This window comes from Tachyglossus aculeatus, chromosome 20, assembly GCF_015852505.1.
Source record: "Tachyglossus aculeatus isolate mTacAcu1 chromosome 20, mTacAcu1.pri, whole genome shotgun sequence".
Classification (NCBI taxonomy): Eukaryota; Metazoa; Chordata; class Mammalia; order Monotremata; family Tachyglossidae; genus Tachyglossus; species Tachyglossus aculeatus.
Genome location: NC_052085.1, coordinates 7,196,948 through 7,320,251, shown reverse-complemented (window position 1 = coordinate 7,320,251; position 123,304 = coordinate 7,196,948). Strand labels below are relative to the sequence as shown.

Below are 123,304 nucleotides of genomic sequence, written 5' to 3'. Positions count from 1 at the left end.
TATTTGTTTTTTTAAGCGCTTAGCCTGTGTCCAACCTGATTAGCTGTACCTACCCCAACACTTAGTAGTAATAATAATAATAATAATAATGGAATTTGTTAAGTGCTTACTATGTGCCAAGCACTGTTCTAAATGCTGGTAGAGACAAGGTAATTTATTGAGCATTTATTGAGCCCCCTCCTTCCTCTTCCCTTCCTCCCCCTCACCGCCGCCGTACCTCTTTCCCCTCCCCACAGCACCTGTACATATGTATATATGTTTGTATGTATTTATTACTCTATTTTATTTGTACATATTTACTATCTATTTATTTTATCTTGTTAATATGTTTTGCTTTGTTGTCTCTCTCCCCCCTTCTAGACTGTGAGCCCGCTGTTGGGTAGGGACCGTCTCTCTATGTTGCCAACTTGGACTTCCCAAGCGCTTAGTACAGTGCTCTGCACACAGTAAGCGCTCAATAAATACGATTGAATGAATACAGATGAGGTAACTGAGGCACGGAGAAGTTAAGGGACTTGCCCCCAAATCACCCAGCTGACAAGTGGCAGAGCCAGGAGGAGAACCCACGGCCTCTGACTCCCAAGCCTGTGGTCTTTCCACTAAGCCACACTGCTTCTCATAGGCTAGCACTTAATAAATACCATAAAAAAGAAAAAGACAAAAAAGCGTGGCCTAGCAGAAACAGCACGGGCCTGGGATCCAGAGAACCTGAGTTCTAATCCTGGCTCTACCTACTGTGTAACTTCGAGCAAGTCACTTAACTTTTCTGTGCCTCAGTTCTCTTAGCAGAATAGGGATTGAATACCTGTTCTCCTTCCTTAGACCGTAAACCTACATGGGACCTGATGAACCAGTGCTTAGTACAGTGCTTGGCACATAGTAAGTGCTTAATACCTCATTTATAACATCTGGATCCACCCCTTCCTCTCCACCCAAATAGCTACCACTCAGGTACAAGCTTAGTGCAGTGCTCTGCACACAGTAAGTGCTCAATAAATACTATTGAATTAATAATAATAATAATAATAATGGCATTTGTTAAGCACTTACTATGTGCAAAGCACTGTTCTAAGCGCTGGGGGGATACAAGGTGATCAGGTTGTCCCACGGGGGGCTCACAGTCTTAATCCCCATTTTACAGAACGAATCTTGGATCAATCTGGTCTCCCCGCCTCCAGCCTCTCCCCACTCCAAACTGTACCCCACACCGCTTCATCAATCAATCAATCAATCAATCGATCGTATTTATTGAGCGCTTACTATGTGCAGAGCACTGTACTAAGCGCTTGGGAAGTACAAATTGGCAACACATAGAGACAGTCCCTACCCAACAGTGGGCTCACAGTCTAAAAGGGGGAGACAGAGAACAGAACCAAACATACCAACAAAATAAAATAAATAGGATAGAAATGTACAAGTAAAATAAATAAATAGAGTAATTCATCTTGAAGCATCACTTAGAAGCATTTATTGAGCGCTTACCGTGTGCACAGCTGTGTACTAAGTGCTTAGCAGAGTATAATAAAAACGGATTTCAGTCCTTTGCAAAACCCTCCACTGGTTTCCCGGGTCCCTTCGCGTCAAAGAAAAACAGAGTCAGCTTCCCGGCTGCCCCCCAGTTACTTGTTTGCTCTCTTGGCCCGCTATTCAAGCGCTCAATAAATACGATTGATTGATTGATTATTCCCTAACTCGCAATCTTCACTCTTCCCCAACCAATCCTCCAGCCGCCGTCCCTTGCTCTGAACTCTCTCACCTTCATCCCCTCCCCTCGGGCTGTCCCCTCCTTCCCCATATCAGACCACCGCGCTCCCCGAATTCAAACCCCCTCGCGAATCCTTACCCAAAGACACTTTCAGGCCCATCCAAGGAGGCGGAGGAAGTGGATCGAGAGGCAGGCCAGGCTGAAATCCGTACTGAGTGTGCCATTCCTTAGGGTCGCTTCGGGCCAGGTGGGCGCTCCATTGATTGACAACTTCGAAAGCAATAGAAACAGCCATTAATTAAAGAGGCAATTCTGTCCCCGAGAGCCCGGAAGCATCGGGGAAGGAAACAAATGATCACAATCTGCTTTTCAGCAACACGAGCAGACTTCACAGCCGAGAGATTCAACATAACTCCTCAGACACCAAAGGTAAGCATCACATCTCCAGTTGATAACAGCTCAGGGTAAAAGTGGGAAAGGCAGTCCCGCCCCATGAGGGGGGGAAAAAAAAACCTCAAGAAGACTTTCACTCGGGTCCTTTTATTTATTAATGGCTTTCGTTCACAGAGGGAAGAGGCGGGTTTTCTGATGGAAAAAAGTCGAGTTTCTCAGTGTCCCCCACAGACTCCACACCCCAAATCAAAGCCTGTGAAAATGCAGTTTCTCCTTTACCTTAAAAGGAAAAGGGAAAAGGAGAGGCTGCCTCGATTGTACAATTCTCTGCTTTAGTGATCTCAGTGATACGAGGGTAGGGTCTTGCCACATTTTTTGCCATTCCCGAAGCCATTTCTGCAAAGCTCTAATGCGGTGTACTAGCCTTCGAACCTCCCTGTGGATTTCCCCTAAGAGGGGTGCTTTGTCCCAGATGGATCGCTAACACCTACCGCTGCCCATCCCCACCACGCTGTGCAACTTCGGGCAAGTCGGTCAACCTCTCTGTGCTTTTGGTTCTCCAACCGTGGAGTGGCCAGGTTAGTGACTGAACCTCTCAGGGCTACAGGGGCTTGGGAATGAACGGGAAGCCCTTCACAAAGAGAGGGCGAGCGGAATCCCAATCCCACAGGGGGAGAGAGGTGCATCTCAGCAGCTACTTGGCCCAAAGAACGAGAGTGTCGTCGTCCTTTTTCTCTGTGGGGACTGGGCGAGGACCTCTCGGGCCCAGCGCCCATTTTCTCCTCCTGGGCGCTTTTCCCTCCTAACACAAGGTGTTTGCCGTCACTGAAGGCTGGGTTGTCGGTCTCCCTTTATTAAGGCAATATGAAGCGCTTACTACGTGCCAAGCACTGGGCTAAGCGCTGGAGTGGCTACAAGGCAATCAGATCAGACACGGTCTCTTTTCCACGTGGGATTCACAACTCTAAGAGGTATCTAAAAGGAGATGTCTTATCTCCATTTTACAGATGAGAAAAATGAGGCTTGGAGAAATTAAGTGACTTGCTCAAGGTCCCACAAGAGGCTGGGAGGGGTGTAGGGCGGGGGCCGCACTGCTACTTTCTGGAATCTAACGCTCTCGCTCCTTGCTGGAGGGCTTGGGTGGAGGGCAGAGTTTCAAGCCAACACGGACCCATTTTAAATGGAGTAAGAATCATTACGAGAACATGGAGTTTTGTTCGGTTACGCGGTTTAGGAAAAAATGGGATTCGTGGCCCGCTGCTTCTCCAAGGTGAACCCAACAGCTCTTGCTCAAAGGATGGCGGAAGCGGAATTCCGAGGGGTCACGACCTGGATAGCACAGAACCCCGCGTGATCCGAAAGAGGCGGTGGCAGCTCGATCAAGAGGGAGACCGTTCTGGTCCCCGAGGGGGCAACGGGTCTGTATGCGGCCCTGAGGGGGAGCGGCGGGGGATGCCCCGGGCTGCGACCGAGAGCCCGAGGAAAGGCAGGCCTACAGCGGCCGCCCGGGCCCCCTTCCCGTGGACACTTCAGAGAGCCCCATCGGTTCATCGGAACCAAATCCCCACAGAGCGCAAGCTCTCGGAAAGCGGTCCCCCGAGGCTGCATCCGGAGGCATCTGACAACAAGCCCGCCGACCGCGCCTCCCTCTCCGCGCTCCACCAGTCCCGAGCAGGGCCCTGATGCCAAATGGGAAGGTACTGGGCGGGCCCAGGGCCCTTGGACCCCAGCAGCCCAGACGCTCCGGGAGGGAAGGAGAAGCCAGAAACCCCGGGCAGGGGCCGGCCTCCTCCTCTGAGTAAAAGCACCCCTCGTCCCCCCACCCGCCGCCTCTGGCATCCGGAAGCAGGGCAGCCCTGGGAATCGGCCCTCACGGCACCTTCTCTCCTCTTAACCCCAGTTCTGGTTAACGACTTCTGCCTCCTGATGGACCCCTGCCCCTCCTTGCTGCCCTGAGACCAGCTGTAGTCTGAGCGAACGGGAACGGTCTAAACGTGAAGTCAAGAAATACTACTCAATGCTTCCTCCCCCAGGCATAACTGACGGTGCGGCAGCCGACCACCAGCCTTGAGCTTCGGGATTACTGAGTTTCCCAGGCTCGGTCTGGGCAGCGCCTTGTCCTGGCCATCTGAATCTAACTCCCCTTTCTCTAGGTTGCCAAATGCTCCGCGTCTCTTTCCACAAACGTGCGCGCATCCCAAAATACGACTTTCTACATAATACTATCGCAGTTCCCTAAGACTACTGATATCAGACCGAGCCTCTTTCAGAAAGAAATGAGCCTTCCGCCGGTCCCATGCGTTCTTTGGTTTGCCAGAAGCTTACAATAGAAAAAGAAAACCCCGTGGAGAAATGAGTCAGGGCTCCCGTCTCTCCCTGCGTCTACTAGAAAAAACAAGGCGCGGGTTGAGATACCTGCCCGGTCACCGTTCCGGGCTGTCTCAGACCACCTAGGAAACAGCCGGAACACCCAAGATATTAGCTATCCTCTCGATAATGCCACCGTGAGCAATTAACGGATATGACACCGGAAAAAAACACCGAGGACACTGCACCTCCCAAGTTCAGGCCAACACAGTAATCACAGAAGCCCTCTTAGAACGCTAAGAAGGCTCACTATAGCACCTCTGGGCGATTTCTTCCCCGCTGTCCGTAAAGGTTAAGCGGAGAAGGAACCGAGAAGTCTTTTCCAAGCAACGCCGGACTCATGCCCCTGAAGAAGTCGGGGCACGATCCCCGCCTCCGGCACAAGGCGGGAGGTGGATATGAATCCCTTCGTCCGGGGAAACGGAGGTCGAAATCCGAGGCGAAGCGTGGCGGGAGGGCCCTGATTCCCCGTTTGGGAATCAGACCTCCGAGCTGTCCCCGCTGCTGGGGGGTGAGGGCATCATGGGCTCGCTGCTCCCCGAGCCCCCCGGGGCTTCCTTCTGCCTGGAGGCCGGTCGGCGCTTTGAGATCCAAACCGCCACCACCAGCGAACCGAGGGCGAGGAGCCCGGCCGCCCCGGCCCCAGCCGCCGCCACCGTGCCGACCCCGGGGCCGCCGTCGCTCGGCTCCCCGGGGGTCATCCGGCCGAGGGGGGCGTCCCGAGGGGCCGCCTGCTTCCCGTTGGAGCGGTCCAGGGCTACGTGCTGGATGTTGGTCCCCCTGTTGTTCTCGGCGCCGATCTCCTGCGCGAGGCGGGGAGGATCTCTGACCTCTCTGGTCCGGCGGCTGTGCGTGGAGGCGGCCGGGGTCCCGTGGCCCAGCAGGGCGTGGTGCTGCAGCTCGGCGCTCCTTTTCCCGATGCCTCGGCTGGCGGTCCCTTTCGACCTGACGGTGTATATGGTGTGGACGTACCACTCGCGCCCGACGGAGACCTAGGAAACACAACGTTCAGCTGGGCCCGTGAGCCAACCGCCACCGCTGCTGTGAAATCAAACCTGGCAGCTGCCACTCCAGATCACTGGGAAACAAGGAGATCAGAGGAGACACAGGCTCGCATTCTAATAGGGGAGGGAGGAAAGGTACTTCATCCTTATTTTGAAGATGGGGAAACTGGCACACAGGGAAGTTAAGTGACTTGGCCAAGGTCATCGAGCAGGCAAGTGGTGGAGCCTGGATCGGAGTCCACCATCATCATCGTCATTGGTATTTGTTGAGCACTTACTATGTATCATCATTATTATTATTATTACAGAGCACTGCCCTAAGAGCTTGGGAGAGTACTACAGAGGAGAAGCAACGTGGCTTAGTGGAAAGAGCACAGGTTTGGGAGTCAGAGGTCATGGGTTCCAATCCCGGCTCTGCCACTTAGTTGTGTGACTTTGGGCAAGTCACTTAACCTCTCTGTACCTCAGTTTTTTTTTTGTTTTTTTTTTTTGATGGCATTTGTTAAGCACTTACTATGTGCAGAGCACTGTTACCTCATCTGTAAAATGGGGATGAAGACTGTGAGCCCCATTGGGATAACCTGATTACCTTGTATCTACCCCAGCGCTTAGAACAGGGTTTGGCACATAGTAAGCGCTTAACAAATACCATCATTATCATTATCATTACCTGACTTCAAGGACAGGACTCCTGAGTCCCAGGCCCAGGCTCTTTCCAGGAGGCCACACTGCCTCAAGACTTAAATACTATTTTCCTACTCCCAGAAGTCTTCCGCAACTGACCGTCAAAGAAGCCCAAATCCCCCCTAGTTGGGACTGGGAGGGTGGGGAGCAGAACGGACTACGTTCCAGCCACAGCTGGGGACCCAACCCCCGATGGGATCTAACTTTAGCCTGTTCCCGGCCCGGGCATCGGGACCAAAGCCCACGATGATGGACAGTGAGGTGATGGGGAACAATAAGAATTAGAAATAGGGCAGAGAGTGTTCGGTGAAATACGTCAGAGTCCCGGGGGACTGACCAGGACTGGTGGTGCACAGCCATCCGATAACCCCATCTCCCCGCTCCCGGCTTCATAACCCCGACTCCCCAGCTGCTCACCTGAAAGAGGGGCGTTGAGTCCACTTTAAATCCATCCGATCCTGGCTGCTTAACTAGGAGCACTGCTTCGGGGTCGTCGACTGCCAGTTTCGCATTAAAGAGGATGTTTCCGAAATTGGTGGCTTGGGTCTCGGGTTGCGCTTTGTCCTAAGGGGAGAAAAAGGAGCACCACGGAGGTGCAAGATGCTGTTTGCAGGGAACACTGAGTGGAACACAGCCCTTAGAGAGTCCTGGAAGCCCTGGGTGAAAAGCTGCCCAGAGCAGTTCAGCGAGAAGCAGGACACATGGCAAATGCATGACTACGGACATGTCACCCTACATAGATATGCACACAAGAGAATAGGGCCCGTCGTATCTATCGTGCAGGTCACTGTTCATAGTTTTGAAGGGAGACGGCGGACTGGATCGATGGGGCCCGGATTCTTGCCCGCTTGCCTGCCGTGTGACCTCGGAGAAGTCCGCTTAGCCCCTCTAGACCTCAGTTTCCTCATCGGAAAAATGGGGGCTAAGATCCCTGCTCTTCCTCCCTCTTAGATCGTGGGTCCTTTGTGAGTCAGGGACTGGGTCTGATCTGCTCATCTTGCGTCCACCACAGGGCTTGGCACAGATTAAGTGCTTCATAAATACCATCGCCATCATCATGACTGTCATTACAGACATACGCAGTCCCAGTCATGGACATGTTTCACCATTTGTCTTAGACTACCTAAGAAACAGCCGGAATTCCCAAGATATTAGCTGTCCTAATGAATTGCCACTGTGCGCAATTCACAGGTACGACACCCGAAAAAAACTGAGGTTGCTGCACCTCCAAAGTTCCTGCCAATGTAATAATCGCAGACTGCACAGGTTTCCACCGGCTGCAAGAGTTGCAGAAGCTTCCTCTGAACGCTCATTTACCGCTGCGCAAGGGACACCGGGAGATGATGCTCCCGACAGCTAACACGCCCATCAGAAGCGGGGTATAAGGGGAGGGATGGAGGCATTCCAGCTCTGCCCCCACAAACACCGGTCCCTTCGTAAGTGAACTTAAGGGAGGAGAATTGCCGGGCACGATGCAGAACCCGACGGGGACCACCCCCTTCTAGACTTCTAGAACCCCCTTCTAGACTGTGAGCCCGATGTTGGGTAGGGACCATCTCTATATGTTGCCAACTTGTACTTCCCAAGTGCTTAGTACAGTGTTCTGCACACAGTAAGCGCTCAATAAATACGACTGAATGAATGAGCCGACGAAGGCGGGTAGCTGGCCCTGGCCAACTCCCCGAGCGGATCCTCCCGGCCGCGGCGCTTACCACGATCTTGAACCTGTACAGGAGGGAGGGGGAGTCGGCCAGGCAGCCGTACTCGGCGCCGGCCGGGTTGTACTTGGGGACGTAGCCGTCGGCCCCGGTGCAGAGGAAGACCTTCTCAATGCTGCAGTAGAAGGAATCGCCCAGGTTCTGGACCGGATCCACCATCACCCGCCCGTAAATCACATCGCCTAAAAAGAGACAGGGAGAGACGTTGAGACGTGGCGCCGTGACTCCCCTCACCCCCCGGCTGGCGACGTGCCGCCTTGGGTCTGACACAGGAGGCTGCTTGTGGCCGCTCTCCTCTGCGGCAGATAACAGCAATAATAATATTAGGAACTGTGGTATTTACTAAGCACTTACTATGTTCATTCATTCAATCATACTTATTGAGCGTTTACTACTACTACTACTAATAATAATACTGGCATTTGTTAAATGCTTACTATGTGCAAAGCACTGTTCTAAATTTTCAAAATTTTCAAAAATTCCAACAATTCTTCCTGCCAACGACTCTCTGCCTCCTGGAGAAAACTAGCAGCCCCTGCTCTTGCTTTGGGCTTGTCTGCCCCAAGAGGATTAAATTCACTCCCACTCTTACCACTAATGCACTGACCAGCGGTAATAATAATAATAATAATAATAATGATGGCATGTATTAAGTGCTTACTATGTGCAAAGCACTGTTCTAAGCACTGGGGAGGTTACAAGGTGATCAGGTTGTCCCACGGGAGGCTCACCATCTTAATCCCCATTTTACTGATGAGGTAACAGAGAAGTTAAGTGACTTGCCCAAAATCACACAGCTAAGTGGCGGAGCCGGGATTTGAGTCCGTGACCTCTGACTCCAAAGCCCGTGCTCTTTCCACTGAGCCACACTGCTTCTCTTGCTGTGTGCAGAGTGCAGCACTAAGCACTTCAGAGCATACAATACAATTAAGAGACACATTCTCTACCCAGGCGGCACTCTCAAAGCACCACTAATGATCATGATGTTGAAAGGTAAAATGAAAACAGTATCTAAGAAGGCTTATGTGAGGCTGTCCTAATCACCATGGAGCCAAGAGGAGACAGAAAATTCCTCCGGTGACACGAACGTGAGAGACGACTCTGCCATGTGAACAGGCCAGGAAAGGGGCGTGCCTCGATGTCCCCCAAAACCGATCTGCACAGTAACAACGCGCCTCCCCCGCCCAAGCCCCGAGTCATGACTCTGAGAAGAGTCAGGCGGCGGCTCACCTTCGGAGAAAGCCACATCGCTTTCGTGTCCAAAGCCCATGGATCCGTCCGACAGCCAAAGAGCCTTTTTGGAGAGGAGGAACATCTGCGTATTGAGGCTGAACTCTGCCGCCACTGGGTCGCTGACCTAAGACAGATGGCAAAAAGCCTTTTAACGTGCACAGGAAAGTCCTCACCACGGCACCTCACCCGGAGCTCAGAAGAGGGCTTGGCGTACAATAAGCACTTAACAAATATCACAATCATCATTATTATCACCTCAGCGGAAAGAGTATTCCTCAAAAGAAGGCGAAAATGGCAAATCCCTTAGGGCCTTACCTGTTGGAACCGGATATCCAGGTCGAATGTGATTGGCTCTCGGGGGTTACAGATGACCGGGATGCTGAACTCCTGTTGAGGAGCGGTCGTACAGGCGATGAGCTTCACTGTATATGTCCCAGAATAATCTCTTACCTAGGGGAGGAAAGATAGAGGTTTCAGTCAGTTGCCATCTGGTCAAGCTCGGTGGGGGTGGATAACAATTAGGAAATCCACAATACAACCCAGAGTAACTGTGACAAAAAAACAGTAAAAGGGTCCTCCAGAAACAGGGGGAGAGTTACTGGGAGATTTAGGGCAACATATAAACATAGGGACAAGCCCCAGATGGCATAATTACAAGACGGAGAAAGACTACTAGGCAGAAAATCCGCAGAAAGAGATCCGGGGGTCATAGGGGACCACAAGAGGACTATGACTCTGCACTGTCACGCTGCTGTGTAAGTCACAGGCCACAGCCTGTCAGCGAAGGGCAGTTCTACTTCTGCTTCCTCTACCGCTCAACGTTTACCTGGAGCATTGGGTCTGGTTTGGATCACAGTGTGGTCCAAAGGAGGTAGAGAAACTGGAGAACAACCAAGAAATGGAGTGAACAAAATGAGAAAAATGGAAAAGGGGGCCCTTGAGGACAGAAAGGTCGACCAGGCAAGCAACTGGGGACATGGACATAGACCGTCGGCTGAATCACCAAGGATTTGGGGGTCGGGGGCCCAGGTGGTGTATTACAGCACTTCCCCACCGTTCACCTCATCCTCTCCTCACAACATCCCCATAAAGTACAGAACGGCAGGTCCTAATCTCCCCATTTTACAGACGAGGAAACCAAGGCGCAGAGAGGTTAAATTACTTGCCTAGGGTCCCATGGCAGGACGGGGCACAGTCAGAACTAGAACCCAGGTCTCGTGCCTCTTTAGACCCAGTGAGCTCACGGTCCCCTTTGGAGCCGACAGCAGACCCAGTCAGGGACCGGGCTTGACAACGTACCGCAAAGTCTGATACGAAGCTCCACTGTTGCATCGGCTGGTGGTACGTCGGGTCGCTCCTCACGAGGTGGAGGGAGAAGGTCAGGCCCGGGTGATCGGTGGATGTGATCGTAGAACTCGCGACGGATGCTAGAAGGATGCCGACGGACACAGTAAACTAGGCACATTGCTCGAAAGCCTCGTGGCCCTAGAAGCTTTTCAAGCTCGATTTGCTTGCATCCATCCCAGTGCCAGGCACTTCATGAGTGCTTAACAAATACCATCATTACTAAGGGATCCAGAAGCTACAGCGCAAATGTGAGACCCACTCCCTTCTCCTGCGCTCATTTGTGAACTGCATTTCCTATCGTAAGTTCACCATCGGGGAGGGCAATCGCCATACTGCTTCTCCAGGAATAATCTCGTCCCTGATGGATACAGAAGCCCAGGTTGGAGGTACTCCTGTTCCACGGGAGTAAAGGTGAAAATATAACTGCACCGGAAACAACTTTCAGTTTGCGTAATGTGCACTGCGAGTCCCCGGAGAGTCAGCAAGTTAAGAACACATTTATGAAAGCATCCCCCGAAGCGGGTCTGTAGTTGATAAAGTTTTTGGTTTTGTCTCCCCTTTTTAGACTGTAAGCCCACTGTTGGGTAGGGACTGTCTCTATATGTTGCCAATTTGTACTTCCCAAGTGCTTAGTACAGTGCTCTGCACACAGTAAGCGCTCAATAAATACGATTGATGATGATGATGATGGCTTTTTTTCCCCGCAACGAGGTGCTCTCCATGAAAGCGCTACGGCAAAATAAGCTTACCGGGATGCGACAACACGAACAAACCGTGGAACCGAGCTTCGGTCTTGAAGTTCACCACCAGACGCCCTTCTTCGCTGATCCGCATGCTGGTGGGGAACAGGGAGCCTGGCCAGGGGGAGGAGCAGACGGTAGCGTGGGTTGGCCGGACGGTGGTGGCAGGACCCGGTTGGGATTTTCACCAAGCCGGGGACGCCCCTCCGAGCCGCAAACCGCCAAGGGCTTCAGCGTTTTCACACAAAGAGGAAGAGGGGGCAGCCCGGCCACGACGATCTGTCTGACTCAGTGATGCCTGGAAGGGATTCTTCTCCCTTGGCAGGGGAGAAGGGGTCATCGGTCCCTCGTCCCCATCAGCTTGGGAGGGGGGAGAAGAAAATCTCCCCTCTGTACCCCCAACTCCCGGCCTGCCTCAGAGGTACAGGCCGCAGTGAGGTGGGCCAAGAGTGTTCCCGAGGGCCCCCTTGGAGAAGAATGGGGGAGTGGGTCCTCGCTGGGGGCTCTCAAGGAGAGTTTATCCAGGAGGATCCTCTAACCCCGCAATGGGGCCAACCCCAGCCAACGTGTCCCACTGTGGACACATCTGTGACCGGGGGGACATTCCCATCATTCAACCAGAGACTGTGGAATTTCCAAAATATCCCCAACTGCTAGGGTAAAGAAAGGGCCACACCATGAGAATGTAGGATTATTTAAGACTCTCCATCACAGTTACGGGACGGAGCGAAAGCCACCGCCGCTATTTTGGCGTTTGAGTTTCAGCCAGGGCCGCTACGGGGTGGAGATGGGGGTCTACTGATTCGATCGGTCCTCTAGACTTTAAGTCCAGACTGCAAGTCCTCTAGACTGTAAGCTCAGCGTGGGCAGGGAATGCGTCTGTAACAGTGTTCTACTGTTCTCTCCCGAGCACGCCCTAATTGCGAGAGCCTGGGCTTGGGAGCCAGAGGACGTGGATTCTAATCCCGGCTCCGCCACTCGTCTGCTGTGTGCAAGCCACTTCACTTCTCTGTGCCTCAGATGGGGATTAAGACTGTGAGCCCCGCGTGGGACAACCTTGTATCTACCCCAGCGCTTAGAACAGTGCTTGGCACATAGTAAGAGCTTAACACCTATCGTTATTATTATTGCTCTGCACACGGTAAGCGCTCAGTAAATACGTTGTACCGATCGACTGACCACCAGGCTCCCCGAGGGCTCGGCCCAGAGCCGGCGTTCCACCCCCGCTGCCGCCCGCCGGGTGGGGTGGATGGCCGGGACTCGGGGGGTGGACGCCGGGGCCCCGGGGGGTGGACGCCGGGGCCCCGGGCGGACCTTGAAGCTCGGCCTGGGGCGGGCTGCCGATTCCGTCGGTCCAGAGAATGGCGGTGTCGTACACGAAAGTGAGCCGCAGCTCCGACTGCAGGTCCAGGTGCTGCCAGCCGCCGGCCCCCGCCGGGGAGTGGAAAACGTAGGACACGTAGAGGGGGACTCGCAGGGTCACGTACGACTGCACGAGGTTGAGGACCTAGGGGCAGGAGAGAGACAGCTCGGGAAGACCCACCCCCCTCAACAAAACAGGGCCACCCGGGACCCTCACATTGCGTTCCCTTACACGCTACGGTCACTGCTGCTAAAGCGCATTAGTCGTGTTCTCGAAGAGAGCTTCTCGTAGGAAAATCGCATTATAAGAACCATCGACTCGGTGGGAATTTGCGGTGGCCTGGCGGAAAGAGCATGGGACTGTTAGTCAGGACACTGGGGTTCTAATCCCGGCTCCTCCACTTTCTCCAGAATCAGCTAATCCACCTTCCCAGGGGAGGAAGCCAGCAGAGGGGGGGATTTGGACAGCGGCATGGAAGCAGCATGGCCTAGTGGATAGAGCCTAGGCCTGCTGTGTGATCTTGGGCAAGTTACTTCACTTTGGGGCCTCAGTTACCACATCTGCAAAATGGGGATTAAGACTGTGAGGCCCACATGGGACGTGGACTGTGTCCAACCTGTCACCCCGGAAGTACTTAACAAGTACCATTAAAAAGTAGGGGGGCTCTGGGAGTAATAACAGAGCGGTGTAAGAGATGTGCACCACCAAACTGATATGAAGACAAAAATCTAACCACTAAGCTCTTTGATTTCTGCCCGCTCAGTCTCCTGCAATTCCCACATTCAGTTCTGCGAGAAAAGCTATTGGCAGTAGAAGTCTTCCCCCCGGGAACATACTTTCCTAAGGTGTAGACTACCAGCATTTAGTAATTGATCCTGAAATGCCCATTTATTATTCCTGAAGTACGGTATAAACGATTAGGTGAACTACAATCCATCTACTACAGGTAATTAAGATGAACATGTCTGCAACGGATTTAATATATCACCAAGGGTTTTTGGTTTTTTTTACTTAATACATTTAGATAATGGATTTCCTAATATACGTCCTAGGTGCCAAGAAAAATTTTGGCCAGCATCTTGATCCATCCATCTCACGGCTTTCGGACACGTTGTTGCGGGGAGAAAATACGGAACGTTCACTCCCTGGAAAATCCCAGCTGCACTTGGCGCCCTCCCCAAGGAGCTTGAATTTGCTGATTCTGGGGAGCCCCATTGGGCTCTTCTGGAGGGGAATCTACGTTCTTTTTCTCCTCCACTTGTTCTCTTTAGCTTCCCTGGCCTTCCACTGAATCTACACAGCCTCTATTCCTGGACCATTCAAGGGCTGACATGGAGCCATATTAGATTACCAAACATCCAGAGGAGCCACCAATTAGCCGTCAGCATGTCCTCTGGAGGTTTTCCTGGATACATTTTTCTTCTCCCCGGGTCATAGCCTCCCACCTGCCACCTTGGCTCTTTGGTGCCAGGGGACGGCAGGAGGCCAGGATGGCCAAAGGTGAAGTGGAATGTCAGGCTGAATGAAAACCGGAAAAAAAAAAGCCCTGCCAAAATGGCAGAGTCTCATTTTTGACTTGACCACCCAGCTGATGCCCAGACTGAGCCCCCTTTTTCCTCTCCCCCTCCCCATCGCCCTAACTCCTTCCCCTCCACACAGCACTTGTATATATTTGTACCGATTTATTACTATATTTATTTTAATTGTACATATTTACTCTATTTATTTTGTTAATTATGTGCATATAGCTTTAATTTTATTTGTTCTGATGATTTTTTGTTCTGACGTGTTTTATTTTGTGGTCCGTCTCCTCCTTCTAGACTGTGAGCCCGTTGTTGGGTAGGGACCGTCTCTATATGTTGCCGACTTGTACTTCCCAAGCGCTTAGTACAGTGCTCTGCAATAAATACGATTGCATGAATGAATGAATGATGCTCTTGTGTCTACTGGAATTTTGTAAAGAGGGTTTTTGACCTTCCGTGACTAAAGAGAAGAATCTGGGAGGGGGGAGGAAACATAGGTGCACTCTTGGTCCAATAAAAAAAGGGAAGAATCTGTTCCTTTTTTTGCGATGTCTAGGGGCACTCACTATTTTAATTGGCCCAGGGGAGAAATGGCCTTCCGCCCTACAGCTGGAGTTGGCCTACGCCAGTCATCATCATCATCAATCGTATTTATTGAGCTCTTACTATGTGCAGAGCACTGTACTAAGCGCTTGGGAAGTACAAATTGGCAACATATAGAGACAGTCCCTACCCAACAGTGGGCTCACAGTCTAAAAAGGGGAGACAGAGAACAAAACCAAATGTACTAACAAAATAAAATAAATAGAATAGATATGTACAAGTAAAATAAATAGAGTAATAAATATGTACAAACACATATACATATATACAGGTGCTGTGGGGAAGGGAAGGAGGTAAGATGCGGGGGGATGGAGAGGGGGACGAGGGGGAGAGGAAGGAAGGGGCTCAGTCTGGGAAGGCCTCCTAGTATTGCTCTTAACTTCACTGCTTAAAACTGCGGCAGCTGAAGCCAAATTCACAATGATGGTACTCATTAAATGCTTACCCTGTGCAAGCACTATACTAAGCTCTGAGGTACATACAAGATAATCAGGCCAAACAGTCCCTGTCCCACAGGGCATTCACAGTCTAAGACGGAGGGAGGACAGGTAGCCCCACTTTTACAGATGAGGAAACTGAGGCCCACAGAAGTTAAGGGCTTTCCCCAAATGCCAAGAGCAGGCAAGTGGCAGAGATGGGACTAGAACCCAGGTCTCCTGACACCCAGTCCTGTGCCCTTTCCACCAGGCCAGACTATCCCTAATTCCCTGACATCTGGCTTATAAATGAGTAGGTGAGAGTTGAAATACACACACTCCCTTTAGATCACTGCTAGAAACAGCCCGTTTCACAGAGCACAAAACCCAGCTCCTCGGCATTGTTCAATCACAGTCTCTTCCAACTACCAATTGGTACATTAAAAAATAACTTAATGTATTCTCCTTCGCATTATTTCTGGCAAGGGCTCAGCTAAATTTGATGGAGTTAATCAAATTCGTTTTCAACAGTAATTTGCTTAAGCTACTCTGCCAAGTTTTGTAACTGACTGGAACAAGGACAGTCATTTCCACAAAGAACTTGGCTGGAAAGACATGGAAATGCTCAAATGCCCCAATTCCCTACATACAAGCACCCTGCAATACCTGTAGGAAAGAAATCAAAACTCTGTTTTGCTGCACATCAGGAAAACCCAAGATGACAAGTTTGCTTAAGCCTATCTATTTTTGGTGAACATGTCTCGGTTGCTCTTGAATAATTAAACTTCAATTTTCTTAGAAGTTCAAAAATAAAATAGATCTATATGGGTAACTTTTCACTCTTCTTGATTGAGTGATTAAATGGTCGGTAACTTTTCACTCTTCTTGATTGAGTGATTAAACAGTCTCTCCTTTTCTGTGGCTTCTGAACCCCCAGGTTTTTTTCTATAAAGTCATCGACCCTCTTCTCGTTCTGGGCTTCAAGACCTAAGTGGGGTTGGGAATGAAGAAAGTCCAGATACAAATTAAGGAAAAACAGGAGGTGGGCAATAAAAGGGAGATGGGAGGGGCTACATCCTTTCCAGCTTTCTTCCTTTTTGTCCCTCCCCACTGTTGGTGCCCCGACACCCCTCAGCTTCTGTTGGTGAGCATGGAAGACAGCAAAGATCCAAGGATCTGGGGAAAGCAGAGGAGGCGGAGGGAAAAAGTTGAAGAGACAGCATCTCAGATATTCCGGCCGGATCTGGCACATCACAGATCGATGCCGTGTTTGGTGTGGGGAGGTTTCGTCAGCCTCAATTTCAGCTTCCGTTGAGCCTTAAGATTTCTTTTTTTGGCAAGGCCTGAAGCCCCTTCTAAGCCCCCCTGAATCTCAGCCTCGGTGCAGTGCCGACAGCCGGTCACGTCTCCCAGCCCTCAGGCACATGAGCCAATGGTTTTCAGAACAGGGTGGGGATGGGAACATCCTCTAGGAAGCCATTCACACCCCAGCCTGCTCCCTTGGCCTGAATGGGGAGCGGGAGCTGGGTAGGGCAGCAGCTGTGGGAGGGCACAGGCCTCTCAGAGCACCTCCTGAGAAGCAGTGTGGCTCACTGGAAAGAGCACGGGCTCTGGAGTCAGAGGTCATGGGTTCAAATCCCACTCCGCCACTTGTCAGCTGTGTGACTTTGGGCAAGTCACTTAACTTCTCTGTTACCTCATCGGTAAAATGGGGATTAAGACCGTGAGCCTCTCGTGGGACAACCTGATCACCTTGTAACCTCCCCAGAGCTTAGAACAGTGCTTTGCACATAGTAAGCACTTAATACATGCCATCATTATTATTATTATTATTATTATTACCGCTGGTCAGTGCATTAGTGGTAAGAGTGGGAGTGAATTTAACCCTCTTGGGGCAGACAAGCCCAAAGCAAGGGAAGGGGCTGCTAGTTTTCTCCAGGAGGCGGAGAGTTGTTGGCAGGAAGAATTGTTGGAATTTTTGAAAATTTTGAAAATCGTTGAAAAGAAGGGAACTGTTGCCTTTAGTTAAAGGCAGTAAACATTAGCAGGAAGTACTAATGTACTAGTGTATGATGTAACAATACAACAGAGTTGGTAGGCACCTTTCCCACCCACAATGAGCGTACAAGTCTAGAGGATATTTCTAAGGGAATGAAGTCCCTCTAGATTGTAAGCTCGCTGTCCCTGCTTCCCTACCAATGTTCTAACCAAAAGGTATAGTTAGCCAAAACACATGCCTCACACACAGCTGAGTGTGTGTGTGTATAAGAACCTCTGGAAAATGTTCTTGAGGAGATCGGGGTTTTGAGAGATGGAATTAGTACTCCCATTATTCCATCGTCAGGTGGAGTATGTGATTATCGGGGTCAGTTAACTTGATTAGTTTGTACTGCTCCAGAGCTTACAACAGGTGCTTGGCCATAGTAAGTGCTTAACCAGTACCATCAGGTTGAGCACAGAGAGTAAATGGAGCTAGGTGAAAAGCAAACCCGGGATCCGGGTTTGTTTTTCTGAGCAGGCGGCAAGGACCAGTGCAGCAACTTGAATGAATGATCTGTACCTGTCCATCTGTCCCAATGGTGCCTCCGCATTCGGTGAGCAGTTCCGACATGTCGTAGTGGCTGACGAACTCCCACAGGCAGGCCTCCAGGTTCAGGTTGCGATAGAAACGCAGGGTCCGGGTGCCCCTCATCGCTGAGCTGTACTGGTAGGGGGACGTCTCGCCCATCACCGCTGCGTTTTTGGTGGTGTTGGTCAAGAAGCCGTGGTGCGTCCTCACTTCGGTAGAATCCAAGAGGTTGGAGCATTTGTGATTCCCCACCCTCGTTCCATCAGGACTGAGGGTCAGTTCAAAGTTGGACAGTTCTCTTGTGGAGATGACTGGAAGCATGCCTGCAGTAACAACAACAATGCTGTTCGTTGAGTGCTCGTTATGTGCCAAGCGCCGCACTAAGCCCTGGGTAGATACGAGATGATCAGCTCGGATATAGTCCCTGACCCTCATGGGGGTTCACTGTCTACGGGGGAGGGAGAACAGAGATTGTATCCCCATTTTATCGACGGCAAGACTGAGGCAGAGAAAAATGAAGTGACTTGCCCAAGGCCATGGCAGACAACTGGCATAGCTGGGATTAGAACCCAGGTCCTCTGACTCCCAGGGCCAAGTACTTTCCATTAGGCCACACTCCTTCTGTGTAGACACACTTTTGCCCAGCATTTCAAACTCACTTAGTAACGCTCCCACAGTCCTTGGGAGATGGCTAGGGGACGGCTGTCTAGCTAAATGTGGGGGAATTTCAATATTCATTCATTCACTCATTCATTCAATCGTATTTATTGAGCGCTTACTGTGTGCAGAGCACTGTACTAAGCGCTTGGGAAGTACAAGCTGGCAACATATAGAGACGGTCCCTACCCGGATATAAAAACAGCTCTCCGTTCACACAGGACAGGGCTTTGCCCATAGAGGATGGACAATAAATGTCACCGACCAGTTCAGTCTTGTACCATAAGTGGTAGGAGAGAGTGCCCTACACTAGAGTAAATTTAATTTTCAAATTAACCAAGTACCCCTAGATCTGGGGGAACTTTTGGAGTTTGGGGAGCCATGCAATACTGGGGGGGAGCGGGGCAAGGCTTTAGGTCCCAATTAGTTTCAAACAACTCAACCTCCAGCAGGAAAAGAGAACCAAAAGGAGATCACGCCCACTCTAAACCACCTTGCATTTCTCAGTCTGATTTAGGAGGAAAATGAGGCAACTGCCTTGATTGATGTAAATATTAAGACGGGCTTGGAAGGCCCAAGTTACAAGATGTCAACCGCATGTTAAAGACATATGCTCAGATACTTATCTCAAGTTCCTAAGTGCTCTCTGAATGCCCAAGGCCATGTCTACATTTGTTGAGTCTTATGCAAGATTCTCAAGAAATGCAATAGGCTCCGTGGTGCTGGTGGAAGGAGGAAATGCTGGACAAATGCTAGACCGGGCCTGCCACTAACCCCGCCCAATTTCTGCAAGTGCAGAGGCTACACGGGGCTCGAAACGTGGGACCAGAGGCCCGGAGTCAAATGCTAACCGAAAGGCTGCCCCGTCGGTTGGCAAACTGAGGCGATAGTTTAGGTGTGGGTCCCTTGGGCTGTTCAACCAACCGAAAGAGGCCCAGGAAATCAAAGCATGTGCGTAGGATGCCACGCTTTAGCCTACCGTCGATGTGTGGCATTGTGACGGTGAGTTTGATGAGATTGGCGAAGTCTGGATCTTCGTGGCCGGTGTACCGCAATTTGGCTGAGAACGGCTCTGCCCCGACGACCCCCGGCATGCGAGGCGGACAGAGACCTAGAGGAAAGAAGGGAAAAACAATGGATACTGTGTCCCCGGGGGGCAGGGGGAAATTGAAGTTAAGGCTCCAGATCTCAGGCAGCTTTACAAAGTGGCAGCTCCTGGTTGCCTATTACAGACTTTGCAAAGAGAAAAGTGGAAGAATGGAAATGGGGAAAGTACAGACTACATCAACCAAGGTGAGCAGACAGACGGAAAAGATTTGGACGCCAGTCAGCAGGAGCCAAGATTGCTAAAATCCTATATTCTCCCAGAGGCTGTCCCTGACTAGCCCCCAACCTATTTGTCCTCCCCTCTGCATCCTTAGATCTGTAACCCTTAAGCACTTTGATACTTAACCTGCCCACTGGCAATTACAAGCATATCCTTATACTTTGCCGCTTCCCCCATCCGTAATTTATTTGAACCTCTGTCTCCCCAACTAGACTGTCAACTTTTTAAGGGCAGGGACCTTGTCTACCATGCATCATACTCTCCCAGGCACTTAGCACAAGGTCAGTGCTCAATAAATACGACTAATTGAGAGCAGGGATCCTATCTACCAAATCTACTGCTTTGGACTCTTCCAAGCACTTAGTACAGAGGTCTGCACATGGTAAACACTCGATAAATTGCGCTGATGGATTGAATGACCGACTGATCTTACTGTCCCTCCCTCCAAGCATACTGTTACCACTGTCAGGGACTACGGGACCGCTGGGTTGGTTGGATCCAAAAATAGCATTTCTTGGGCCTCTGCTACCCCTCTAAATGAATAATGGATTCGATTACCTTCCTCTTTGCTCATCGTCACGATGGGACTCATGAGCTCCAGGCCTTCGTTCCCATCGGCGTTCACAGCCCGCGCGGCACACTGCACCCGGGAGCCGGCTTGGAAGTAAACGGAGTCCAGAGTGATCATTTTGGAGGAAGTGAAAAACGTGTCAAAGTCCACTTCTCTCATGGGGCTGGTCACCCCGTCGGGGCCGGTGGGCGCACTGACCAGCCAGCGGTACCGGGTCCAAGTGTCGTTGATGTTCTCGCTTGCACAGATGGAGCCCGTCTTGTCGAAGTCGGGATATTTCGGATTGCAGGCCTGGGGGGAAAGCACACCAACAACACCAAGGAAGGGTTTTACAGGCCGACGCAATACATTTCCTAGCTTCGAGAGCGAGCCCTGATACGTCCTACGGACTCTGGGCCTTTATTTTCAGCTCGAGAGGTCAATCGGAAAATTCTAATCTTCCAACACTTCCTCCTGCCAGGACTGGGTGCCTTTCCTGTCACCCCTAAGTCGACCGGATGTTGATTTGATTAAAGTCATTACACCTCAATTCTTTACTCACCGTGATACAGACGACAGGGTAGCCGGACACGGGACCACTACTGTCTTTGGCTCCAGATACATCATCGTATAGAAGAAGGGACACGACCAGGGGGGTGGATGGGAAGGTGACGTCTGCCACGCTGTTTATTTCTTCAATGTACACAATGGCCTTGGTAGCCTGGAAGGCAAATAGAAATCTCAGGAAATTCTGGTCACGTCATCCACTGGGTTGATGTCTGCCAAAGGTGTCTTTCTGGGAATGATAGTCAAGATCTTTTGAACTATGCTGAAAGACATTACCATCCCTTCATTATTATTATACTATATATTATAAAAATTCTGCAATTATTATTACTATTAACAATTGCAGTATTCGTGTTGTAATACTTTTATTATTAATGAATTTGTATTATTCTTATTATTATTAATAATAATGATAATAATAGTAGCATTTGCTAAGCATTTACTATGGGCCAGGCACTGTATTAAGCGCTGGGGTAGACACAAGCACATTGGGTTGGACTCAGTCCCTGCCCCACATAAGGCTCACAGTCTTAGTCCCCATTTTATAGATGAGGTAACTGAGTCACAGAGAGGTTAAGTGACTTGCCCAAGGTCACTCGGCAGACATGTGGCAGAACTGGGATTAAAATCCATGACCTTTTGACTCCCAGGCTCTTGCTCTATTCACTAGGCCACGCTGCAGAAAATGTTCAAATCAAAGAGCTCACTTAATGGTAAATAATAACAACAATAATAATAATAATAATAATAATAACAATAAAATAATAACAACTGTGATAGCACTGGGGTAGATACAACACAATCATATCAGAAACAGTTCCTGTCCCATAAGAAGGAGATGAGTAAACTCTTTCAGAAAAGCAGCGTGGTCTAAGTGGAAAGAATTCAGGACTGGGAATCAGGAGAGCTGAGTTCTAATCCCAGCTCTCCCACCTGCCTATTGTGTGGCCTGGGACAAGTTACTTAACTTCTCTGGGCCTCAGTTTCCTCATCTGTAAAATGGAGGGTAAATAGCAGTTCTCCCTCTCCCCTAGCCTGAAAACCCCATGTGAGACACAGACTATCTCCAAACTGATTGTAATTGTACCTACTCTGGTGCTTAGCACACAATAGGCACTTAGAATATCCCTGTTATTATTACTATTTTAACTTGGACTGATCTGTAAAGCATTTGGGAAATACAATAAAGAGATAGGAGTGTAGATTCAATTCTTTCTTTCAAGTCCTCAAACTTAAGGTCTATGCCTCAAATTCATAAAGGGTTCATCTGGATGAATTTGTTCAGGGGATGGTTCTGTTTGCCAGTCACCAATCCACTCACCTGGGTCTCTGCTACCATGTTTTCATCAGGCTTCAGGTGCACCGTAAAGGCCTCCCGCATCTCTCTGACCCCATCAAAAAGAACTTCAACTTCAACAACATGCTGGGTCTCACCTTCCTTAAACTCAATTTCTAGAAATGGAAGATCACAGCAATAAAGTTTAAATGTGAGCTGTAGGACAAGCTACAGGTTCCCTGAAGTGGGAGAAAGGAGGCACGGACCCACATAAATAAGATACCAAAAAAGGAAAAAAAAAAAATCAAAGCTTTCTTGCTCCTAAAATTTCCTAACCCGACCTTACCATTTGGGAAATTGGGTGCTTTTTTTTTTTTTAAGCCAGGTGTCAGTCTAAACAATTTGAGAGTCATCTGAATTTGTAAAGCAAGCTGACACTTCAGTCCGATAGGTTTCTCCTCCAAGACAGGAAAATGATTAGCCACCTAGTTCACATTAGTGTAGTGAGACTCCTTAGAGAGATATCAATGGTTGCAAGTGTGATTTTCTTCATCATTAAAATTAACTTTGTCTTTCAGGCTCTTAAAACCCACCTTCTCAAATCTAATCCACACATGATCGTGGGTTGGGAGGTTAGGGTGGTGGGGTCAGGGGGAGAAAGCAGACAGGCAGGGCCGGGGACATCGGGGGTAAAGGTTTCTGACCAGGGACCAACTCAGGGGATCCAAAGCATGAACAGGGCAGAAAATGACCATTTTGGATCACTTCAGGCCGGATGGAAACTCTCAGATCTCTTCAGAGAACTGGGATGGGCGAACCTGGTTAAGGTTCCACCTTAAATGAGCCTGTCATTTCTGTTGTGCTAAAATAATTTACTCTGGACTATCCCCACCCAGTCATCCCGATGTTACAGATGGTTTGGGGCTTCATCCTAACAATATTCTTTTTAGGACACCCAAAAGCCATAATGTGCAAACCCACCCAGGGCCTTAACGGATTCGAAAGGTCAGAATGAGCAGCCCATTTGGTGGCAGGAATTTTATTTCCTGGCCAGTAAGGCAACTACAATGACAGCAGCATAATCTTCACGGGGCTCTAAAGCCCACAAACTCCGCTTACCTTCCGACACGGGATGGTAGTCTTCTCCAGACGTGGCCGAGCCATCCTTTGTGTGGACTCGGACCACGGAAACCTTGGAAGTGTCTCCGAGACGGACCACTGGAATCCTGACAACCACCAACTGGTTTGGTTCTCTGGGCTCGCTGACACTGAACTTGGTCTCTCCCAACTTAATAATGGCTCCTGAAATGGCAGGGAACAGGTTTCCATTAGCGGGTTCTGGCCCCGGAGGCTCAGGTGCCTCCGGAGAACGGGACGTGGCGTCTTACTGTCGGCGTCGTCCCGGATCTTGATCAGGGTTTCATTGTGGTCCCCAACCGAGGCCCCGAAGGGAGAGTCGCTCCTCGGCGTTCCGAGCACCAGCCGTAGCTCCTCCTCTTCCTCGTGGATCGTGTCGTCCACGAGCACCAGGAGGCAGGGCTTCTCTGTTTCACCTGGAATCGGGAGAAAGACAGAGGGGGGTCAGTCGACTGATTTCACTGGGCCCGGGAGGCTCGCTGCTAAAACTTGCTCCTTTGGAAGCGGCGAGCGACGCCTGAAACGCAAGGTTTGGTTGACTGCTAATAAGAAGGGGGAGAAGCCCCAAGTCATCATCATCAACAGTATTTACTGAGTGCTTACTGCATGTAAATCACTGTACTAAGCGCTTGGGAGAGTACAATACAACAGAGCTGGTAGACAAGTCCCCTTTCTACAACGATCTTATGGTCTAGAGGGGGAGGGAGACATTAATATAAATCCCGAGATAAATACAAATGACCCCTGTGGAATCTCTAACTTTGGTTCTGGGCAATGGCTGCAGTGCAATTTTCTACGGCCAGCACAATTCAAAAAAATGAGTCTGACAAGGAATTAAGTTAATGGACAGACGGTCCAATATGGAGAACCAGGCCTTGCCGAATGACCCTGGACAAGTCAAGTGACTTCTCTTGCCTCGGCCTCCCGTAAAGCCATGTCAAAACTGCCTTCTACAGGTGGAAGGGGGGGAAGAGAAGCAGTGTGGCTTAGTGGAAACAGAAAGAGCTCAAGAGTCAGAAGGACCTGGGTTCTAATCCCAGCCTGCCGCATGTCTGCTGTGTGAATTTGGGCAGGTCACTTCACTTCTCAGGGCCTCAATTACCTCATCTGTAAAATGGGGATTAAGAGAGTGAGCCCCATGTGGGACAGGGAATGTGTCCAACCTGATTAGCTTGAATCTACCCCAGAACTTAGAACAGTGCTTGGCGCGTAGTAAGCGCTTAGCAAATACGATAATTATTATTATCATCAAGGGCACCTGCAAGCACTTGCTACTCTGTGGAAAAGGACACAGATAACTGCGAGCCCGTTGTCGGGTAGGGACCGTCTCTATATGTTGCCGACTTGTACTTCCCAAGCACTTAGTACAGTGCTCTGCACACAGTAAGCGCTCAATAAATATGATTGAATGACAGACCAGAGCCACTATTAAGAAAACCCACCCTCAAGGGACTGTCCACTCGGGACTTACCAGGAAGAAACGTGACAATGGAATGGTCGATGTTTGGGCGTTCCTCAAAGTCCATCATCACCTGGGCGGTGCCCTGGCGTGTGTAGCACCTCACGGTGGACGTGTATCGGACGTCCCCGCTCCTGTGGATCACCGCGATGATCTGGCCGTCGTGCTCGTGGCCGCTGTACACTCGTTCCTTAAACTGCATCTTTGGCACTGGGAAGGAAGTTTAGGAATGCAACGTGCTCTGAACAAGCTGGGATTGCCGCTGAGACCACACAGATTTCTTTGGTCATTTACAATGAGGAATGCCCAAGACAAGTTTGAAGCGATGAAAGGTTTTCCATAGATTAACTGCTCAAAGACTCCCTGGGCGCCACAAGATCGGTGCTCACGATATGGCACTCGGTGAACGGCAGGAGACCGATATTCGGGGGTGGGAGGTGAATTGTTTGGATGCATACTTGTGCTGTGCCTGAAATTTACCTCTTCGCCCAGAGAAGCTTCCTCAGCAGCAGGAAGAATTCCCCACAGGCCACCAGTATCCAGCAGACGACGGGCAACCCCATAGAGAAACCTGGCAGCCCCTGTGGGACAGCTGTGCCCCACCCACACAGTCAATCATCGGTCAATATTTACTGAGAGTTTACTGTGTGCACAGCACTACACTAAGCACTTGGGAGACTACAATATTACAACACAACAGACACATTTCTAGATCTTACAGTCTAGAGGGGGAGACAGACACTAATATAAACAAATAAATAGCAGATATTCACAGAAGTGCTGGGAGGGCCCGGGGGCTGGGTGGGGGTGAAGGAGATGAATAAACAGAGAAATCAGGGCATGCTGAGGAGAATGGGAAAAGAGGAAAGGAGGGCTTGGTCAGGGAAGGCCCCTTGGAGGAGATGTTCCCTCAATCCGGCTTTGAAGTGAGGGAGAATAACGATCTGTCGGATATGAGCCCACTGTTGGGTAGGGACTGTCTCTATATGTTGCCAATTTGTACTTCCCAAGCGCTTAGTACGGTGCTCTGCACATAGTAAGCACTCAATAAATACGATTGATGATGATGATGATGATATGAGGAGGGAGGGCGCTCCAGGCCAGAGGCAGAACACTGGGGAGAGGTCAGCGGCCGCTGCTTGGTGCTCTTTAGTCTGCAGGGAGCATTGGAGCAGGGGTGGAGGAAAGTCAAAACTGGGCCCAGCCAAAGCCCTTGCAGGCTGAACTGAGGCCATGCAGGCTTCAAATTCCCACCCTCTCTCCGTAGAGGCCTGGGACCCTGGAGCTAGCTCCACAGGGAGGGAGGGGTGCTGAAGAGGGGAAGGCAAGCACAAGGGAAATGCCGAGTCGCATTCCAGGTCATTGAGGGGGTTGCATGTAGAAAGGGGTCACTAAGTTTAGAGCCGCCTGCCACCCCAACTTGAGGGGCACTTCCCCGAGTCATGTGGTCACTCTCTGACCCAGCACAAGTACCATATGAAAAGGCGATTAATTTGAGAAGGCTCACATCGACTAGTGCCAACCCCATTTTAAACACCGCCATTTGTGAATGGGGCAGCGAACGAGTGGTCCCAGGATGGTAATATTGGCGTGCCAAGGTCAGTGGCCACTTGAAAATGCTTTAGGCCTACTGCAGGCAATAAGCTGTGGCTAATGTCCCCAGAGCTCTGTGGCACAGAGGGCTTCTAGAGAATCCAAGTAACAAGCCCATTTCCACTCTCCTGTAGAAGTCCCTGAAGCCAGACAATGGTCCAGACCTGCTCAAAGTGAACCATCCAAAGCCACGTGGGCTCCTCACAGGCCTAGCCTCTCAGTGTAGCCTAAGGGACTCCAATAGTAGTAATGGGACTTACTGGGCACCCCCGAGGTGCAGTGCAATGCTCAGGAAACAGATTCCTGAATGGCATATGCTTAGACTCAAATGGGACTCCAGGGCTTGACATCCCTAGCGAGTGGGCCAAAACAGGTGGCCATTTGCCACCCACGCTGGTCCCGGCTTCCATCGGACAAGTGGGAAGATGGTCCGGGGAAGCCGGGTCCCCCTCCGCAACCCCTCCCCTCTAAAGGCTCGAGCCGGGGAGCCGAGTCATCTCCCGGTTAGCGGGTGGTTCCCCCGCGTCTGGCGGCCGCGGCAGAGACTTACAGTCAGAGACCGAGTCGTTGATGAAGACGGTGGCTTTGCTGGGTTCCCTCAGGGCAGCATCGGTGGGCATGCGCAGCACCAGCTCGAACGCCTCCACCCCCTCCAGCACCGGCTGGCCCAGGTCATCCAAAATCACCACCCGGAACGTCTGCGTGGTGACTCCAGGGGCAAAATCTAAATGGCGACTGATGCCCACATAATCGGCGCCGGCTGCAAGAGGGAACCAGACACCGAACGATGGGTTAAGACTGAAAGGCAGGGGCTTTCTCATGGGGACAAATACTAGAAACCGTCCATGCTTCTACTGACTATTGCTGAAGACCACCTCTCTACCGATCCATCTGGCCCGAAAGATATTCAGAGAGGCTGTTCTGTTTCTTCAATCAATGCAAAACATAGAGTTATATTATTCAATGCTTATTGCTTGTGTATTGACGGGGATACGACTACACCCTTGCAAATGTGCTGTTGAATCAACATCTCAATGGAAGGATGGATACGCTTTAGGTATAGGTCCTTCTGTTTGTCACAATTGAAAAACATTTTATGTGCAGTACAATCACTCCAAAAGGTGGGTGGCTGTGGTCATCCCCATTTAATCTCCTTGTGCCCTGGTTTCCTCAGCTATTAAGGAGTTTGTCAATCCTAGGGAGTGGAGGGCAGAACCAAGATGGGAGTCCCTGTGTCATGTAATCATCAATCCATCAACGGCATTTATTGGGCACTGACTCTCTGCAGACCACTGTACTAAGCACTTGGGAGGGTAAAATACATTAAAGTCGGTAGACATGTTTCCTGCCCACAAGGAGCTAGACGTAGACAGACGTTGTTATGGACATACATTAATTTTCATATTTTATTGTAATTATTCTTTTAATGGTATTGAAGGGCTTACTACGGGCAAGGCACTCTACTGAACACTGGGGTAGGTTGTACACACTCCATGTACCATGTGGGGCTCACAGTCATAACCCCCATTTTTCAGATGAGGTGACGGAGGCGCAGAGAAGTTGACTGTCCCAAGGTCACACTGCAGACAAGTGGCAGACGCAAGATTATATATATATATATATATATATATATAATAACCTGTATATATGTATATATGTTTGTACATATTTATTACTCTATTTATTCATTTATTTATTTTACTTGTACATATCTATTCTATTTATTTTATTTTGTTAGTATGTTTGGTTTTGTTCTCTGTCTCCCCCTTTTAGACTGTGAGCCCACTGTTGGGTAGGGACTGTCTCTATATGTTGTCAACTTGTACTTCCCAAGCGCTTAGTACAGTGCTCTGCACACAGTAAGCGCTCAATAAATACGATTGATTGATTGATTGATTAGAACCCAGGTCCCAATTCCCAGGTCGGGGCCCTTTCAACTAAGCCACACTGCATCTTATTTAAGAATAAAGAAATTACAGATATTGATGTATACAAATCTCTGTGAAATCTCTATCCAGTCTGTCTTGCTTCTTGGCCAGGTATTAGTCTCTAAACTCAGAGGTTATCAATCGGTTGCTTAAGCCCTGAACCACGCTGCTTTGATTACCAAGGTAAAGAAGTCTCAGATGGCCGTGTTTTCAATTTCTTTTCAAAAGTGAACACTGGTGCTTGTGTCATTTTCAAGGTAGTTGGTATGACGGTTTAAGAGAGGAGACTCCTGGCTCCCAGAGAGGCAAGGGCCTAGGGGTCATGCATTAGTGAGATGATGCCAATGGCTACTCACCCTCCGCAGACCGAACCTCCGCTTTCCGAGACCGCACCGTAACGGAGGAAGGCCTGGAGAGATCTGTGCCGGTCCTCCACACCCGAACTTCCACAAAGCCGGCGCTCTCGTCCACGTAGTACTCCACGGCCCCAAAATGGAAACCTGGTTCTGGAGAAACGGGAAACAGAATCCATCCAGGTTGCTTTCATTTCCCATAAGTCCTTACTGTGCCAAAACCCTTTTGAGGGAGAAAATAAGAGCTCTACATCCTCAGAATAGAAGCCTGGTTCTAGAGAAAAAGGGATCAGAATCCATTCAGGGTGCTTTCCTTTCCCATAAGTCCTTGTTATGCCAAAACCCTTCCGAGGGAGAAAGTTAGATCCTGAGCTGGCTCGGGTTATCGATGCCGAGGAAGTAGTTCGCAAACAGATGTTGCCATACTGATTTCCTTTCTGTTGGATTTACTTGACGGTCTGTGACACTTTGGGGTGTCCGTGGGGGTCCAAGACTTTTGGGGGGCAATCAGGCTTGGGGGAAGTTAACCCCATCCTTCCTCCTCACTAAGACACCCTGGAGTGACTTTCCCCTCAGCTTTAGGGCCTGCACACGTCCAATCTCTACCAGACCCTTACTGGTCTAGGAAATAAAGAGACAAAGACAGGGACCTGACTCTGAAGTCACTAAGGCCTAGGGCTGGCAAGGGGAACTGGATGTAACAAGATGCCATTGCCTTGAGGGCAAGGGTCGTACACATCTTCTCCCAAGCTACATTTTACCTTTACTTCCCGTTTTATGCCTACTCTCTGGGTCTGCCGGCTTCCTGGCTCTTCTCCTTTTACTGCATTTTCCAGTATTCTGCCCACAACCAGGATTCAATAAATACTGATGATGATGATGATGATGATGAATACCAGACGCTGGCCAATTTTAGCCCGAGGGGTGATAAGAATGCCTAGAGCATCACTCCCCCTTTCTAGTGCTTTCAATTTGAGCAGTTTCTGCACTTTAGGTGCCAGAGCATCTGAGTGTGTATGTACAGATGAAGGTGTTATCACAATTAACCTTACTCAAGCTGGCCCCTACACACCAGCCAATAAATTCCTTACATTTCTCACTTCAGCGCAGGAGGACAAAGGTGAAGATAGAGAATGGGGCTTGAGAGGGACCGGGAATGCAGAAGATTCTTATTCTGACCGGACACCCCCAACGCCACATAGCTGAGGTTCTCCTGAAAGCCTTTTAAGATCGTTTTGGAAGACGAAGCCCGGAGCATGATCTCCTGGGTTCAACCGATGGACGAAAAATAAATTTCACTTCACCTTCCTTGACCACTGCTCTATCATATAAATGATACCTGCAGGTCAAAGGGCAGACCAGTGAATTGGGCGAGAAAAAGACTTGTTCTGTTTAATAAATATATCTGTATCGTCCCCCTACCCTCCATCACCCAGAGAGATTCAACCCTTTCCAGAGGGAGTGCAAATGAAGAGAATAAACTCCTGGGATCAAGAAAACTTTGAACTTTAAATACCAAATTTCCAATTGGCATCTTCCCAGTTTTTCACTTGCTCACACTCCTGCTGCCAATTCACAGGCACAAATGACCTTTCCTAGGCAGTGATACACACAATTTTATGACTTGGTCCTTATAAAGTACTTAGGTATTTATATTAATGCCTGTCTCCCCCTTTAGACTGTAAGCTTGTTACGGGCAGGGAACATGTCTGCTAATTCTGTTGTACTGCACTCTCCCAGCGCTTAAGAACAGTGCTCTGCACACAGTAAATGCTCAATAAATACCACTGATTGACTGAAAAAATTAGGCCCTAAAAAACCCACTCAAGTGAAGTCTCCAGGCCTGCGCAGAACAGTTATGGAAGCCCAAAAGTAACTAGGTCTGTGGACTTTGCTTTTCTGGTCATGGTGCTGAATCCCTATTTTACAGATGAGGTAACAGAGAAGTTAAGTGACTTGCCCAAGTTCACCCAGAAGACAAGAGGCAGAGTAGGGATTAGAACCCAGGTCTTCTGACTCTCAAGCCTGTACTCCCTCTACTAGGCTATGCTGCTTCTCCTGTGTTTCCCCAACCCAAGCTTACTACTTTCTTTGCTCGACTTCTTTCAAATTTTCTCTCCTTCCACGGTACAAGATCTGACAGGAGCAAATTCCAAGATATTCTAGGCCCACCAGTGCCTCAACCAGGGAGTGGGACTGGTGTGTGCGGTGGGCGTTTTTCTGCCCTCCTCCCCTCAGCGCTAGAATCACTCAGAGGATAAATGAGTCCTTACCGTCGTCTCTGTCGGGGACGATGGTCACCTGGGCCCCTGGGAACTCGGCTCCGATCCGCCCACCCATGGGCATGCTCAGCCGGACGTGGAAGGCCTCGGCCTCCTCGTAGAGGGAGTCGTCGATGACCACCACGCGGCACATCTTCTCCCGCTCATCTCTGTCGAAGCGGAGGATGCTGGTGTGATCCTCAGGCCGGGATATGTAGTCGGAGTAGGAGAGCACCGAGGTGGGGACGGTGCCGGTGGCTGTTCCTGGGGGAGAAGCGTTCACAAAGGTCCCCGTTAGGAAGACCCCGGGGAGCCCTCACTGTGTCTGATCCTTGGAGGATTATTGTCCGGGACTCCCGGTGATGGGGGAATGTTTTCTTCGTGTCCACTGGGTGAAAGACACCAAACTGGGTGTCAGAGCACCATGCTCTGCACTTGATATCAACTGTTTGGGCCTGCCGATCTTGGCTATCGAACAGGAAAGACTCAATAAAGTAAGACGAGCTATCCCCCATGTCTCCTTCCTGTGCTCCCTTCCCCCTCCCACCTTCCACAGAATCCCACGGCAAGGACACTAAACCAGCGGGCACAAGAATGCCCCACTGGGATGTTTGGCAGAACTGGCGGGGGGGGGTCCTTCTTCCGTCTCCTACCATATTTCAGAGCTGGGCATACTCAAAGGGAACGGCTAGCAGAATCACGGTGCTCTGGTTCATCTCAAACCCACACAGCAGCGGAGACGTTTCTGAGGGGCAGTGGGAAGAACAGCTGGGCGTACAGCTTTGCTGGCCCCATGTCTGCCCACGGACATGATGTCACCAGGCATGAGTACATCTGTACTTTATTTTAATATCGATCTCCCCCTCTAGACTGTGAGTTTCTTGTAGGCAGGAAACATGTCTACCAGCTCTGTTATAGTGTATTCCTCCAAGCGCTTAGTGCAGCGCTCTGCACACAATAGGTGCTCAATTAATATGATTGACTGATTTTCCCACTTGAGCCTACTTACCTTGCTGAGTATAGCAGATGACCATCAGCTCCTGGCTCACATCTCCACTTCTCCAGACGGGAATGAACAGTTCACCAATGTCTTCTTCCACCGTGTAGATGGGCTGAGGAATGAACACCGTTGACTCTGTGGAGAGAAGACTAACACTTTGGTTACCACGTCTCCTCTCATCACTCCTGGGAATAGTTACATGCAGGTTAAGAGTTTCCCAGCAGTCAACATTCCTTTTTATCCGTGAAAATCCTGGGAAATAAGAGTAAAAATCAAAGTATAAAAAAAACACCTGCCAAGCCTAATATGCAAGCTCTGAGCCAGGGCATTATTCAATATGGATTTAGGAAATCTAGATATCTCTTTCATCTTCTCTGGAATCTCTATTTCTTACTTAAATAAATTCTGTTGGTTCATCTTCCCTCATAGCCAGTTAAGGCCTCCAGGCTGAGAATGTTTCTCAAATTAATCAAAAGGCAACTCTTTCCTCTGGGACGCTGCATGATTACTGGAATAATTACATACTCGCTTGGGAAAAATGAACTCTGTTGGAATTCAGAAGTCCATTCATCATAGGGAAAGAAACCTCTCCCTGGCTTCTCTCAGCAAAGTACCTATGACAGATCCAAATTCCATCTAACTTCGACCAATCTTCTATAGCAGCCAGATGGAGACAAATATTTTCTCTTCGCTTTGACCATACAGCTCTCTCAGATGCACTTTATATGTTGAAGGAGGAATGCTGTAAAGGGTTCCATTAAATTCAGGGAAAATAACAGCAAAGGGTGATGGTGAATTATGCATTCATGATATATTATCAAAGTGCTTAAATACACTTTATCAGTTGTATTTACTGAGCATTTTCTGGGTGCAAAGCACTGCTCTAAGCACTTGGGAGAGAATATAACAATATAACAGAGTTGGGAGACATGCTCCATGCCCACAATGAGCTTACAGTCTAGAGGGGGAGACAGTCATTAAAATAAATAAACGATGGCTATACACTTAAGAGCTGTTGAGGCTAAGGGAATGATGAATGGAGAGTGCAAAGGTGAAAATGCAAGGTCAGAAAATAGCAATTTTTTATTCATTCATTTCAATACAAAAACTAAGTTATGATTTTAGTAACTACATGAAAACAAACTTTATAAAAACATGGTTGCTGAAGAGACTCTTTTGATATAATTACCTATTAACAAATTAGTGTACGGCATTGAAATATTTGGGGGCTTTAAAAAAGACCTATAGCTCTTTTTGCAAAAGCACAGCACATTGTTCTGGTGCCGGAGGCCTGCCAATATGGCTGAAGGTCAACTCATTTTTATTTTAAAATGCTGGTGTTCTGGTTACATTGGCTTGTTAGTCTTATTTATATAAATTCAATTCAGAAAAATATCCCATTTTTTATCAGCTATAGTGTAATACCTTTAAAGGCTCACTTTCTTCTAACTTGCATAGTAACGGAAAAATGAAACAACACTGAAACTAAGGGACACTGAAACTTAGTAACCAACATTACTAAGGAAACCCGCCACAAGAAACAATTAGAAATGCATTCAAATCCCTATGAGCAAAATGCATTCCAACTGTGACATTATTCTAAAACTTGCAAACAAAAGGGGGGCATACTGCATGCCATAGAGCATTCATGCCAGAAATGAAGCATTATGAAAGATCAGTCTCCTAAGTGCATGGTTCCCCACCCCATGTGTTTTATCCCAATCATTTGAAAGCAGAAACCAACGCAGCTCGCTGAGGCTCTGGCAGAATTCCCTCGTGGTTTTTCCATCTGCGGCTATCTGTGGGTGACTGCCTTTTTATCACTATTGGAGACTTCACTTTTCAAATATGGCACTGGACATGAAACAGCTGGTCTACCTCTGCCGTCCCAAGGCAGGGCCTTCGTTTGGCAGTTCTGGGTGGGCTTCTTGTCAATATCAACCAAGTTCTTTTTTTCTCCCCTCTCAAGAACCTCCGTTTCCTCTGGGGCTGAAGGCAGGGTAAAGCTGCCTTTTCTTTACATCCATCACTTGAGGGTTCTTAAGGAACAAGAATTTATGAACTTGTGTATGTGAGCGACACTTAACTAAAGAACAGTGCTGACCAGCCTGACACTGCCTGAGAGGGAAAGAAATACTATCTGAAGCGGGTCAATGTTTAATCTTTCAGCAGGGACAACCACGCTGCCGCCAGAATCTGAATATATCCATTTAGCCAAAAGTCTGTGGACACTTCAAATGCACAAGCTAATTAAGAATTCCAAAAGACCTAGCTGCCTTGGGTCCCTTTCCTAGGTCAGGCAGAACCTAGGGAGAACAGAATTCCCATTTAGGATAGTAATGGGTCAACACAAGACAAAAATGTTCGGGCCTTGGGTTTGCACCCAAGCTAGATCAGCTGCTTTGATTTATTGTGTCACCCACCAGAAACCCTCCCTGAATGGCTGATGCTTCCATTCCAGTAAAAACAAATGAGCAAAATGCTGCCCTCATTCCCAACGGATGATCACAGGAAAAATGGGACATGTAGGTGACACACGGACAACCCAGTCTGTGTCCTAATTTGGCTGAGTGGAGAGAACATGGGTTTGGGAGTCGGGAGACTTTGGTTTACATCGCAGCTCCGCCACCATTTAAGTTGTTCACAGCCAGTTCCCTCAGGTGTAAAATGGGGATAAAATGCCAGTCTCCCTCCCTCCCTCCTAGACAAGGAGCCTCAATGGGATTGGGGCACCGTCCAGTCAGACTATCTAGTCTCTACACCAGTGCTTATCACAGTGCAGGGCACGAAGCAAGCCCTAAACAAATTCCCCCACCATCACCCAGCTGACTTTTCAGAAAACCGTCGGCCGCTCACTTGGGGAGAGCCGGTGGCTGCGGGAAGGACGAGATCAAGAGAAGAGCAGCGATCTTACCGTCACCCGGGTCGACGATCTCCACCGTGGTGACGGCGGGGAATTCGAGGGCTGCCATGACCGGCTCGGAAAGCACCACTTGGAAGGTCTCCGACTGCTCGTGCTCCCCATCGCTCAGAATGCGCACCCTCCAAGTGGCCGTGGTCTGTCCGGGGTTGAACTGCACCTGCTTCTGCCCTTTGCCCTGGAAGTCCTTGTCTCTCCGGGCCGTGCCATCCCTCGTGCCGATACCTGGTGTCACACAGACAGCAACGCCGCTTTGGGTTTGCTTATCGAGAAAATGGCTACGTTTCCTTCCTCCGCCTGTCCTGTCTGTCGGTGTGGTTTGTAGTTCTCAGTTCTCGAGATCAGGGTAGATCTGGCTCCTCCTTTCCAACTAGACCCTGCTCTGGAACTGCCCATCTATGACCCCTCGCTCCTACCAATCCTCCAGACTGGAACTCCCTCCCCAACCCTCTGCAAATCAGCCAGATCACAGCTCTCCTCATCTTCAAAGCCTGCCTAGAGTCCTACCTCCTCCGATCTTTCAGTAGCATTTATTGAGTGCCTACTCTGTGCAGAGCACCATAGTAAGTTCCTGGGAAATATCACAGAATAATTGACTCCCACAGCTTCCAGAGTGAGAATGAAATGTTCACAGTGATACATAAAATACTCCAGTGCTACCTTGAGGTGAGGACAGGGATCGTGACCATCTATGCTACTGTTCTCTCAGTACAGTGCTCTGAACACAGTAAGTACTCAAACGCCCTAATGGATTGATTGGCTCATGGTTGATTCTCCCATTAGATCAATTAGTGTCCCACAGCATGTGTGCTCAATGAGCCCAACGGGAGGATGAAGTCTTCACTCTCCTTGGGCCAGTGTAACCACCATGTGATAGTCTCTGTTGTGCCAGTGAGCAGAGATAAAACAATGTCAAGAACACAGCAAAAATAGCCCCTGGAATCACACTGAGTTGGGATTATCTCAGATAATTTGTCTGTGAACCCTTCTCTGGAGAAACGCCTCCCTCTAACATTGGTGCCCTCACACAGTTCCTCTGCAAGGCATAAAGATCAAACTGAAAAATCTTTATTCCTATCACATTTTTCTTTTTAATGAGAAAAATGAACATCACATTCTTTGACGCTGAGTACCCTGAATGGACCTAAGCCGAATGTAAGAAGAAAAAGGAGGAGAAAGAAGAAGAGGAAAAAGTAGAACAAGTTATCTGCCTTCCCAGGGTCCTCAAAATCAGAGTGTGACAGGGCTGAGACACCTCCCTGGGGTGCCCAGATGAAGAGAGATCAGCACTTCGTTGTGCTTTGCCAAGGAGAGCAGTTCAATGTGGCAAAAATGAGTAGTCCACAAAGCCCTATTTTCCTTTCCGTCGACTCCCTTCTGGGTCACCCTGACTTGCTCCCTTTATTCATCCTCCCTCAACTTCACAACACTTCCGTACATATCTGCAATTTATTGATTTAGACTAATGTCTGTTTCCCCCTCTAGACTGTAAGTTCCTTGTGGGTAGTGAATGAATCTATTTTATTGTTATACTGTACCCTCCCAAGCACTTGGTACTGTGCTCTGCACACAGTAAGCGCTCAAAAAATGACTGACTGACTTAGGGAACCCATCCTCAGACACGCTTCTGGCCCCCTGACCAAGGAGGGAATGGACAATCAGACTGAACTTACTGACAAATGAGGTTTCTCCCAGGTGACCTCTTCGTTTCAGAATGACATCTAGATATTTGGAGTCCTCATTGACCAGGTAGTATTCTTTTTCTAGAGAGATCCAGGCCCAGTTCAAGCGGAAATGCTGGTTCTTCAATACATTTCCCCCTGCAACACAGAATTAGGAAGACAAAAATGAGCTGTTCATTCTTTCCTTCAATACAACAAAACACATTAAACAAACTCAAAACTTCACTGCCGGGTTCTCTGAATGACGTATAAATCAATCAGTGGCATTTATGGGCCACTTAGTGTGTGCAGAGCACTGTACTAACTGCTTAGGAATGTACAATACAACAGAGTTCTTAGATATGATTCATTCATTCATTCAATCGTATTTATTGAGCACTTACTGTGTGCAGAGCACTGTACTAAGCGCTTGGGAAGTACAAGTTTGCAACATATAGAGATGGTCCTTACCCAACAATGGGCTCACAGTCTAGAAGATCCCAGCCCACAAGGAGCTGACAGTCCAAAGGGGGAGAGAGACACTAAAACAAATTGCAGACAGGGAAAATGGGAGGGTGTGAGAATATTTATATAAGTGATGTGGGGCTGGAGTATCAAAATGCTTAAGGGGTACACGGCCAAGTGCAGAGCTGATGCAGAGGAGAGGGTCGATAAAGAATGGCTCTACTAGTTTCTTAATATTAAAATGGATTGAATTCCCTACACTCAGTTTTCCTTAAATACACTGGTTGCCTTCTTATAAAAGCTCACATTAAGGAAGAGTGACACTGAGGCAGTCACAGTGTTGCATACTGCATAAGCCCAGCCCGAGATGTTTTTTCCGACACCACTGGTGTCCTGTCTCTGAATAGGCTTGCGCTGATGGACAGCTATTCCCCAATTCCCTAACAGCATTCTAGCTCAAACGTGTACTGTTCAAACAGGTGCTGGGGCTGGACAGGGCGTAGGGTGTCTGGGAAGCATCATGGCATGAGGAAAAAGCACAGGTCTGGGAGTAAGAGGACCTGGGTTCTAATCCTGACTCTGCCACTTGTCTGTTGTGTGACCTTGGGCAAGTCACTTCACTTTCCCTGGGCCTCAGTTCCCTCGTCTCCAAAATGGGAATTCAATACCCGTTCTCCCTTCTACTGTGAGTCCCATGTGGGACCTGTTTATCTTGCCCTTAGTACACTGCATGACACATACTAAGCACTTAGCAAATACCACAATTATTATCATTATTGTTATTACTATTATGAGAGATGCCTTCTCCACACCCCAGAGGCAGGCATCCTACATGAACCCTTCCTGGCATGACCGAGGGGCAGTTATGTGTGAGGGTGAAAGGAGCCATAAAACCGGTCCACTGCTCCAGGGAGAGAAGAGGGGGTCCAGGGTGGAGGGCAGGGGAGGAACATGGCATATTTGGAGTCCTGAAACTAAAGAGATCCTCCCAGTGAGTTCCCTGGCTCTGTTCCACCTCCCCAGGGACCAAGCGATTCTGCCCTCCCATCAGAGGAAGGACGTGTAGCCATTTTCTTGATAAGCACTCTCAAACTGGTGATGAACAATTTGTGACGCCAGCAATGGAGAGGGAATAGGGATTTTGCTCTTTTCAGTGATCCCTGCCACAATCAAGAGACTATAGAGCTAGCGCTCTTGGCGAGGTGGGGTTGGGAGGAGAAGGAAGAGGACGTAAGATGGGGGAAGAAGTTAAGGAGGAAAGAAGCACGGGAGGAGAGAAGAAGTGACACTATGATAAAGACCCAAACAGATAGCCCTCTTCTGCAGCCAGGCTACACTTTCTTCAAGGTGGGACTGGAGAGTAGGCTTCATTGGACTGTTGAACATATGAATGTAGCATTTGTGACACACACACAAAAAAAGAAAACCACCCACAAATCACTTTTTTCTAGTTTACTGAACTATGTGGTGCTGCGTTTTAGTTCCCTTTGATTATAACCCACTTAAGAAATAACAAATATTCCACCCTCAACCCTCTCTGTTCTACTTCACTTTGAGCAAACAGACATGTCTTTTCATCTGCTTCCACTCCTCTCTGGAGATAAACCGTCCTTTCTTCCCCCACTTCTCCACCAAGGCGGACCTGGCTTTCTATCAGAAGAAAATGAAACTTGTGTGATCTCTCTAATGTGAAAAGCTTCGGTAGGAGGCAAATGAAAGGAAAAATGGTTATCAGGTGATCACTGCATTCAGGAGCACGGCTTATTACTGGGCCTTTGATCTGCCTCAAGTGTTTCAGAGAAAAGTGAAGCTTACACACGTATGCATGAGGAATTTCTTGGTAGACCTTTTGGAATAGAAAAGCAACCATAATCAATCAATCGTATTTACTAAGTACTTACTGTGTGTGGAGCACTGTACTAAGAGCTTGGGAGAGTACAATATAACAGACACATTCCCTGTCCACAATGAGCTTATAGTGTAGAGGGGGAGACAGACATTAATATGAATAAATTACAGATTCTGTACATAAGTGCTGTAGGACTGAGGAGGGTGGGGATGAATGGAGAAAGCAAATCATCATCATCATCATCATCAATCGTATTTATTGAGCGCTTACTATGTGCAGAGCACTGTACTAAGCGCTTGGGAAGTACAAATTGGCAACATATAGAGACAGTCCCTACCCAACAGTGGGCTCACAGTCTAAAAGGGGGAGACAGAGAACAAAACCAAACATACTAACAAAATAAAATAAATAGAATAGATATGTATGAGTAAGATAAATAGAGTAAAAAATATGTACAAACATATATACATATATACAGGTGCTGTGGGGAAGGGAAGGAGGTAAGATGGGGGGATGGAGAGGGGGACGAGGGGGAGAGGATGGAAGGGGCTCAGTCTGCAAATCAGGGCAATGCAGAAGGGAGTGGGAGAAAAGGAAATGAGCGCTTAGGGAAGGCCTCTTGGAGGAGATGGGCCTTCAATAAGGCTTTGAACATGGAGAGAGTAACTGTAAGATATGAAGAGGGAGGGCATTCCAGGCCAGAGGCAGGTCATGGGTGAGAGGTCGGAGGCAAGATAGGTGAGATCGAGGTACAGAGATTAGGCTGGCATTACAGGAGCGAAGTGAGGGCTGGGTTTTAGTTTTAGCAGGAGAGCAGAAAGGTGAGGTAGGCGGGAGCAAGGTAATTGAGTGCTTTAAATCAATATGGTTAGTGCTTATACTACGCTAGGTTTTGATAGGTGACCTCACCTGATTTGCAGGGCAGAAGTTCCTATCCACAACAGTCCCATATTCGATTATTAATAACAGCAACTGTGGCATCTGTTAGGCGCTTTCTGTATGCTAGGTACTTTCTAAGCACTGGGGTAGGTACAAGATAACCACATCGAGCAGAGTTCCTGCCCCACATGGGGCTCACAGTCTAAGTAGGAAGGAGAACTGGTCTTTAATTCCCATTCTACAGATGAAGAAACTGAGACACAGAGAAGTGAAGTGACTTGACTAAGCTCACTCAACAAGCAGCCAGCAAAACCAAGACAAAGTCAGGTCCTCTAATGAGCATATTACTGATATTTTAACCTTGCTTTTGACTGAACCAATTCACTGACACCAACACACATACTGGTCACACTCACAGAGGTTTTTTGGGGGGGCCCTTAGTTGCAATTTCTTACTCCTGTTCCAACCACTAAGAGCCAATAAGAGTCAATAACTTTTTTGCCTCATCCTTTTTCAGGGCACTATCTGGAGGAAAAAAAAACAAGTAGAGGAAATCATCTAATGACTTTAAACAAAGGATATGGAGCAAAAGCTGGGTAATAATAATAATTAATAATAGTTATGGTATTTTTAGGCACTATGTGTCAAGAACTGTTCTAAGCTCTGGGGTAGATACAAGTTCATCAGGTAGGACACAGTCCATGTCCCACATAGGGTTCACAGTTTAATTAGGAGGGAGAAGAGAACCTAGAGGTTTAAACTTCAAATGTCTGCGCTTATTGGGTAAGCGTCCCCCAAATTCTCCCCATTCCGTCACTCTGCCCTGATGGGTGTGGGCAGACACCCCGGGAATAATGATTTGTGGAACAGTGGGGGTTCCCCATTCCAAAGGTTTTAGAGAACAGCAATCTCCCCCAAAGCTCTGGATTAGAAGGTTTCAAATACAAGTGACGAGGCAGAAAACATGAAATAAAAAGGCCATCTTGGGAGAAGATCTAGACTTAAAATGAGGATGAAATCAAGAGGCTCTCTATTTGAACTGGAGATGAACGCTTCAAGTTTATTTCTGTTCCAGATGTCAGTGAATAGAGTCGCCATTCCATAACTTTTCCACTCACACTCTCTCCTAAGCAGCTTTTCTCCTTCTGGGGGTGATAACCTGTGATATGGTTTTTTTTTCCTCTCTCTCTCCCTCTCTCTCTCTATTTGTTAAGCGCTTAACTGTGTGCCAGGCACTGTACTAAGTGCTGGGGTAGAGAAAAGTCTATCAGGTTGGGTACAGTCCCTGTTCTACAAGGGGCTCACATTCTTAATCCCCATTTTACAGATGAGGTAAATGAGGCACTGAGAAATGAAGTGACTTGACCAAGGTCACACAGTAGCCAACTAGCTGAGCTGAGATTAGAACCCAGGTCCTTAGTCCTGATGGCTGAAACACTTTATTTAGTGTTTATTTCGCTCTTTATTTCCTTTTACTTCAACTCCCTGATTCATCTTCTGTTTCCGTCCTGGCCTGGAATAATGATGGAGCAGCAGGAAGAGAATTGCCTGCTTCAGCTAATCAACCAGTAGTAGTCCTAATGAATTAAACAACAAGTGTTTCTGGCCTAGTAATTGCAGCATTAGTTTGAGGATTTTACAGTTTATAGCCCTAGTACATCACATCCCAACGTTATAGATGTGAAGCAGTATGGCCTAGTAGAAACAGCACAAACCTGGGAGTCAGAGAACCCGGGCCCTGACCCTGGATGCACCACGTGTTTGCTGTGTGACCTTGGGCAAGTCACGTCACTTCTCTGTGCCTCAGTTCCCGCAACTGAAAAACGGAGACTCAACCCTTTCCCCTCCTACTTAGACAGTGAGCCCTACATGGGACGGTGACCATAACCAACCTGATTAACAGCACAAGACACAGTGTGGCTTAGTGGAAAGAGCACGGGCTTGGGAGTCGGAGGTTGTGGGTTCTAATCCCGGCTTCGCCACTTGTCAGCTGGTGACTTTGGGCAAGTCACTTAACTTTTCTGTGCCTCAGTTACCTCAGTAAAATGGGGATTAAGACTGTGAGCCCCACATTGGACAACCTGATAACCTCATATCTACCCCAGTGCTCAGAACAGTGCTTGGCACAGAGTAAGTGCTTAACAAATATTATTATTAACTTGTATCTACCCAGAGTTTAGAACAGTGCTTGACACCTAGAAAGCACTTCTATATACAATTATAATAATAACAACAATAACAATAATAATACCATGAGGTCATTAACTTTTGGTTCATTGTGACCTTTGGATTCTCTTCTTTCCCTCTTCAATCAATCACTCGGTAGCATTTACTGAGAACCTACTGTGCTCCCTCCCTCTAGACTGTATACTCCTTGTGGGCAGGGAACACATCTACCAACTCTGCTGTATTGTACTCTCCCAAATGCTTAGTACAGTGCTCTGCACACACTAACCACTCAAAACATTACATTACTGCATCCCCCTCCCATCCTCTTCTGGTGGGGGTTCCCCAAGGTTCAGTGCTTGGTCCCCTTCTGTTCTCAATATACACTCACTCCCTTGGTGACCTCATTCGCTCCCACGGCTTCAACTATCATCTCTACGCTGATGACACCCAGATCTACATCTCTGCCCCTGCTCTCTCCCCCTCCCTCCAGGCTCGCATCTCCTCCTGCCTTCAGGACATCTCCATCTGGATGTCCGCCCGCCACCTAAAGCTCAACATGTCGAAGACTGAGCTCCTTATCTTCCCTCCCAAACCTTGTCCTCTCCCTGACTTTCCCATCTCTGTTGACGGCACTACCATCCTTCCCGTCTCACAAGCCCGCAACCTTGGTGTCATCCTCGACTCCGCTCTCTCATTCACCCCTCACATCCAAGCCGTCACCAAAACCTGCCGGTCTCAGCTCCGCAACATTGCCAAGATCCGCCCTTTCCTCTCCATCCAAACTGCTACCCTGCTCATTCAAGCTCTCATCCTATCCCGTCTGGACTACTGCACTAGCCTTCTCTCTGATCTCCCATCCTCGTGTCTCTCTCCACTTCAATCCATACTTCATGCTGCTGCCCGGATTATCTTTGTCCAGAAACGCTCTGGACATATTACTCCCCTCCTCAAAAACCTCCAATGGCTACCGATCAATCTGCGCATCAGGCAGAAACTCCTCACCCTGGGCTTCAAGGCTCTCCATCACCTCGCCCCCTCCTACCTCACCTCCCTTCTCTCCTTCTACTGCCCAGCCCGCACCCTCCGCTCCTCCACCACTAATCTCCTCACTGTACCTCGCTCTCGCCTGTCCCGCCATCGACCCCCGGCCCACGTCATCCCCCGGGCCTGGAATGCCCTCCCTCTGCCCATCCGCCAAGCTAGCTCTCTTCCTCCCTTCAAGGCCCTGCTGAGAGCTCACCTCCTCCAGGAGGCCTTCCCAGACTGAGCCCCTTCTTTCCTCTCCCCCTCGTCCCCCTCTCCATCCCCCCGTCTTACCTCCTTCCCTTCCCCACAGCACCTGTATATATGTATATATGGTTGTACATATTTATTACTCTATTTATTTATTTATTTATTTTTCTTGTACATTTCTATCCTACTTATTTTATTTTGTTGGTATGTTTGGTTCTGTTCTCTGTCTCCCCCTTTTAGACTGTGAGCCCACTGTTGGGTAGGGACTGTCTCTATGTGATGCCAATTTGTACTTCCCAAGCGCTTAGTACAGTGCTCTGCACATAGTAAGCGCTCAATAAATACAATTGATTGATTGATTGATTGATTACTGCATCAGCCTCCTCTCCGATCTCCCATCCTCCTGTCTCTCCCCACTTCAATCCATACTTCATGCCGCTGCCCGAATCGTCTTTGTGCAGAAATGCTCTGGGCATGTTACTCCCCTCCTCAAAAATCTTCAGTAGCTACCAATCAACCTACCCATCAGGCAAAAACTCCTCACCCTGGGCTTCAAGCGCAGTGCAAGCGCTTAGTACAGTGCAAGCGCTTAGTACAGTGCTCTGCACATAGTAAGTGCTCAATAAATACGATTGATTGATTGATTGATTCAAGGCTGTCCATCACCTCTCCCCCTCCTCCCTCACCTCCCTTCTCTCCTTCTCCAACCCAGCCCACACCCTCTGCTGCTAATCTCCTCACCGTACCTCGTTCTCGCCTGTCCCGCCATCGACCCCCGGCCTACGTCATCCCCCGGGCCTGGAATGCTCTCCCTCCGCCCATCCGCCAAGCTCGCTCTCTTCCTCCCTTCAAAGCCCTACTGAGAGCTCACCTCCTCCAGGAGGCCTTCCCAGACTGAGCCCCCACCTTACCTCCTTCCCCTCCCCATAGCACCTGTATATATGTATATGTTTGTACATATTTATTACTCTATTTTACTTGTACATATTTATTCTATTTATTTTATTTTAATATGTTTTGTTCTGTTGTCTGTCTCCCCCTTCTAGACTGGGAGCCTGCTGTTGGGTAGGGACCATCTCTATATGTTGCCAACTTGTACCTCCCAAGCATTTAGTACAGTGCTCTGCACACAGTAAGCACTCAATAAATACGACAATGAATGAATGAAAACATACCTTAGATTTATTGCAGCTGGATTGGGACTGTCTATGTACTCTGGGAGCCAAGCTTTAGACAATTGAGACTGATTTCCAAATCCCTATGAACCATGGGAATTTGAGCCTCGCATGCCTTGCCTTATAAATGGAAAGAAAACTAATCTAAACAATTATCACCACATACGATTTGGCAAAAGAAGTATTTGGATGTATTTAAAAAAACAACCATCCTTATACCATCCGTATATTACCATCCTTCATATTCCCACTTCACCAACAGGGTACTGTAATAAGAACTTACAAACCTTAATAAAACTTCATTTCGAATGGGTCTAGGAATAGTGACGATGGAACCAAAGTGCACACCTTCTACCCAGGACAATTGAATGCCACTTCAGGAAGGGCTTCTGTCATTTCTGATATGCGGTAAACTGTTCACAGACTCATTTGAAACAAATTAACCGAGGTCATAAATCCACATAACAGATGCCTGGCAGCTGAAAACCACACTTCCAAATATTTTGTCCTAAGACCCAAGTTCCTGAGAGCCAAGGGGATTTTGATGAAAAGACCTCTTTTGAACTTTTCTAGCTCCTCTAATGACTTCTTTACCTTCTCGGGACAACAAAGAAACACAACCTCCAATTAACCCTTCCTGAAACAGTAGGCTCTGTGATTTCTCGGGAGATACGGCAGGCACCTAAAAACTAGGCAGGGCCATAATTTGGGTATGGGCTTAATTAAGAGTAATTAGGGGGTCCTTGTCACTTCAGAGGGAGGTTTTTCACCTGTGGAACAATTATAGTCATCAGCACTCCTCCACTGTTGTGGTTTCATGCTAAACTGACTGCTTCGGGCTCAAGCTCGATCTGACTCCATAGAAGGAGGTAAAATCAGTCAGGGAAAAGTTAAGTCTTTTCATTTTCGGGGCCCGCGGCGATGCAGACCCCAAAAAATGAGTCTGTGGATTTAGTGGTTTGAGCCAGATGCATATACTGAAGTCTGATTAGTGGGTCACAAAAGCCAAGGGATTAAGCAGGGAGGAGGTTCTAGTAGAAATGGATCTGGTCCCTGCAATTTACACTCCTGGAGGGAAGAGTACGGTATTAGCTGACAGACGATCACTCTCATCCCTTCAAAACCTTATTGAAGGCACCTCTCCTCCAAGAAGCCTTCCCTGACTAAACCCTCTTTTCCTTTTTTTCCACTCCCTTCTGCATTGCCCTGACTCACTCCCTTTATTCATTCACTCCTGGAGGGAAGAGTACGGTATTAGCTGACAGACGATCACTCTCATCCCTTCAAAACCTTATTGAAGGCACCCCTCTTCCAAGAAGCCTTCCCTGACTAAACCCTCTTTTCCTTTTCTTCCACTCCCTTCTGCATTGCCCTGACTCACTCCCTTTATTCATTCACCCCCTCTTCCCCGGCCCCTTAGCACTTCTGTACAAATCAGTAGTCTATATCGTCTGTCTCCTCCTCTAGGCAGCAAGCTCGTTGTGGGAAGGGAATGTGTCTGTTATACTGTTACAGTGTACTCTCCCAAGTGCTTACTACAGTGCTCAGCACAAAGTAAGTGTTCAATAAATGCAATTGATTGATTGGGGTGTTGGATTTTCATGATGCTCAGAACAGGGTCTCGCCCGCTGTAGCAACGTTACATTAACCTGGTGTTCCTACCTCCGGGTTGGGGGAGAGGAGGCTACTGACCTGTGAAAGAGCTCTTCAGGGGCGGTCATGGGGGGCAGGAAAACATTTCCTCCGCCTCCTCTTAAATGCTGTGAATGGACACGTGTGGGTCGGTGAGAACAAGCTAATACGGTGGTGGTGGTGGTGGGGTGCCTCTGGAAACTGAGTCGAAAGTATTCTCATCTTGGGGGGTTCATTTGTTCATTCAATTGTATTTATTGAGTGTTTACTGTGTGCAGAACATTGCATTAGGTGCTTGGGAGAGTACAATATAACAATAAACAGACACATTCCCTGCCCACAACGAACTTACAGTCAAGAAGGGGAGAAAAAGGGGGAGGCAGGGGGTGCAGGAGAGGGGCTTTTGCTTCCCAGCCACTTGGTGCGTGTGGAGCAGCGGCAGCCATTACCCAGCCCCTCGGCATCTCCCACTTGTAATTACCTTTTGCGTAAACTTGGCAGGCTGCTTGCACCCCTGCTCACCCTCTCCCTCGTGGCACTCTGGGCTCCAGCACTGCGCAAACCACCAGGGCTAGAACCGATCCTTTCGTGAGGTTCCTTGGGCCTGATACCTCAGGGCCGAGGCTCATCTGCCATTCCTGACGGGGGACTTCATCATCATCATCATCAGAGAGATAATGAAGAGTGTACTGATGATGACTGTGAGGCTGCTGGTTTGTTTTTTTGTTGATTTTTAAAAAAATGGTATTTTATTCCCCCAACTGCCACTTCAGCCCACCCATGCCTCCTAAACACTTAAGCTCCCACAGCTCATCTACTCTTAGGCTCCCCAAATCTGTAATTTAAGAGTTGGCCTCCCCCAGCTAGACTGCAGACTTCAGGAGAGTAAGGACCCCCTCTTCTAACTCTTTTGTACTCTCCCGAGGGCTTACTGCAGTGTTCTACACATAGTTCGCCTTCAATAATGCTATTGTTATTATTAATGGTAACAATAATAACAGCAATAATGATAATAATAGTGGTATTTGTTAAACGCTTACTACGTGCCAAGCACTGTGCTAAGTGCTAGTCTAGATACAGGATAATCAGGTTGGACACAGTCCCTGGTCCCATTCAAGGATCGTATTCTAAGCACAGAATGGACTTGGGGAAAAAAAAGTGTGTTTTCTGAATTTCATATTCCCTCCTTGCTCTGGCAGGAACAGGGTGTTTGAGATCGATAACCACAGACGTCAAACTAGACTCTCCATCTGGGGTGGTAAGCGGGTTTGGGGGGCCGGGAGGTGGGAGAGAAAGAGCTGACTCTGTCTGTCTTTCCCTCTGCTCTCCCACACTCCTCTCTCCATCCCCCAGATCCCTGGATCCTCGCCACAGAACTCCCAGGAGAACTCCCCGCCGGCCCTGCCTGCCATCCTCCCTCCCAGAAATCACAGCCAAATGTGCGCGGTCCATGGACCTCCCAGGAGCCGTGGCCCAAACCGCCAGGCTTCCCCAAAGGCTTATCTGGCTGCCTCTCTCACCACCTCTGGTTCCCAGCACTCCAGGTGCCTGGTGCTAGTCCTGTTATAATCTCGGAAAACTGAGGGGGAATTAAAAGGATTGTTTTTACCCACAGAAAGTCCGCCCGCACAGTGAGAACCCTGAAGCAGACACGCTCCTCCTCACGCCTGCTAGAGAACCTCATTGCTTTGTTCTACACCTGGTGTTGAAGAGTCGGGAAAAGCACCTTTAATTCATTGACGATCGACAAATCAAGCTTAGTATTCAACGGTTAAGTGCTGTGGGTGTTTCAGCTTCAATACCCACTAATTCTTACACTCAAGACTTACCTCCAGGAAATATCATTTGAGAAAGTATTCACGAAACCCTCACTGAACTGCTGCAACTAAAGACGGCTGAGGCTGCTACGATGAACATTATATAAATTCATGTGGGGACAAATAACGCTAACACTGGTAGAAGACAAGCTGGTTTTACCACTTTTAAAAATGGTATTACTATTATTATGGGAAACCGAAGCCAAAGAGATCCAGGGGTGCGGTGGCATTCATTCATTCAATCGTATTTATTGAGCGCTTACTGTGTGCAGAGCACTGTACTAAGCGCTTAGGAAGTATAAGTTGGCAACATATAGAGATGGTCCCTACCCAACAACGGGCTCACAGTCTAGAAGGGGGAGACAGACAACAAAACACATGGACAGGTGTCAAGTCATCAGATTAATAGAAATAAAGCTAGAAGCACGGCATTAACAAAATAAATACAATAATAAATATGGACAAGTAAAATAAATAGAGTAACAAATCTGTACAAACATATATACAGGTGCTGTGGGGAGGGGAAGGAGGTAGGGTGGGGGGGATGGAGAGGAGCAGAGGGGGCTCAGTGTGGGAAGGCCTCTTGGAGGAGGTGACCTCTCAGTAGGGCTTTAAAGGGAGGAAGAGAGCTAGCTTGGCGGATGTGCGGAGGGAGGGCATTCCAGGCCAGGGGGAGGATGTAGGCCAGGGGGAGGATGTGGGCCGGTGGTCGATGGTGGGACAGGCGAGAACAAGGTACAGTGAGGAGAACGAGGTACAGTGAGGACCAGACTTCAATCCACAATTCGCTTCATGCCCCAACAGGACCAAATTAATCCATCAGTCATCACCACCCTCCTTTAAAATTCACACTTCAGCTCTGCCAATTCAGCTGGTAATACTGTTACTACCCCTACGACTACCACTAATGATATTTAATAAGCCCTTACTCTGTACCAAGCACTGTGGAAAGCACTGAGTTAGAGACGAGAGAACCAGAACAGATATCCCTGTCCCACATGAAGCTCCCTGTCGAAGAGGAAGGCCGAGCGGAATTCTGATTGCCATTTTACATTCGAAGAAACAAGGTACAGATCGGCTAAATAACTCGCCCACGGTGAGCCAGCAGGCCGGCGGCAGAGCTGGAATTAGAAAGTGGGTCTCAGCACCGTGCTCTTTTTCCACTAGTGCCTGCCATTAATCATTCTGACGCTTCTAGCCGTGCCACTGCTAGGTGGTTTAGACAGGTGACCGGCCCTAGCTCTGACTTCCGAGGAAGCAAATTCTGTGGTCAAATCCATCTGCATTTGATACCTTCCTCCTGAAACCTCCAAGCAACGAGGAGCCCCCGTCCTCATGAGTCTCACACAAGCCTTTCCTTCTCGAAGGGAATGAGGGGGCCCACAAGGCTTTGCTCAGGTCACCCTGGTCACCATCTTTCAGAAGAAAGGGGAAGGAAGGGAAGAGCAAAGGACTGGAACCTATGTCCTGCCTGGTCTGGTTTAGCCGCTGTAACTGTACAAATCAGGGGGACCCCCCCCAACCCCAGTGGCCTGTTTCATAATCTTCAATCTGGAAGCTGCTGAGGACCCCCACCCCTTAGAAAATCCCATGGGGAATAACAGTGTGACCTGGATAACTCAGAGAAACCGACATCCGGGGGGTGACTGTCAATGCGAACGACTCCCATCCTATGCTTACAGGTGCTCGGGACTAAAAAATGTCCCTTGTTTGTGCGTTGCTGGGGTTTTTAAAAAAAATGTCCTGGGGTCTTCTGTCATAAAGTGAATCTCAGCGAAAAGACTGAATGTGTGCCCAGTAAAAACAAAACAATCAGCCCCCAAAAGCTGTTCATTGAGTCAATACCGCTCTCCCTAGAGCTGAGTGAGTTTGTCAGGGAGACTCACACCCACCCTGCTTCCACCTGGCTGAGGGATTTCATGCCAGAGCACCCTGCGGCTACAAACAAATTTATTAGAGCTCTGGCAACGCATTCTTAAAATCAAACTCCATAGCCTCCGGGCCTCTGTTCAAGCCACAGCCCCATTCCTTTAGTGGCGCCAGACACCTCCTCCCCAAAAGCAGACACGGCAGGTCAATGAAAGCAGAGTTTCTCATTCACCGGCGTGGAGTAACCGGTTTAGCTCCACTTTGCTTCCTTAATACCCTGTTAGAGCAGGCTGCTTTCTGATCCCGGTTTGTAAAACGGTGCCCCCCCCCCCCCGACACAGCACTCTACACAAAAGCCGTAGCAATTAAAATGAATACCGTCTGGGTCATATTTTGGTGGCTGGGTGTGTTGGGGTTTTTTTAATTCTATAAAAGCAGATAATGTAGAAATGATAAGAAAGAAAAAACAAGCAGGTGTTTCCAAATCAGTCACTTCTCAAGTCAATTACCAAAGAAGTCCTCTTTTGTTTTCTGCTTTATGGCTATTTGGATTTTATCAATTTCCACTGCCCTTATTCTGACCTTAAGGGGATTTAGGGGAGGGGGAAAGAAAAAAAAAACCGCTATTTCATCAGTCAGCTTAAATTGTGAATGGAGACAAGCTTCCTGGATTGTCGTCCCCCCGACCCCCCCATTATAGACTGTTATATGATCTTAGCTGTATCCTTTGTTTTCAGCTGCAAAATCAAGATTGGGGCGTTTTAAGTTTCGGGGCTTAAAACTAGGAAGAGGTTTACCGGACCTCACCTGGACACTGATCCAACCTTTCAGTCGGGGAGGGCCAAAAACAAAAAGAACCCCCCAAAAACCAGACAATGAGACCGTCTTCACTTGAACAGAGAAAAGGGACCCAGAAGCAGTCTGCAATTTTCCTGTCAGGGATCGGACTACCCTGTCAAATAGAAAGCAATTCCCAAGATTTCAACTTTGCTCCTTCCTGCCTTTCCTCTGGCAATATGAGCTATGAAGCACCAATCTACAACGATTCAAAAGCCATGGGTTTCCTGCCCAGATTTTCTTTTAATTTATTTCAGATTAATTGTGCAAAGTAATCTTGTGTGCCGAACTTTTAATATCATCTGATTGGACAAACTTTTTTGGCGACTGCTCCTTTCCCTTTAAAGCTGTGCCAAGCCTACAAATAGAGCTCTCAGAGGTGACTTAACTGGGCAAGGTAATATAAAAGGCTATTGTTTGGCGTTTTACTGCAAAAGGTGGAAGCCAATAAGAGAACCTTAATTTTGCAAAGCAACATTTGGTGGTAAAACAAGTGTAAGCTCAGGCTTGGCCATGGGATTCAGAGGAATGTGCAACCAATGGCAGGAGAGAAATCATCCCAGGATGTCAATCCTTCAAAAAATACTAAGGACCTGCCACTCAAACTAGAGCGTGCTGGGAACACTGCACACCTGTTATCATCACCATCATCATCAAAAGTACCAAATAAGCACCTACCAAGGGTGGTCTAGTGGAAAGAGTGTATAGCGGGAAATCAGGGAACCTTGGTTCAAATCCCAAATCTGTCACTGGCCTGCTGTGTGACCTTGGTCAAGTCGCTTAACCTGTCTGGGCCTCAGTGTCTTCACCTATAACATGAAGGTAATAACACATGCCTCGACTTCACAAGGATGGTTAAGAACTTGATACTCAGCCCACCCTCAGCCCCACAGCATGTACGTACATATCTGTAATTTATTTATTCGTATTCATGTCTGTCTCCCCATCTAAACCGTAAGCTCAACGTGGGCAGGGTACATGTCTACCAACTCTGTTGTACTGTACTCCCCCAAGTGCTTAGTGCAATGCTCTGCACATAGTGAGTGCTCAATAAATACTACTGATTGAATGTGAGGAGCCAAGGCTAAGGAGCTAAGAGGGGCTGAATGAATGCCCTGAGCAGGATGGGGAGCCTAGTGGGTGTTCTCTAAACCAGTGGCCGCAAAGAGGATGGTCTAATTAGACTTCCAAACTTAGATATATTTGAAATTTTGGTTAGCTGTGGCTTTCAAAACCCAGGCCTCACCATTCCCCCAGTGTTCAGGGAGGGGTAAGCCCAGAGAGGGTGTTGACTCAAACCCCGCACCACATTTTCTTGATAAAGTTTGCTTTGGAAAACATCCAGGTGGTCTGGGAGGATGGCATTATCTAGCATGACTCCTGCACCTCCGTTTGCTCCAGCCCCTGTGGGACTCAGCCTTCCAGATGACCTACCCTGCATTTGAGAAGTGGTTACAGTTGCAAATTTAGCTTTTTCTTTTTATATTAGACTCCCCAAAAGTAGGGGGTGGCATTCTGGAGGCTGGCTATGTTGCATTGCCCGTTCACCTAAAATAAAGATGAAAATACAGTGAGCACATGGAGTGCCGCGCACCTAAGTCTTTATCACCTAAGTCTGGAGATGAATCCTGGGTTAACCATCATAAGTCAGCCTGAAATAAATTCAAGTATCAAAATCCAACAGAAACCCTCTAGACTGTAAGATCTAGACTTTCCCAAGTGCTTAGTACAGTGCTCTGCACAAAGTAAGCGCTCAATAAATATCGTTGACTGACTGGCTGATCGTCTACTAGGAATTAAAGTCTTGGCAGCGATCGCCTTTCCAAGATGCAGGGCAAGTGTTTCACATCATCGCGACACGCCCGAGTAATGAGGCAGGTTCATTTCACACCAACACAGTCGACTAAGTTGTAGAAGCAGCTTGGCTCAGTGGAAAGAACCCGGGTTTGGGAGTCAGAGGTCATGGGTTCTAATCCCGACTCCGCCATTTATCAGCTATGTGACTTTGGGCCAGTCACTTAACTTCTCTGTGCCTCAGTTACCTCATCTGTAACATGGGGATTTAAGACTGTGAGCCCCACGTGGGGCAACCTGATTACCTTGTATCTACCCCAGCGCTTGGAACAGTGCTTGGCACATAGTTAAGTGCTTAACAAATGCCATTATTATTATTATTATTACTATTATTATTAAGGACTCCTACGCTTGTCCCACCGGGAGACGCAAACTTTGGCTTCTTTCTGGGTTGGCTGTGTACTCCAGGTGCTGTGTCAGCCAGAGGTGGGATCAGCTCAGACTGCGGGGAGTTCTGTGAAAGCACTGAACTGTTTGTTCATCATCAATCGTATTTATTGAGTGCTTACTATGTGCAGAGCACTGTACTAAGCGCTTGGGAAGTACAAATTGGCAACATATAGAGACAGTCCCTACCCACAGTGGGCTCACAGTCTAATCTAAAAGTTTGTTGTTCACAATGCTGAGCTGTGACCTACGGTAGTCACTAGCTTTCATCCGGCTCTCATTCACTGTAGACACTTTGACCTTCTGGCTCTCCCAAGCCTGGTAACCACATCAATGGGGAGAAAGATTTCTGTCTTCAGCGGTGGCAGGGCCGGAAAATGAACAGCAAAGGCTCAGGAAACAAGCCTTCCCGGGTTAACTCCCGACACTCCACCCCAAATCCTGTCATCCCAAGGGTCACTTCCAGCACTTGCATGTTACTGACTTACAAGATTTTTCAGCAGCACTGATGACTATGTGTCATCAACCGTGCAGGCTTACTATTTTTGTTGAGATTATTTGTAAATATCTCTCACCCCCTTTAGAGGAGAAGCTCCGCCACTAGTCTGCTGTTTGACCTTGGGCAAGTTACTTCACTTCTCTGTGCCTCAGTTCTCTCATCTGGAAAATGGGGGGTTAAGACTGTGAGCGCTACGTGGGATAGGGACTGTGTCCGACTTGGTTCCCTTGTATTTAACCCAGTGCTTAGTATAGTGCCTGGCACATAGTAGGCACTTAACTAATACCACAATTATTATTATCATCATCATCATGCACGGGGAATGTGTCTGCAAATTCTTTTGTATTGTACTCTCCCAAGCGCTTAGTGTAGTTCTCTGAATGTAGTAAGTGCTCAATAAATACAAATAAAAACAATAGGAATAATAATAATAAATAAATCAGCAAATCAAGCATGCCTGTAGGATGTTTTTCTGTGCTTAAATAAGCCAAGGAAGACGGTCACAAATTGGCCGATGAAAAGAGATTGGAAGAGCCTTGATGTAAAGAAAAAAAACAAAACACTCAACATTTCTCAACATAATACTATTCTCTTCCTTCAGTGGGATCTTATGGTGAATTAAAAGGGCTTTAAATGGTGAACAACTTTTTTTCCTCTATACCTTGTGATATGGTTTGGGAAAGGTAATTTTGGGTTGGATTTTTTTTTTTGGGTGGTTGTTTTTAAATTAGAGGATTACAGTTACATGCTGATTCACTAAAGCGTATTTACACCCCAAATCCAAAAGATTACCTATACCTAAAGGCATCTTATTTCAGGGTTTAATAGTCTGCGGGAAAACATGGAAAATTATAGGTTCCTTTCCTCAATTTCCAGCTGTTAGTTTTGACAGTCTACTGGCCCCCAAAGTAGCCAGCCCTACCTACAACTTGGACCCTCTCTGAGGACCCAGAGCACCAGACTAACTATATCAATCATACTTATTGAGCACTTACTGTGTGCAGAGCACTGCACTACGTGCTTGGGAGGCTACAATATAGCAATAAAACATAAAGAACATATTCCCTGCCCCCCAGTGCTCTTCTGCCTTTGAGTTTTGTGGTGTCATAGGAGCCTCCGGCAGGACGGGAAGCGTGTCCGACCTGATAGTCTTTTTGCTTACTCCAGGCCTCAGCACGGAGTAAGCACTTTATAAATCCTTAGAAAGAAACTGACGGTGCCTCAGAACCACCATCAAACACACATCAAGAACCACCCGAAAATGCTAATTCTTGCTCTTTCCCAAGGGGAGGGCCAGAGGTTCCCTTTCCAGGCTTTTGGAAAGGTTTTCTCCCCTTCTCTCCACGGAAACTGCCTCTCAAAGGTCACTGATGATCTCCTTCTTGCCAAATCCAATGCCCTCTATTCCATCTTTAATACAGAATATAGAGAAGTAGTGTGCCTTAGTGAATACAGCAGTCAGAAGGACCTGGATTCTAGTCCTGCCTCCACCACATGTGTGCTGAGTGACCTTGGGTAAGTCACATAACATCTCTGGGCCTCAGTTACCTCATCTGTAAAACGGGGCTAAAGACTGTGAGTCACGTGTGGGACAGGGACTGTGTCCAACCGGATTAACTTGTATCTACCCCAGTGCTTAGAAGAGTGCTTGGCACATAGTAAGTGCTTAACAAGTACCACTATCATTATTATTATACACAGCTTTGTACAGTGCTTTGCACACAGTGGGCAATCAATAAATATGATTGATATTTTGGAGAAAAAAATAATTTGGACCACTGATTATTTCCTTTGCTTCCTGCAAGGAGCAAAGCTGGATAGAAACGGTTTTCTGTTATTTACTGTGTTTCAAAACGTATTTTGATGTCAGTTGAACATACAGGTTTAATTCCACTGATATTTCTGAGGGTGGGGGTGACCAATGTAAAACATTCCACTATTGAAGTAATTGGTCAAAATCTAGCTGAACTTATTAGTAGCGGCTTACTACTTTTCTTTGAATAGCTTCCAACTAGTTACTTAAAGTAAATCTGAGGAATCTTTGAGAGGAGAAAAGCAAACTATCTAATTAGATATACACGGATGCCAAGTCTGTCTCCAGCCTATTAGAAGGTCTTCAATGGAGCTTCACAGAAATCATTTTCCAGGCTAGGCAACACCCAATTCCATTACCAACAAATGCTTAACTTGCTTTAGCATTTACAGTAACACTAATGAGATCTTGAATTCCACAGAAATAGCTACTTCCACTAATTGCTCAGACTATCTTTTGCGTATCTGTGGTTAGTTAAACTTCAGTCACAATTCGGACTCTCAATTTCTTTTTCATTTGAGGAGCCCTACCTTTTTATCTGATTAAATCAAACCTTCAAGGCAATACAAGCTCATGATTCAAGGATTGGGTAAATTTTTCCCATTGATATATATATATATATATATATATATATATATATATATATATATATATATATATATATATATATATATATATATATATATATATATATATATATACATACACACACACCTGTATATATGTACACACACACACACACACACACACACATACATATGTGCGTATACATACATATATATATCTAGGAACTATACAATAATATTCACCTATATAGGCTGAAATTTAGGAAGAGGAGGAGAAACCTCTTGAAGAGAGAAGATAATGACTGGGAGAGCTGTACATATTTGCTATTCTATTTATTTTATTTTGTTAATATATTTTGTTTTGTTGTCTGTCTCCCCCTTCTTGACTGTGAGCCCGTTGTTGGGTAGGGACCCTCTCTATGTGCTACCAACTTGTACTTCCCAAGCGCTTAGTACAGTGCTCTGCACACAGTAAGCGCTCAATACATACGTTTGAATGAAGGAATGAATGAGAGCTAAATCACTGATACACAAGTCATTTCTCATAATGGGAGGGATGACCACAGCAGAGCATTTTTGGCAACTGCTCTATAGGAGTAGCCAGAACTTCCACAAGTAGGAAGACCCCATTTTATAAGACACAGTGAAGCAGAGCCTCAAACTATGAGACCCACCCCTTTGAGATCAGAGGCTTTGGGAAGATCCTTACCAGCATCTTTAAAGCGCTTAATCAGCTAGTGCCTGCCCTCCTACTTTACCTCCTGATCTCCCGCCCAGCCCGCACACTCCGCTCCTCCAGAGCCAGCTTACTTGCTGTACCCCAGTCTCATTTATCTCCCCACAGACCCCTTTTCCTACATCCTCCCTCTGGCCTGGAACTCCCCCCCAAACTCCGTATATTCCACACCACCACTCACCCCACCTTCAAAATCTTATTAAAGTCTTAAGGTCACATCTTCTCCAAGAGGGCTTCCCAGATTAATCCCTCTTTTCCCCAACTCCCTCTCCCTTTTATGTCACCTGTACACTTGTAGCTGTACCTTTTGGACTCTTATTACACCACTTATGTACATATCCATAATGTATTTACTTATATTAATCTCTGTTTCCCCCTCTAGACTACAAGCTCCCAGTGGGCAGGGAACATGTCTACCAATTCGGTGTATTGTATTCTCTCAAGTACTTAATACACTACTCAGCGCACAGAAAGCGCTCAATAAAGCACTTTTCTCCCACTCCCTTCTGCGTCACCCTGACTTGCTCCCTTTGTTCCTCCTCGTTCCCAGCCCCACAGCACTTATCACAGCTTCTTAGAGAAGCAGCGTGGCTCAGTGGAAAGAGCCCGGGCTTTGGAGTCAGAGTTCATGGGTTCGAATCCCGGCTCCGCCAACTGTCGGCTGTGTGACTTTGGGCAAGTCACTTCTCTGCGCCTCAGCTACCTCATCTGTAAAATGGGGATTAAGACTGTGAGCCCCCCGTGGGGTAACCTCATCACCCTGTAACCTCCCCAGCGCTTAGAACAGTGCTTTGCACATAGTAAGCGCTTAATAAATGCCATCATCATTATTATTATTATTCAAAGCACCGTGAAGGTCCCATCTCCTCCAAGAGGCCTTCCGCGATCGAGCCCTTCCCCCTGGTTCGCTCTCCCTTCGTCGTCTATGCATTTGGATTTGTGGCCTTTGGACGTCTGACATTCCCCCGACCCCACAACACATGTGGGAGGCAGCCTGGGAGTCACTTCACTTCTCTGGGGCTCGGTTACCTCATCTGTAAAATGGGGATGAAGCCTGAGAGTTCCACATGGTACCGGGACCGTGTCCAACATGATTAGCTTGTATCTACCCAAGGCCTTAGAACGGTGCTTGACACATAATAAGTGCTTAACCAATACCATTATTATATCTTTAAATTATGCATTATAAATTATTTATTTACATTAAATGTCTGTTTCCCTCCCTAGACTGTGAACTCGTTATGGGCAGGGAATGGGTCCACTATGTTGTATTGTACCCCCCAAGGCGCTTACTGTCCTGCATATTGTAGGCACTCAATAAATAGCACTGATTGCTTGAGAGAGGCTGGTTTATACTTATGTACTTATAAAAGCAGCGTGGCTCAGTGGAAAGAGTCCGGGCTTGGGAGTCAGAGGTCATGGGTTCAAATCCCGGCTCCGCCACTTGTCAGCTGTGTGACTTTGGGCAAGTCACTTCACTTCTCTGGGCCTCAGTTCCCTCATCTGTAAAATGGGGATTAAGACTGTGAGCCCCATGTGGGACTACCTGATCACCCTGTAACCTCTCCAGCGCTTAGAACAGTGCTTTGCACATAGTAAGTGCTTAACAAATGCCATTATTATTACTATTATTAGTCTGGCTGTTGTGATTGCTCTCCCACCCTCCACCCCACCTTCTCTTTCCACCCCAGAGAGCCTGGGGCACATACTTTCGAGGTGTGATGATGGAGAGAACTTGAGGGATTATTTCATATGAAGAAAGCTGGCAGCATTTAGCCCTTGCTGGGCCTAGCACCCCAAACCACTAATGGGGAGGGAGGAGTGGGGATCTCTCCCTTTAGAGAAAGCTTTGGAGAACAATCTGCCGGTGTGAAATGAAAGCAATGTCCACTTTCAAGTCAATACAGTGTCTGCTGGGTGGAGACTACTGAGTTGTCTGAAACCTTCAGTGAGGAAAAATGACAGGTTTGTAACCTGTTTCTGTGTTTTAGCAAGAATCACGATTGGGTCATTATCTGAGAAGCTTCGATTTCACAGTTGGACCGTGCATCGGAATCAAGTTATTTCTCTCCAGACCTTCACTTGCCACTTTCACAAACCCTTCCCCTCCCCTTGGGGAGCTGGGAACAATTCTTTTTAGGCTTATCTGCCCTTCTTTCACTGGGTTTGGACCTCTTTTATCTAAAACACATCTAGAGCACACATTTTCCAAGATCAGGAAATACATGCTTGTTAAATGACCAGCTAAGACATCCTGCCTTTCTGTTTACTCATGAACAGGTCACTTTCTGGTTAAAAATTATCTTTCAAGGTTCCCCTAGATACCTTACACCCCTGAGAGAACACCCAGAATTGATCTAATGAAAGGCCTGCCTTTTGACAAAGGATTTTGTTTTTATTTGGCCAGGGGAGCTGAAGGTCTAAAGTAAAGCCCCGCTCAACAATTGCTCTTTCCTTGCTTGTCACTAGCTCTAACCCCCTTTAACATTTTAGCCACTCAAGTTGTCCGATGCAGTTCCTCAACAAAAGTTTTTTTGGCAAATCACTACTGTAATTTCCTGCCTTAACAATACAGGTAATTACTATTTTGATATCACCCCATTACCGCTAACGATATAAACGGCAAACACTAAGAGTGGTTATCTCTTATTATGGATGTAATCAGAAAGGACTATCAAAGACAGCGGGTAATTCCTTCTAATGAGATCTTCCTAAACATAGACATTACTGGAAAAGGCATGTTCTTGATGTGGCATCTTGGCCATTCGAATTTCAGCTCCGTAATTTTCAGGCATAAGGGATCATTTTGAAATTGGGTGTGTGAAAGTGGGGCTGAGGAATGATCCCAGCGGGTCTGACTCAAAATATCAATCAATCAATCGTATTTATTGAGCGCTTACTGTGTGCAGAGCACTGTACTAAGCACTTGGGAAGTACAAGTTGGCAACATATACAGTCCCTACCCTACCCAAAAAAGAAAGCTGCATTTTCTAACAGCTTGGTGGAAGTAAAGCCAGTTAGACTTCCCTCCCCTCACTTGGCAGGTGGAAGGAAAATAACGAAAGTGGACCTAGTGAAAAACTCGGTCAGCGTGGCCTCTAACTTTAATTCCCTTTTCTTTGGGGTTTTTAAGAGAATTGGTACTTATGGAGGATTAGCAGATGCTTTTTTATGGTATTTGTTAAACACTTACTATGAGTCACACATTGTTCTAAGTGCTGGGTAAGGTACAAGTTAATTAGGCTGGACACAATTCCTGTCCCTCTCAGAGAACACAGCCTAAGTAGGAGGAATTTAGTCCCCATTTTACAGTTGAGAAAACTGAGGCCCAGAGAAGTTAAGTCACTTGCCCAGGGTCACCCAGCAAGCAATTGGCAGAGCCGGAATTAGAACCCAGGCCCTCTGACTCCCAGGACTGTGCTCTTTCCGTTAGGCAACTTCACAATGCTTGTATCTTCGTAGCTCCTTTGTTGGCAGGGAATGGGTCTACCAACTTTACTGTAATGAACGTACCCAAGCACTTAGTAAAGTGTTCTGCACACAATAAGCACTCAACAAATACCACTGATTGTCACTTGCTTGTGTCACTTTCCAAGCACTATGTACAGAGAAGCATTGTGGGTCAGTGGAAAAAGCCCGGGCTTTGGAGTCAGAGGTCATGGGTTCAAATCCCGGCTCTGCCACATGTCTGCTGTGTGACCTTGGGAAAGTCACTTAACTTCTCTGAGCCTCAGTTACCTCATCTGTGAAATGGGGATTAAGACTGTGAGCCCTACGTGGGACAACTTGATCATCTTGTATCCCCCCAGCGCTTAGAACAGTGCTTTGCAGATAGTAAGCACTTTACAAATGCCATCATTATCATTATGATTATTATTACAGTGCCTTGCATCCAGTGGACACTGTAAATACTACTACTACTGGATAGGGTGACCAGGAACAGGTGAAAGATATAAGGATGGATGGGACGAGTACACCTTGGGCAAGTCACAACTTCTCTGTGCCTCAGTTTCCTCCTCCTCCTCCTCCTCCTCATCAATCGTATTTATTGAGCGCTTACTATGTGCAGAGCACTGTACTAAGCACTTGGGAAGTACAAATTGGCAACATATAGAGACAGTCCCTACCCAACAGTGGGCTCACAGTCTAAAAGGGGGAGACAGAGAACAAAACCAAACATACTAACAAAATAAAATAAATAGAATAGATATGTGGAGATTCAATTTCTGTACCCCTTCCTATTTGGACTGCTAAACCCTTGTGGGATAGAAACTGTTTCCAATCTAATTATCTTGTGTCTATCCCCAGGGCTTAGTATAGTGCTTGGCACAGAGTAACAAACCCCACAGTTATTATTATTCTAGCATGACACTGGTAAACGTCAGTGCAAATCTTTTGAGGAAAATTATTTTTGGGTGACCCTCATGATTTCCAAAGACTATTTTATTCTGGCTGCAGGTCTGGTCCGAAGGCAAAGTGACAGACTTGCTTACCTTCCAAACTCCCTCTCAACCTGCCTGAGAGTCCTTCAAGCCTGAAGACTCAGAGGGATTTCAATTTTCCTCGGGTGAATGAGGAGGGGTGGCCAAAAAATCATCTTGCAGTGTGAAAGTCAAGTTTTCTGGCATTTAAGACCAGTGCAAATCTGCAGCTGCTCTATTTAAGAAGGGAATGGCCCGAGGCTGTGTTTTAGCCACTAAAACATGGAGCAGAATCCAGTTAAGAGGGAACGTCATCAGCCCTGGAAAAGGGAGAGCAAGTCTCGACAGAGTGAGGCTTTCACCTAAATATTACGCGTCTTGGCCTTTTGGATTTGATACAAAAAATACGGTGAGTGCAGCAATGCTGCGGCGGCTGCAACTGTTTGGAAGCATCATCATCATCAATCGTATTTATTGAGCGCTTACTGTGTGCAGAGCACTGTACTAAGCGCGTGGGAAGTACAAGTTGGCAACATATAGAGACAGTCCCTACCCAATAGTGGGCTCACAGTCTAAAAGGGGGAGACAGAGCACAAAACCAAACATACTAACAAAATAAAATAAACAGAATAGATATGTACAAGCATCAGTCCGACCCTGCAACTGCAAGGAAGCCTGCAAGTGTTTGGCTGTAGCACAGCAGGTCCCAAAATCGGTGGAACTCAAAAGCATTCTCTTTGCATGAATCCCCGAAAATTAACTGGGGGAAAACCTTGTTGTTGCAGGTGAAGTTTACACTGACACTATTTTTTTTAAGGCATTTGTTAAGCGCTTACTACGTGCCACACACTGTACTAAGTACTGGGGTTGATACGAGTTAATCTGGGTGGACACAGTCCACGTCCCAAATGGGGTTCTCAGTCTTCACCCCCGTTTTACAGATGAAGTGAGGCACAGAAAAGTGAAGTGACTTGCCTAAGGTCACAAAGCAGACTACGTGGCAGAGCTGGGGGTAGAACCAGATCTTTCTGCTTTCCAGGCCTGTGGTCTACCCACTAGGCCACGTTGCGTCTAATTAATGTTTTCATTAATGGTTTCCTCCTTCCCCTGACAAACCTGCCAGCAAGGAAGCTCTTTCCCTGTCACCGGCCACATGAAGCAGTGTGGCTCAGTGGAAAAAGCACAGGCTTGGGAGTCAGAGGTCATGGGTTCAAATCCTGGCTCTGCCAATTGTCAGCTGTGTGACTTTGGGCAAGTCACTTAACTTCTCTGTGCCTCAGTTACCTCATCTGTAAAATGGGGATTAAGACTATGAGCCCCACGTGGGACAACCTGATCACTTTGTATCCTCCCCAGCGCTTAGAACAGTAGTACTTTGCACATAGTAAGTGCTCAACAAATGCCATCATCATTATTATTATTAAAGGTAAAGCTGGAAGATGAAACCACATTTTAAAACAAAACAAAATAAACAAGAATAAACCAAAAGTTCAACATGTGGGACAGCTTTGAATCTTAGAGAAATGTTAATACGGTCACTATCCAAACCTGGAGGATGCCAGAATTTAGTTTCAGCTTTTTAAATGATTTATCATGAGCGCTCCGTATTGACTGTCTTAAAATAGCTGAAGCCCTTTCTCGTCTGTGCATAGGCACAGTTCCCATTTCCCCTTAGTCCTCAGCTGCTCCACAAGAGAATATGGACAACAGGTGGAAGGAAACGTTTCAGCATTCACAAGAGTATTTCATAACTCATCTAGAGAGGAAGGCACTGTAGCACTTGGAGCCAGATATTAGACACAGCTAAACCCCAAAGGTTTTTGCCTTCAGTGTGATTTTCTTTCATTATATATACCACAGTTGCCTTTCATATTCCAAGAAGACATCACTGATGGTGAAATTTGTGTGTGTGTGAGGGGTAGGGGGGAGAGAGAGAGAGAAGGCCAAGGCGAGAGCCAGTCCCAGTCACACTGTACCCACCAAAAGCCTTTCTCTTGTGTTGTCATGCTTAATATTTGCAATACCTGGCACTGCTTTCTCTTTGGCCTCCTTGTCGCTCATTCCTCATGAAGCTTTTGCTTAGAGAGACCCTGCTTTCTAGATATCTCCCATTGTAAGATTTTAAAGATAACTCAGGTGGGCCACTGACCTTTTTTTTAAAAAAAAAATTAAACCTGGGGGGCAGCCACTTGTCTGAGGTGAACTGCAGACAACTCACTGTGTTTTGGGACTGTTTTTTGAAGGCTTCAGGGTAGATGATGCAGGAAAATTGGTTTAAAAAGAACAAAGAGCTGGATTCCCTAGAGACTGGAGAGCACAATACGCCACACATTTCACGTGCAGTGAGTGGTGCCTGGGACGTCCCGTCCGATATGCTCCTGCCTCTCACAAATCATAGGAACCCTCCAATTAATGTGCGGCCCAGCGCTCTCCCCGGAGGCGCACGGTTTTGTTAAGACAGCACACTGGAGCTTCTGGTTCCTGTGGTTTGGCAGCAGCCGGCACCTTAGCAGAGTCGGGATCAGTCAGGGGGAGCAGGCTTCCTTCCCCAGCTTCCCTTCCGCGAGAACCCACCTGCCATCTCGGCAGCAAACATGGCCCCAGGGCCCCCTGGAAATCTTCTTGCAATTTTAGGAAGCAGACTGGAGAGGCGAAACAAAGACTGGACTGAGAGCTAAGTACGCTAAGGAGGTTTTTAAATGCCCACCTGAGCAATATCTGTAAGCAAAGATCAAGGAAATCTGTTTTTGCAAAGCTGAGCAGGGGAAGGTGAAGGGCAGTGCTTCACCAGGTTGGATGGTGGTGCAAGCATTTCAAGAATTTAGAATTTAAGAGGGTGTGATGAACCAAGACCCTCATGAAAGAAACCATATGTAGCATGCTTGATTCTAAATGGAGGCATGGCAATTTCTTTTCTAAAGACATTCAATCAACAGGAAAAGAATAAAAGATTTCTCAGGGTTTGCTGGTTTTGGGGAGTAGGAGCAGATTTACAATAAACTGAAGAAAAATGTTATCTGGGAGGTCTCTCATCCCAGAAATCCAGAGTCTCCTGAAAGTGAGTCTCTTCCCCACTTTCCTAACTTGGCTTGAGGTCGAAGCTATTCTCAACTCATTTTCAATCAATCACTATTACTTATTGAGCACTTACTTTGCATAGAGCACTGCACTGAGCACTTGGGAAACTGCAACAGAATTGAGCAGTCAAGGAGTTTGCAGTCTAGCAGGGGAGAGGGCATTAAAATGGGCTGCAGGTAAAGTGAAGCAACAGTACAAACACTGTAAACTTTTTCATGGCAGGAATAGTGACTACCAATTCTACTGTACTCTCCCAAGTGCTAAGTACAGTTCTGTACATGGAAAGCACTTAATTCCCTTGACTGAAGATATGCACATAAGGGCCACTGCAAGGCGTGGGGTTTAGGAGAAGGGAGATTGATTACCCGAGTGCTTTAGATGAGGAGGAAAAACTGAAGTGGTTCTTTGGGGGAAATCAAGTAGGAAGATAGGACATTAATCAGGAAAAATCTCCTGGAGGAAATATGATCTCACAACCTGAAGGGTACCTGATCTACTTATCTCACTAAACTGCTGGAGGCCCCTAGCTTAATCCTGATTAGGGAGATCTCATCAAACCCAAGGAAATGCAGTCTGGTATAGAAAACTTCCCACCCAAATTGCTTCTGTCTCAGCTGTCCATCCATAGAAACTGAACAGCAGAAATACTTATTAATATTGAATGCATACTTATTAATACTGCCTAATGCTCTCATGAAAAACAGGTCAAATCCAAAATGGCACTTGGACCAATCTCTTTGCCAAACGGAAACGGTTTAGGCTGGAGAGAAAACCTCTGAGGAGAAAACTTTACGTCCAGGAAGGGATGTTATACAGACCACGGAGGATTTATTGTCTCTATTTCCACTGGAGGCAGGGCCAGTGGAGAAGGGTTTATTAGGTTGGAGATAAGGAAGGGCTAAAATAGGAACTGGAACTCATTACACAAGATTAGGGCATCCTCCTTCCTTCCCCCTTATTTACTGAATGGCCGCTGGGTTCAGAGCCCTGCTGAACAAGTCCTGAGATACGCAGGGAAAATTTAAGTCTAAGATACACTCCTAGTCTTCTGAAATGGCTTAGCTACGGTCCTACCTGGAAGAAGGGGTTAGACTCAAGTGACCTCACAAGCCGTCTTGATCCTCTGAAACAATGATAATCTATTCAGCCAGAGGATAACATCACACAGGCTCCATGGCTTTGTGAGCTGATAGTGGGTCTATATTTTCCCTTGCAAAATAGGGCGATATCCCGAAGGTGATACTCAAAACTGTGTATTTCTACAGGGACACGATCCTCACTAAACAACACTGCTTGGCAACAAAACTTCAAGATTTCCAGGGTGATATTTCTGGGGTTATAAGCAGTATTTCCGGTTAAGCTCCGGTTTAGTTCTGACAAGCCTACATTGGTGAGATGTCATTTAAACAGAGAGCCTTATGGTTTTAGGGGCACCAGATAAGATGGTTTGAGTTTACAGAACCACATGACTTCACTACCCAAAGTCTACAGGATTTATGAGAGGGTTCCGTTCTGTTCTGTTCTGTAATCCCATTACCTAAAAACAAGGCTCTGAACAATGATTGATTTTCAAATCCACTGACATTATTCAGCCGGTTGCTAGACCAGATTTGCCCACTGTGATAGAGATATTCAAGTACGGTTAGTTTCTCAATGAGTTTATCTAAATCTCAGTAAGATTCAACCACAGAGACCATATTCATATATTGCCGAGTTCACACTCTGATTCTGCTATGTGCCTCTATCTTGCCTAATTCTACACCTAGTTGTACCTCATATTGTTCCAGAAGCATGTGCTAGTATAAAATACCTATTTCTGGGGAGGACGGTTTCCTGTTGTACTATTCTCCTGGGGATTCAGCTCTGAAACTCATGGGACAAAATTCACTTAATGCCTATATAAGGTAAGCATAAATTAAGGATGACAGGGAGGTGCACTTACACTGCAACAGTTCTGAAGAGCTTCAACTTTTTAAAGGTTGCCCAAAGTCCAATCCTCATAGTGGGAGTCTGGGGAGGAGAGAGGGTTGGTGTTGGCAGTACCTATCTTATCCACAACAGGCTAACAATGCAACAGTTTGGAAATGAGGTACAAAGAGGTACAGCAGAAGCACGTGCTTACCGTGGCCTCACTTTTGATCTAACTCACAGGATCGGTAGAGATTTTTTTGTGTGTCAGTTCAATCAATCATATTAACTGGGTACTTTCTGTGTGCAAAACACTGTACTGTGCACTTGGGAGAGTTCAATATAACAGGGTTGGTAGACGTGTTCCTTGCCCTCAATAAGCTTACAGTTTAGAGGGGGAAGAGAGACAGTAATATGAATGAATAAATTATGGATATGTACCTAAGTGCTGTGGGGCTGAGGGAAGGATGGATAAAGGGAGCAAATCCAAGTACAAGGGCAGTGCAGGAGGGAGTGGGAGAAGAGGAAAGGAGGGCTCAGTCGGGGAAGGCCTCCTGGAGGAGATGTGAAGTCAATAAGGCTTTGAAAATGGGATAGTGATAGTCTGTCAGATTTGCAGTAGGTGTTGTGTTCCAAGCCAGCTGCAGGACATGAGAGAGGGACTGGTGGCAAGAAAGATGAATTCGAGATACATTGAGTAGAATGGCATTAGAAGAGTGAAGTGTGCGGGTTGGGCTATCATAGGAATTGAATGATTTTTCAATCAACGGTATTGACTGATTATAAGAGTATAGATACAACCCCTGCCCTCAAGGTTCCCACCATCTAGCAGGGGAAACAGAGTGGGAACAAAGTTGAAGGTGTGGAATATTAAGAAGCAGTGTGGCCTAGTGGATAGAGCACAGGCCTGGGAGTAGAAGGACCTGGGTTCTAATTCCGCTCCGCCACTTGTCTGTTAAATCACTTGGGTGAATCACTTAACTTCTCTGTGCCACTGTTACCTCATCTGTAAAATGGGGATTAAGACTGCAAGTCCTATGTGGGGCAGGGACTGAGTTCAGCCCAATTATCTTGTCTCTACCCCAGCGCTTAGTACAGTACCTGGCACAGAGTAAGCACTGAAATACCATTATTATTATATTATTATATGCTGACTTGCTCTTTGTCAACCAGGATGGAATTCCTGGTCCCGATGAACAGGCAAAGAAATGAGGGTTAAATCACTTGCTGAAGGTCATATAGGATGTCATGAGAACCTTGGGAACCAAATCCAGGCCCACATCGAGCAATTTGATATTCTGTTCACTAGACTGCACTGCTGCAGACATGGAAGTAATGGAAATGCTTCCTGGATTATTGTTTATGCAAAAGACGAGTGTCTCTGAGTCTCTCTGAGGTCTTTCCACCATCACCACTGCACTTCCTCGATTATCCTGATGATATGGGAAAGCCGCTAAATTAGACCACCCTCCGTTGCATTATGATCAGCTCTTAGGTTATCTATAAAAGGACTTAGCTTTCCTTTTGATTTGGCATTGGCAAAAGAAATCCCCGTTTCTGGACCATTTCCTGTGGGGTTTAAGAAGCAAATCTTCAAGGAGCTGTAAGAAGTTATTCGAGTTTCCTTGAAAAAAAGACTTTGCTAACAAACCGAACTGATTTCCCTACTCTTGCGTAAGTGCTTTTTTATATAATTGCATGATGGGTGTCTGAAAGGTTGACGACAAAGTCCTAAAATAATACCCTGGGTTATAAATTTAAAGCACCTACAAAAGTCGGTCTTTTCCATGGTACTTTATACTGATAAAAACATGTTCCATTTCTGCTCAAGTAAAGCATTTCAGATCCCTTAATTTTTTCTTCTCATTTCCCTTTTCGATTATCTGAAACAAACTCCCAGTGAGTTGTTCCCAAGTCTTTCCTCTTAGACTGCATCACAGAAGCAGAGCTGGGAGGCAAGCCCTTTCTGAACACTGTTTTCAAAGTTGGTGAGGATCAGCATTGGGCCTGTAGACTCAGTCACGTCCCACAGGCCCCTGTCAATCTTTCTTGCCTGCTTTTCTAAATTTTGTAGACAGTGAAATCTTTAAAAGTCCACTACTGTCCAATCTTTCTCGTTGCTCGTCCTTCCTATCAGAGGGTGATTCTCTGAGAATGTGCCTGGTATGGTATTTTGCACAAAATAAATGCTCAATGGGCAAGGTCTTGGAATGTATCAAGGCCTTTCAAGGATGACATTCTCTCACTCTCTCAAATACTTCCAGATGGAGAAATATTTTTTTCTGTAACTGTACAACAGATGAACAACTGCTTTTGAAAGTGTAAAAAAAATGCAGAAAATGATCCTAATTACCCTTTTACCTGTCTAAGCAGTGTGTTCTGAAAGTTTTTGATAAGAGTACTGGATTAAGAGGCGTTCATCTGGGCCTAATGCTACGTAATCAAGCGGGACTTCAGAAATGTCTAATTAGAGGTAAAATACTACATGCTATGGAAGAATATGCCAGGCTCCAGATCAGCCTATCTTGATGAATTCAAAAGAGGAATTTAGCCAGGAAATCAGGTATTAGCATTACTTCCCAATCCAGACACTTGGGTTAATTAATGCTTTTTGAATGGATGAACAGTGCTCTGGCATATGCTTTTCTGCAATACCCAGTCTTTCCCTGCCGCTAACACCCTGAAGTTCCTGGGAACTTTGTAGGGAGTGGGAGGAGCGGGGGAGGGAGGAAAGATGTCCCCAAGGGCATGAGGATGGTGGAAAGGGACTCCCAGCATCTGCTACTTGCCTGCTGGGTGACCTTAATCAAGTCTCCCAATTTCCTAAGCTATAAAATTGGGACATAATAATAATAATAACAATTATGGTATTTGTTAAGTGCTTACTATGTGCCAGGCACTGTACTAAGCACTGGGGCAGATACAAGATAATCGGGTTGGACACAGTCCCTGTCCCACCTATGGCTCACAGTCTTAATCCCCATTTTCCAGATGAGGTAAACAGTGGCACAGGAAAGTGAAGTGACTTGCCCAAGGTTTCACAGCAGACTAGTGGCAGAGCTGGGATTTGAACCCACGATCTACTGACTCCTAGGCCTATGCTGTAGGCCCCTTTGGGGTCAGAGATGGTGTCTATCTTGTATCTAGCCTTAGCCCAATGGTTGACATCATCCAAATCACCTTCATTCTCCCTGTCCTACAAGTTCATAACCATGGTGTTCTCTCTGAATCCTCTGGGTCAAGTATCTATCCCCCACATTCAGTCTGCATCTAAATTATTCCATGTCTTCCTCTACAATATTTCATGGATCTGACACATCCACTTCAATCTTACAGATTCCATTCTGGTTCAAACCCTCCCCCCCACCCAGCTGGATTATTGCTGCGGCTTCCTTATTGGTCTCTTTTCACTCAATCCTCCACACAAGCTGCTTTCAGCATCTGAGAACACTTTTTGGCATGCATTCCCTCCCACCTGCCTCCTCCCAGATCGCCGATAGCTACCCCATTCTCGCTGCCTCAACCAGAAACTCCTTGCAGCCAGGGGCTGCAAACATGAAGCACGACAACACAACAGGGGATGGCCTTTTTGTGTGCACAATGTGGCCGAGACTGTGGGTTGTACATTGGACTTTTCAACCACCTATGCACTCATAGATTAAATTCCCCATGAGTGTTCCCTTCTTCGAATATGACAGTTAATGCTAGGTTCGTCCCTTCTAGACAGGCAAAATGAGAAGTTTCTCAGGATAAATTCCATTCAAAAAATTGCCGTTCTCCAGTGCAGACCAGGCTTATGTAGGCCCGAATCACTGAAAAACATTAATAGTGAGGCTTAACAACAGTATTTAGGAAAACGCTTCAACATGAAATTCTTTGTTAAGCCCCTAGATCTTCAAGAATTTTACCTGTTTTTTTGTGGTGGGGAAAAGGGGACGGCCACGCAAATGATTTTGTCAGAACCTGCCTCCTCATCTGGGTGTTGACTTTTACCACAAAACCACTGGCCCCGTACTCTTCCATTAAATCACTTTGAAAAACAGTGGGCTGTCCCGCTGGGGTGAGGATGAATGCAGCAAGGAGCCGAAAATGAGATGCCCTACAGGTGACAGTCATCACTCACCCTCTGCTCTGAGATGGACATTAAAAAGGCCAGTCAGATCACAATATTACAACCTAGTCTGAAAACCATGGAAGAGAATCTTCAGATGAGAAAGAACACAAAGCAGAAAGCAAATGCATCAAGAAAACTCCAAAGTTGCTCCCTGCCCTCCCTACGGAAAAAAAAAAACCACACAATATGACTTGGAGGGAGAAGGGGAGGGGCTGTTTCATTCACACTGAGAAAGTGAATGACATATAGTTCAATTATGAAAACTTCCATGGGCTGGGAGGGGCATACCACACAGAAAATGTTATAGAGACTTAGACAAGAAGTCTAGGCACAAAAGATCCTTAACAATGAACAGCAGTTCCCATTTCCTGTACATTCAAAACTACAATAGCTTTCCTCTTGACACCCATGGTGTACTTTGAATATTTACCATTACATAAAGCTGCAGGAAGAAATAAAGGCCTTGGATTTTTTTAAATTGTTCACTCAGAGTTGATTACATATATATTATATTTGAAGTTTGGTCTGGTTAAGATGGAGAAAATAAATTGGGAAAAGTAGCTTGAATTATCAGTGAATCTTTAAACACAGCCTAGGCCTAATGAGTTTTGAATCTCTCAGCTCATATTTGAAGTTTGGTCTGGTTAAGATGGAGAAAATAAATTAGGAAAAGTAGCTTGAATAATCAGTGAATCTTTAAACACAGCCTAGACCTAAAGAGTTTTGAATCTCTCAGCTCGCAGAAACATCATAATTTTCCCGCATTTGTTCCACTCAAGTATAAGGGATCCCAAAAAGTGCCCCACTAGGACTTTGTGGATTTTCTTCAATTTTGATCAAATGTGTCATTTGCCCACAGCTCTGCTTCATTGGGTCTGGCCAAAGTTATCTCGCCCTGGGGTTGGAGAATTGCGACTTGTTGCCTGGGGTAGAGATGATCAAGGTCTTGCCAGGTAGCGATCGTGGTCTTGTGACTCCATCAATCAGCTGGCAGAAGCAACCTAACCACAAAACTTCTCAAGAAGCCTTCTAGTTCATTTAGTAAGGACACCACCTGAGCTCACTCTGCTCAGCAGAAAATTAATTTATCCAGGTCTGGCAAACCAATAGTAGCTGAACCCATTTTGCAACCAACTTGTAGTTGGGATCAAAGGGAAACCAGGTTGAGAAATTGTTTTTTTCCACTCAAGGTATTTGCTCCTTTACAAAATCCCTAATACATAGTTGCTCCCATGTATTTCTTCTCTTCCTAGAAAAGGGCTGAATCATTCCAGAGGAGTCCTTTGGCCCCTCCAAAACGGCAAGTAAAAATCATTTCAAAATCCATCCCCATTTCCCAAGAGTTGTCCTTCACCCCTTGGTAGCAGGAAGTTAAATGTTAATGAACCTCTATATTCCTTATTTGCCAAACAGAATTAGCCTGACATGTTGTCCCTTTGACCTCATTAAAAGAGTAAAGAAGGATAGGGCACTGCTCTGGAAGTTGCCCGTTCTACCTGATAAATTAGAAAGATCAGCATCAGTTAGAAAGTCAAAGCTGGAAGATAAGAAACCAGCAAGACCTCCTTTATCTACACTCCAAAATTGACAGGCTCATCAAATGGATTTTTCCACAGGGCATGTGCACATTCCATGGAAATTATTCATACCTGGTCATCGGCCTGTGAGGACACATTCAGGAAAGCAGTTTCTGGCTTGTCGGACTTCACACTCTAGTTTTCCTACGCTACCAGTTTAGGTCCTATCCCCTTTCCTCCTTCCCCATTTCTCCCGATTCTGAGATCACATGCTTCTTTAAAGAATACAGGTGTACCCTGGGGACATGTCTGGCATTATCTGTCCAGTTAACACTAGTGCAAGCCCCCCGGCCCCTAATAATACATCCAATAGGTTCCCTCTCTTCCAGCCTTCAACACCCCAACCGGGACATCCCCTCCTGGGCCTCCTCTTTGCTCCAGTGTTTCTCCTGAACTAATTTTCCTTCCTAAACCCATTCCCCCTCCTACCTTTCCCATCATCGTCAACACCACCACCATCCCTCCAACCTCCAACCTCGGGGATCGGCCTTGAACCTTCGATAGCTTTTAAATCGGTGGCCTCTGTTTTGACACCCGAAAATTTCATCCCCGGTCATTTCACTCCTGATGAGTGAAGATGAATGGCAGCAGCATGTAGGATAAATATATCAAGACCACAGGAGAAATGCTGTGGAGAACTGGGAGAACTGGAATTCCGGCAGACCTGATTGGATCGAATTTTAATAATAGTGGCACTGAGAGCTTGCTATGAGCTCAACTCTGTTCTAGTTACACAATCAGATTGGATACAATCTCTGTCGCATAGGAAACTCACAGTCTGAGGGAGAAAAAGAAAGTATCTTAATCCCATTTTACAGACGAGGGACCTGAGGCCAGAAAGGCCAAATGACTTACTCTAGACTACCACTGTAGACTGTGAGCTCGTTGTGGGCAGGGAATGTCACTGTTTATTGTTGAACTGTACTATCGCAAGTGCTTAGTACAATGCTCTGCATGCAGTAAGCGCTCAATAAATATGATTGAATGACCTTGTTAAGGCCATTCACAGCAGGCCAGTGGTGGAATTGGGATTAGAGTAATAATAATAATAATGATGGTATTTATTAAGCACTTACTATGTGCAAAGCACTGTTCTAAGCGCTGGGGAGGTTACAAGATGATCAGGTTGTCCCATGGGGGGGCTCACAGTCTTTATCCCCATTTTACAAATGAGGTAACTGAGGCAGCACAGAGAAGTGAAGTGACTTGCCCAAAGTCACACAGCTGACAGTTGGTGGAGCTGGGACTTGAACCCATGACCTCTGACTCCAAAGCCCGGGCTCTTTCCACTGAGCCACGCTGCTTCTCTGACTAGAAATTGGGTCTACATTGTCAGGCCTGACTCTTTCCACTAGTCCGTTAAGGGACCGACCACATTAAGGCAGCAGAACCTAGCAAAGATGCCACGAGCTCCTGTTCAAGAATCCAGAGCTCCAGGACAATCAGCATCCTCCTTGCTGCACCCCTTAATAACAGCGTAGAGGCTGGGGCCTCAGTCAGACTGGGGAAGCTTTAGGACGGTGCAGCAGAGAGAGAGAGGAGAGATCTGGGCATGAGGAGCTAGAGGGAAACCAGCCAGGCTGTGATCCTGATGGCCAGGTTTTTCCCTGGATTTCCATCTTTCCTCCTCTCCCAAGCATCTCTGAGTGGCCTCACTGCCCCCCCCTTTCACAATCATTCATTCAATCATATTTATTGAGCGCTTACTGTGTGCAGAGCACTGTACTAAGCGCTTGGGAAGTACAAATCGGCAACATATAGAAATGGTCCCCACCCAACAACAGGCTCACACACACCCAACACACACAAATATGCACACACACACATTCTTCCTGTTATGTGATGAGGTCCTTGGACTCACTTAACATACACTGAGATGCCTCATTTCCAGATCCTTCAAAGGCTTGGACTATTTATGCCCTGAGAAAACAGAACAGGCAGAAATTCAACCCTAAGCAGCCAACACCCTTTCTCTGAACTGGCCTTCCTCATTCCCTTCTGCTTTTCCCCCAACCAGAAATATCCACATCCCAGACTAAGGCTGCCTCCCTACCCTAATATAACTTCAGTCAGGCATTGGACTCTCCTGTCACCGCTAATTAATTTTATTGCCAAGAGCAAGGGAATTTCCCCCGAAAGCCCGATAAGTCAGCACAATCTCTTCGTGTTTGCTCTCGGGACCTCATTTTCCTGATCACTGCCTCCGTGGTCATTTTTTCTCCGGAGCCGGCTCTAGCCTGTGGACAGGCCAAACGCCCAGCCCACAGGTAATGTCTTGGTCACTCCAACTGGGATTCACGTACCTTGTCGATCCCCTGCTGTACAGTAACCTTCCCAAGCCCCTGCCAAGCAAAGGGAATATTTATAGAAACGACTTCTCATACTTCGCTCTAGTGTCAATCTACTATTTATGTCTTCCGGTGAAGTGGGAAGGATCGAGGCCAAAGGAAAAACTGTTTGGATGGCAGTGGCCCAGTCAGAATGGGGCAGCAATGAGGCTGGCTGAGGACCAGCTTTCTTCAGCAGTAGAAAGGATCTCTGCCATCATGTCTACTGGCCCTGTCTGAATGCCCAAAGCCAATAGGTAGAACTTTCCTGGAAAGACCACGTCGCCCCGTGCCCCAGGAGAATTCATGCAGCGTTCTGCCAGCCAGAATGGAAACATCCTCTTTGCCCTCCCAATGCCAAGTGGAAGCTACTTCCTTTCCTCCACACCCACTAAGGACACGAAGAAGGCCCCAAGTCACGAGATCCTAGAGAAAATCCTCTGTGCAAGTTCTTTTTAAAACAGCTTGATGGACTGACAAAACGCTCCGGTCTGACTCTGCCCTCCCAGTTATAATAATAGTAATTACAGTACTTGTTAAGCGCTTACTGTGTGCCAAGAACTGTTCTAAGCGCTGGGGTAGATACAAGTTAATCGGGCTGGACACAGGTCCTGTGAAACACGGGGCTCACAGTCTTATCCCCATTTTTTTTACAGATGAGGTAACAGAGGCACAGAGACGTTAAGTGATTTGCCCAAGGTCACACAGCATCATCATCATCATCCATCGTATTTATTGAGCGCTTACTTTGTGCAGAGCACTGTACTAAGCGCTTGGGAAGTACAATTTGGCAACATATAGAGACAGTCCCTACCCAACAGTGGGCTCACAGTCCAACCACCACAGCAGACGTGGTGGAGGCGGGATTAGCACCCAGGTCCCTCTGACCGCCAAGTCCGTGCTCTATCCACTAGACCATACTGCTTCGCATTGCTATTGTTGTAGCACATCTCTATTCCCACTGCCAAGACATGATACGAATCACGGAATTTATTAAGTATTTAGGAGCAGAAGGAGCAGAGGATCTGGGTTCTAATTCTGGCTCTGCCACTTGCCCGCCAGGTGACCTCAGGTAAGTAACCTAACTTCTCTGGGCCTCAGTTTCCTCAGCTGTTAAATGGAATTCAAAACCTGTTCCTACCCTTCTACTTAGCTTACATGCCTCACGTAGGACGGGGACCGTGTCCGACCAGATTACCTTGCATCTACCCCAGCACTTAGTATTGTACTTGCACAGAGAAAGTGCTTAACAAATACGATTATTCATATTACTACTTCTAGTAGGTGGCAAAGCTCTGGGATAATATAGGATTATCAGATCGGACCCAATCCCTGTCCCACAAGGTGCTCACGGCCTAAGTGGGAAAAAGAGCTGGTATCTTACCTCCAAATTTGCAAAAGAAAATGAGCCCCAGAGAAGGTTGGCGCCCAAGGCCACAGAGCAGGCCAGAGGCAGAGCCGGGACTAGAATCTGAGAGTCCTACCTCCCAGGACCACGTGTTTCATGCTAGCTTAATCTGTTTTAACGCTACGTTACCATCTGAAACCCCCAATTTCAAGACTGATTTACCCCAGTTCCACGATATTTTGTGGCTCCACAACACACTGCCCTCCTGTGAATTCCGATGCCTTTGGAAAAGCCAGAGAATTCTCCGAGAAATAGGAAGGAAACTGAAAAGCTCCTCTGACACACTTGTGAATTTTAAAATTCTGCATCTCTCTGCCCTGAATGTTGGACTTCAGCTCCCAGGAAGATCTGGCTGCACACCAGGATCACAGAAGCAAATGTCTGCGTTGCTGACATTCTCCTGGAATCTACCTGAGCCACACTGCACAGTGCTTTGATGTCTCTAAGGGGAGAGGAAAATAGAGAAAGTGATCTGGGCTTTTTGGTCTCGCAAGTGAAATTAAAGATTCTAAAGACCCTGATGGGATAATTGAGTTGTTATTTCCAACAAAGACCCCCATTAGTGTCCCTGCCACATCACCATCCATTCCAGACACACACCCAGCCCTGGAGGCGGCCATTTCTCACTAAATATTTTGAAATCTGATATAACCCCATATTTTCCACAGTTTGAACAAATAATAGTCCTTAGAGGGAAAAGGTACCCTGCCACTCAGCTAAAGAATGTGCAAAACCTTTGGGACACTGGCAATTTTGGGCTTGCTTTCCGAGGAGAGAAAGAAAGATAAAAGAAAAAAGTAAAAGACGTCTCTCACATCCCATAGGTTCAGGGCATTGCATCAGTCGAGCTCTGTGACATTTTTCTGCAGTTTGAAGGAAAACCATACTGGAGTATAAATTCGAAAACGTGGGTTAACCTGGAATATCATTTTTTTATAGATGTGATCCACAGTTTCACACCCATCCGCAGGTGCATATGAAACCCTTCTGTAATCCTGGGTTTTTGGTGGGGAGTAGTTAGGACCACCTTTGGCGGGGGTCGGGGGGGGAGAATACACTTATTTAAAATGTCCTATTATTATAATTATGGTATTTACTATTATTGTATTTAAGCACTTACTATGTGTTAAGCATTGTTCTAAGCATTGGGCTGATACAAATTAATCGGGTCCGACATAGTCCCTGCCCTAAATGGGGTTCACAGTCTAAGTAGGAGGGAGAACAGGCATTCAATCCCCATGTGACAGATGAGGAAATTGAGGCAGAGAGAAATGAAGTGACTCGCCCAAGGTCACAGAGCAGGTAACTGGCAGAGCCAGTTAGGACCCTCTGATTCCCAAGCCGGGGCTCTTTCCTACTAAAGGCCTAAGGGTCACTCACGACACCATTACGATAGCCAGATGTGGGACCAGAAAAATATTTCATACAGTTCTGTGCCTGCTGAGAGGCAAAAATGAAAGTTAAAGTTTAAGTGAGGTTTTTATTGCTTGCTGTAGTGAACAGATTTCCTTGCACTGGAGAAGCAGTGTGGCCTCATGGGCAAAAGCACCGACTTGGGAGCCAGGAGGCCTGGGTTCTAATCCCGGCTCCACCACTCGCCTTTCCTGTGAGCTGGGGCAAGTCACTAAAATTCCCCGGGCTTCAGTTTTTTCTGAAAAATGGGGCTTGGATACTTGTTCTCCATCCCCATTCCTCCCCTGCCTTACCTCCTTCCCCTCCCCACAGCACCGGTATATATGTATATATGTTTGCACGTATTTATTACTCTATTTATTTATTTATTTTATTTGTACATATTTATTCTATTTATTTTATTTTGTTAATATGTTTTGTTGTCTGTCTCCCCCTTCTAGACTGTGAGCCCACTGTTGGGTAGGGACCGTCTCTATATGTTGCCAACTTGTACTTCCCAAGCACTTAGTACAGTGCTCTGCACACAGTAAGCTCTCAATAAATACGATTGAATGAATGAATCCCCATTAGACTGTGAGCTCCATGACAGCGACTATGTCTGATCTGATTGCATGGTATCTACTCCAGAGCTTAGCACAGCGCTTGACACACATCACGAGTGTTTAACAAATATCACAACTTTGCTGGGGCATGCTAGGTGCGAACAGCCTGATTAGAAAGAGCCGTCAAACCCCAGAGAGATGGCTAAATCAAGAGATTTGATTAAAGTAGGGCGGATGCTATTTGCCAATTTTGTCACCGATCACCGCTAACGAAACTGGCTGAACAGAAAACATCACTTCTCTGAGTGAAGCTGCTCAAGTTCATCAGTGTAGATACCCACCTCCCAAAAGCCGGGGGCAACCGATACAGAACACCAAACCCGCTCCAGTCCAAATAACAACAACGCAGCCCAGCCAAAATCCCTGCTAGGAAACAGCAGCTTGTACGGATTTCCCGTAATTAACCTGAACGTCCGCCTAAACCGCCAACAAGAGGAGCCCCTCCACCAGCAAAGGCTCTGCAGGATGCAACCTACTCACCTCCGTCTTCAACCGTGAAGTGGAAAACGTCACTAGTAGCGTTGTGGCCTTCTCTTAAAACGTAGCATATTTTCAGATCATCGATGTCGGCTGGAAAAGAATCAAAAGGCTATCGTTATTAAACCTGGTAGTAGATTAGGGGGGCATTAGCACCTACCAAATGTAGTGAGCTATCTTCCAGGAGGGTGCCCAGCCCGCACCCTCCGCTCCTCCACCACTAATCTCCTCACCGTACCTCGTTCTCGCCTGTCCCGCCATCGACCCCCGGCTCACGTCCTCCCCCGGGCCTGGAATGCCCTCCCTCTGCCCCTCCGCCAAGCTAGCTCTCTTCCTCCCTTCAAGGCCCTACTGAGAGCTCACCTCCTCCAGGAGGCCTTCCCAGACTGAGCCCCTTCCTTCCTCTCCCCCTCGCCCCCCCTCCATCCCCCCATCTTACCTCCTTCCCTTCCCCACAGAACTTGTATATATGTATATATGTTTGTACATATTTATTACTCTATTTATTTTACTTGTACATATCTATTCTATTTATTTTATTTTGTTAGTTTGCTTGGTTTTGTTCTCTGTCTCCCCTTTTAGACTGTGAGCCCGCTGTTGGGTAGGGACTGTCTCTATATGTTGCCAATTTGTACTTCCCAAGCGCTTAGTACAGTGCTCTGCACACAGTAAGCGCTCAATAAATACGACTGATGATGATGATGATAATCTTCCCCCTGCTAGAGCGAGCAGAGCAGAGTGGTCCAGTGGAGAAAGGATAGCTTTGGGGATCGGGAGATCTGGGCTTTGATCCCAGCTAGACCAACAGGAGAACGTCTGCCGGGCACCGGCCGTCAGGGGAAAAGACCTCTATCCAAGGAACGGCTCCGGAGAGGGGGTGTCCGGCTGAACAGGCCCAATGTTTGGTTTTGTTCTCTGTCTCCCCCTTCTAGACTGTAAGCCCACTGTTGGGTAGGGACTGTCTCTATATGTTGCCAACTTGTACTTCCCAAGCGCTTAGTACAGTGCTCTGCACACAGTAAGTGCTCAATAAATACGATTGATTGACTGGAACCCAGAGAAACATCATGGCCTAGTGGATAGAGCAGGAGCCTGGGATTCAGAAGGACTCGGGTTTCCATCCCGGCTCCAAACTCTGCTGTGTGAACTTGGGCGAATCGCTTAACTTCTCTGGGCCTTGGTTTCCTCAGCCGACAGCTGGGGATTAAGGACCTGTTCTCCCTCTTCTTTAGACCGTGAGCCCCATGAGAGAAGCAGCGTGGCTCAGTGGAAAGAGCCCGGGCTTTGGAGTCAGAGGTCACGGGTGTGAATCCCGGCTCCACCACATGTCTGTTGTGTGACCTTGGGCAAGTCACTTCACTTCTCTGAGCCTCAGTTACCTCATCTGTGAAATGGGGATTAGGACCGTGAGCCCCACGTGGGACAACTTAATCACCTTGCATCCCCCCCAGCGCTTAGAACAGTGCTTTGCACATAGTAAGCGCTTAACAAATGCCATCATCATCATCATGAGGGACAGTGATTTTTTTCTGACCCGATTACCTCGTTAATCATATTTACTGAATGCTGACTGTGTGCAAAGCACTGTACTAAGCGCTTGGGAGAGTACGCTATAACATCAAACACATTCCCTACCCATTACAAGGTCACAGTCTAGAGGGGGAGACAGACAATAATATAAACAAACAGATAATTAAATAAATGATATATACAGATATACACCTTTCATCTACCCCACTGCTTAAAAAAGTGCCTGGCATAAGTGGTGAGCACTTAAATATCAGAAGTTCTTCTTCTTATTATTTTTCTATTCACATTACAAAATTAACACTTACAGGGAGTGACCAGGCAAGGTGTTATTTCCAAGGCTGCATTCAAACTCTAGTCAAAATGTAAAATAGCATGAACAGTTATGCAGAACTTGTTTGATAAGTGAGTACTCTAGATGTTTTTGCTATTAACAAAATTTTAAATGATCCCCTGGGGGGCTGAGTACATAAAATCTCTTAATGCTTTCAAGAATGCATGTTTGATATTGAGTAACTGGCAACTCTTTAGCCAAGGCCTTTTGTGAACACCTCCTGAAATATTAACTTGACTAAGAGTCAGTCCACTTGAGGAAAACCAGTGCATTTAAATGTTCCACTCAACAACGTTCTCAATGAAAACAATGACCTGCAGATGAAACTTAAAGTGAGATTAGGCAGTTTAATGAAGTGATCAGGTGGAAAAAAGGGACCTTTTCCCTCAACCACTGCAAATTACATATCGGAGCTTGGTGCTTGGGGAGTTAATGTTTACTTCGGTCAGGTCAGAGATGTTCTGGGCATCACGGATGCAAACCATGAATTTGCCTTCCTCAAGAAAAGACAGGTTACTTGTTTTTCCATTGGCAGGTTTGACCCCAGGCCAAAGCCATCCATTTATTTGATATTAGATAGGGATCGATACGAATCACGGTAGCTAAACTTACAGGGCAGTCCATATATTAGGGAAACCTCCTCCAGGAGGCCTTCCCAGACTGAGCCCCTTCCTTCCTCTCCCCCTCACCCCCCTCTCCATCACCCCCATCTTACCTCCTTTCCTTCCCCACAGCACCTGTATATATGTATGTATGTTTGTACATATTTGTTACTCTATTTATTTATTTATTTTACTTGTACATATCTATTCTATTTATTTTATTTTGTTAGTATGTTTGGTTTTGTTCTCTTTCTCCCCCTTTTAGACTGTGAGCCCACTGTTGGGTAGGGACCGTCTCTATATGTTGCCAACTTGTACTTCCCAAGCGCTTAGTACCGTGCTCTGCACACAGTAAGCGCTCAATAAATACGATTGATGACGATTGATGATGAAACAGGATGTCAAACTTATAAAGACCTTAAATTTACACAGGGCGGAGAAACTTAAAATGGTTTCCTGCCACTGAAGTCAGATTCTTCCGAGGTGTAGGTTATTCCTTAGTTACTGCAGGAGTAACTCACAATGCTTTGCTCATAGGGAGATCTTGGTTCAATGCTTGAGGGCCAGGGGCTGTGTCTAATTCAGAGTATTCTGTTCCAGCACTTATTCAGTGCTAAACTAGCGTTACTACTACTACTTGCCCCACATCATCCGGCTACTACTCAGTTCAAAGTCCAAGTTAAGACCTCAGGCTATCTTGCCCTGCGGTTGCCTCCGTACAACAGCATGAGGGAAACACCTTCTAGAAGCAGTGGAGGAGCTTAGAGAGGCAGTGTAATTTAGAGGAAAGATCCAGGGCCTGAGAGTACGGAGATCCACAATTCTACTTCTTGCTGTGTGACCTTGGGCAAGTCACTCGACTTCTCTGTGCCTCAGTTACCTCACCTGCAAAATGGGGATTAAGACTGTGAGCCCCACGAGGGACAACCTGATTACCTTGTATCTACCCCAGCGCTTAGAACAGTGCTTGGCACAAAGCAAGCACTTCAGAAAAACCACCATTATTATTATTAAGTGCTTACTACGGGCCAAGCACTGTTCTAAGCGCTGGGTTAAATACGGGTAATCAGGTTGGACACAGTCCATGTCTCACATGGGGCTCACTGTCTTAATCCCCATTTTACAAATGATGTAACTGAGGCCCAGAGAAGTGAAGTGACTTAACCAAGGTCTCACAGCAGACAAGTAGCGGAGCTGGGATTAGAACCCAGGTCCTTTTGATTCCTAGGCCCATGCTCCATCCCAGACAACGCTGCTTCTCTAACTTATCTGGATTTCCTCTAACTTATCTGGATTTCAGTTTCCTCTTTTGCGAAACTGTGGTACAATACTTGTTCTCTCCCCCTCCCCTTTAGACTGTGGATCCCTGTATAAAACAGAGAATGTGTTGAATCAATCAATCAATCGTATTTATTGAGCGCTTACTATGTGCAGAGCACTGTACTAAGCGCTTGGGAAGTACAAATTGGCAACATATAGAAACAGTCCCTACCCAACAGTGGGCTCACAGTCTAAAAGGGGGAGACAGAGAACAAAACCAAACATACTAATAAAATAAAATAAATAGAATAGATATGTACAAGTAAAATAAATACAGTAATAAATATGTACAACCATATATACATATATACAGGTGCTGTGGGGAAGGGAAGGAGGTAAGATGGGGGGGATAGAGAGGGGGACGAGGGGGAGAGGAAGGAAGGGGCTCAGTCTGGGAAGGCCTAAATCTGATTATTATAACGGCATTTCTTAAATGCTTACTTTTTTCCCCAAACACTTGCTAAGCGCTAAGGTAGGTGCAAGAGCAGATGCAGTCCCTGATCCACAGGGAGCTCATGCTTTCAACTCCCATTTTATAGAGGAGGAAAATGAGGCCCAGAGAGGGTTAGTGACTTGTCCAAGATCGCCCAGCAGGCCAGTGGTAGATCTGGAACTCAAGCCCTAGTTCTCTGACTCCCAGTCCTGGGTTCTTTCCAGCTGGTCACACTGTCTCTGAATCTTGGGGAATTGATGGCACTAAGAGAAATTAAATGCTCTTATTACTCTATTTATTTATTTTACTTGTACATATCTATTCTATTTATTTTATTTTGTTAGTATGTTTGGTTTTGTTCTCTGTCTCCCCCTTTTAGACTGTGAGCCCACTGCTGGGTAGGGACTGTCTCTATATGTTGCCAATTTGTACTTCCCAAGCGCTTAGTACAGTGCTCTGCACATAGTAAGCGCTCAATAAATCATCATCATCATCATCAATCGTATTTATTGAGCGCTTACTATGTGCAGAGCACTGTACTAAGCGCTTGGGAAATACAAATTGGCAACATATAGAGACAGTCCCTACCCAACAGTGCGCTCACAGTCTAAAAGGGGGAGACAGAGAACAAAACCAAACATACTAACAAAATAAAATAAATAGAATAGATATGTACAAATAAAATAAATAAATAAATAGAGTAATAAATATGTACAAACATATATACATATATACAATAAATACGATTGATGATGATGATGATGATGAGATTAGGAAGGGCAGTTCCATTTCTCAATAAATAGACATCTTCCTATTGCACTTTGGAATGGCATTATTGGAGGAACAGCTCCATTTCCTAAGTGATTTTTTAAGACACCTCGTTTCAAAAGCAAAAGCATGGAGGTCACCCCCTTTCCCTTCCAAGTTGGGGCAGGCACGCTGAGCTAAGAAGCTCTTTCATTTTGCTTTCCCTAGCCTATCGTTCAAAAACTAGACCTAGAGCTTTTTAGGTCAAGCAAGCGAAGGCTTCAACTACAGCGCTATTGCCGTGTAAACTCCAAAAAATGTAGGCAAGATCAAAGTAGAAATAACGCCATCCCTAGGCTCTCTATCCACCTGAAACATATCACGAGAACATGTAAACATTCCCTTTGCGATGGCCCAGAGGCACTGGCAGGAGAAAAATCAACCCGCCAACCGGTTATCAGACACCATCTAAGAGATGAACAGATTATCTTCAAATTTGTTAAATTCACGGCAGATCTTATTTCCCTTATTCTACCCAATCTTCCCATGTTCAACTTCTGGGCTGTATTAACGCTTCAGCTGCAAACACCAATACGCTCCTTTGAAACTAAACTCCTGGCCAGTGTCTCCATCTTCTCCTGCACTGCATCCCTTCATGAACTCGGCACGATCACATCCAGCCATCTGCTATGGCAGAGACTTTTACAACAGCAACTAAAACGGAAATTTGACTTCCTGGTTAAAAGAGGGTTATGTGGACATAGTCGTCGTTTCGATGTCTTTCTAAAAGCGGTTTTTCATTGGGGAAAAAAATGTAAAAGTGCCTCAACCCTTCAGATCCCAGTCAAAATAAAGGACTCCACCCGCACCTTCATGATCAAAATTTAGAGCTAATACACAGGGCAGCTTCTACCCAAGCCACGCAGATCATTTCCTTGGCTGGAAATCAGAGAAAGGCAAATCCTTAATGTCATTCCCCTATTCTTACTCACTTATCTAATCTCCAAAAATATCTGCTGGGAACCAAATTCCAGCCCCGACTTGTAGGAATGAATGCCGGCCCATTTTGCTTTTAATATCTACGACTTTGCTGGACAGATTTGTCTGCCATGGGAAGGCCTTTTTTTTTTTTTTTTTTTTTTTGGATTTCTTCTCCCATGTTTGCACATAATTATCCAGCTGCTGCAGGCTGGAGTTGGGGGATACACACCCTCCCTGTCAAATTCTATCTGAATTCAAGACTAGAGGTAAATAGGTGTGGTTCTTGGATTGGCCTGGAAAATATTTCAACCTTTTGCTCCACATTCTGCATTATTTACCACTCCCATCCAAACGAATACTTTTTTTTCTTTCTTTTTTTTGACCATGGAGGGATTTTCAGAGGGGCATTTTCTTTGATTCCACTCTATTCGCACTCAAAATTCCCGCCATCTCAACTTCCCACCGCATAAAAATACACATGTCCAAAGCTCATAGGACTTCTAGACTCTTCTAGCAAGTGTCAACTTGTCCTTCCCAAGCGCTTAGTACAGTGCTCTGCACAGAGTAAGCGCTCAATAAATACGACGGAATGAATAAATGAATGACAGGGACCTCCAATAAATGAATAACAGGTTAATAAATAACCTCCAATAAATGAATAAATAAATGAATGACAGGGACCCAAAGCTGTGTGGCTTTGGGCAAGTCACTACCCTTTGCTGTGCCTCAGTGACCTCATCTGTAAAACAGGGATGAAGACTGTGAGCCCCCCGTGGGACAACCTGATCACCATGTAACCTCCCCAGCACTTAGAACAGTGCTTTGCACATAGTAAGCGCTTAATAAACGCCATTATTATTATTATTAGTCTTTAGTGGGTGCCAATTCCACAGGGACAATGAGCATCACCACTTTTTGCGTTGGACTCTCTGCCTCTCTCGGCCCAGAGCTCCAGCAAACCAGAGTTTCCAATCTGAGATGAAAGGACCTCAAATCGTGGCTTTCTACACCGTTGGCTCTTCGAATCCATCCAGGGCTTTCCACGTGTACTAAACGTTTGGGAGAGCACAGTAAAACGTTGTCGGTGGACTGTGAGCTGCTGGAGGGGAGGGATCATTTCCATCAACTCCATCATCATCATCATCATCAATTGTATTTATTGAGCGCTTACTGTGTGCAGAGCACTGTACTAAGCGCTTGGGAGGTACAAGTTGGCAACATATAGAGACGGTCCCTACCCAACAGTGGGCTCACAGTCTAAAAGGGGGAGACAGAGAACAAAACCAAACATACTAACAAAATAAAATAAATAGAATAGATATGTACAAGTAAAATAAATAAACAAATAAATACAGTAATGTGATAGGGTGTGACTATGGAAGAAAGGAGTATCCCTGCTATCGGTCCAGGTTGGGAATCCAAGTGGCAAAATTAAAAAAGCAGCGGCTGGAAAAGGTAACAGGAAGTCTGCAGGAACATGGGCTTCTGGGATAAGCAGCGTGGCTCAGTGGAAAGACCCCGGGCCTGGGAGTCCGAGGTCATGGGTTCGAATCCCGGCTCCGCCACTCGTCCGCCGCGCGACCCTGGGCAAGTCACTTCACATCTCTGTATCTCAGTTACCTCATCTGTAAAATGGGGATGAAGACTGTGAGCCCCAAGTGGGACAACCTGATGACTGTCTCTACCTCGGTGCTTAGAACAGTGCTTGGCACATAGTAAATACTTACCAAACAGCATAATTATCATTTTTATTATAATCCCTAAGGCACCGCGCACTTCATGAATTCCAAATCAGAGCCAGAAAAGAAAACGGCAACATGGTGTCACCTCCGCTCCACTGCCCTGAATTTACCAGGACGCGAATGCATAGACAGAAAAAGCTTTACTCTGTGTCTCCTTTTTTTTTCAAATAATAATAATAATGGCATTTATTAAGCGCTTACTATGTGCAGAGCACTGTTCTAAGCGCTGGGGAGGTTACAAGGTGATCAGGTTGTCCCACTGGGGGGCTCACAGTCTTCATCCCCATTTTACAGATGAGGTCACTGCTTCCATGCAGTGCTCTGGACGCAGTAGGTGCTCAATACATACCGCCGATCGATTGATCGACGGAGTCACCCCCCCCAACTCCAGCCCTGCGCCAAGAAATCCATCCCGCCGGGCCCGGGACAAAGGGACGGGGAAGGGTACCTTGCGTAAACTGGTCAACGCTGTGGTTGCCTCTGCCCAGGTGGAGGAGGGAGCCGTGGCGCGGAGCTCCGGTCACCCGAAACCTCAGGGAGACCGGCGCGCTGTCCTCGTCCCGCGCCCTCAGGGCTTTGTTGGTGATCAGGAAGCCCAAGTGGCCCGTGGTGGCCAGAAGGCGCAGGGTGGAGGCCCCCCGGTTCACCACGACCCGAGGCGCGCTGTTATCCACGGCGATGATGCGGATGGCCACGGTCTGGGGCCGCCCGGTCTCAAACACCGTGTCGGGGAAGACGTAGAAGTCCGCGTGGGTGCCGTCGGTCACGGTGAAGGAGAAGCCGTCTCGGGCGGACTCCGTCCCGTCGTGCCTGTAGCTGATGAGGTTCTCGTTCAGGTCTTGCTTGGTGAAGGTCCGGACGGGCCGGGTGCCGTTCATCAGGAGCTGGCCGTGGGCCGGGGGCTGGGTGACCGTGAACCTCAGGAGCCGGTCGGGCGTGTCCCGGTCTTCCACGTCCAGCTCGAAGGGCGTGACGAGCCTGCTTTCCCCCTCGTTCACCACCAGCGGGTGGACGGTGACCACCGGCTTCTTGTTGTCCACGTCGCCGATGGAGATCCGGAAGGTGCGGAAGACGGGGTTGCGGCCGTCGGTGACCTCGAACTCGAAGCCGTCCATCTTGACCTCGTCGTCCGCCGTGTGGACGTAGTAGATCTTGTTCCCGGCGAGCTGGAGCTGAGTGAAGGAGGCGATGGGCACCCCCGCCCGATCCGTGCACTCCAGGCGGCCCCGCGTCGGGGCCCTGGTGATGCTAAAGACCAGCTGCTCGTCGGGGCTGTTCAGGTCGCTGGTGCTCAGCAGGTCCGTGGTGAGGGTGACCCTCCCGCCTTCTTTCAGGGACACCCCCTTGCTGACCACATCCGGGAAGACTACGTCGACGCCCCCGACGGTCACGTAGAAGTAGCGGTCGATGAGGGGGTTGGTCCCGTCGGTCACGTCGAATTTGATCAGGTCCCGGACGCCTTCCCGCCCGGTGTGCACGTACCGGAGGAGGCCCCCGTCCACCTCGCCCTGGGTGAAGTTCATCCCCAGCGTGATGTTCTCCAGCCCGCCGGCAGGCAGCCGCCGCTGCAGGACGCCGTGGCCCGGCCCGCGGCGGACAACGTACACCAGGGTCCGATCGTCGGAGTCCAAGTCGGTCGCCACGAGCGCCCTGGCGCTGAGGACCTTGGTCTCGCCGACCGCGACGTCCAGGCCGTTGTTGACGGCCATCCGGGGGGTCTCGTCGTCGACGGGGATCACGACGACGAGCACCGTCCGCTCCACGGCGTGCCGGCCGTCGGTCAGCCGGACGCCGAAGCTGTCCGCCAGCGTCTCGGAGTCGTCGTGCTCGTAGATGACGCTGGAGCTCTCGACGATCTGGTCCAGGGTGAAGCTCTCCGCCGGCGCCGTCCCGTTGATCAGCTGGGTCACGACGCGGCCGTGGGCGGGGGGCCGGGTGAGGACGAAGGTCAGGTCGTCGGGCGGGACGTCGCCGTCGGCGGCGTTGAGGATGGGCGTGTCGATCACCAGGCTCATGCCCTCCATCACCAGGAACTCCCGCACGAACATTTCGGGCGGCTCGTCGTTGGTGGGGACGATGGCGACGGGGAAGAAGTGCCTGGGGGAGAAATTGACCCCGTCGGAGCAGCGGAAAGCAAACCGGTCCTCCACCGGCTCCACGCCCCTGTGGACGCTCTGCACGTAAAACACGTGGCCTTGCCCGATGTCCTTCAGCGTGAAGGCGCTGATGGCGATGCCCGCGCGGGACTTCTCCGAGCCCGGGCCGGGGGAGATGTTCTCCACGTACCCGGAGGCGGGCTGGATCACGATGGTGCACAAGACGGCGTCGCCGGGCGTGTCGCCATCCCGGACGCTGAGGTGGGACGGCGTGATGACTCTCTTGTCCCCCTCCGCCACCAGGAATCGCTCCCCCACGGCCACCTCCGGGGCCTGGCTGTCCACGGGGAGGACGGTCACCGACACCGTCACCCCCCGCACGACGTTACCGCCCACGGTCCACTCCCGAGACAGGTCCGACAGGGTCAGGTTGAAGGTGTCCTCTCTGGGGAGGAGGCCGATCTCGCCGCCGGTGTGGGCGTAGGCCACGGCGCCCTCCAGGATCTCCCTTTGGGAGAACTGCCCGGCCGGCCTCCCGTTGACCAGGATCTCCCCGAAGGCCGGGGGGTCTTCCACCAGGAAGGTCAGCATCAGGTCGTCGGTGTCCTCGTCGGTGCCCCTGATGACGCCGGCCGTGATCTCCGCCGTCCCGTTCTCCAAGACGTCCAGGAAGGAGCCCAGGGTGCCCGGGGGCAGAGTCAGCGTGGGCACCTCGTCGTCCACCGGGCGCACGCTCACCCTGAGCGTGACGGGCACCACGTGGAGCCCGTCGCTCACCTCGACGGAGCAGCTGTCGCTGGGGGACTCGTCGCCGTTGTGCAGGTAGGCGATCCTTCCCTGCCCGACGTCCTCCAGGTGGAAGGACCGGCCCACGGCGAGCCTCTCCCCGGCCCGCCGCAGCTCCCCGTGCTCGGGGACCCGGGTGAGGGTGAAGGACAGCCGGGCCGCCTCCGTGTCCGCGTCGGTGGCATCCAGCTCGGCCCGGGTCAGGACGTGGCGGCCCCTCTCCTGGACGGTGAAGCCCGTGTTGAGGATCTCCGGGGGCTGGTTGTCCACGGGCTGCAGGTGGAAGGCGAAGGTCCCCGAGGCCGCGTTGCCCGCCCGGTCCTCCACCCGGAACCGGAACTGGGCCACCCGGGCCGCCACCCCCAGCTCCTGGTCCGGCGGCCGGTAGGCGATCTTGTGGTGGTTGACCTGGGCCTGGGTGAAGTGGGTGACCGGCGCCACGGGGTCGTCGGTCAGCACCAGGGTGCCCAGCGCAGCCGGGGCCCGGTTCTCGTCCGTGTCCGTCGGGGGCTGGGTCACCGTGTAGCGCAGCTCCCGGTCGTCGGTGTCCAGGTCGGTGTAGCGGAGCCACTTCTTCCTCAGGGGGGTGAGCTGGTACTCCTGCACCACCATGCGCAGCGGGCAGCCGCTCCCCGGCTCGGGGGGCAGCCGGTCCACGGGGTGGACGCGCAGCACGAAGCTCTGCCGCCCGGACCGGTTGGGCGGGTCGTGGTCGTCCCGCACCGTGAAGTGGAACTGGTCCGTGACGGGGCCCGGCCCGGGGCTGTGGGGCCCCACGTGGCGGTAGAAGAGCCTCCCCGCCACGATGTCCCGCTGCAGCCATTCGGTCACCGGCCGTTCGTAGAGCACCCCGCGCTGGGGGTCCGCCACCCTCCTCCAGGGGCCGCCCGGGGGCCCCTCCTCGCCCTCCGGGGGCAGGGCCCGGCGGATCAGCAGCTGCCCCGCCGCCGAGTAGGGCGGCTCCAGCGCGAAGAGCAGCCGGGCGTCGTCCGAGTTGACGTCCGTGGCGCTCAGGGCCCGGGGCGGGATGGGGACCGTGTCCCCCTCGGCCAGCGCCAGCCCCGTGTTGGCGTTGAGGACGGGCGGCTGGTCGTCGGTGGGCACCAGGGTGATGGGGAAGAGGAACTGCACCCGATGCCGCCCGCCCCCGTCCTCCATGCGCAGCACCAGGTTGTCGCTGAGGGAGCCGTCGCCGGCGTCGTGCCGGTAGACCACCCGGCCGGCCTCCAGGTCCGCCACCGTGAAGCGGCCGCCGGGCCGCGGGCCGGCGCCGGGGGGGCCCAGCAGGGCCAGGTGCCCGTGCCGCAGGCCGGCCACCACCTCCAGCCGCACGGCCTCCAGGTCGTCCTCGTCGCCGACGACCAGGTTGCGGGGGCCGCCGGGCGGCCCGGTCAGCGGCCGGGACTGGCCCTCGTACAGGATCAGCCCGGCGTTGCGGATGACCACGGGGGCCAGCGTGTTCATGGGCTTCACCACCACCATGAAGGCGAAGGGGTCGGAGGTGGCGCCCTCGGGGTCCACCGCCTCCAGCTCCAGCTCGAAGAGCCGCTCCCGGTCGGCGTCCTCGGCCGGAGGCTGGTAGGCCACCTTGAGCAGGCGCAGGTCCCGCTGGCTGAAGGAGGAGAGGGGCAGGTCGCGGTCGTCGGTGCTCACCAGTTGGCCCTGGCCCGGCTGGAAGGGCGAGGTGAGGTTGAACACCAGCAGGTCCCCGGGGGTCTCGGCGTCCTCGGCGGCCAGCATGTCCGGGGTCAGGGCGGTCAGGACGAACTGGTCCACCTCCATCATCATCATGGCCACGAAGCTGGGCCTGGGCGGCGTGTTCCGGGCCCCGCCGCGGATCCGCACCAGGATCTGGAAGTGCTCCCGCTTCAGGGCCGGGCTCCCGTCCGGGGCCCCCCGGGGCCGCAGCTCCACCGCCATGGGCACCCAGTCGCGGTCGGGGGAGCGGCCGGGGGCCGTGTGGCGGTAGCGCACCCCGCGCCGCAGAAAGGTCCCGCAGTCCACCATCCAGGGTCGCCCGGGCCCGGCCCGCTCGTCGTCCTCGTCCTCCGCCTCCCGGGGCGGCGGCCCCTCTCCGGCTCCCGGGGCGTGGAGCACCTCCCCGTAGCGGGGCAGTCCTCCCAGCCCGGGCACGACCCCCACCCGGCAGTCCTGGTCCTCGGGCCGGTAGGCGAAGTCCAGGTTGCGGCCGTCCAGGGGCGGGCTGGTGCCCAGCGGGCGGTCCACGTCGAGGGGCAGGTTGCGGGTCACGACCTCCAGCTGGGAGAAGGTCACCTCCACCTCCAAGACCAGGGGCAGCAGCACGGTCCGGTCGGGCTGATCGTAGCGCAGCCGCAGGCGGACCCGGTCCCGCGCGGGGCTGCGGGCGCCCAGGTGCGTGTAGCGGACCCGGCCGGGGCCGAAGTGGCAGGGGAAGCGGCGGGGCCGGAGGCGGCCGGGAGGCCGCACCGGGCCCTCGTCGCCCAGGACGGACAGGTGGCAGCGGTCCCCGGGAGCCACCCGCACCACCAGGTCACGCAGCGGGTCCAGCCAGGCCGTGCGGCCGAAGGGTACCCGCAGCCCCCGGTTGGCCAGCACGATGGCCTCTTTGGCGTGGGGTCCCGAAGGCCCCGGGTCCTCGCCGGCCAGCGATGGCGACGGCGACAGCAGCAGCAGGAGGAGGAGGAGGAGGAGGCCGGGCAGCCTCGGGGCCGGGGTCCAGAAGGGGCCACCGCCGGGCTGCGGGGTCCTAGTCCGGGAGGTGTGAAGCGGCGTGGCCCCGGGAGCCATGGAAGCCCCGTGTCCACTCGGGGAGGCCGCAAAGGCCCCAGGGGCAAGTAGAGACCGAAGCCCACGAGGGGAGGCCGGAGCTGCTCCGGGACCTAGCAGAGTCTCTAACCCACGTGAGGGGAAGCTGGAGGGGCTCCGGGGGCTAGCAGAGAACTGAGCCCACAAGGGGAGGCTGGAGGAGCCCCGGGGGCTAGCAGAGACCCGAGCCCATTAAGGGAGGCTGGAGTGGAACTGGGGGCTAGCAGAGACCCGAGCCCATTAAGGGAGGCTGGAGTGGAACTGGGGGCTAGCAGAGACCCGAGTCCACGAGGGGAGGCTGGAGTGGCCCAGGGGGCTGGTACAGACCCGAGCCTATGAGGGGAGGCTGGAGTAGCACCGAGGGCTAGCAGAGACCCGAGCCCACGAGGGGAGGGTGGAGTGGTCCCGGGGGCTAGTACAGACCTGAGCCCACGAGGGGAGGCTGGTGTGGGCCGGGGGCTAGTACAGACCTGAGCCCACGACGGGAAGCTGGAGTGGCCCCGGGGGCTAGCAGAGACCCGAGCCCACGAGGGGAGGCTGGGGTGGCCCGGGGGAGCAGCAGAATCCGGAGCCCACGCGGGGAGGCTGGAGTAGCACCGAGGGCTAGCAGAGACCTGAGCCCATGAGGGGAGGCTGGAGTGGCCCGGGGACTAGTACAGACCCGAGCCTACTACGGGAGGCTGGAGTGGGCTGGGGGCTAGTACAGACCTGAGCCCACGAGGGGAGACCGGAGTGGCCCCGGGGGCTAGCAGAGACCCGAGCCCACGACGAGAGACTGGAGTAGCACCGAGGGCTAGCAGAGACCCGAGCCCACGACGGGAGACTGGAGTAGCACCGAGGGCTAGCAGAGACCCGAGCCCACGCGGGGAGGCTGGAGTAGCACCCAGGGCTAGCAGAGACCCGAGCCCACGAGGGGAGGCTGAAGTGGGCCGGAGGCTAGTACAGACCTGAGCCCACGATGGGAGGCCGGAGTGGTCCTGGGGGCTAGCAGAGACCTGAGCCCACGAAGGGAGACTGGAGTGGCCCCGGGGACCAGCAGGATCCCGAGCCCAAGAGGGATGGCTGGAGTGGCCCTAGGGGCTAGTACAAACCTGAGCCCACGACGGGAGACTGGAGTGGCCCAGGGGGCCAGCAGGATCCCGAGCCCACGAGGGGAGGCTGGAGTGGCCCAGGGGGCTAGTACAGACCTGAGCCCAAGAGGTGAGGCTGGAGTGGCCCTGGGGGCTAGCAGAGACCCGAGCTCACGAGGGGAGACTGGAGTGGCCCCGGGGACCAGCAGGATCCCGAGCCCACGAGGGGAGGCTGGAGTGGCCCTGGGGGCTAGTACAGACCTGAGCCCAAGAGGTGAGGCTGGAGTGGCCCTGGGGGCTAGCAGAGACCCGAGCTCACGAGGGGAGACTGGAGTGGCCCCGGGGACCAGCAGGATCCCGAGCCCACGAGGGGAGGCTGGAGTGGCCCTGGGGGCTAGTACAGACCTGAGCCCTCGACGGGAGACTGGAGTGGCCCAGGGGGCCAGCAGAGACCCGAGCCCACTCGGGGAGGCTGGAGTGGCCCTGGGGGCTAGTACAGACCTGAGCCCACGACGGGAGGCTGGAGTGACCCCGAGGCTAGCAGAGACCCGAGCCCACGAGGGGAAGCTGGAGTGGGCCAGGGGACCAGCAGGATCTCGAGCCCAAGAGGGGAGGCTGGAGTGGCCCTGGGGGCTAGTACAGACCTGAGCCCACGGGGTGAGGCTGGAGTGGCCCAGGGGGCCAGCAGGATCCCGAGCCCACGAGGGGAGGCTGGAGTGGCCCAGGGGGCTAGTACAGACCTGAGCCCAAGAGGTGAGGCTGGAGTGGCCCTGGGGGCTAGCAGAGACCCGAGCTCACGAGGGGAGACTGGAGTGGCCCCGGGGACCAGCAGAATCCCGAGTCCAAGAGGGGAGGCTGCAGTGGCCCTGGGGGCCAGCAGAGACCCGAGCCCACGAGGGGAGGCTGCAGTGGCCCTGGGGCCGGCTGTGCCTCGCTCGGCTCCGCTCGGGAGCACCACGAGCGGTCGGGGAAACCCCGCCCACCCTCCCGCCCCCGCCAATGGGGGCTCCAGGGCCGCGCCATCCGCGCACGCCATTGGACGCGCCCGGCTGTCAATCAGCGCCGAGCCGCACGGGGGGCAGGAGGAGGAGGAGGAGGAGGAGGGACCGGCCCGCAACAGGTTGCTCGTTCGTTCGTTCGTTCATTTATTTATTTTACTTGTACATTTCTATCCTATTTATTTTATTTTGTTGGTATGTTTGGTTTTGTTCTCTGTCTCCCCCTTTTAGACTGTGAGCCCACTGTTGCGTAGGGACTGTCTCTATGTGTTGCCAATTTGTACTTCCCCAGCCCTTAGTCCAGTGCTCTGCACACAGTAAGCGCTCAATAAATACGATTGATTGATTGATTGATTGATTGATTCATTCAATCAATCAATCGTATTTATTGAGCGCTTACTGTGTGCAGAGCACTGGACTAAGCGCTTGGGAAGTATAAAGTTGACAACATCTAGAGACAGTCCCTACCCACACAGTCTAAAAGGGGGAGACAGAGAACAAAACCAAACACACTAACAAAATAAAATAAATAGAATTGATATGTACAAGTAAAATAAATAATAGAGTAATAATTCACAGTTATGAATCATATATATTACATATAATATAATAATGAATTATGAATGAAGTCCCCCTTCTAGACTGTGAGCCTGCTGTTGGGTAGAGACCGTCTCTAGATGTTGCCAACTTGGACTTCCCAAGCGCTTAGTACAGTGCTCTGCACACAGTAAGCGCTCAATAAATACGATTGATTGATTGGACTTCCCAAGCGCTTAGTACAGTGCTCTGCACACAGTAAGCGCTCAATAAATACGATTGAATGAATAATAATAATGGTATTTGTTAAGCGCTTACTATGTCCCCTCCTTCCCCTCCCCACACCACCTGTATATATGTTTGTACGTATTTATTACTCCATTTCATTTGTACATATTTATTCTATTTATTTTATTTTGTTAATATGTTTTGTCCTCTTGTCTGTCTCCCCCTTCTAGACTGTGAGCCCACTGTTGCGTGGGGACCGTCTCTATATGTTGCCAACTTGGACTTCCCAAGCGCTTAGTACAGTGCTCTGCACACAGGAATGGCTCAATAAATACGATTGAATGAATAATAATAATGGTATTTGTTAAGCGCTTACTATGTCCCCTCCCCCCCCATCTCCCCCGCCTTACCTCCTTCCCCTCCCCACACCACCTGTATATATGTTATGTTTGTACGTATTTATTACTCTATTTATTTATTTGTACATATTTATTCTATTAATTTTATTTTGTTAATATGTTTTATTTTGTTTTCTGCCTCCCCCTTCTAGACTGTGAGCCCACTGTTGGGTAGGGACCGTCTCTATATGTTGCCAACTTGGACTTCCCAAGCGCTTAGTACAGTGCTCTGCACACAGTAAGTGCTCAATAAATACGATTGAATGAACGAATGAATATGTTTGTACGTATTTATTACTCTATTTATTTATGTATTTTATTTGTACATATTTATTCTATTTATTTTATTTTGTTAATATGTTTTGTCTTCTTGTCTGTCTCCCCCTTCTAGACTGTGAGCCCGCTGTTGGGTAGAGACCGTCTCTATTTGTTGCCAACTTGTACTTCCCAAGCGCTTAGTACAGTGCTCTGCACACAGTAAGCGCTCAATAAATACGATTGAATGAATGAATGAGGCACTGTTCTAAGCGCTGGGGGGACGGGGGGTACAAGGTCATCAGCTTGCCCCACGTGGGGCTCACAGTCTTCACCCCCATTTTGCAGATGAGGGAACTGAGGCACAAAGAATAATAGTAATAATAATAATGATGGCATTTGTTAAGCGCTTACTATGTGCGAATCACTGTTCTAAGCGATGGGGGGGGTACAACGTGATTAGGTTGCCCCACGTGGGGCTCACAGTCTTCATCCCCATTTTGCGGATAAGGGAACTGAGGCACAAGGAATAATAATAATAATAATAGCATTTGTTAAGCGCTTACTATGTGTGAATCACTGTTCTAAGCGCTGGGGAGGGGGGTACAAGGTAATCAGGCTGCCCCACGTGGGGCTCACAGTCTTCATCCCTATTTTGCGGATGAGGGAACTGAGGCACAAAGAATAATAATAATAATAATAATGATGGCATTTGTTGAGCGCTTATTATGTGCGAATCACTTCTAAGCGCTGGGCATGTACAAGGTAATCAGGCTGCCCCACGTGGGGCTCACAGTCTTCATCTCCATTTTGTGGATGAGGGAACTGAGGCACAAAGAGTAATAATAATAATGATGGCATTTGTTAAGCGCTTACTATGTGCGAATCACTGTTCTACGCACTGGGGGGGGTTACAAGGTGATCAGGTTGCTTCCCACGGGGCTCACAGTCTTCATCCCCATTTTACAGAGGAGGTAACTGAGGCCCAGAGAAGTGAAGTGACTTGCCCAAATCAATCGATCAATCGTATTTATTGAGCGCTTACTGTGCGCAGAGCACTGCACCAAGCGCTTGGGAAGTACAAGTTGGCAACATATAGAGACAGTCCCTACCCAACAGTGGGCTCACATTATGAATATAGCCTTAATAGTACATGAATTATTATTATTATTATAAGTTTTATTAGTGCTGTCTCTGTGCCCCTTGAGGGAATGAGATGGAGAAACCTGCCTTTCTCCATTACAACTCTGCATATAATAATAATAATGATGGCATTTATTAAGCGCTTACTATGTGCAAAGCACTGTTCTAAGCGCTGGGGAGGTTACAAGGCGATCAGGTTGTCCCACGGGGGGCTCACAGTCTTAATCCCCATTTTACAGATGAGGTAACTGAGGCCCAGAGAAGTTAAGTGACTTGCCCAAAGTCACACAGCTGACAATTGGTGGAGCAGGGATTTGAACCCATGACCTACAGGAGGGTTAAATATGGGAAAGCGAGCTAGGTGGGGCAGAGCAGATTTAAGTTTGAGCTCTTCCTGCCCTCTTGTGTTTATATATTTTCACTAGACTCAGCTCACAATCAAAACCCACTCAACTCAAACTGCATCCTAGGAAGGGCCCTGGTCAGTTTATATCTTGACAAAAAGATTTTTAACGTTAGATACAGTCCTAATTTAGTATCTGCAGTCGTGAGGCAAGTAACCAATCTACTACTTTACCCGTGAAGGATATGGCTGCCAAAAAAAGAATAATAAAATGGAAGGTTTTCGGTTATTCTACTCCAAGTATAATGTACTTGGGTGATATTCAATGAGAAACCTCTAATGTCTTCTACAGCTTCGGACGGCGATTGCTCCATGATTAAAAAGCAAACACAAAAAAAGATATATCTTTGTCCAATAGTAGTAACCATTCGGAATTAATGGGGCTGGTTGAAAACAGAGATAGGTTCAAGTACAGCTTGAAAAATTAATGATGCTTCGTCCACAATGAGTCCATTGGCACCCATATATTGTAATATCCCAAGCGCTCAGTACAGTGCTTGGCATACAGGAAGCATTCAATAAATACGATTTCCATTTCCCCCACTGATCACTCCAGACCTATAGCTTCTGCCTATATTCTAAGTCTTATTCAGAATTGTTAAGGAGAGCAATACATCTCATTTTGAAGGGTATTTAAACGGTATTTGTGTTACATTAGCCCTCTGATAAAGATGTTTTAATTTAATTTCAAGTCTCTCTGTTCTTATGGTAGAGACTTACCAGATACTACTGCATTATGCATTAAACCACCCAGCATACATGTGAGATAGATATATAGATGGCAAATGTCACATTGAAATTCAACACTTGCTATCTGAGAGGGAAATTTTAGTTGTCCAAGTAATTCCCACTGTAGAATCAGTTTTAGTAAACATCTGGGCTAAATACATCTCTTCTTAAAATACTACAGAGCCTTTAGAGTGCTGTTTATAACCTGGGCTATTTCTTTCTCTGAGTCAGAAATGAACTTATACCATACTGTTCAAGTAAGGATCACATCAATGCTGGGTTTGACTTTTTAAAAGCAAAATGCCTAATGTAACACCAGAAACAAGAACACCAACCCCTTGGGTCAGGGTTTCCTTGGTGGCTTTTTTTTTAATACTGATCTCCCTCCGTTTCTGTCTCTCTTTTTCTTTCTCCCTTCTTTCCCTCTCTTGGGAGGAATGAAAAGATCAGCATCTGAAGCTTGGTAGTTTGCCTTCAGGGGCTCCTCGATATTCTGTCTGGGGTAGGCAAAGTGATAGCCTACAGTTATATTTCATTCATCTTAAAATACCAGGAGAGTGATAATCCATCCTGCTGGTCTTTAGAGTTTTGCATTTTTTGGCTGAGGGAAGAATCCCTAAGTTTAATTTATATATATTATATATATAGTACAATATTGAATAAATTATATACACAAATATATATTAAATAAATATATAATTTTTTAGCTATTTGTTTTCCTGGTGGCCTGGGTTCTACATCTCAAATTGAATTTTTAAATTAGATCAATCAATCATATTTAATGAGGGCAGTACAACAGAGTTGGTAGATAGGATCCTAGCGTGGCTCAGTGGAAAGAGCTCGGGGTTTGGAGTCAGAGGTCATGGGTTCAAATCCCAGCTCCGCCAATTGTCAGCTGTGTGACCTTGGGCAAGTCACTTAACTTCTCTGTGCCTCAGTTACCTCATCTGTGAAATGGGGATTAAGACTGTGAGCCCCATGTGGGACAACCTGATCACCTTGTAACCTCCCCAGCGCTTAGAACAGTGCTTTGCACATAATAAATGCTTAAAAAATGCCATCATCATCATCATCACAGGAGTTTACATCCTAGAGGAGGATGAAAGGAGGTAATTGCATGAATTTCAGTGAGTTCCTTACCATGACACTGAGAAAGATATTCATTAGGGGGTTCCTAGACCCTCCTTGGTTCAGGACCGCAGAAGGGCCAGATCAGTTAAATCAATCAGAGGAATTTTAAAATCTGAAAGATGACATTGGTTTGGGTGAAATCTCCAATCAGTGCGAACACCTGAAGGCCCTATTTATTGTACTGAGAGACAAACAGCTAATTTCTTCACCAGGCAATATCCTGTATCTCTCTGGGAAGTATGTTTTGACTGGAAGCTTGTTATGGGCAGGGAATGTGTCTGCTAATTCTGTTGAACTGTACTCTCCCAAGCACTTACTGCAATGCTCTGCACATAGTAAGCACTCGCTAAATACCCCTGATTGATTGATCCATGTAATTGAAGTTTCAATTTATTAAAATGCCTATAGGATTGAGCAACACACCTGGCAGAAAACTTTCTGAAACTAAAACTAACACAACCCAAATATTTTTACTTGTCCCTCCCCAACTGACAGGGGTCAGTTATAAGGGCAAATGAGATAGCTGATGAGAAATTCCAGATGTCACACATTGACAAGTAAGAACCATTTGGGAATGCTTATGCAACTCAAATGATTTGCATTTGGAGGACGTATGGAATTACAGAATTCCTGTGCCTTGGTAGTTCCATTTCCTACAAATAATAATAATAATAATAATAATAATAATAATGACGTTTATTAATCCAGAGATCTGACAGTTCTTTTAAAATGTATGTTATAAATTACTTATTTATACTAATGTCTGTCGTCCTCTAGACTGTAATCTTGCTATGAGCAGGAAACACGTCTGCTGATTCTGTTGTAGTGTACTCTCCCAAGTGCTCAGTACAGTGCTCAATAAATACCATTGATTGCCTTTATTTCCCTCCCTATTGCACTGCCATACACCGGAGTTAACCCCCCAATTAATGGATCGATGGTATTTATTAAGCACTAAGCATTTAGTTATTCACCACATTCCCACAATGCTTACATACACAGCTTTATTCTCAATTGCTTCTCCTATAATCAAGGATTTTTATTGAGCACTTACTTTGTGCAGAGCACATACTACATGCTTGAGAAAGTACAATTCAGGTGGTAGACACAATCCCTGCTCTCGGCCTGCAGTTTAATGGACTGAAACTTATTTTAAAGTCTGTCTCCCCCACTAGATTATAAATTCCTCGAGGACCAATCAATCAATCAATCAACCAATCGTATTTATTGAGCGCTTACTATGTGCAGAGCACTGTACTAAGCGCTTGGGAAGTACAAATTGGCAACACATAGAGACAGTCCCTACCCAACAGTGGGCTCACAGTCTAAAAGGGGGAGACAGAGAACAGAACCAAACATACCAACAAAATAAAATAAATAGGATAGAAATGTACAAGTAAAATAAATAAATAAATAAATAAATAAATAGAGTAATAAATATGTACAACCATATATACATATATACAGGTGCTGTGGGGAAGGGAAGGAGGTAAGATGGGGGGATGGACCAGGATTGCATGTGCTCTCTCTATTGTACTCTCCCAGGCACTTAGTACAGTGCTCTGCTCATTTAATCCCACTGATTAAATGAGTTCCTGAATAATTCCGGCAATCCCTCTCCTCACCCAGTTTCGCCTCAACTATCCAAACCAAAGCAGGGGTGACAGAAGGGGGTTGCATTGCATTAACCAGACATTACGACTACATGCACCTAGCTGTAGTCAATAACAAAAATGTCCTTCCTTTAGCCTAAACCACGTGAGGCTGAGCGTCCTGCTAGAAAACTTTGGCTCCCCAAAACTTTGGAAGCGTTTTTCACTCTCAGCTCATCTAAGATGTTAAATTCAAGGGCTTCTCGGCTACAGGTTTTCAACCTCAGCTGAGAATCAAGCAGCTTTCGGAATCAAAACAGGGTTCACCCAAAAGACCACCACATACACAGAAGATCTCCCCAACGCTCTATGAGGAAAACATTTCTTTACGGGGGCTTAAATCAAATCCCTTCTATCCTGACGGGGTGGCTTTGACCTGTTGTTTCATGCTAGCATTTTATTCCCTAATTACTATTAACAAGTCTCAGCTGAGCCAACTCCAGAGCCCTTTCAACCCAATGCAGTCCCAGTCAGACCTCCCATTCATTCGTCCCCTGGAAGACACGGCGAGACAGAAATAGCGGCTGCCTTGAAATAGTCTGCCCTCTCACCCATGGTTTTCTATGGGAACTAATATCTTAACGACCAAATCTTAAAAAAAAAAAATGTGGGGCAGGGCCCTGTGGAAGGCTTTTGTGATCTGGCTGTGGATAATGACCTAAGGTACACATTCAAAGCTTAGGAGAAGTTCTGGGGCCTATTAAATTTGGGATCAAAAGTACCAATTGATGAGATTTCTCAAATTTTCAGTTCTGGGGTTCAGCTTGTTGAACTGAACATTCAATTGCTTTATACTCCACTGTCTTTTGTTTTCTAAGAGGGGAAGCAGTGGAAAGAGCACAGACCTGCAACTCAGAGGACTTTAGTTCTACTTCCAGTTCTGCTGGTTGCCTGCTGTGTGACCTTGGACAAGTCACTTCACTTCTCTGTGCTTCAGTTTCCTCATCTGTAAAATGGAGATCCAATGCCTGTTCTCCCTCCTAGACTGTGGGTCCTATGTGGGATAGGGTCTGTTTCCAGCCTGATTAACTTATATCAACCCCAGTGCTAAGAACAGTACTTGACGCATAGTAAGTAAACACTTAAAAATGACTAATAATAATGATTAATATGATGCTGCTGATGGAAAGATCCTATCCGGGAATGTAAGTGTGCCAGAAAAGACCAGACATGTAACCAACAAACCCTGCTGCTGCAATGTTTGCCCCTAAAAAAGGTAGATAATCCATGTGCGCACAATGACGCAGTCACAAACTCACCCGCCTTGACACTGGCTTGGATCTTCAAAGCCCAAGAGCAGCATCAGTCCAGCAATACTTGGGGTAGAAAAATCCCAGTAGGAGTCCTCTGATATGGGTAAAGCCTTTGGAAGTGTTGTTTCCAGGCTGAAGAAAGAACGAAATGAGCCATGAGGGTGTACTCTGGCCTGGGAAAAGGGGAGAGAAAGCTCTAGGAAGGACTGGAAATGTTTTTTGGGGGAAGTGGTCACGGACACGGAGGAGGAAAAAATGTTCCTGAGCATGCTTGGAAGCCAGGGAAGGGGAGCTACCAAGAGCACGGTGGAGGGTGAAGGCAAAAATCAACCTGAAACCCAGTCATAATCCATATTACGACCAATTCAGGCATGCATGAATAATTTAGGAGAGTACTTTGTTAGCAATGAGCAAAATCAGCCATGTTCTAAAGCTTTACGTATCCTCTGGAAAGCCTTTTTCACCATTCACAAAATACATTCCTTTTTCAGTGAAACATATACTTTTTGAAAAACAAACCATTTTTTAAACTATGTGTAATCGAATGAGGAATTTAAAACAGCTTTGGTTCTGTAAGAAAAAAATACTTTTATCCCTTCTGCATGGACAACAGATTTATTCCATATCAATTAATAATAATAATAATAATGATGGCATTTATTAAGTGCTTACTATGTGCAAAGCACTGTTCTAAGCGCTGGGGAGGTTACAAGGTGATCAGGTTGTCCCACGGGGGCCTCACAGTCTTTAATCCCCATTTTACAGATGAGGTAACTGAGGCACAGAGAAGTTAAGTGACTTGCCCAAAGTCACACAGCTGACAATTGGCGGAGTCGGGATTTGAACCCATGACCTCTGACTCCAAAGCCCGTGCTCTTTTCACTGAGCCACGCTGCTTCTACAGAATCACGTGGCTAAATGCCTACTGTATGCAAGAGTACTGAACTAAGCACTTGCGAGAGGGCAATATAATTAGTAGACATGATCCCTGCCCTCCCTTGAAAATTAAATGTTAAACCTTTCATGAAACCATTGTAATATATGCAATTTGCTGTTATAATAAAATGCGATGAATAGCATCTGGCAGACATTTATTCAGTTTTAGCATAAAATGAGAAAGGATATTCTAAAACTTCAGAAGCAGCATGGCAGAAGCAGCATGGCTCAGTGGAAAGAGCCCGGGCTTTGGAGTCAGAGGTCATGGGTTTGAATTCCGACTCCCCCACGTGTCTGCTGTGTGACCTTGGGCAAGTCACTTAACTTCTCGGAGCCTCAATTACCTCATCTGTAAAATGGGGATGAAGACTGCGAGCCCCACGTGGGACGAACTGATCACCTTGTATCCCCCCCAGCGCTTAGAACAGTGCTTTGCACATAGTAAGTGCTTAACAAATGCCATTATTATTATTATTATTATTATTGTTATTATATTTATATATGTTTAGAGTGGATACTTCTTGTTGGCAGGGAACATGTTTCGTCTTTCTGTTGCACTTTCCCTAATGCTATGTACAGTTCACGGCAACCAATCGGTGCTCATGGTATACCGTTACTCCTCCTCCATCTGGGAAGATTAAATGAAACAGTATCTCCTCTGTAGCAGTTCTTACAGGGAATAGTACAATGAAAATTCCTAAATTGGAAAAAGTGCCACTTGACCAAAGCCAGTGATGAAAATGTCTGAATTCTCTCTTCCAAACATACATCACTGGAGGATGGTGTGTTTGTTTACTCATTCATTACTGTATCTTTCATATTCAACATAAAGACAGAAAAGGCCCCCATCCTTCTTTCTACTACTCAATAACAGAGAGCTTCCCATTTTTCAGAAAGAAAAAAAAAATGAAGCCAGACAGAAGTAGGAAACATCCCACTGGGTAACAGAAATGTAAGCATTGTTACTATAATTTAGAGATGCCAACACTGCAGAGGGTCAAAAAAGAGAACAGTCCCTACCATCAGCGCATGGGGATTTATGGAGGTAACTTCTACCAGTTGAAATTCCTTGCATAAATCCCATGTATAAATCTCTGAGAATTTCTAGTGAGGAATGATATGTAGGGAGAAAGAGGGAGAGATGAGGGAAACAGAACTTGTAAGAAACAAGCCATATTTCTTGAGGAAAATACACAATTTCTGACTGGGGAGATAGCGGGCTTAGATTACAATAACCAGCACCCCCAGCTTCTTATTTCTGACCAGTCCTGTTATATTAGTGAGGGCATTGACCAGTTGCAATCCATGTATTGTCTGACTAAGAATTTTTAAGAAAGGAGATACAAATGCTTAGGTGGAATCAATCAAAAAAAAAAAAAAATGCCAGGCCAATATGGAGCAATGTGATCTAGTGGAAAGATCCTGGGACTGGAAATCAGGGGCATCCAGCTTCTAACCTAAGCTGCAATGGCCTCTTGGGTGACCTTGGGCAAGTCACTTAACCTCTCTGGTCTTCGGTTTTCTCTTCTGTAAAATGGGGATATGCCATGTGCTTAGCAAATAGTAAGTACACAATACCTTCCATTGTAGTAATGATAATTATAATAATAATTATGGTTTTTGTTGTGTGCTTACTATGTGCCAGGCACTGTTCTAAGAGCCGGGGTAGATACCAGATAGTCAAGCTGGACATAGTCTCTGTCCCACATGGGGCTCACAGTCTTAATCACCATTTTAGACTGTGAGCCCACTGTTGGGTAGGGACTGTCTCTATGTGATGCCAATTTGTACTTCCCAAGCGCTTAGTACAGTGCTCTGCACATAGTAAGCGCTCAATAAATACGATTGATTGATTGATTGATTTACAGATGAGGGAGCTCAGGCCCAGTAAGGTCACACAGCAGACACGTGGCAGAGCCGGGAATAGAACCCATGACCTTCTGACTCATCATCATCATCAATCGTATTTATTGAGCGCTTACTGTGTGCAGAGCACTGTACTAAGCACTTGGGAAGTACAAATTGGCACGACTCCCAGCCTGTGCTCTATCCACTAGGCCATACTGCTTCTCCAGTAATTTTCATTAGAAGAGCCCACAGTGTCTGCCAGGCCCAGGCAGCAATCACTCATCACTCTGCCCTCTCTTCCCCTCCCATCCCCCTGGTACACTTTTTCCTCTGCCATGGCCAACGGTGAACTAAAGAAGCCCAGGCAGTGCAGGGAGAGAAGTGTGTACTCCTCAGTGCTTAGAACAGTGCTTTGCACATAGTAAGCACTTAATAAATATTATTATTATTATTATTATTATTATTATTATTATTAGTGTACTCCAAGAGATTTGGGAGGGAGGGTAAACTTTAGCCTAGCGGTCTCCTGGACTTCCTCTACCCCAGAACCTTCCTCTGGCCCTATGAGTCGTAAACCCGGGGAGGTGGGCTCGCTGGCCACAGGATTTATGGTGCGTACATAGTCATTCATCATTCAGAACCAAGTTGATGCTTGCAAAAACTCTGGCAGTATTTCAGGATTAATAACATTTTGGATGGGCTAATGATCCATTGAAATTAAATCTAACAAACTGTAATGAATGGCCTTTCCTAAGCGAAACAATGCGGAGATTACAATAACAGAACCGAAGTTGTGTTTGCCAGAGCAAAACACACTTTCAATATGACGCTATTCACCGTTTCCATAGGCAAATACAAACCCCCCATTTATCTCCTTCCCCGAGGCCATTTTAACTACACATATGACTTTCAAACTACTGCTTCAGCTGACAATCAATGAGGTCTGGATGGTATTTGTAGTTTTATGCATCCTTTCTTCTTGATTTTGCAAATGCAAGTTCATTCTTTTGTTGATTTCATTGGGTTTTAGCCACTGAGACATTCAATTCCATTTTAAGGTCAGAGATGAGTTTTAATTTTGATTTTAATGGTTGAGTAGGAAGTGTAGTTTCTTTAGTCAGACTTACTTGAAAAAGTTAATCATTACATTTTACTTGACAGTTATGGATTATAGAAAGCTATTAATGATTGGTGCTGCAGCACTTTATTCCATGTGTCAATCTGTAAGTTTAGGTTTCAAGGAACAGGGATACCAATATTAGACTCACAAATGAGCTTCCCCGGTGGAAATATTTTTTGGCTGCATTTGAACTGAATCTCTCTTGAACTTGCAATAATTGCAGGGATTTGGGGAGTTTTAAGCCGAGTTTGGATTCTGATTGGAAAGATATTGAATCTGACCCCTTGCTCTGGCGCATTTACATGCCACTAAATCTACCTTTCCCTCAAATTTCTCCAGCTCTCAATCAATCATTAATATTCACTGAGCATTCACTCTGTACAGAGCATTATACTAAACATTTGGGAGAGCATAAAAGAGTAAGCAGATACGATTCCCATCCTCCAAGACTTTATAATCTAGTGGGGGAGATAGGCACTAAAATAAATTACATGTAGGGGGAAACCAACCAGATTTAAAGATATGTACTGAAGTGCTGTGGAGGGAGGGAGGGAGTGTTTAGGGAGCAAAGACAAATGCAGAGGATGATACAGTAAGGAGAGAAATGAGGTAGGGAGATAAGAAATTAGTCAAAGAAGGCTTCCTGGAGGAGATGTGATCTTAGTAGGACTTTGAAAATGGAGAGAGCTGTGCTCTGCCAGATGTGAAAAGGGGAAAGAGTTCCAGACAGGAGGGAGGGTGGTAGTTATCTCCATAGAGTTTGTGGTTGAAGCCATGGGAGCCAATTAGTTCTCCAAGGGAATGGATGTAGATTGAAAATGGAAGAGAATCCAGTACTGAGCCTCAGGAGCCTCCAGTTAAAGGGTGGAAGGCAGAGAAAGAGCCAGTGAAGGAGGCTGAGAAGTAGCAGCCAGAGAATCAATCAATCAATCAATCGTATTTATTGAGCGCTTACTGTGTGCAGAGCACTGTACTAAGCGCTTGGGAAGTACAAGTTGGCAGCATATACAGACAGACCCTACTCAACAGTGGGCTCACAGTCTAAAAGGGGGAGACAGAGAACAAAACCAAACATACTAGAATAGATATGTACAAGTAAAATAAATAAATAGAGTAATAAATATGTACAAACATATATACATATATACAGAGAAGTAGGAGGAGAAGCAGAAAACAGTGTCAGAGAAGGCTTCCAGGTGGCAGGGGATAGGAAGGAGGGAAGTGGCGGGGTGGCAGGGGTGGTCCACAGTGTCGAAGGCTGCGGGAAGGTCATGGAAGAGTATTGTTAGATTAGGCAAGAAGGAGGCCAGTGGTGAACCTTGGAGAGAGCAGAGTAAGCAGTTGAATACCATCATCATGGCACAGTGGGTAGAGCACGGGCCTGGGAATTAGAAAGTCACGGGTTCTAATGCCGGCTCTGCCACTTTTCTGCTGTGTGAACCTGGGCAAGTCGATTCACATCTCTGGACTTCGGTCACCTCGTCTGTAAAATGGGGACTGAGACTGTGAGGCCCACGTGGGACAGGGACTGTGTCCAACCCGATGCTTAGTACAGGGGCTGGCACACAGTAAGCACTTCACGAATACCACTATTATTATGATCATCACCACTGTTATGATTACATTGTCCATAAAAGTACTATTTCATTCGACAGCAACCTTTCACCTGCAGCCCACAGCGTGACGGGGCAGCTTCATTTTGGAACAAACGTTACCCCTAATACCTAGCATCCTATTTGTAGCTCACTGGTTTTAAATAAAATTTATTAATAGAAACATGTTTGCCAGCTGCTGAGTAAAGAGATACAAATTTTGAGGCAACACTTCATGACCAACTCTACCCGACAGAAAAAATACTGATCTATTGCTTTACCCCAATGCTCTTTGAATAAATGTTTGTTAACTATGAATTCTTTCAATGTTTTAAATGTCTCCAAAATCTCAAAAGAGCAGTGAGCACCCAGACAAAATAAAAATGGGACCCAAGTACTATTTGGGACATGTTATGTGTCTTCTTGAGACCCTTCTTCAAAGGGAAGAATAGTAATAGTAGTAATAGTAGTAGTCATAATAGTAGTCACAATGGTATTTATGGATGCAATGCACTGGGCTAAATGCTTGAGACAGAACAGTGGAAACAAGACATACAATTTCTGCCTTTAGGGAGCAGATGTTATGGGAAAGAGTGGATTTTGAAAGGCATATTATTAAAAACTACCAAATTAAAGATTTAAAAAGGTAGGCTCAAGAGTGTTAGGTATAAGGAGGGACTAAAAAGTTCAAAGGTAGGTGTAGGGTAAAGGAAAGAGCACCTTAGTTCCGAAATCTTAGAAGAACTTAATTAATCGATGGTATTTTTTTTTGAGTGCTTACTGTGATTAGCACTAGAAGGAGTTCAATAGAACTAGTAGACATGATCCCACCCCTCATTGGATCTATCTGATACTTTACTCATTCAATTGTATTTATTGAGTGCTTACGGTGTGCAGAGCACTGTATTAAGCACCACTCCCAGCTCTGCCACTTGACTGCTGGGTGACTGTGGGCAAGTTATGTATCTGGGCCTCAGTTTCCTCATCTATAAAATGGGAGTTAAATACATAGTCTCCTTCCTACTTAGACTGGACTGTGTCCAACCGGATTGTCTTGTACCTAACCCAGTGCTTAGTCCAATGTTTGGCACAGAGTAAACCCTTAACCAACACCATTATTATTATTCTTCCCCTCCATCCGACTGCTCCCAGATCATGAATGGCAAGTCTGACCTGGCAGGGGCATTCTCAATCAGCGCCCCCGTGAAATTTCCAACAAGGCATTCAGGAATTTTAATGAAAGTCAACATCTTCCCCCACTTACCAGGCCCCAACCAACACCGTTTTCATCTAGAACTGACGTGAAGAAAACAATATGGGACATTGTTTTTTCAAGGCTGCTCGTCTGGGCTCAGAAGAAAACATTTCCAAGCACTGTCAAGGGAAATCCTGCTTTTCAAATATTTATACAATTGCCCGATATTGCCAGAGTAGCAAGTGCAAGTTGCACAATCTCTGCATTACTACACGGGGTTTAACAGGCATTATAAGTTGATCCATTTAGGGCTTGGCCTCTCCTAAAGTGTGTGGTTTACAAGATTAATCGGGCTTTTAAATACATGCGGACTTGAAATTTATGCCAGGTCAGTTGTTTCAATTTTAAAAAATAACTTGGATTCTGTTCTCTGCATAGGGGGTGAAAGACTATCTTAAGTCTCAATACAGTAGACTGTAAGCTATTTTCCAAACATTTATAGGGAATAGGATGAGTGAATCGACTTTTCACAAATGAACAAACATCAGGCACTGGGTGATGAAATAACTGCTTCAGATCGCTTCAGATTTTCCCCGTGAATTTATGACCATAAGACTACCCTTCACACTTTCCTGCTCCATCTACTTGCAAATAGTATCTCTATGTCTGCCTCTCTAATTAGATCATAAGCTCCTCAAGGGTAAAATAAGTGTGCTTTATATCTCTCCCAAGCACTTGGTTTTGTGAATCACACTCAATAGGAGCTCAATGAATACTAATAATTGATTTAATTGTAGGGAGAGCAGATAACTTCTTTATACAGATGAGGAAACTGAGGCCCAGAGAGTTTTTGTGACTTGCCAGAAGTCACACAGCAGGGAGGTGACAGAGCTGGAATAAGAACCTGGGTCTCAACTTCCAGGCCCATACTCTTTCCACGAGGCCACCGTGTCACCTTGGCAGCTTCTTGTCTCTAACTGTACTGTTTGGGAAGTTAAAATAAATTGGCAACCCTCCAGAATGTGCAGAATATGAATGTAAACTTCTGTTCTTTCCCCTTGGTTGGTTTTCTGGCAGAGCCTCCGGTAAATGTTTTAGCAGGAATCTGAACATTTCTGAACAAAGTGAGATTGAAATTAATCATAATGCAAGCTCCGTAAATTTGTAAATTCAAGGGATCTGTCCTACTCTTTCATAAATACACGAACATTAGGGCAGTTTGTCAAATAGCCTTAGGATGCGGATGCCCATTTTTAATGATTTTATGGATGGGGTTATTCTTTCTGCTCCGTTACATATTTTTGATAAATGATCCATTAAACTTAATCCGTCACAGGCATAACTGGCTTTAACATTTCTGTTGGCATCTGTTTATTCAGGGGGTATAACCAAGTTAAGCAAAAGTATTTTACTACAGCACCTATATTAAACAAGGACTGTTCCATGTCACGCTTGGTGAGAGGTCTTTGGTTCTGCCACCGATTGAAGCTAGCCCTCAGTTAAGGCTCCCGATAATAATAATGATGGTATTTGTTAATGGGCACTCACTACGTGCCAAGCACTGTTCTAAGCGCTGGGGAAAATACAAGGTGATCAGGTTGTCCCAGGTGGGGCTCACAGTCGTAATCCCCATTTTGCAGGTGAGAGAACTGAGGCCCGGAGAAATGAAGTGACTTGTCCAAAGTAACACAGCTGACAAGTGGCAGAGCTGGGATTAGAACCCACGACCTCTGACTCCCAAGCCCGGGCTCTTTCCACTAAGCCACCCTGCCCTCAAGGTGCTTGCGCTTGACTGTGTGCTCTGCACACAGTAAGCGCTCAATAAATATGATTGATGATGATGATAAGACAGAGTTGGTAGACACATTCCCTGACAACAAGGCGTTTACAGTAAAGAGGGGGAGAGGGACCTTGCTTTCCTTTTTCTAGCGTAGTCTCCCAAGCACTTAGAAAAGTACTCTGCCTTCAATAGGGACTCTCTATATGTTGCCAATTTGTACTTCCCAAGCGCTTAGTACAGTGCTCTGCACACAGTAAGTGCTCAATAAATACGATTGATGATGATGATAGGGACTCGATAAATATGATTGATTGACTAGAAAGCCACCCAAATACTTCAGTTTGGAATGCTGAAAGAACCGGATAAATTTATTTCAAGCACCCTCAAGGTGCTTGCGCTTGACTGATTGATCGACCTCTTCCCCAGCTAATCCTCCTGCTCAGCTAGACCTCCTCCCCAGATGCCTCTCTCTCAGGGTTCATTCATTCATTCAATAGTATTTATTGAGCGCTTACTGTGTGCCGAGCACTGTATGAAGCGCTTCGGAAGTAGCACTGTACTAAGCGCTTGGGAAGTAAAAGTTGGCAACATATAGAGACGGTCTCTACCCAACAGCGGGCTCACAGTCTAGATTCTACCCCATCCCTGTGACTTGCTTTGACAGGCAGATGGGGATCCTCTGGCCTCCCTAGCCCCCTGCGATTCAGTTCTGGGAAAGGATTTACAGTGACCACAAAGTCCCCGGGGATCTTGGCAATGGTGTGCGGGGACTTAAAAGGTTCAATTAATCAATCGATAACATTTATCACGCACCCACTGTCCCAAGCAGCAGAATACAGTAGAGTTGGAAGACATGATCCCTGCCCTCAATGTCCTCCATTAATGTGTAAGTTCCTTGTGTGGAGGGAATACGACATGCTTCTGTACTCCTTTCCCAAGAACCTAGTATATTTCATGGCACCCAGTGGGTGCTCTGTAAATGCTATTACTATTATGGCAGAAGAGAATTGAATCTGGAGAGGATGCCAGCCCACAGCCCTGTGGGCTGTGCGTTCTGGCTTCCTCCATCCCCCACTCCAAAATGACTTCAGTTTAACCTTCTCATCTCATTCTCTCCATCTCACAGCAAAAGAGGGGAGAGGTCTGGAGTGGAGAGAAGAGGATAGACTACAACTGAATAAGTAATATCACAGATCCTCATTCCGGGATCATGAAAAGAGCATGATTAAAAGGAGAGACTTGTATTTAGCCTTGCCATCATTTTCAGATCAGCGTAACACAGGTCTTCAAAGTTTTCCACTCTCAAAGTTCCTAAATGCTCCTTCCCTGGAATGACTTAAAAATAACTTGAATAATAATAATGATGGCATTTGTTAAGCGCTTACTATGTGCAAAGCACTGTTCTAAGCACTGGGGGGGATACAATGTGGTCAAGTTGTCCCACGTGGGGCTCACAGTCTTAATCCCCATTTTTACAGATGAGGGAACTGAGGCTCAGAGAAGTTAAGTGACTTGCCCAAGGTCACACAGCTGACTTGTGGTGGAGCCGGGACTCCAACACACGATGTCTGACTCCAAAGCCCCCATATTCATGTTCAGAATAAAAAGATTTCAGGAAAGCCTAAAGCCAAAGACAATTAATAGTTAACCGAGGTTTGAATTAGTTGCTCAGTCTTGTGGCCTAATAAAATGCTTTGTTAATTAATTAAGTAGGGCTCCCTTATTCCTGAGTTAGTCTTGATTTTAATCCAAGATTTCCTTCCTTCCTGTGGGAATGAATGTAAACTTTCAGACACTTTCCGAGGAATCGGATCAAGACTCCCTGAACGCAAATCATGCCTGAAGCACCAATTCAGACTCCATCTAGTTTGCAAAGGCTTACCACCAAATCTTCCTAGTGCAGAGAATCAAACCTTGCCTGATCCCAATTTAGTGGTTTGATTGCATTCCAGATAATCTCCTGTCTGATAAGATGGCACTGAGTTTGGGCAAGAAGGGGTTCGTTTTATTTACTTCTTATCTACATTTTTGCTGACAAATGGCAGCAAAACACTGGCTGTTTTCTCTGGAAATGTAAAGGCAGGGAACATACCTACCAACCAATCTGCACTCTCCCAAGAGCTTAGAATAGAGCCCTGTACATAGTCAGCGCATAATAAATACCACTGACTGCTTGATTGCTTTGATGGCTTGCACCTTTTGAGTTCTGAGAGACTGTCAACGTCAATTGGGCCAGTTGGTGTAAAAATCCATAGTTTGATTGCAGAAACTCAGAAAGCATTAAATGCTTTCTGCGGGCAGAGCTTCATTTGAAGCGTTTGGGAAGAGTAAGAAAGAATTAGAAGAGATGATTCCCTGCCCTCAAGAAGCTTACAATCTAACTAGGGAGAAAAATGAAGATGGTGCGTATTAAGTGCTTACTATGAGCGAAGCACCCTGCTGGGTCCTGGGATAGACACAAGATAATCAGATCAGATCGAGAAGCAGCGTGGCTCAGTGGAAAGAGCCCGGGCTTTGGAGTCAGAGGTCATGGGTTCAAATTCCGGCTCCGCCACTTGTCAGCTGTGTGACTTTGGGCAAGTCACTTAACTTCTCTGGGCCTCAGTTACCTCATCTGTAAAATGGGGATGTAGACTGTGAGCCCCCTGTGGGACAACGTGATCACCTTGTAACCTCCCCAGGGCTTAGAACAGTGCTTTGCACATAGTAAGTGCTTAATAAATGCCATCATTATTATTATTATTATTATTATTATCAGACCCGATCCCTGTCCCACACGGGGCCCACGGTTTAAGAGTGGGGGAGAATAGGAATTTTATCCCCACCATACAGATGAGGAAATGGAGGCGCACAGAAGTTAAGCACCTTGCCCCAAGTCACACAGTAGGTAAGTGATGGAGCCGGGCCTCCAGCCCCGACTCCTGATTCCCAGTTCTGTGCTTTCTCCTGGGCCGTGCTGCTTCCCAAGCAGTTCATCTGACACGGAAGACAACTGGGAAACCAAGAAGCTTATTTTTAAAACTCACAGAAATTGACTCAGGTCTAGGGACTTTCCGTGTGACAGATAAAATAGCAGCTGAGGCCATCAGATGACTGATGGAAGGCTAAGGGATCCTTTATTTATTTCTCTGGGAAGAGGAAGATCAAGGGGGCTTTAAAAATAAATCAGCCATGAGAAGGAAGATGGTGACAAATCTGAACAGTCGACAATAGAAACGATTTATCTTCCCTGGTTACCCAAATAAGAAATCATCAGATCCGTCCGTGCAATGAGATTTAAAATTGGCATCGTTTAGCTTTACACTCCAGGCCTTGACCTATCTGATCTTCTGTTGGGCAGAAGGCTCTGACTTGCGTAAATTGCTCCAGAAGAGTCCCTGCAGCAATTCCCCTGCCTCCCAAGGTACAGCGGAAGGTTTCGCCCGCCACAGGATGAGGGAAAGGTTTTTACAGGGAGGCTATCTGCAGTTGGCCTTGAGCTCTGGAGGGGCCAGATCAATAAGCAGAGGATGGAAGCATGCCTGCCAATCCAGGGCATAGGCTGGCAGCTGTGTGTCTCCTGGAGGCTAGCACTGGCTGTTACTGTTATAATGATATTACTCTATTTATTTATTTATTTATTTATTTTACTTGTACATATCTATCCTATTTATTTTATTTTGTTAGTATGTTTGGTTTTGTTCTACGTCTCCCCCTTTTAGACTGTGAGCCCACTGTTGGGTAGGGACTGTATATGTTGCCAATTTGTACTTCCCAAGCGCTTAGTACAGTGCTCTGCACATAGTAAGCACTCAATAAATATGATTGATGATGATGATGATAATGATAGCATTTACTAAGCGCTTACTATGTGCAAAGCACTGTTCTAAGCACCGGGGAGGTTGCAAGGTGATCAGTTTGTCCCACTGGGGGCTCACAGTCTTCATCCCCATTTTACAGATGAGGTAACTGAGGCACAGAGAAGTGACTTGCCCGAAGTCACACAGCTGACAAGTGGCGGAGCCGGGATTTGAACCCATGACCTCTGACTCCCGAGCCCGTGCTCTTTCCACTGAGCCACGCTGCTTCTCTGCTGTACTCTCTCAAGCACTTAGGACAGTGATCTGCACATAGTAAGTGCTCAGTAAATACCACTGACTAACTGGGATTTCTTCTCTCTTCTCTCTCCCTGCGTTTATAGAACTAACCACTAGCAAAACAACAATGGAATTCAAGGGCAAACCCGCCGCTAATTTGGGAGAATCCAAATCAGTGAAAACCTTTTACAAAGTTCCTTATAAGCTAGCTCACCATTTCCTTCCAAAGTCCTTTTTCTTTTTCAGCACAGGTGGTGCTGGTCTTTTGGAAAAACACATTTTCAAAATCCTTATATTAGATGAAAAATTATGCTAGATAAACTCTAGAACCAATATATTGATCCCAGCCTCGGCACTTATGTATATATTTAATTTGATTCAATTTTACATCCAGTTATGACAACTTTAAAGTTGATTACTTTATGTGAAAATGATTTGTCAGTCCATCCCTTAAGGGTGTAAGCTCTTTGTGGGCAGGGATTAGGTCGCTTGCTTGTTTTGTGCTTCCCCGCTGCTTAGTACACTGCATCGCATCCAGCAGACTTTTTAGTAAGTGTTGCAACTAGAACTACTAAGTCTTGTCAGTATTGTAAGTTGGAACTTACTAAATTCAGGCAATAAAAGGACAAGCACTCTTGGCACAGTTACTTGGCCCGTATCGCACTACTGTATATTCAACTACACGTTTACCACCAAATCAATGGCCTGGAAATACATTGGAAAATCCACGCCAAGCACATCACGCACTCTGAATTGCTTAACTCACATGTAATTAACTCGATAACACTGGCAGTATTGTATTAATGAGGAGCGTTGTTCTCTAGCAAGCAGCAGCTGTGGTGCTGATATTTTTTGAGGAACTACAACATGCAATGGAATCAATTAATCAATATCACTGACCTAAGCCCTTGGAAAGTTCAACAGAATCAATCAATCGTATTTATTGAGCGCTTACTGTGCGCAGAGCACTGTACTAAGCGCTTGGGAAGTACAAGTTGGCAACATATAGAGACGGTCCCTACCCAACAGTGGGCTCACAGTCAAGCGCTTAGTACAGTGCCAAGCGCTTAGTACAGTGCTCTGCACACAGTAAGCGCTCAATAAATACGATTGATGATAGAAGGGGGAGAAGCCCAAGACATGTTCCCAGCCCCGAAGGAGCTTGCAATCTGGTGGGACAGGAATTATGAGAGGAGCCATCTTACTGGATTTAACCACCTAATATATGATGCTCCTTGTCAGGGCGAGGCATAGAGAAACTGGGTTTATTGGGAGAAAAAAAAGAGCTTAAAGTCTGATGTAGGGGCGGGAGAATCATTCACATAAGCATGAATAAAAGTCGCAACATTTAAACATAGAATCAATTTACAGTTTTCATTACCTGTGGGAGATTGTGGGAAGTTCACTTATGAGACTAGTACAGTGCTCTGCACACAGTAAGCGCTCAATCAATACGATTGATGATGATGATGAGACTGAATAGGATAATCTGGAAAGAGTTCCCAGGGGAGGTGAGTTTTGCACAATTTTGTGGGAACTTTTCAGTTCTTGCATCAGGTGTGTTTTCCCTACAGGTTTTGGCCAGAATGATACTGGGGCTTGGCGAACCACGTTATCAAAGAAACTGCCCCAGCAGGGCAAGTGTGTGGCTCCAAGGTAGAAGAGTGACCTTAATTTAGTGTGAGATTTTGCAAGAAAGTAACCCATAGAAGTGGGCTTACACAACATGCGTATGAGACGAGGGGTCAGGGGCAGTAGTCCTTGCAATGGTTTAGCGATGGGGAGAGTGTGTGTGGAGAATTCATTTATCCAATACAAATTTTCCTGGCTCAACCAGAGAGAACAGATCGGAGTGCGGAGGAAGAGAAGGGCAACGTTGGAAGGTGGAACAATTGGGCAAGTGGACAGGGATCGTGGCTATCGACTCTCTTGTATTTAGACTTTTAGACTGTGAGCCTACTGTTGGGTAGGGACTGTCTCTACATGTTGCCAACTTGTACTTCCCAAGCGCTTAGTACAGTGCTCTGCACACAGTAAGCGCTCAATAAATATGATTGATTGATTGTATCGTACCCTCTCGGTTGCTTAGTATAACGGTCTGCGCAGAGTAAGTGCTAAATAAATATTATTCAAGGATGGTTTTCGACATCCGGTACTGTCTACTAGGCAGTCTGCACCTTCCCACCAACATTTTGTGTAACAGACCTAAATGAGCAAAATCATTTTACACAGCTGCTGGGATATTGTGTGATAAGGTGCCATCACGGTTGCTAACATTTGGGAAGGCAAGAATGGAATTCGAAGGGATCTGGGCTCCGTGGGAAACTAGGCCTTCAAGGAATTTGAAATACAGGAGGGTAAGTGTAAGGTAATGCACCGAAGAACAGAAACAAGGAAAGCACATACAGAATCAAAACATGAGACTGCTTAGGGATAATGTTTGGAAAAAGCTAGCCACATAGTTTATCCTAGCCATACAAGTCCATCCACAAGTAAAAGGTTGCAAAATATGGCCAAAAATAAAAGGAATTGGAGTTTTTTTCACCTGTAAAAGAGAAGGTTGAGTAACTTTAATCAATTAACTAGTCAATAGGATTTACTGAGAAACCCCTGGGTGCAGAGTACTTGGAAGAGTACAATACCACAGAGTTAGTAGACATGATCCCTGCTCCCAAGGAGTTTACAGTCTGTGTGCAGAGCACTGAACTGAATGCTTGGGAGCGTAGGTGCAAAAAGACATGTCTCTGCTCTCAAGGAATGGGTAAGGCAGACACAGGTTATTTACAAATATGGGGAGGAAGAGGACAAATGGAGGAAGGATGAGGATACATCTGAAGGCTGCAACCCTACCGAAGAATGAAATCAACAATCCAAGATATATGTGACAGAGCCAAGGATGTGAATAAATCTATAAAGGCTAGGGCGGCTCTGGATTTGACACAGTGTAGGGTGTTGGGAATTAATTGGGGAAGGTGTCCATCTTCACATACATACAGGGCTTTTACAAAGTGTCGGCTAAGCAGTTGTAGGGAGCAGCTCGGCCTAGTGGTTAGAGCACGGGCCTTGGAGTCAGAAAGACCTGGATTCTAATCCTGACTCTGCCACTTGTCTGCTGTGTGACCTCTGGTAACTTAACTTCTCTGGGCCTCACTGACCTCATCTGTAAAATGGGGGTGAGACTGTGAGCCCCACGTGGGACAACGACTGTGTCCAACCTGATTTGTTTGTATTCATCCCCAGTGCTTAATACAGTGCCTGGCACATAGTAAGCACGCAACAAATACCCTTTTTTGATGAAACAAGGGGAAGTTAGTTTACGCTGAAGAAGGGAAATTTCGATTCAGTGGCTTAGCACCCCATCCCCCGAGAGATTCGTACTAAGCGCTTAGTACAGTGCTCTGCACACAGTAAGTGCTCAATAAATACGATTGATGATGAGAGATTCAAGCCAAAAATAGACAACCGTCCATGTGGGTTGCAGCGTCTCTTCAGGCCCTGTCCAGCTCAAGAATTCTACATATCTAGTATCCCAAATATCTATGAGCTCAGTCCTGGCTTTCAAACCTTCTCTTTGGGAGGTTTTCATTACCTCAGTTCAACGTCCTGTAATCTCCTTTTGAGGAAAGGCCAAATAGCAAATGAAAATAAAGCTCCTAATTTTAAAAGGGCATTTATAGTCATTGGCAAATCCTACATTTTTTTTTTTTTTTACATGAAGCAACCGTACTGGATATGGGAAAACAGCTGCTACACAAATAAAGCATGGCCCCACGTGCCACTCTGCACTCTTGGCATCCAATCCAGGTTTCTATTCTTTTCTTAGAAGCTCTTTCCACCGGTCTTGGATGGAAGGCTGGGCCTTCGATAATGGTGAAGAATGGATATTCCCATCCCTCGTCCTGTGGGCCCATCAGAAGCATATACAGAGAAAAAAAGTAAGAATTAAAAAGAAAGTTGGGGCTTTTTCTTGCAACTTATGAGGCAGTGTGTCCTAGTGGAAAGAGCCCGGGCTTGAGAGTCAGAGGCCCTGGGTTCTAATCCCAATTCTGCCACCTGCCTGCTGTGTGACTTTGGGGAAGTCACTTTACTTCCATGTGCCTCAGTTACCTGTAAAATGGGGATTGAGATGTGGGCCCCATGTGGAACAGTGCTTGTTTCTACCCCACTGCTTGATACAGTGCCTGGCGTATAGTAAGTGCTTAAATACCGCAAGTATTTTTATTATTGCTATTATTATTATTGTCTACTCCAGTGCTTAGTACAGTGCCTGGCACATAATAAGGCTTAATAAATACCAAACCAAAAATCCTCCAAAACCAAAGGTTTCTTTTATCTGGCTGATGCTACTGTGCATTTAGTTCAAAAAACTAACACTGCAGTTGGTTCAGAGCATTTCGCACTTCAGCCGTTTAGAACAGGAAACTCCCCTCACTCCAGCCCAACAAGCCCACCCGCCTCTAGACGCAAAACGGGTAACAGTGAAGACTGCAGTGGATTAATGCTCGCCCTGTTGGCATTTGAGCCAGGCACGCCTCTCCACCCCTGGGTGGGCGAAATCAGTGTTCACAACAAACAAAACAGGGGGAATTTCCCAAGCACGGGTTCCAAAAGAGAACCCTGCAGGACGGATGCCGGCAGAGGGACGGGTGCAGATGTAGAGCTTGGCCAATTCTTAAATTCATAATATTTTTACAATCCATAATTCTTGGTAAATAGATTTGGGACATAGCTCTCATAGTAGGGAATTCCTGGAAGGGGTCCAGGACAGAAAACAGTTCACTAGAACCAGGGTCTAGGAGATTAACTTAACAGATAGAGATATTGTTAGTTGGATAGACTGTTAGTTATTGTTAGATTGGACGTTCACCTTGGGATTTTATTTTACACAAACTAAATGCATGTTGCTCTTTGACCTGGATCTGCTCCACATTTCAATCAATCAATTAACACTTCTTTATCTGCAGGGGTGGCCCCAAAAGAACCTTCCAATGATTAGGACCATCTCTACATGTTGCCGACTTGCACTTCCCAAGCGCCTAGTACAGTGCTCTGCACACAGTAAGCGCTCAATAAATACGATTGAATGAATGAATATATGTTTGTACGTATTTATTACTCGATTTATTTTACTTGTACATATTTATTCTATTTATTTTATTTTGTTAATATGTTTTGTTTTGTTCTCTTTCTCCCCCACCTAGACTGTGAGCCCACTGTTGGGTAGGGACCGCCTCTAGATGTTGCCGACTTGGGCTTCCCAAGCGCTTAGTACAGTGCTCTGCACACAGTAAGCGCTCAATAAATACGATTGAATGAATGAATGAATATATGTATATATGTTTGTACGTATTTACTACTCTATTTTATTTGTACATATTCTATTTATTTTATTTTGTTAATATGTTTGGTTTTGTTGTCCGTCTCCCCCTTCTAGACTGTGAGCCCGCTGTTGGGTAGGGGCCGTCTCTAGATGTTGCCGACTTGTACTTCCCAAGAGCTTAGTACACACAGTAAGCGCTCAATAAATATGATTGAATGAATGAATGAATGAATTAGGTGAGAAAGTCTGGGGCTCTATTCCACCCAGAAAATCAGTCTGTGCTCACGTTAAGCAAAGGCTCTTTAGAGGTTGGGTCAGTCTCTCCCTTCCTTTCCTCTGCTGCCAAGGTGATTCAGCTCCCTCCAGCCCCTTCCAACCAAGCAGCATGGAGAAGTAGTGTGGCCTAGTGGAAAGAGCCCGAACTTTGGGGTCAAAAGACCTGGATTCTAGTCCCTGCTCTGCCAATTGCTCGCTGTGTGACCTTGAGCAAGTTGCGTGACTTCTCTGTGCTTCAGTTTCAACTGTAAGCGCTTAGTACAGTGCTCTGCACAAAGTAAGCGCCCACCAAGTACGATTGAATGAATAAAACGGGGATTTAATACCTGTTCTCTCTTCTACTTAGACTGTGAGCCCCACGAGGGACAAGGACTGTGTCCAACCTAATTGACCTGTACCTACCCCAGCGCTTAGAACAGTGTTTGACACATAGTAAACGATTAATAACAGTGCTTCACACATAGTAAGCGCTTAATAAATGCCATTATTAAAAAAATAAATGCCATTATTAATAAATACCATTTTAAAAAGCTCCTCTATGTTCTTGCTGCATGGGGGCGAAGCCAAGGTGTGCTCCTTAGGAAGTGCCGCACTGTTTTCAGAAGGGCAGGTCCCCTCGTCCCCCTCTCCATCCCCCTCATCTTACCTCCTTCCCTTCCCCACAGCACCTGTATATATGTATATATGTTTGTATATATTTATTACTCTATTTATTTTACTTGTACATATCTATTCTATTTATTTTATTTTGTTAGTGTGTTTGGTTTTGTTCTCTGTCTCCCCCTTTTAGACTGTGAGCCCACTGTTGGGTAGGGACTGTCTCTATATGTTGCCAACTTGTATTTCCCAAGCGCTTAGTACAGTGCTCTGCACACAGTAAGTGCTCAATAAATACAATTGATTGATTGATTATTTGGGGTTCAAAGGATGCTGAGGAGAGATGGGGGCTCCCTGCTACCCCTGACCTTTCTGCTGCCCTTGGTGGGTAGAATCCCCATGCCTATCTGTGCAGCCCTGCCACTATCCTGGCTCCACCACCTGCCCTTTTGAGTGACCCCAGGCAAGTCACTTAACTAGGCCTCGGTTTACAAATCTGTAAAACGGGGATTAAATATCTGTTTTCCCCGCTACTTCGCCTGTGACCCCTGGGTGGGACTGTGTCCAACCTGATCATCTTGTCTCTACCTTAAGACTCAGTAAGATGCTTGGCACACATTAAGCACTGAACAAATACCACAATTATTATTATTATTATTAACCCAGAATTTGAACAGATAGTAAACAAATATTCTAACTATGAGGATGACTCGCAGCTATGTACTTTAGCACAATCGCCAAACACCAGGTGGCTTTTAATTAGATGCAGGAGCAAGTATATTAATTCGCAGTTGAGTATGTGTTACATGCGGGTCTGATGAGCTGCTCCCTAAGGTGGGGTCAGAGGGCTGAGTTTTGCAACTGGAAATCGAGAAGTTCATTCCACAGATACATTGCATCTCATTCCCATAAAGACAAAGGGCGGTTCTAAAAGCATACCAGCTGAACAAACAGCACCAGCTAGCTGCTCCTGCACATTAATTATCCTGAGCTGTTCATTCAGTAGATGGCTTCAAAATGCCTGGATAAAATTTAAAAGACGTTTCTCTCCCTTTCCAATCATTCCTGCCATTTTCTTGGACGGATACTGATTTCCTTAAGTATCAGACCACCCTCAGTGTTCTAAAAGGAAAACAAAAGAGTTTTTTAAATGTGGGGTGATATTAGCAAGTGATCTTCGGGTCCTGGTGTTCACAATTCCTGCTTTAGGTTACCAGCTGCTTGTTTAATCTTACTACTGTTTATTTATTGAAAGAACAAGAGCAGCATTTACACAACTACCATACTACCTTCCACTTGAGGCTCTTAGAATATTTTATTTGCAATTAGAAGATGCCTGTTGTCACAAACTTTCTTTTTATCCTTCCTTTTCTCTTTTCACTTTCGTTGTCTTTCTTCTCCATTCCTCTGTCTCCTACCTACTTCGCACCTCTCATCTCACCTTTTCTACCTCTTCATCATCATCATCATCATCAATCGCATTTATTGAGCGCTTATTATGTGCAGAGCACTGTACTAAGCGCTTGGGAAGTACAAATTGGCAACATATAGAGACAGTCCCTACCCAACAGTGGGCTCACATTCTAAAAGGGGGAGAGAGAGAACAAAACCAAACATACTAACAAAATAAAATAAATAGAATAGATATGTACCAGTAAAATAAATAGAGTAATAAATATGTACAAACATATATACATATATACAGGTGCTGTGGGGAAGGGAAGGAGGTAAGATGGGGGGATGGAGGGGGGATGAAGGGGAGAGGAAGGAAGGGGCTCAGTCTGGGAAGGCCTCCTGGAGGAGGTGAGCTCTCAGCAGGGCCTTGAAGGGAGGAAGAGAGCTAGCTTGGCGGATGGGCAGAGGGAGGGCATTCCAGGCCCGGGGGATGATGTGGGCCGGGGGTCGATGGCGGGACAGGCGAGAACGAGGTACGCTCTTCCCACTCTTCCTTCAGGAATGGATTTGCCTTCATATTACAAGCTTGGAAAATTGCAGTCTAGCAGGCTTCACAAACCTAGCAGCCAGGGTCAGCTTTAGTCATTTTATCTGGCCTAAGGCAGGGGGGAAAAAAACAAATCACTTCTTCCCTCTTGTTCCATCAGGTCATTTTGCTTCAAGTTAAATCCCCTGAATCCTCAGACCTAGATCATTGGTGCTCCACATGCTCTTTCCTTCCTGGGCTCTGTTAACATAGGTGCCACTTCCAACTCAGGTGGAGGGAGGTTGGGTTTTTTCAATCTATTTTCAACTACTGCTACCTTCCCCCCAGTGACAGTTGACCCGTAGGGAGCTACCTCCCTGACTTACCATCTGAAGCCAACTCTATCAATCAATCATTCATATTTATTGAGCGCTTGCTACATGACAGCACTGTACTAAGTGCTCGGGAGAGCAGAATGCAACAGAATTAGCAGAGATGCTCCCTTCCCGCAACAAGCTTACAGTCTAGAGGGGGAGACAGACATTAACAGGCACAAAGGAACAATTCAGAATCCATTGTTTGTTCTGGTATTCCTGAAACAATTACTAGATGCAAAGCACCATAGTAAAGTCCTGAGAAAGAGACAAGATAATATACTCATGGGTTTTCAATCTAGATAAGGGAGGCTAGGCCCTCAGAAAAAAGGAATACATTCTAAGCAATGCAGAACTGCTTAGAAAACAGGAACTCTTTAAACATATAGGAATCCAAAACTAAGGGCAAAGATAGGAAGAGAAACACCAATTGGAGAGGGAGTTTGGATGTTTCTCTGCAGCAAAAATGTTGTCGTTTTACATTTCAGAGTTGTACCTGAGTGTCAATAATTTCTTTACACATTTCATGCTCATGTGGAAAGTGAGCCAGAAAGAAAATATGTGAATGTTTGCCACCAAGCAAGGCATCTTACAATACCTGGTGGCTCACCCCGAAAAAGAGTTCAAAATTCAAGTTGGAAGGCCCTTAGCTTGGACTAGCATCTTTGATGACTTCAGGTTGCTTAAACAAACAGCCAAGGAAGACTGGAACTTTAACCTTTGGTGGAGGTTTCAAGTGGGGTGGAGGGAACAAACTGCAAATACTTCACTAAAAATGTCTAACTTTGTTCTCTAAGAAAGAAAATTCCTCAAATAAGCTGAACACAAATTCTCCTCATTGGGAACCACAATGGAAATTTCCATTTCAACCTCTGCTGACATTTGCGTGTTACTATGTCTCAAAAATAACTCTTGAATTGGTAAAAAAAAAAAAACAACAAAAAAAAACATGTTGCTTTTTTTCCCATTAGCACAAAAGATGCAGATGCAGTTTTGAATCATCAAATCTCTGTGGCCAAAAATAAGGAGAGGCAGCAGCCTGGCTTAATGCTTTGAGTGCCAAAGTGGGACTAAAGAGTTTTAACTGTATCATGACTTGTTCATGGACTTTGTTTTGAAGTTACCGGTGCATACCATGTCTCTAACTGTGCCTAGGAAAACTGGAAGATTTACCACTAAAATTCAATCAATTAATTAATGGCATTGAGCATTTAAATGGGAATGAAGACTGTGAGCCCCCCGTGGGACAACCTGATCACCTTGTTAACCTCCCCAGTGCTTAGAACAGTGCTTGGCACATAGTAAGCGCTTAACAAATGCCATTATTATTATTATTATTATTTATTGTATCAAATATGTATCAAGTATTGTATCAAATACGATTGATTTATTGTGTGCAGAGCACTTATTAAGCACTTGGAGACTTCTGTTGAAGATTCTCTCTCTAGATGTTGCCAATTTGTACTTTCCAAGCGCTTAGTACAGTGCTCTGCACATAGTAAGCGCTCAATAAATACGATTGATGATGATTCTGAACTGGGGGGGTGTCTAGATGTGGGAGAACAGTAGTGAGCATATAATAATAATAATAATTTTTTAAGCACTATATGCCAAGCACCACACTGAGCACTGGAATAGATTCAAGATAATCTTTCAAT

At 47.2% G+C, this 123,304-nt stretch overlaps 1 protein-coding gene across 1 annotated transcript; it reads right to left on the bottom strand.

The window, feature by feature from the left end:
- Positions 1 to 4,388: 4,388 nt before the first annotated feature.
- FREM2 (FRAS1 related extracellular matrix 2) lies at positions 4,389 to 90,844 on the bottom strand. The gene is made up of 24 exons (XM_038761866.1): positions 85,594 to 90,844; positions 77,463 to 77,552; positions 36,367 to 36,513; positions 34,688 to 34,918; positions 31,783 to 31,908; positions 30,786 to 31,037; positions 28,516 to 28,665; positions 26,782 to 26,991; positions 24,651 to 24,848; positions 23,431 to 23,595; positions 23,162 to 23,344; positions 22,088 to 22,218; positions 20,762 to 20,920; positions 20,208 to 20,511; positions 19,302 to 19,433; positions 17,657 to 17,988; positions 12,506 to 12,698; positions 11,201 to 11,305; positions 10,404 to 10,531; positions 9,420 to 9,554; positions 9,102 to 9,228; positions 7,866 to 8,053; positions 6,571 to 6,717; positions 4,389 to 5,457 (listed from the first exon to the last, which is right to left on the bottom strand). Exons 1-24 carry the CDS (start codon positions 90,794 to 90,796, stop codon positions 4,945 to 4,947), a joined length of 9,549 nt encoding a protein of 3,182 aa, XP_038617794.1. The 5' UTR covers positions 90,797 to 90,844; the 3' UTR covers positions 4,389 to 4,944.
- Positions 90,845 to 123,304: the final 32,460 nt, after the last annotated feature.

What these genes read in the sequence shown, in the direction of transcription:
- FREM2 (XM_038761866.1), bottom strand. Translation starts at nt 90,796, where the DNA reads ATGGCTCCCGGGGCCACGCCGCTTCACACCTCCCGGACTAGGACCCCG. An exon ending in GGAGGTTCGGTCTGCGGAGG is followed by an intron (nt 26,992 to 28,515) that starts GTGAGTAGCCAT and finishes TCCCTCTTGCAG; the next exon opens with CCGGCGCCGATTATGTGGGC. An exon ending in GCCCCAGGCCGAGCTTCAAG is followed by an intron (nt 11,306 to 12,505) that starts GTCCGCCCGGGG and finishes CCCCCTGGCCAG; the next exon opens with GCTCCCTGTTCCCCACCAGC.